The following is a 129,810-nucleotide window of genomic DNA, read 5'->3' on the forward strand; positions in this document are numbered from 1 at the left end:
AAACCCAGGACCACAGAGTTCCCACCCAGGTATAGGACTCTGCAGCCAAGCCATTAAAATGAGCCCAAATGAACCTGTTAGGCCCTGCTTGGCCTGTCCAGGGGTGGCCATGGCTGTCCCTGGGACATTCCTTGGGTTTTAAGAAAAAGGAAACCATGGGAACAAATACAAGTCAAATACACAAGTGTGCTTTAACAGCAGAGTTAACTGGGTATTGAAAACATGCATGGTAGCAACTCCATCTGCAAACAATAACCAGGTGCTATTGCATTACAAGAGTGCCATCCAGGCCTAGAAAACAGTATTAATTCGGAAATTACAGTAAGGTAACTGTAAATACTTCCTCATTTGTTAGCAGTAGCTATTAATGCACCAGATATTGGCTGTCATCCAACAGAACACCGTGTCAATATGTGCCATTTGCAGCACTCAAATGAGCTCAGCTAGTGGAGTTGATCCCATTGCTTCCTTGTGATGTGTTAACATCCCTGAGGGCTCGCCAAGCCTTGCTCTTTGGGTGTTGATCCTACTAATCCTTGTATAAAAGTGACAATCACGGTTTACACAGCAGCTCAGCTGGTTGTCTAGATTTGTTTCTTATGATGCTCCTGAATAAATCCTGGCTTAACAAAGAGAGACTGCTGTATTTATCTGGAAGGTATCTGTATCTTACCCCAACTGAATTAAAGAATCCACTCCTTTATTTAGCCAACCTGATGGCATGACCCCCTTACACGCCTGCTCTCCATTCCGGGTCATGCTTTGTGCAATTTGGAATGATTGCCCCTAATGGCAAAGCAATCAATCCGTGTGGAACCTACCCAGTTTTTATACCGAAAATTCATTCTGAGAAAAGTACATGATCACAGTCACCTTGTAGAAAGCTAGCAGGTGCATCTGGGACAGCTATTAAACATTTTGGTAAACTGTTCAGTGATCACTAGAGAACTAGAAAACCCTCTTCTCCAGCCAGAGATATAGATAAGGGCCAAACGTATTGAAATGAAACATTCAACAGACCTGAAATCGAACTGTCTCTGTTAAACCATTTTTGATGTTAAAGAAAAATCACGTACGATTTCTCTTCATCCCCTGACCCTCCTTGTTTGTAATTTACCTGGTTCTCTTCACTCCCCAGCTCTGGCTAAACGCCAACGGGCACAAACAGCCCCTGTTCAAACAAGTCTGAAGATCTCTCACGATGTTCACTCTTTGCTCACATTAATGTTGAATTTGAATGGAATTCGGACGGGTATAGAATAGATAAATCCGCTCTTAACAAGAGCTCTGGAGTCCCTATCTCAAATTGCTAAGGAAAAATGCATTAATCTAGGACAACAGAAAATCCAGGGTAACATTCATTGCCAAGGAAGCCAAAAAGTTTGATGGAAGTCTCTCCAACCTGAGAGCTGGGCCACTTGAGATGAATGTAGAGTAACATGAAAATACTGAAGTGACATTAGCATTACTTTTTGTTGAGCATGTACCACTGTATTTCAATTGGCTTAGGTCATAATTTAACTTCTGACTCATTCACTTTAATTGGCACATAACTTCTGTATAGCAGTACCGCAGGGCTTCCATAGAGCAGTGAGATTTATTGTGCTCTAGACTTTAGCTAAGGATACGCCAGGCTTTCCTGTGTAACCTGTATATATATATATATGGGCCATAAAAATTTGCTCTGAGCTGTGACTCCCTATGCAATTGATGTACTAGTCGTTACCTCTGTTCATAATTCTGCTATTACATCTCTCTATATTAACGTCAGGATGGTTCATATCCTTGATCAACAGGACAAATAAAAATATCCAGTAATTTCTAGGAATGTATTGTGGACAACTTTTGGTTTCCGAAGGCATTTGTTAACAGTCTTCAAGTATGTTAAGGGCGATTATAAAGAAGACGGTGATCAATAGTTCATCATGTCCACTGAAGATAAGACAAGGCATCAGCGTAATCTGCACCAAGGGAGACTGAAGTGAGAAATTAGGAAAAACTTCCTAACGCTCAGGGTAGTGAAGCTCTGGAACAGGTGTCCAAGGTAGGTCGTGGAATTCCCCACCACTGGAGGTTTTAAGAACCGGTTACAAAAACACCTTCCAGGTTTACAGGGTCCTGCCTCAGCACAGGGGGCAGGACTAGACCTCTCAAGGTCCCTTCCAGCCCTACATTTCCATGATTCTCTGACTGGCACACTCACCTGGCAAGGCTATGTGTTTTCACCTCTTTTACCTGGTTTATTGAGGAGATTAGAGTTGTAATTTCAATGCAGCTTCTAATGAGAGCTTCTTAACCCTTGGGGGGTGAGTGACCACAACACTAATGTCACGAATGAATTCCATGGGGATTATCCGAAGACACTCAGCATGAAGAGCACTGCACATTTGAGTCCAGCAGCTCCTGTTCCAGGGGCATTTCCCATTCAATCCAATGAACACATTAGCCCAAGTCTAACCCTGAAGAGAACTCCTGGGACACCTTGGAATGATTATTTAGACCACACACAATTTCTGAAAAGAAAAAAATGACACCCTATTTCCTTCAGCTGAAGACTGACCGACTTTATTCACATCACAGTGCACCCTAAATAACTTAGATGTGCACATAAATATTACATAGATTTGAATGGAATGAACTGAGAGTCCCATACAATACTGAGTAGCATTTATACTTGAGTAATATAAATAAGCTTTGGTGTACATATTTTAGGACATACTGTAGATCAACACTGCATTACAAAAAGTCATGGCCCTGTGTATTCTTTGCTATGCCCGTTGCTTTCTGTGCCACTCCACCTATGGCAGACTGGAGTTATTTTATTGAATGGTGTTAGAATGAATAATACACGGTGTACAGTAACCTGGTAGTATTTACTTGGACATAAATTCAATTTTATGCTGCTCCTACATATTCAATGTGCCTTTTAGAAACATAAAACACAGCTGTATTGCAGAACTTGGCCTTTGGGAAGCTAGTGGTTTTGGGGAGTAGGCATGGGCCTTTGGCATCCAGAAAGGCACAGCAGTTTGCCTGGAATTATGGAACAAACATTAGACTGGATGTTTTTTGTTAAACTACTGAGCAGTTTTAGCAGAAAGTATGGGCTGGATGAATGGACGATAAGGTGGATAGAAAGTTGGCTAGATTGTCGGGCTCAACGGGTAGAGATCAATGGCTCCATGTCTAGTTGGCAGCCGATATCAAGTGGAGTGCCCCAAGGGTCGGTCCTCGGGACGGTTTTGTTCAATATCTTCATTAATGATCTGGAGGATGGTGTGGATTGCACCCTCAGCAAGTTTGCAGATGACACGAAACTGAGAGGAGAGTTAGATACGCTGGAGGGTAGGGATAGGATGCAGAGGGCCCTAGACAAATTAGAGGCTTGGGCCAAAAGAAATCTGAGGAGGTTCAGCAAGGACAAGTGCAGAGTCCTGCACTTAGGACGGAAGAATCCCATGCACCGCTACAGACTAGGGACCGAATGGCTAGGCAGCAGTTCTGCAGAAAAGGACCTAGGGGTTACAGTGGACGAGAAGCAGGATATGAGTCAACAGTGTGCCCTTGTTGCCAAGGCGGCTAACTGCATTTTGGGCTGTATAAGTAGGGGCATTGCCAGCAGATCGAGGGACATGATCATTCCTCTCTATTTGACATTGGTGAGGCCTCATCTGGAGTACTGCGTCCAGTTTTGGGTCCCACACTACAAGAAGGATGTGGAAAAATTGGCAAGCATCCAGCGGAGGGCAACAAAAATGATTAGGGGATGGAACACATGACATATCAGGAGAGGCGGAGGGAACTGGGATTGTTGAGTCTGCAGAAGAGAAGAATGGGGGGGGATTTGATAGCTGCTTTCAACTACCTGAAAGGGGGTTCCAAAGAGGATGGCTCTAGACTGTTCTCAGGGGTAGCCGATGACAGAACAAGGAGTAATGGTCTCAAGTTGCAGTGGGGGATGTTTAGGTTGGATATTAGGAAAAACTTTCACTAGGAGGGTGGTGAAACACTGGAATGCGTTACCTAGGGAGGTGGTGGAATCTCCTTCCTTTGAGGTTTTTAAGGTCAGGCTTGACAAAGCCCTGGCTGGGATGATTTAGTTGGGGATTGGTCCTGCCTGAGCAGGGCGTTGGACTTGAGGTCCCCTCCAACCCTGATATTTTATGATTCTAATTCAAAAACTGATTTAAACTGGCATCATTATGGTTCAGATTTAACATTCAATTGTGACGAATGGTGGCACAGCTCAGACTTCAAAACAATTGTTTCAGTTTATGTGTGAACGCAAAAAGACAAACACTCCATCTCAACGCTTGAGTCACGTCTGAAAGGCTCACTTTAAAAAAAACAAAAAGGAAAAACTTATCTTCTGGAGTACAATTCTGCCGCACAGAATGAATTCTGCCTCCATTTGCACAGGTACAGGATCAATGAATACACAGGGCCCTATGAACACTTCACACAACACGAGTGAAAGGTTAGTTTTATTTGTCCAAGTAAATATTTCTAAAGTGGATATGTTTATTTCTAGGCGGCTCTGCTGTAAATATTTAGGTCCAAGATGAAGGGTCATTGTTGAGTGAGCGGTTGCATCTGTGCCTGCCTTTTGGCTTTCGTTTGAAGATATCTCCCTTTTCCATCTTCAAAACGTCTCTTCTCATCTTCACTTTCTACCTGTTGATCAGAAAATCAAAAACCTGAATATTATTTCTGTTCTCTTTTGGATGCTTGTGAGTCTGACAACAAGCTTTTAGCCTACTTCATAACAATTCAGTCAACATTCTAGTCTGCCTTCCAGCCTGAAAGATCCCAAGGAGTTTGCAACTATGGGACAGATTCTGACCTAGCAGCACCAGGGCAAATCTAGGGTAACTCCACTGAAGTCAAATGGAGTTACTCCCATTTACTGCAGCATAACAGAGTAGAAACTATTGACAGGAATCCGATCATCCACCCCAGGGAGAACAAGCATAGGAAATGGCTTGGAGAATTTATGCAGGAATTCAAGATAAAAAAGCTCTTCCATGAATCTTAGGGGTGAGAAATGAGTGCACTGCAAGCCCCAGTGGCCACACGTAGCAGCAGGCAGTCTCTGCCTGGCAGACATGCTTATTTCTCTATAGTTCAGAGATGGAGGATATTCAGCAAACTGATCCACAGCCAACAAGTGCTAAAAGGAGATCACCTTCAAGAGACGCTTCCAACTGAATGGCACACAAACCGCGGGAGCCATGGAAGGTGCCCTAGTGTCATTAAGAACAGCCCTCAGCCTCCCGTGCAGGCCGCAGACACACCTTTTGTAGGAGGGGAATGTTCTGTTTTGAACGAAGATCTTTTCTTAGTTCAAAAGCTCTGGCCCTTCATTGCTTTTTAAAAGTCGATCACCAAATAAAAGCCCTGGGAGCCCTGCAGCTGCAAGGAGGCCAGCAGCCTGAGATTCCTTAAGTTAAAAGGCAGCAAGAGTGCAAGTTTGTCAAATGTTACAGGGAATTCACTTATTTATGTACAGAGATGTTTGTTAAGTGGGTTAGCCAGGAAGGTAAATCAATTTCTCAGACACGTATGGCAGCTTTTAATTTCTTAGCCAAGTACACGCTGCCAAGTCCCTGATGGAATAACATCTTCATGGCCATTCATTTTATAAATTACTGAATTTGTTACACTTTAGGTACAATTTACATGGTTTTATAACCACTCTGCAGAACACTTGGCTGTAGGTAACCCTGCTAATAGGATTTGGATGAACAAATTCATTTCACAATGAAGAAATGCATCAGCAAAGTTATCAGTGATTTTGGGTTACAATCAGAGGCTAGCAGCAAGAGAATATTAAAATCATATTCTCTCTCGTTTAGACAGCACCAGGGTGAATGCTGCACTTTCCAGACCGAGCCCGGCACAACCCCAGACTTCGGGAACTTGCAGTCCAAGGACTCAAGCCTGCAAACCCTTATGCACATGTGTAACTTAGTAGTATCATCAACCCATAATGCCTCCCCAGAGCACCCACCTTTGGCTCCATCAAGTCCTTTAGGACAGGATGGTGAGATCCAACGCATTGACATTTCTGCTACTGGCTCTAACAGAAACAAGTCAAACCTCTTGGAGCCCAAACAAACAGGTTTGTGTATAGTAAAAATATCCTGCAGGAGCTAGGAGACCAAACCAGAGCAGGGAGTCTTTACTCCCAGATGTTCCAGAGTAAGAGGCTATTGGCAAAAATGACTAGAACGAGCTTTTGAATGTATGGTTATAGCAAACCCTTCCTCTCACAGACATCTCAAACTGCTCTCTACATGCCCCCAGGTCCCAGCCTGGCAGCCTCCCAGCCAGCAAAACAGCAGCTCTGGCGCAGTTCAAACGCTGGGGCGAGTTCTCTTCTGAAATGTGCGAGAGAACCACACAGCTAGAGTTGGTTTTTCCAAGTCGCTTTATTACGTTTTTTGCCCCCCTTCTTCAGTGTTGTCTATGGGACGGGCATTTTCTTCAGGCTGCTATGCCTGGCCTGGCCCAGTAAATGGGAGTTGAGAGTGGGTCAGAAGGAGGTCACTTATTTATAAGCTACTGAGTAAAAAGCCCCTAAAACCTTTGGCTTAAGTTTTCAGCAGAAGGCTGATCTATAATGCGTGTCTGCAATCCCTTGTCACTTGGATAAACTCATGAGCTTCCCCTTGAGGCTACGTCTACACTGCACACCACTGTCAGTGGTGTAGCTCCATGCTGCAGTGAAAAGCAGGCTAGCTACACATCAGTGAAAGGCTCTGGCAGGGGGGAGGCTGAGCTTTTCCCCACCTTGGGAGTCTTTCCCCGCTGCCTCCCCCTGCCAGAGCCGTTCTCTGATGCCATATCCTTTTCCTGTGGTGGGCAAAGGCTCCAGCAGTGGGGAGACAGCAGGACACTACACAGGAGAAAACAGCAGTACAGATGGGATGCACAGCTTGGGCAACTGGGGAACCATGTAAGTTACATACCGTGTCCGTACTTTACTTGTCTAAGCTATGCCTCACTGTCTATACTGCTACTTAACCCCGTGCTTGGGGCTTCCCGAGTACACGCTCTGCATGCCACCAAAAGAAGTGTGCAGTGCGGGTGTAGCCCAGCAACCAGTGAAATCTTCGACTGGAGACTCACATGGCTTTCCCAAGCAACGTTCATACCAAGATTATCCAAACGCCACGTGCAGAGACAAATCTCACATGCCAAGCGTGCCATGGCTGAAAAATCTGTCAGTGCAAGAGACATGCAAGCCAACCCTTCATGGCTTAATTGCAACCAGCAAAGGGGACATTCATGGATCACATTTATTTATTATGCATCACCTTGGTCCTGTTTTTCAGCCACAAGAACAGCAGTGTGAATGGACTGTTGCTTTCAAGGATGCTCCTTGCTGAACCATTAGCCTACATTCTTTGTAAACAATGGGAAGCTTTTCCTAGCCATACAGGTAGTAACAGCGCACTAATTGACAAGACAACGGCCCTGGGGAAGAGGAGTAGAGAGAAGCTTGTTTTCTGCCTGGGCTCCACTCTCCATTATTGGTTTTCCTGGCTGTAAATGACAAACAAGTAAACAAACACGACTAATTTAGCTGAAGTGCTCTGGGAGGTGAAGACCGCTGCACATGCAGAGAGAACCACTCCGACAGTGGCTTGAGAACAATTAGAGTCACCCACAGCAATTCAGAGAAGGAAACCTGATACATCCCTGAGCACTCGTTGGGCTGGCAGTGCAGGAAAGGCTGCAGGGTGCTAGCTGCAGCTCTGTCCACCCAGAGCTCAGGCCTGGTGCCTTCACCTCTCCCAAGGGAAGGACGTGATTCTCTTAAAGCGCCCTGTGTATACACCCTGGATATCCAGAAGATCCAACTGGACTCGGTACCTACAGTTCTTCCCGTCTGGAGCGTGTGACCAGCAGTAAACGCAGGGGCTCAGAACAGCCTTCTTAAAACAAAAGTACTGTTAGTGAACCACAGGAGCAAAGCACTAGATGAGAAGAAAAGGATTTTAACAAAAGGGTTTTTTTTTATTATTATTATTTATATGCTACAGCTTTATTTCAGTGTCCACTTCACTTTTCTGGTTTGGGCATACAGGCACATGGATCTTACCTAGAGGCTTGCCATTCCTTAGCAGAAACTCTAGGCAGGTCTCACTTCCCAGACACCCCACACTCCGGAATCTGGGTTCACCTTGGCTCTCCTTTGTCCTTCAATCCAGACAGCAGCCCTCTGGCTCAGGGCTTGTCTACACAACAGTTGTGTCAGTCTAACTAATGTGGCTCAGGGCTGTGAATCAGCCTCTCTCGGGGAGGTGGTTTTGTGCTGCCGACAGCCCTATTCTGTGCTCTCCCAACAGCAGACAGCAGCTGCAAGACTGTGGCGCTTCTCGTGTAGACTAGCCCTTACTTTCCAGGGTGGGACCTGTTGCCCCAAACCCTTTTGCTCACAGGGGGTAGAGTCAAAGCAAAAGGCTCCTGCACTGACTCACACCACCCCTAATATTTGCTGAGAGAGGTCTTATCTCACGTCATTGTGTTGCCTTCCTGTTCGGTTCCCAACCCCCCTGGGGGTTTAGTCCAGGACAGCCATACAGTAAATATCCCATTAACTAAGTCAAGAAACTGTATTCTTAGCTTATTACACAGCAGCTCCACCTCTCCCACAGTGGGATCCAAATTAAGTCCTGATTTCAGTCCTTGGCCACCAGCCTCATCTGTCTAGCAATTGACTGTACATATCCCTGTGTCAACACTGCTAATACAGCCATTGTGCCTCTGATGGCCACTTACAATTACTTCCCAGGTTGGGACGAGGTGAGGGAGGTTGATAAGGCTTGACAGTGCAGTAGGGGCACTCAGAGGAGTGCCTTCTGTCCCTGCTGCCATCGCCACTCTATCAGGGGACGGGCAGGGGAAACAGAAAGGCCATCTCCCAGCCGGAAGAGGCTGAAGAATCCCACTGGAGAGACCTTGTGTTGCTCTTAATTCACTGTGCGATGATTGATGGGAGCTAGCAGAACACACAAAGGCAACAGCAGCTGCTAAAACACCTTCACAAACTCAAGTAGCTGTTACCCCAGAACAGTGGGGCTGCCCCAGGGCCAGGGAGCACACAGCCCGCATGGACAAACGAGCCTCCACACGCTGCTCACCAGGAGGCTTTTGCAGAGCCGGCACAGAGTTTGCGTTAATGCTGAACAAGCAGCGACCTCTCCCCCGAGCTGAGGTTGAGGGGACTAGCCTCCGAGCAATCCTGGAAACATTTCTTCCTACCACTTGAATTATGGAAGGAACTGCCAAGGGCAAAAATATAACCATGAATCATCTGTTCAAGGGGGAACTGGAGGGGGTGGAGACGACTGACCTGACTGAACAGGAACTCCGACGCATCCGATGGAGTGAGCTGTAGCTCACGAAAGCTTATGCTCAGATAAATTTGTTAGTCTCTAAGGTGCCACAAGTCCTCCTTTTCTTTTTGCGAATACAGACTAACCCGGCTGCTACTCTGAAAACTGAACAGGAAAAGAAACTCCATCTTTAAGGGGAAAATAGTACACCAGTTTCACAGAGATTAAGGGCAGAAGGGACCATGAGATCACCTAGTCTGACCTCCTGCCTTTCACAGGCCAGAACATGTCACCCCGATGGGGAGCCCAGTGACGAAACTAACGCAGTTTAGTCAGCAGGGGAGTAACTGTTGCGTGCCCCAGGCTGAGAACAGGAGAGACTGAGGCCTCTGGAACAGCAAGGGCTCAAATGCCTCGAGGATCCCAGCCTGTGACCCGGGCTTCCCACTGCAGAGGAAGGTGAAAACCCCCAAGGGTCCCTGCCAATCTGACCTGGGGGGAATTCCTTCCTGACCCCAAATCTGGCGGTCAGCTGGACACTGAACATGTAAGCAAGACACACCAGCCAGGCTGCTAGAAATAGGATTCTCTGGACTAGCCCAGACAACTGGCCCACCCCAGCTGGCATCCTGTCTCCAGCTGTGGACAATCTCTGATGTTTCAGAGAAAGGTGGAAAAAACAGCCACCCAGATTGCAAATGGGTGTTTGGGGGGTGGGGTGGGGAATTCCTTCCTGACCCCTGCAAGTGACATGCTGAAGCTCTGAAGCTTGAGACTCCAAGGCCAGATGGGACCACCACAGACATTCAGCCCGTACCCACGTCCACTGTCCCCAGCCAGCAAACCTCTCCCCGACACAACTTTCAGAAAGATATCTAATCTTGTCATAAAGACTCCAAGAGCTGGAGAGCCCACTGCCTCCCCAGTAAACTGTTCCACTGTTTAATCACCCGCACTGCTAGGAAGCTGCATCTTATATCAAAGTTGAATTGAATCTTGTTGCGCCTCTGTCAGCAAGGTTGAAAAGCTTCTCACGATCAGATCTCTTTTCCATGCGTCAGCAGCACCCATGCACCATGATCAAGTACCTCTAAACCTTCTCTTCAGTACACTGAATACATTTAACTCCTTAAGCCTTCCAGCCCCCGCACCACGTTTGTGGTCCTCCACTGAACTCTCTCCAATATCTCCACGTCCTTCTTGAAGCGTGGTCACCAGAACTGGACACAGTGTCCAAGCCGCAGTCTTACCAGTGCTGTGTGTGGAGGCAAGACCACTTCCCTATCTCTATTTGATGTTCCCCTTTTTATACACCCAAGGGCCCCATTAGCCCTTTTCGCCACAACACTGTACTGAAAGCTCACGCTGAGAGGATTATCTGCAATGACACCCAAGTGCTTTTCTGAGTCGCTGCTTTCTGAGACAGCCTTCCGTCCTGTGTCTATAATCGGCATTCTTTGTTCCCCGATGCACGTACCTTGCATCTGCCTGTATTAAAGTAAAAGGCTCATGTCGTGCCCCCATCTTTAGAAAAGGGAAGGAGGAGGATCCTGGGAACTACAGGCCAGTCAGCCTCACCTCAGTCCCCGGAAAAATCATGGAGCAGGTCCTCAAGGAATCAATTCTGAAGCACTTAGAGAAGAGGAAAGTGATCAGGAACAATCAGCATGGATTCGCCAAGGGCAAGTCATGCCTGACTAATCTAATTGCCTTCTATGACGAGATAACTGGCTCTGTGGACGAGGAGAAAGCGGTGGACGTGTTGTTCCTTGACTTTAGCAAAGCTTTTGACACCGTCTCCCACAGTGTTCTTGCCAGCAAGTTAAAGAAGTATGGGCTGGATGAATGGACACTAAGGTGGATAGAAAGCTGGCTAGATTGTTGGGCTCAATGGGTAGTGATCAATGGCTCCATGTCTAGTTGGCAGCCGGTATCAAGCGGAGTGCCCCAAGGGTCGGTCCTGGGGCCAGTTTTGTTCAATATCTTCATTAATGATCTGGAAGATGGTGTGGATTGCACCCTCAGCAAGTTTGCAGATGACACTAAACTGGGAGGAGAGGTAGATACCCTGGAGGGTAGGGATACGATACAGAGGGACCTAGACAAGTTAGAGGATTAGGCCAAAAGAAATCTGATGAGGATCAACAAGGACAAGTGCAGAGTCCTGCACTTAGGACGGAAGAATCCCATGCACCGCTACAGACTAGGGACCAAATGGCTAGGCAGCAGTTCTGCAGAAAAGGACCTAGGGGTTACAGTGGATGAGAAGCTGGATATAAGTCAACAGTGTGCCCTTGTTGCCGAAAAGGCCAATGGCATTTTGGGATGTATAAGTAGGGGCATTGCCAGCAGATTGAGGGACGTGGGGATTGGTCCTGCTTTGAGCAGGGGGTTGGACTAGATGACCTTCTGAGGTCCCTTCCAACCCTGATATTCGATGATTCTATGATCCTATGATCATTCCCCTCTATTCGACATTGGTGAGGCCTCATCTGGAGTACTGCGTCCAGTTTTGGGCCCCACACTACAAGAAGGATGTGGAAAAATCGGAAAACATCCAGCGGAGAGCAACAAAAATGATTAGGGGACTGGAACACATGACATATCAGGAGAGGCTGAGGGAACTGGGATTGTTTAGTCTGCGGAAGAGAAGAATGAGGGGGGATTTGATAGCTGCTTTCAACTACCTGAAAGGGGGTTCCAAAGAGGATGGATCTAGACTGTTCTCAGTGGTAGCAGATGACAGAACGAGGAGTAATGGTCTCAAGTTGCAGTGGGGGAGGTTTAGGTTGAATAGTAGGAAAAACTTTTTCACTAGGAGGGTGGTGAAACACTGGAATGCGTTACCTAGGGAGGTGGTGGAATCTCCTTCCTTAGAAGTTTTTAAGGTCAGGCTTGACAAAGCCCTGGCTGGGATGATTTAGTTGGGGATTGGTCCTGCTTTGAGCAGGGGGTTGGACTAGATGACCTCCTGAGGGCCCTTCCAACCCTGATATTCGATGATTCTATGAAAGTACATTTTATTGGATTGTTCCATTTAACCAGGTGATTCAAATCACTAACAGTAAGCTGTCCCCCTCCTAGAAACAGTCCTGCTTATTGATACTTCCCTATTGTCAGCTACATTCTGGGATTATCTGTGAGACAATTTTAAATCCAGCTAATGTGTTAATTCCATAGAATTCAAATTTTTTAATCAAAGTATCATGTGGTACTAGGTCAAATGCCTTGGAGAAACCCAAGTATGCCATATCAGCAGTTACTTCATCAGCCAGATCATGTTTTATTTAAGACTATAAGGTGGGAACAGAAAAGCACTCACTCAGATGCACAAAGGAACAACAAAGACTCAGGAGAATATTGTGTGTGGTCCCACCTGTATGACTCTGGGATTTTAACATCAAACACTAGGCGACTGAGAATCACAGGACCTTAAAAGCTTATAAATTAAAGTTCTAACTAGTAATACTAATGGTGGGCATCTGTTACCAACCCCCGAATTCCCTCAACTAGCACATGGTAAAAATTAAAGGCAACGCAGCACCTGGTGCAAATGCCTGGGGGAATCGATTAAAAATGTATAATCCTGAACTACATGGGAACAATACAGATTAATTATTAAATTATTGCCCGGAGATACACAGATGTATCTGCCAGTCAGCTCCAGGAGCTGCATCTGACATGGCTGCTGTGGGCCTGCCAGGGACGGGAGCTACTCTGCAGCTGAAACATATGGGGCTGAGATCAATGTGGAATGTCAGAGCCCCCAACCATGACCCTAGAGTGACTCAGGACACTGTCGTCTGCTACAGCACAAGGGGACTTGTCATCCTTTTGACGTTAAAAGTATCTTCACCCACATATTTTGCTGATGTTGCATCATCTGCCCACACAGCTCCTAATGACCTAGTATGGAAACTAAATCATGCTCGACGGAACACCTGGAGGTGCTAACTTTTTGTCTCATTTCACTCAAAAGTTAACACCAACTCCAACCACTGTTTTGTTTTTATCTCTTTGGGCACATTTCATCTTGCATAGCAGGGCAAGTCCCTTATCAGATCTAAGGTGAACTCCAGAGGTTTCAAAAGAGACTCGGTGGAGATTTGGTGCAAGGACCAGAATCACCTCATCAGCTGAAATAGAAATTCTGGCCTTGGGGTTGCCAGTATCTCTAGTTAAACTGTAAGCGCTTTAGGGCAAGGACAGGAGGATTGAGACAGAGCAAGAGACATGCTTCCCACACAGACTGCTGGCTAGCAGCGAACACCTGACCTGGAGTGGCAAATTCTGCTTCCCTTGCCCGGTAAAATGCCATGCTATTGCTATGCCAATAGAGTCAGCCCTGTCCACTCCAACACTAGATGGATCACATTCACATTCTCTGCAGTACACAAGGGTTTTGACATCCCTTTCCACTGGACAGAATAATACGGATGTAAAAACCAGCTGTTTTCTAAAAGCAATTACAAAGTAAGCAAGAACATTCCTTTCCAGAGCAGATGCTCACTACTGGGGAGCCAATAAAACCTGGCTCGCCTCCGGATTCAGCATCCTCCTGTGACTGGAGTTTCCGCAGCGTTTCTGAAGCGTCTGGCACACGGGGCCAGCTATGCTGCACTCCAGCAGGCTGCTGCTCAAGAGCGGCACAAAGAGCTGGCACACGCACCTAGACAGGCACCCTGAAGGCAGAGTTTGGGCTGGCTCTCAATTAGTAACATGCCATTAAAATACAAGCCCTGCTGGAGTGTCCCTGATGCCCCGGTGGTATCGAGGGGGTAGAAGGACACACGCAGCCAGGGTAAGGCTGAGTCCACACTTCCATTTTTCAGACTTGAGGGGGAAAGGCCTGAGCTGGTAGTAGCCTGGCCTACAGCTATATCCAATGGGAGCGAAGGGCCTGAAAATTCCAGTGCAGGCTAGACCAAGGTCTTCAAAAGGCAGCAGGCCGTTTCGTTCCCCTGGACCCAATAGAGGAAAGATAGCAGCCCTGCCCCCTGGCCAGGGCTTCTGTTTCGCCTTGCTGCCCTCCAGGGAAACGGGGGCCAGAATCTGCCCTGTGGGGAGCAGGAAGCTTGGCCTGTAGCATGGACTACATGCCTGTTAGCACCTGCAGATATTTTACATTATTCAAGTGACTCTCAGAAGCCACCACTATGCTGCTTTTCTCTTGCTACACTGACAAAGTAATGGGAGACGAAGTGCCATCTTGCAGCCCCCCACACTCCAGCTGGCTCTGGGAGGTCACTCCCCTCCTCCCAATAGAACACTTACTTTTCAGAAGACACATGCATTTTTAGAATGCCAAGTACAGCTGCAGAGAAAACAAGCGAAGGAGTCTCTGGACGAGTTTGAGTGTGTCTGGCTAACAGTGCCATGCAGCAGACAGCACAGCTCATCCCCAGGGCTCTTTACCACAGACCATCTGAGCTGGCTACCATTTGGCAGTAAATACACCAGCGAAAAGGAAGGGAGCGGGCTGGATCTCAAAGCAATACATGGAAATCTACAATTTCACAGACTTTAAGGCCAGAAGGGACTATTATAATAAGCTAGTCTACCTCCTGCATAACACAGGCCAGAGTTTCACCCAGTGATTACTGCATCAAGCCCAACTATTAATGGACAAGATACAGCATCCTTTAAAGAGGAGCCCATCTTGACTTAGACTCCAGGTGGTCGATTTACCACCTCCCTAGGTAATCTGTTCCAATGGCAGATTTACCCTTGCTTAAAAATCTGTGTCTTATTTCCAGTTTATCAAAGTAAGGATGGGTAAAGAACAGAGCTCCACAGAAAGGCCACAAAACTGTCCAGAGTCACAGGACCTAGTGCCAGGAGTGGGATCAGAACAGGGGTCCAGACCCAGACCCTGCCCTATCCACACAACTAAGCTGCCAGCCCAGACTTCCAGGCAAGCAGGGCTGGAGGTTCTAGTATCTGTTGGTGCTGCCTCCTACAAAGGTCCCTTGAGAGGGCCGTTAAATGCTCCCAGCTCTGCCCCAGGGCTGGAAGGCAGCCTGCTTAGTGAGAGCAGCTGAGTTTGGCCCAGAATTCTCATCTCCCATATGGTCTCCAGCCTGGCCCCACTGCGTGTGGGTGTAAGACTAATCTACAGTGGAAAACATTGTTCTCATTTTCCAATAGGAAACTTGCAAACAAAGCGCTTTGGCATTTGCCTTTCCTGTGTGTGATTTGAGAACACACTGATAACTTGGCATATGAAATAAGTAATGAAGTTCACAATTAGCAGAGTCAATAGCCTGTCTGTTTTAGAATGAATGGCTGTCTAGGCTGATCAGGGCTTCGAGGGGTGGGCAGAACAATTTCCTGTAAGCCTGACAGTTACAGACCTCTTTAATTAGTGAAGTCATGCAGAGAAACCTCACTTGAGTTTATAATGGGAAACATAAGGCGTCTCTGGATGATAATGAGTGCAATTAAAACTTGTGTCCAGATTATTTTAGATATTTAATTGAGCAGGGCACGCGAGGTACTGCCGAGCTCTGCAATGACTTGCACCCTGTGCAAACCCACTGTGCCAGGCAACAGCCAGGGCAGAATTCAGCCCTATGGCCACAAATATGTATGGTCACGAGGCATGTGAAATGCACTGATATTAGCGTCTGGGGGACATAAGCACGTTAGTGATGGTTAGCTGCTGGAAGCCACCATTCCCAGCCAGGACCTATGTGAAAAACTCTGGGCAGAAACTGCCCAAGGCCTTTTGTTTAGCATGCGGTAAAATACCCACTCATGTGCACCGCTGAGGTACAGCAGAGTGGCACTGGACAGTAGATGCCACATCCCTGCCTGTTAAGCCACCAGAATTGACATGGCTTTGCACCAGCTAACACGCTGCACTTCCTATAGGAACAAGGCTTAATGAAGCAACATCTCATGGAAGATGCTGGAACTCACTGCAAATGACATTACTGCACAAATATCCCAGTGCGCATCATCCCCATCCCATTCCCATCACTTTCTAAAGGTTGAATTAAATTGCTCATATTGGGGACTTTCAAAGCAGAGGAAGAGGCTGATCTCACCATCAGCCCAGTTCTTAAAATAAAGATGCTCTTATGAGTGGTAACTAATCTCATAGGCCTTATCAGCAACTCTTTTTAAACAAAGCAGACCCATGTGAGAGGCCGATGGAGAGAATATGCTGCTGAAATATGAACTCCCACAATAATGAAGTTGCTATTTATATTTCACAAAACAGGCTCCTAATCTGAACATTAAAACCCAACAGACTTCCTGCTCCTCTTCTGGGGCTTTGCTAAATGAGTTCTGCTCTGAGCTCTGCCGTTACTGGATAAATGTGCCGGTAGCTCCATGCAATGCTCATTTACAGCACACTGCTCTTAATCACACCCAACGAGCCTGCAGAAAGAGAGTACATCATCTCCAAAACCCTTTCATTTTTAAAGTAACGTGCTTTGCATGTTTCCTGAAAAGGTCTTTGTGCTCCAAGGTGGTCCCGCTATCAACAATCCCAGTGGCTAAGCACAGTCCAACTAAACATCTCCTCTGGGACTTGGAGGAGGGACGTTGCACATTAAACAACCCAAACACTAGCCAAATACTCCCAGGTGGTTAGTCTTGAGTCTGTGTGATTAATATTTCTTTCCATGGGTAGAAAGAGACCAAATATGGGCACATAGTGAAATCCCCCCAGAGCATTGCTTAAATCCCATGTGAGCCCTCCAAACAGGGTTTAAGGAGAGCATGGGTCATGTGCAGGCCCTCTGCTGAGGAGGTAATTCCAGCTACTCACCAAGGATAGGGAATGTCTGCTTAGGGGTCTGGGCCAGGATTGGGAGTCAGGGATCCCTAAAATTCTAACTCAGGAAGTGGGGCTCGTAATACAGACCAGCTGCACAGAGTTTGTCTTCTGATCAAATCAGATAATGGTTGTAAAGTACTATATAAATGCCAACTATCAGCTTGATAATGACTCCATTTGCTATAGACCTGAGAGGACTCGGGGGAGAGAAACAAGGATGGGAGGAGGATAGAAAGCTCAATGTTCCTAAGTCAGCTACATTTTAAAACACCTGTTTCAGAAGTTTGAGGGCAGCCCTCTGCTGCCTCATGACACACGTCAACAGGATGCAAAGAAAGTAACTTGACAGACAAAGGCAAATTCATCCAAATGAAGATAGTTGGTGCCTAAAATCCTCCACAGTTGGTATAAAAGTATTTTCCCTGTGGGAAAACACTGAAAATGTCTGTGAGAGAAGGACAGCCACATTGGACACACATGTGATGGGCACATTGTGAAAACACAAACAACCTGAAATGGCCCCTTTACAATGTAACAGGACAGGCTCACTAGAGTTGGCTGTGCCTCAACAATCTAACAGAAGCTTCAGGTACCCTAGTTGGTGGATTTTAGATGAATGCAACTCCTACACAAATCATATTCTTTATGTATTTTGAACAATGTCTGTTCACGTCATTAGCAGAAAAGGGCTGTAGTCAATGATTCTATAAGGATACTAGTAATTGTCTGGAAGAACAAGCAATTGTCTGGAAGAACAAGCAGCCAAAACTCCAGCTTAGGGCAGAAACTCCCTTTCACTCACCTCTGGTGTGCTTCTGTATCATAGGACACCATGAGATCATTCCGATTCTCCTCTCACCTTGGGGCAACTCCCTGACTTCACTGGAGTTACTCCCTCCTGACATACACCACTATGGACATCTTCCAATCAAGCCGCTTATAGCTCACCGTAATGCTGGATTTGGACAGTTTCACACAGCCCCTGAACAGGATTTTAATATACAAGCACAGTGATAGAAATCTCTTATTTTTAAATCTCAATTGGAGAAACACCTCTCAGTTCTGCCTAGAAAGAATTGGCTGATACAGTGCCTCACACACCCACTTCCTTTAATGTCCAGCAGGATTTCACCTTTGCACAACTGTTAATAAGCATAATTTTAGGAGACCCATTGTGGCTGACAGTGTCAATATATATTAAGGTCACCATCGCATATGGTTGCGTTAAAGGCTTTGATATGTAAAGCGGTAAAGACTATCCGTATGAGTTGATGGTTTTGAGGTGTGATCCTGCTTCATATGCCCCTGTCTACTCAACAGTCTGCAATCCAGAGCTCAGGCAGGCAGGATGAGTATGTCTCCCCCAATATCATTACAGCCAGCTATGCTTTTCCAGCTGGGGGAAAAACAGCACTTTTTTTAAAAGCATTAAATATGCAAAAAGAACTTGAAGTGGGAGATCAGTTTGACACCATAAAACCAGCATGGGAATCATGTTCTGTGGGTGTTGATACAGGCATCAGGATGATGCTCAAGGTAGCACGGATCAAATCATGAGCTTTGTGATGTCAAAATTCTACTAAGTTACTCTATAATATTAAAAGAAGCAAGTTCACAAAAAATAGTACATTTCGTTCTAGTAACATTCGCATTCCTTCAATTATTCAGCAATTTGAAAAAGATCTCATGGAATTTAATTTCAGCTAAAGACGGTAACCAAAACAATGTAAGGTCTGAAACAAAAACATGAGTGCAACTCTCTGCAAGCAAACCAGAGGATTTTTGCAGCCCGTTATGATAAAATTGACACAATTCTCCCCTCTCACACACTACTTTTCACCAGTGTAACACCGCTGCAGTCAGTGGTGAAAATCTTATGGTTCATTCATTAAGCCATACAGTCCTCTACCCTCTCTAAAATTGGGCAAGTTAAATATGCAGTATTGTATCTTCAGGAGGAAAATACATGACTGCAGGATGTCTCGCTACCAGATACTTGAATGTGAGTGTCTGGAGTTATATAAAGCCTCTAGATTTAGAGACTGGGAAATGACTTCTTCACTCATTGCCTTTTCTTTCTGATGGACAGGATCCCTGAACTGAAAGATGTACAGCTGGCCAGGCTACGAACACTTATTGCCCCATAGAAATGGAGTGTTATTAGTTTTTGTTGTTCAGACTTTCTAGCTCTGACTTTAAAAAGCCATAGCACCCAGGAATTGGTACAGGTGACTCACCTGTAATAGCAGTGACTCTGTCTGTACCGTAGAGGGTGCTCTGCAAGGCACAGACAATGCCTGATTCTGATCACATGCTGGTGTAATTCCATTTGTGAAAAGAGGGTCACTCCAGATTTAAGGGTAAAACACTCGAGGAGAGTGGCTGGCTCTGAATGAATCCAGGCAAGATGAAAGTGATGTTTGGTGTCCCAGGACACCAGGCGAGTGTCATTCAGTATCCAACCACCCCACAGTGGGTCCCCAGCTACAAGCTGCTGTATAGTAAGTTACCAAGTGAGACAGTCATTTCATTGTTTGTTTTTTTCGTCTTTCAGATAAACAAAGAAAATATATCCACCCTACAGAAACTAGCCGAGAAATACCATGCAGGGCCCCTTAAAAATGTATGGGATAAGAGTGATAAACAGAGACCCTCATACCTGTCAATATACAGCTTCCACTCAAAGAAAGCATTAGAGAGCAGCAGCTATCAGGAAGTAAAGCTTCTTCCAAACAGCACATTAAAAATGTATACAACAGGTAAATACAGGTGTGTAAAATATATAAATGCTACTCTGCTGGCTAAGTTATAATAAGCCGACAAAATGCTGGAGTGCAGAAGGGGATCTACACAGTATAAAATATTAAATCAAGAAATAACTCCAAGTCAGCAGTGCTGCATTATATGTCAAAGAACGGTGGATCAGGAGAGCTAAAAATAGACACGAAGGCTGAAGCAGAATTGACAGTAGCGAATGGGGAAAGGGGTTCATCAGCAACATACAGACATGGGATGAGCTACTGCTCGGGAAGTTCCAGGGGGCCAGATTCCTTGCTTCATTCATACATTCAAATCTCTACATAAGCTTTTACAATTAAAGGAAGAAACGTGAATGAAGCTGAATTCAACATGAAACAATGGGTGTTACCATTCTCTGTGTATATAAAATCTCCCCACTGTATTTTCCACTGAATGCATCCGATGAAGTGAGCTGTAGCTCACAAAAGCTTATGCTCAAATAAATTTGTTAGTCTCTAAGGTACCACAAGTCCTCCTTTTCTTTTTGCGGGTACAGACAAACACAGCTGCTACTCTGAAACCTGTCAATGTTTATACTTAAATCTATTCATTTTGAAGGCTGGCAAGACTGACACTTGCTTTGGAAACACTTATTTATGCTTATATTTTTCTGATGAATAATTGAAGGAAAGAGGTCTTGTTGGACAACAAAACCCGAAGGACAGCACATAAAAAGCTGAAGTCTGTAAGATACTTGGTCTTTAATGAACAAGAAATGAGAAGCTTGTAACCTTGAAGCAATGAGCCGAACATTTGTTTTTAGAAAGACATGTTTGCAAGTGCAAGTTTGAAGGCTTTGTGTTAGCTATTTAGTAAAGACAAACCTCCCCACAGCATTTCAAGTTAAAGGAACAGCTACAGACACTTCTAAAACCCTTTGTGCTGTGGCAGCAACCCTCCAAGGAGCTCTCGCACTCCTGGAGTCATCCAGATCATGACAGGAAAAATTAAACATTTTGCAAAGGTATTTTGGGCCTTGCTCCCCAGAATTAGGGTTAGGAGCCATGTCATCTTTGTCCCTGTGTGTTTGTACCACTGGTGAGCTGGTATCTATCAATGAGATGCAGGAGCACAGAGGCAGGAATTCAAGTACAGGTGAGGTTTCCCCAAACTACACAGGGGAAAAAGTTTGCCTTTCTTTTCCCATGACTCTGAGGTATTTATAAAGCCCACTCCAGTATTTATAAAGCAGTCAGCGACAACTAGGAGAGAACACGGAAATGGAAGAATGCAGGACAAGAAGTGATATGGCCAGTGATGTTCTGAACTCATTCAGTTACTGCTCCCCAAAGAAAAGCAGCCGTGACATTACTGGCTCGCTCCTGGTTCCCCCCGGCTCCAGACCAGCTGAATCACCCAGAGCGCTGGGGACTACTCCCTTGCCCTGTCAGGGTAGCATTCTCTGCCCTGGGAGCTATGGCCATTTTAAACAACAACAGTAGAATCCTGAGGTGTAACTGCATTAACAGATCGGACAGATGTAGACAGTTATCAAGGCTAAATGAAACTGGCACACCAGAGCAGAAATGCAACACTGGACAGTGAGTGGACGACAGCAGCCAGAATTTGGCAAGTTCACAAGCTAGCAAGTAACTCACGTTCACATACCTAAGGCAGTGGTAACATTTAGGGCAGGGGCGGGCAAACTTTTTGGCCCTTGGGCCACATCTGGGAATGGAAATTGTATGGTGGGCCATGAATGCTCATGAAATTGGAGTTAGTATGTGGGAGGGGATGAGGGCTCCGGCTGGGGATGAGGGCTTTGGGTAGGAGGGTACTCCAGGCTGGGTACTGAGTAGGAGGGTACTCCAGGCTGGGACCGAGGGTTTTGGAGGGCGGGAGGAGGTCAGAGGTGCAGGCTCTGGGTGGCGCTTACCTCAAGCAGCTCCTGGAAGCAGCGGCATGTCCCCCCTCCAGCTCCTATGTAGAGGCACAGCCATCCGCAGGCGCCACCCTTGCAGCTCCCGCAGCAGCATGTCCCCCCTCCGACTCCTATGGGGAGGCGTGGCCAGGTGGCTCTGCACGCTGCCCTGCAGCTCCCATTGTCTGTGGTTCCTGGCCAATGGGAGCTGTGGGGGTGGCGCTTGGGGCAGGGACAGCATATGGAGCCCCCTGGCTGCCCCTACACATAGGAGCCGGAGGGGGGACATGTCGCTGCTTACGGGAGACACGCGGAGCCACAGCATGTGCAGAGCAGGGCAAGACCCTGGCCCCACTCCCCGACTGGAGCACCAGAGCAGGGCAAGCTCCAGACCCTGCTCCCCGGCGGTAGCTCGAGGGCCAGATTAAAATGTCTGCTGGCTGGATGCAGATGCCCAGCTGGCATTGGGAGAGTCATCTATAAATAACCCCTTTCTTACCTTGCTGTCCAGGGGCTCCAGAAGCTGCCCATCTGTGTGTGTGTGTGGGGGGGGGAGGGCGCGACTATCTGGAGTTGGTTGTGAGTGTTAGATCCCCTTAAAGAGGGATCAAAACCAAGCAGAGAAACAGAAAACACCTAAACACCCTGCAGACTCAGCTTTGGAGAACTGCACAACCCTGGCGTGGCTCCTCTTGGCACGTCTCAAGGCAGGACAGTTGCCTTTTGCCTCCCCTGGGCATCCAAACTGTGACAGTGAATCAGCCTGCTGGGACATTTTTCTTGTGTACTCAGTGGTTTCCTAGCAATCACTGTGGCTCCGCAGGCCAGACAGCCAAAGCTGAGTCAAGGGTTCCAAATGTGGTCATAGTCTATCGCTGATCTCCTGTGTTATTCTGCAGCAAAATTACAGGCTTAAGATGGGGAGATGTCAGGAAAGGCGTGTGGGCTTTTGACCAGACCTGCTCAGCCCAACACAAATACGAGTCTGACCAGAGTAGCTAAGAACAGGAAACGTACAGGAAACATGAAGCCCATTGGCCAGGCAGGCTCCATCCTCCCTAACTCCATGACTCCCTTGAAAATTGGCTCATTCGAGTGATTCTAGCCTCAGCACAGGAATAGCCCAAATCACCCTTTTCAGAGCAACGGGGGCGACCAGAAAGCACTGGGTAGTACCTTCTGTTTGTGAAGGGAGTGAGGCCTTACAACAAGGAGTTATTCCTGTGCTGCTCCACAACCCGGGGCTTCGCATAATGCAGCACGAAGGTTGAGCTCTTTAAATGAAGAATTCTTACCACCAGCTGTGGAACAGGTAGAGGCTTCCCCTCCTTGCTCAGCGATACGTAGGTAAAGAATGCACTGACAGCGCGATATCTTTCTTTAGGCTCATCAACAAAAGGATCAGCATCAACAAAGACCTCAATCTCCATGGACTTATTGCTCGTGAAGGTCATGCGTCCGGAAATAGTAATGATACAACCTGCAAAACACAGATGGCTTGGTTAATCAGTGGCTCCTACAGTGGCAGCCGGAAACAAGAGCCATCCATGACTTCGACTGTTAAAACACTATACGGCTAAATGGGCTAACACTAGGGTTAGGAGCAACTGAAAGGCTAGACTGATTTTTTGTTAGGTAACAAAAGAGGAACGACAAGTCTTGGAATATTTCTTTCCAACTGTGGCTGTTATTTTTGTTTCCCTTTCTCTGGTTGTGGGAATTTCCACACTCCATGGTGGCACTAGCCAGCTGAGAGGAGTAACTGATATCTCGTCTAGCCAGGCAAACTCAGTCTCTATCTGGAATGTCTGCAACCAAATGCCAGTCAACCTACATTACCATATCCTTTATAAGGTGTCAGCAGTCAACCTCCACTATGGAACACCTTTCACAACAGGCTCTGACTGCACACCGAGCACCTGTGTGAGCTAAGAGACACAGCGATTTCTCCCACCACTGAAATGCATCCATCTCTCAGGCAGAACATGGCTGCTGTTAGCACAAGAGCAACACAATACCAGTTTAGGACAGGAAATGAGGAATTTAAAATTTACAACGGGAAGCTCAGGGGAATTTAGGGAGGTAAGATATTTGGAATTTGGTCATATCATGGCAACTCCACTATTCTACTAGCAGTGCCATAGGAGCTACAAAGGACCACAAAAGATCAGGATTTTGGTTTTGTATCTTCTCTGTAATACAGCATTGCTTCCCATCACCATGCTGGGGCAATGACTCCGAGGGAAGAGTAGCACCAACCGAATCACCAAAACACCTTCCTGGAGCATCCAGCCAGGCAGTTTCCCTTCAGTGCACAGCTCTGAACAGACCCAACTAAGCCTGAGAGATCAGATAGGAGCAAAGCACGGGGGTATGGAGTATGGCTAGAGGAGTTCACGTACACAGAAACCAGAGCAGAACAAACATTGGCTGCATAATGACATTTGTTGAAATCTGCCCGTAACCTGCTGACCTGAAATGTAACTATTAATTCTAGGGCCAATCGCTCTGGATTTTAACCAAAGGCATAGTAGGTAAACCACGTTCCATCGCATGCACGGATATCAAAGCGAGTTAGTTGGGATGTGGAGCCGGATACTTCAGCAGAGAAAACAGATCTGAGCTCTCCCAAGACTGGTACGAGGAGAGGTTTTTCTGGGATGGGAAAGAAGCTGTAGCAGTGTGAGGGACCTTGCTATGTAGTATATTTAAACATCAGTCCTGTGCTTAAAGGCAGGAAGGGGTTCTTTGTCATATCATACTTCGGCAATGGGTCGGGGCGGCAGGGGCTCCACGGCACTGAAAAAGGTCCATGTAGCTTTAAGATCTACCCTGGGCTGGTCCTCAATGTTCTGTAGCAATAGCAGGAGAGAGGGGGCATGAAGGCAGCCTTGGACAGGCTGTTGCACACACAGCTGTAATGACAGTGCGTCTAACATCAAAGCATTGTACAAACGTTAGCCAATCCTCAACCGCCCACTGAGGCAGGTAAGCATGAACCTTCTTTCAGAGACAGGAAACTGAGGCACAGACACCAGGTATGTCCAGCTCCCCAGAGTTCAGGCCTAAAACTTAGGTGTTCCTGTTTCCCAGTCCTGAGCTCAATCCGTTAGATCACAGTGCCATGAGGTCTGGCAGTGGGGGAGGTTTAGGTTGGATATTAGGAAAAACTTTTTCACTAGGGGGGTGGTGAAACACTGGAATGCGTTACCTAGGGAGGTGGTGGAATCCCCTTCCTTAGAAGTTTTTAAGGTCAGGCTTGACAAAGCCCTGGCTGAGATGATTTAGTTGGGATTGGTCCTGCTCTGGGCAGGGGGTTGGACTAGATGGCCTCCAGAGGTCCCTTCCAACTCTGTTATTCTATGATGCTAGAAGAGGAAAGAGGAGATACACTGTTTGTATACCAGGACTATGGATGGACTCCCCTACACACTTTAGGCCATGACTGACTGTCTCAAGCAATGAGCATGCATAATATGGCAGCTTTCGGGGGCACAGCCCCATGGAGAGGCCTAAAGTCCTTCTACCCCATCGCCCTGAGAAAGTGTTCTGTTTTGAACACACTTCCCACATTAGGGACATTCCTGAAAATACACGTCAATGTGGAGCAAAACCGAACAGGCGGAGTCTCTGGCAGACTCAGGAGATGGTCTCCACGTGCTACGCAGACAGAATGCATTAGTCGTAACTAACGGTTCGCAGCATACGGGTCTTTCGGAAAAGTTGCAGTTCACCACAGAATCTGAACTTGGAGTGCTGCAGCGAGTCCCTTTGTTCAGTCTCCCGCTGAACCTACTCCTCATTCGCGTTGGCAAATGCAGATGCACTTCAAAAAAAAAGTTTAATTGTTAAAAATGTGAAGTGGGATTGCACTTTTATTTCAGTACAAAAATACAGTCTCTGCCCCTTAAGTGGAAGGACCAATGCAGCACATGGACTAGTGACTAGTAATTTAGGAGACAAATAGTTAAGGGAGGAGATGTGCAGAAAATCAGCGACGGATAGATTCACCTAATGAGTTTTGTCATTTAAAAGAAAAACCAGCAGGCTCCCCATGCTAATCATTGCCATGACCTATCATTTGAAACCTACTTTATAAGATGAATAAGTAGAAATGAATTCCAATATATTTCACTTATAATGGAACACAAATACGGTCAAACTCCACAATGAAGATAATCACATTTTCTCAGAACTGTTACAGAACAGCAGAATACATACCAGACTGCAGTAATGTAACTTAAATAGCTCTCAGTGCTCGTTTGGCTGTATGATAAACGTACTGCAGGTCAATTGTATTAGAATCTCTTTCTGGACTATGGGGCTCCTGTCTTAGCTTCTTTGTTTTCTGGGACTCCATCACATCCTGTTACTGTAACATTTCTGTGCACATCTTGAGACCAAATGAAGGTAGGAGCTGCCATATTAGAGCAGGCCAACGGTCCATAATATCCAGGCTCTCACCACTGGCCACAGCCAGTAGCTGATGCCTCAGAGGACGCCAAAGTTCAAACCGAACGTGCACTGTGCTTCACATGGGGGATCAAGCCAACTCTCCAACACATCCCTTAGGGAAAGAATGGCTGCACTATGGTACATTGCAGCGCTCCTTCTTTCTCGGGTTCTGAGGTATGGAGAAGGACAGAGTGCCTTCAGGGTAAATCTAATCAGAAAGGGGAAACACCACAAGGATGGACACCCACAGCCTTCAGCCACAAGCCCCTTACCTAAATGGAGAGACGTCATCTTGCCTAAACCAAACGATTGCCAGGTATAAAGTCCAATGGAACAGCACTGCAGAGCTTACAGCACCAAAGTAACACTCAGAACCTTTCACCAGGGAACAGGGACAACGCTTTGGGCACGCACAGCCCTTTCCCTGTGCATCGTGCCATGGAAGGGTAGGCACAAATTGCCACCTCATTTCTACCACGCTAAGGTGCCTCGAGGCTTGCCAAATCATTTAGGTGATTATGAAGTGCTTATTGAACCTATAACTGTGAACTCTCTACAGCTGTCACTGAGTTAATGCAACCCACCAGCATGAAGAATCCTACACACTGACATGCCGAAAAGGATATTTCGCTTTCAATACATGTCACTAACAATGGTCTCATTTAGGGATTTATACTCACTGCATTCTTGGTAGGATGTTCCAGAAATCCCCCAACAGACATATCACAGATACTGAGGGGGGTGAACTTTGCTTTTTCCAAGTGCCAATCACACCAAAATGTCTGGCATCAAACAAGTCCTGACAATGGCTAACCAAACCTTCACAGGGGAGATACAATCCCAAGAGAAGATTTCTTGAAGCATTTGCTGCTTAAATGACCCTGGCCCTATAGGAAAGATTTTTCTCTGTGAATAAGGGGTATGGTAAAGTTACATGTGTCTGGAGCTGCTGGATTAACATCAACATTTAATATAAATAATCAACTGCCAAACATTTCAAGACTGCCTGTATTCCTTGACTAAGATTGCAAATAGTTGTAGGAGATCATGCGTGTTAACACAACACCTTGAAACCACGCACCAGACTACACAATAGAGCACCGTAAGTATGTTATCCAAAATAGTTACTATAAAAGGTAGTAAACTATTCCAAAGGCATTCAAGAATGCACGTGATCTCACTTAGGATTGAACAAAGGAAACCTACAAAGCCACAGAATTAAGTCCTTACTTCCTGTAGGAAACAGAGACCTCGCCATCTTCCACTCCAAGGGCAAGGCACACTTCAACTGTCTTTCAGCATGAGCACAGAACACCACGTACATGACGTATTTACCACGCGAAAGCCCTACCAGTACAAAGCACTCCACTGCACATACAATTCTCCCCCTGGGAAAACTAAGAGAAAGCAAACCACCCGTAACAGATGGCAGTCGTGTTGCTTGATGAGCTACTGGAAGCTCGTTGATGAGGTGGCTAAGACCCCAAATGGAACCGAATTAGGCTGCCAGCAGTAGCAGCTGCACCAAGTCACACCTGGAAAAAGAGCAGCAGCTAAAACTGTGAAGTCTGCTTCTCTTCCAAATGACACAATTGGCAAAATATTGATGGCATATCACCAGGTATAAATGCAAAGAAAAGAGTGTCGCTTCTCTCAAGCTGGTACAGTCGATCCCTATGTAACATGCATATTACGTGCACGAGGGGATCTTGTATACTTCAAACGAAAAAAAACTGCTTGAGCCACAGGAAAAAAAGTTAGGAATTCATTGAAAATTACGAATTAAAGGCCGACTGAAGTGGAAAAACATGTTGCATCCTGCACTGAAAGAGCTGGACCCAAGTTGGTCTCATGTGAAGCTCGTCAATGTAGTCATTACTTGAAAAATCATTACAGTATAAGCCCTGTCAGTGATGGAGCTGCCTCTCTAAATTCATGTAATTTTAAACTCAGCTGTCAAAGCTGTCACCTTGAGTGAATCCCCGCCCGGTAACAGTCATTCTAGCACAAACAGGTCTCGGGAAGAAGGGGCAGAAAATGGCCACCATTTTTTCCCCCCTTACCCTCACTCAGTGAGACAGAGTGTCTCATGCTCACACATACAGAACAGCAGCACTGTTAATCAACTAAGCAACGCAAGCTCTGTCTTAGACAGTTATTTGGATCAAGAGGTGAATTCACGTTCATTCCTTCTGGTTTGAAAATTATGCTGTAAAACACCCTGCTTCCAAAACCCACAAACATTCTGACTTAGGAGAGGGAGGAAGGAGGGAAAATGGGCAATAATTTTTTAGGAAGTTTCTCTGTGGGTAAAATTCATCCCTCCCTGTGCAGAGGCCAGCACAAAACCTATGAACTACTGATGTCCCATTTATGCCCTACTTTGGAGGACTTAATCACAGTCCAGGACCTCTGCATAGGGATGAATCACTAAAATTTGCAGGGCCTGCAAATATCTGGGAGGAGTGAAACTAACTGGAGCTAACTCTGAAATAGACAAAAGTACATAAAAAGCTGGTTTACTTTTCTCCCCCTCCTCCATGGTATTTTAGGGACCAGAGTGGAGAGAACAGAGGAGGGGGAAGAGTTTGGGGTTTGATTACTTTTAAAAAGGAGAGTATGAAGCTGGCAGCATCTCTCGCCCTTTTAGTTTGCTGGAATTCAATCTCTTTACTCACAGATAGCTTGGAGGGTCAGCAGGGCTATGACTGTAGGCTCAGTAGTATCCAATTCTAAGGTCTCTCCGCGAGACAGAGCCTCAAAAGGTAGCTGTGCAAACAGACCCTTCATTTTTGGTTCTCCAGCTAAGTCTAAACTGCATGTCCTGCTTTAACCTTCCCATCCAGCTGGTATCTTCACTGCTTTAGGGTTCCTTTGCAGCACTGCAAACAGCATTCCTACTGAGACCAGAACAAGGAGTCCAAACAATGAATAGTTCACAGTCCCAGCGAATGCAGACAAGCCTCCTTGGAAACCCAGCCTCTCCCAGATGCTCCACTGTGAACCTTTAGCCAAAATTCTCCGCTTGTGACACTGGAATCATGTTCCCAGCTGACAAGTCAAACACAGGATTGTGACCTCAGGTAGGGAATAAGCAGGAGATGAACCTCTCAAAGCACTGAAAAATCACATGCTCCTGCAAACGGGCCTACAGGGAAGAAACAAAGGAGGCACTGTAGGAGGTAGAGACCACTCTGAACAGAATTTTTTACGACTCCTCTGTGATATTAATAATCTGGGATTTTATTGCTCTTCCTGGAAAGTTTCTCTGCCTTCATTTTCTTTATTTCATTATTTTGTATTACTCTGCACACTTTGCTCCTCCTTCAGCAAATCCCGACTGTGCCAGGCTGCCCTAAATATTGCATGAGGGAGTGACTCAGATGTGCTAGCCGTTTGGTCAAAGCACTGTAAGCTTTCAAACTTGTGAAGAACATAGGATAATAAATAAAGCTGTGTCTCCCCCTGAGCACCCAGGAGATGAATGAGCATTCCAGATAAGGCCCAGCCATAACTGCCTGGATCCTGCACGAACCCAGACCATACTCTTCCAGATATCTGCTATGGAGGACAGGAGAGGGGGCACACCATTGGAGGTGGCTATGGGTGACGGAAAGGGAATGCTCCGCCAGAAAATACAAGGCTACTCCAGATTAAAATAGTTTATTTACAGTTGTTAAAAATCAAGCCCAGGCTCACATCAGCAGCCAGCACTTCACGACTTCCTTCCTCCAGTCCAAACTCCAGTGGCCCTGAGCATTTGTCACCTGCAGCCAGGTTGAAGGAGCATCAGTGTGAAATCTAGGATTTATTTAAATAAAGTTACAAGCAGTTTCTGGTACCTCACCAGCCTGAATCCGCCTGCCTAGGAAATCTGTTGTAAAAGCACAAGCTAGTTTTTAAAAGATGTTTCTCTCTCCTCTATTGATGGATGATGAGACTCATACAGGAAAAGGGAAACTACTGACCAACTACCCCGAGGAGAGAGTGAAACTGGCTACACAAAGTGCTGCCAAATGCAGAGTAAACTGAAAAGAGAATTTTTTTTCTTTAATCCTGTAGGAATCTCAGGGCAGGGCTACACTTGCAGATGTAGAGCGCTTTGAGGTAAACCCACCTTCGGAGAGCACCGTAGGGAAAGCACTGCAGTCTGTCCACACTGACAGGAAGAAGCGCACTAGTGTGGCCACATTTGCGGCAATTGCAGCGGCATTGGGAGCGGTGCATTGTGGGCAGCTATCCCACAGAGCACCTCTTCCCATGCTGGCACTGTGGCTTGTGGGAAGGGGGGACAGGACCCAGAATGACCTGCACCAACGCCCCGTGATGCATCAGTTCACATCCCAGCAATCCCTGTGCTTCCATCCACATATGGCGCCATCTTTCAACATTTTTTGTACTGCGCGCTCTGTCTTCCCTTTCGGTGTGCGGGAATGGAGCCCGAACTGCTGGGGAGTCTGCTGACGAGTCTCGCCAGCACGTCACGTTTGGCAGTCGAGTTACTCCTTAAGATCCAAAGTGACAGTGAGGACTCCGACGATATCGACGCAAGTAACACATACGACACAAGATTGCCTGTGGCATTCACAGACACGCTCACCACCACAGAACACCGCTTTTGGGATCGGGAAACAAGCACCGAGTGGTGGGATCACATCGTCAGGCAAGTCTGGGATGACGAGCGGTGGCTGCAGAACTTTCGGATGAGAAAAGCCACTTTCGTGGGACCGTGTGAGGAGCTCGCCCCCACCCTGCGGCGCAAGGACACGAGATTGAGAGCTGCCCTGATGGTGGAGAAGCAGGTGGCTATTGCAATCTGGAAGCTGGCAACTCCAGACAGCTACCAGTCGGTCGCTAACCAGTTTGGAGAGTGGGGAAGTCGACCATTGGAATAATGCTGATGCAAGTTTGCAGGGCCATTAATCGCATCCTGCTCAGGAGAACCGTGACTCCTAGTAACGTGCATGACATTGTGGATGGCTTTGCACAAATGGGTTTCCTTAACTGCAGAGAGGCGATAAAAAGCACACATATTCCAATTCTGGCACCAGCCCACCTAGCCTCCGAGTACATTAATCAGAAGGGGTATTTCTCTATGGTTCTCCAGGCGCTTGTGGATTATTGTGGGCATTTCATTGACATTAACGCAGGCTGGCCCGGTAAGGTGCATGATGCATGCATCTTTCAGAACACTGGCCTGTTCAGGAAGTTGCAAGCCGGGACATTTTTCCCCAGACCAGAAGATCACCGTAGGGGAAGACGAAATGCCCACTGTGATCCTTGGAGACCCCACTTACCCTTTAATGCCATGGCTCACGAAACCCTACACAGGGAGCCTGACAGCAGCAAGGAGCGGTTCAACAACAGGCTGAGCCGGTGCAGAATGACTGTGGAGTATGCTTTTGGCTGTTTAGAAGGCCACTGGCGCTCTCTGTATGGGAAGCTGGACCTGGCCAATGACAGCATCCCTGCGATTATATCCGCATGTTGTACCCTCCATAACATTTGTGAAGGAAGGGTGAACGATTCACTCAGGCATGGAACTCGGAGGTTCAACACCTGGAGGCTGAATTTGAATAGCCAGAGAGCAGGGCTATTAGAGGGGCCCAGCGTGGGGCTGCAAGGATTAGGATTACCTTGAGGAAGCAATTTGAGGCTGAAAGCCACCAGTAATGTCTGGTGCCCTGCACGGGAGTGGTTCCATGGTAGTGCTCTGCCTGCATGGCTACGAGCGCCTGGATAGAGTCCGCTTGGTGCTTCATTATGCTTATCAGCTGATCCGTGCTTTGCTGCTGGAGCACCGTGCTTTTGTGCTGGCGCGACTCATTCTGCTGGCAGATCCTCCTTTCACTGTCCCACCACTCCTGCACTTTTTGATTTTCATTACTTGAATGCTGCATTACTTCATGCAACATGTCTTCCTTGCTTCTACGTGGCCTCTTTCTGATTCTTTGGAGTCTTTCGGCAGGTGATAACACGGTCAGCTGAGATCTCAAGGTTGCATCTGTAAAGGCAAAATGCAACACTTGACAGAGGCAGCATTGTTCACAACAGACAGAGCAATGATTCCCCCGTACTTAAGGGCAAGCACAGTCTACACAATAGCATAATTTGCCCATCTCAAAGCGAGCGCATATAACCCACGGGAGCCCCAAAATGGTGAGTAAGCACAGGGTCAAGCGTGACTGACTGTTTCATGGCTGTACTGTCCTCTGGGTATCTGTGCCTTGGGGAGAGCCAACAGCGGCAGGGGGCCCCTATACTGAACACTGTCCCCACGTTTTCCACAGGAGTTCATCCTGGAAGCTCTCACTGCTGAGGGTAACCTGGGAAGCAAGGGACGGTCTTCTACTGCAATGCGGCTTCTGCCCTGGCCCATCTGCAACTTGCCTGCGTGCAGCAATGGTCCTCCCGCCCCTCACGGCACAGTGGCATGGACAAGTTAGCCTTATTGGGTCAAGGAAAAGTGGCTCTCCCAAGAAACCTGCACAAGCACATTGCCCAAGTTCTGGATGAGACCTCTGAAGAGATCACTGAGGCCAATTACCACGATGCGAGAGAGCACATCAATGCCCTATTCCGCATCTAGGCATGCATGCAGCCCTAACCCTCCTAGCCCCAAGAGCCCACACTTTCTCCCCAAAATAAAAGCCGCTTACCGGGAACCTCCTCTGGTGTTTGTCCTTCCCCAAGCACCGGCCACTACGACTGGCTACCTTCCTCCTGGCTTGAGAACAGCTCCTGGCTGCATGCATCTAGGGATTCTGGGGTGTCTTCCTCCACCTCAGCACCCTCACTCCCCCTTTGCTCCTGCCCCTCCTCCTGCCTTGTTGAACTGGGCTCTGAAGTGTCCATGGTGGTACTCAGAGTGGAAGTGGGGTCGGCCCCAAGTATCGCGTCCGGCTCTTCCTAGAAACAGCAGGTCATGGGGGCAGCACCGAAGCGGCGGTTTGCCTTGTGGGCTTTGTGGTAGGCATTCCGCAGCTCCTTCATTTTAACCGTGCACTGCAGTGCATCCCGGTCATAGCCCCTTTCCATCATGGCCCTTGATAGCTGCCCGAAGGTATTGTAATCCCTACGGCTGGAGGGCAGCTGGGACTGGACAGCTTCCTCCCTCCCAAACACCGATGAGGTCCAGCACCTCGCCATTGCTCCATACTGGTGCTCGCGTGGCACGTGGAGGCATGGTCACCTGGAAAGATTCGCTGAGAGCACTCCATGCCTGGCTGAGCAAACAGGAAGGGGATTTTCAAAATTCCCAGAGAATTTAAACAGTGGGTCTGACGGTTGGTCACCCGAGGGCAGGGCAGTAGAGTTCACAGTGATGACCAGAGTGGCTAGAACTGGCATTGTGGGACACTTCTGGAGGCCGATCAGAGCGCACTAACAGACCAGGGCGTCCACACTGGCGCTGCGGTGCTCCAGCGGGGGTGCACCAAACGTTATTCCACTCACAGAGGTGGATCACCAGCAGCGCTGTAGCCGCGGAGTCGGAGCGCTCTACGTGCCTTGCCAGTGTGGACAGGTAGTGAGCTAGGGCTCCCGGGGCTCCTTTAATGTGCTATAACTCACAAGTGTAGCCAAGCCCTGAGGTGTTAATTGTAACAATAGTAGGTAAATAATTTGCAGGAAGAGGTGCGATTTCCTTGGGGCTATCCCTTTTACATAGGGCAACAGCTAGAATCTCTTGTAATGTTTTAAGTGCAACTTCTCTTGCTCCTGGACTGAAACAGCGACATTTGCCACAGTGCTGGCACACATGATACAGAATAGGTAAGGAACAGGTGGGTTTCTTGAAGGGAAAGATGCTCACTGTCAGCATGTGGAAATCATTAATTTGATCCAACCTGCTTCTGAAATGTCAATAGTTATTTCTGCCTCATGTCTCCTACTGCACCCCCAAAAACAAACTCTGACAGAGTCAGAGCACTGATTGGGCACGTTTTCCAGGTTCTCTGTAGCTCTTGGAGACTTCCACAGTGCCCAAAGACATACTGAGACACTTTCAATCCTGGTGTAAGTGGGAGCAAATCTATTCGCGTTAGGGACACTGCAGCACCATTCAGCAGGTCTGAATTCGGCCAACTGCTTTTATTGAACTGGCCATTGCACCGCCACTGAGGTTGTCCATTTTAAAGCACTGGGCAGCAAGACATGAAGAGAAGGCAATTGCTATAGTCCTGCAGGTCTCTCTAACCAGATGGGGATGTCCCCTTTGGGAACTCCAGCTAGATTCTCCATGGAGCGACAATATGCCAAAGGGATGAAGCAGCAAAAAGAGTAAAAAATATTAACTTGCCCTGACCCTGGCCTGATGATGTACATTACAGACATCTAACAGCCCATTATTTAAGCTAAATACGCTTCAAGGAATTCTGTCCCAGGAGATGGCTACGAAACACAAAGGAATAAGACTATTCTGTGTTCACGCGGGGACTCTTTCAGTCTGAATTTACAGAAATTTTCCACTACGTCCAAACTGTTAATTGAACTGGGAAAGCCTGGGTTTTGGGAGACAGCTTCTCTCCACTCAGGGATGAGGAAATCTGACCCACATTTTCTCCTGTAAATGGCTTAAAAGCTATTTAATGAAATTTAACCTTTTGGTTTTTTTAAACATTCCTATGCAATTTCAGCTCCTTAAGGAAAAGAGGTGTTTTTCTTTACATTTCAGATTTTAAACCAACTGAAGCCAGAAGCAGAGCAAGTGACCTGTATACTAAGTTTACGTTTTGTAGCTTCATGCATTTCCCTTAGGGAAACACATTATAAAAACAGAGCGTGGAGTAAAAGTGATCTCTGAAAAGAGCCATGATACAGTAGTAGGTAAAACAAAGGAAATGCCCAAGATGGGGTTGAGATTAAAGGTAACATTTTCTAAAAAGGGACATTTTTCTTTAATCATAAGAGTGCGTCCACAAGCACTGGGCCTGACTCTGGAACCAAAACTCCCCTTGACTTAAACAAAAGCCCACTCAGTCCTGTAAGCTTAGGCCTGGGTTTTGTGGGAGGTTAAATAAGAGCTTCTTTTCATTTTCATGAGAATCCTGAGGGTGCTGCTGATTGGATGGGTCATGCACTCCACATGAAACCCTTGAGTTAGGGAGAGGGAAAGACAGCCAGTTGGCAACTTGGGAGGTGTTTTATACTTTGTTATTTAAGGACATTACTCAATGAAAGGAGCTACAGTAGAAGTCCTCGTTTCCATTCTGATTTGACACATCAATTACTAAAACCAAGAAACCGCATGTTTAGTTAGCAGATCACAATGTACCAACCTAAAAAGGTTAATTTGCCCACATTTGGGGAGAGAGGTAGACTATTCGGCCACTTCCATTCAGATGTAGAAGTGTACGTTAACATAAGAATGGCGATACTGGGTTAGTCCAATGGTCCATCTAGCTCAGTAGCCACTGTTGGGAGACAGGATGATACCAGATGCTTCAGAGCCAATGAACAGAACAGAGCAATTATCATCGAGTGATCCATCCAGACGTCCAGTCCCAGCTTCCGGCAGTCAGAGGTTTAGGGACACCCAGAGCATAGGGCTGCATCCCTGATAATCTTGGTGCCATTGATGGACCTATCCTCCAGGAACTTATTTAATTTTTTTGAACCCACATACATTTTTGGCCTTCACAATGTTCACTAGCAACAAGTTCTACATGTTGACTGTGCATTATGTGAAATACTTCCTTTTGTCTGTTTTAAAAACTTGCCGCCTATTAATTTCACTGGATGACCCCGGTTCTTGTGTTACGTGAAGGGATAAATAGTTCCCTATTCGCTTCTGTCTGCCCTTCATTTGGTAGGGGGAGAACTTGTAGGTGACACACATTGGTGATAGGACCTTTCCGGTCATACCCAAAAAATGCTATCTAAATTAGGGTCTCATACAAACTCTAGGCAGACTTTGATGGACACGCTCATTTGTTACACCAAATCCCCAAGTCTTTACTCAGGTGATGGAGTTTTGGTTTCAGAAATGAGTAAAGACTTCATAATTTGGACTCTACTGGTGGTAGTTAGGACTTCAATTTTATTAGCTTTTAAAACAAAGATTTGCTTGAGTTTGTCTCCAAAATTACTTTTCTGCACCAAAAACAGTCTGTGTCCAAAGCAGCTCCTGTTGGAGGAAGAATCCTATTACAATCCTGATTTTTAAAATTAATTGCTGGAGAAAGTTCCTTACTCTCGAAGTTTGTATTCATAAAGATTTCCTTTCAAAACCCCAGCACGCTGTGTAAGTTCAGTCTGAAGGCATCTGCAAACTTTCCCTGGGATGTAACTTTAGCCAAATCATACTCTAATGACATGAGTTTACTGGCTATCGCATGTTCCTTTCCACTCATTTTTAAAGCACAACACTGGGTTTCTCTGCACTGTTTTTATTGCAGGATATTTTAAAAACTCATTTTGGCTAGAACCCTAAAAACATCCTGTCTCTCCTGAGCAGCTGGATAAAATTTTGCTATGGATGGAATATTTTCTAACAAGAACAAATCACATTAAGTTTACCATCTGCACTCTATACATTCTAAAATGGTTGTAAAAATCAAGGCTACTAGAAAAAAAGATTTTGATTTCATTACTTGTTTTTGAATGTGCAGTTTCTCTGCTCACTGAAGGAGCTGCATAATTATAGATTAATGCTGACATTAATCATGCCCCTCTGAGCTGGGATTTTGAGAAGCTGGTATTTCAGCGGTTATGTAATTTTCTGAAATGCCCCACCAGCTCAGACCTGAAGAGCTTTGTGTGTCTCAAAAGCTTGTCCCTCTCGCCAACAGAAGTTGGTCCAGTAAAAGATATTACCTCCCCCACCTTGTCTCTCTACCAGTTCAGAGTAAGATATGAAGGGCTCACGACCAACACTTGTACACGGTAAAGAAACTGGATCCCTCCAACTTTGGGATTCCATTTCACTTACAGACCAACAACAACATAGGCCAACTACTTTTACAAATGAGCTAACAATAAGCTTGGGAAGCTTAAACTCAACTTGGCTAGACACTAAAAATCATGGTATTAATAAAGACACTGGATTTATTGCATATTACACAACAATCTGTAACCCACTAGCCTCCCTTTTTGTCCTGTGGCTGCAGGGTTAACCCTGAATGACCCCTCAGAATGTGTTAACTGCCCATGCTAAACAATCTGTTCCACCTTGCATGTAGCACTGATGCTGGGAGTACCTTTCCCAGACCTGAAGAAGAGCTCTGTGTGGCTCAAAAGCCTGTCTCGTTCACGAACAGAAGCTGGTCCAACACAAGATATTACCTCACCCACTGCTGCAAATTAATGGTGCAAATATCCAGCACTCATTTCCAAAGTAACAGAAGGCAGAATTCAGAGTAACAGCCGTGTTAGTCTGTATTCTCAAAAAGAAAAGGAGTACTTGTGGCACCTTAGAGACTAACCAATTTATTTGAGCATAAGCTTTCGTGAGCTACAGCTCACTTCATCGGATGCATCCATATGGATGAATATCACCTACTCCCTTCACCCCTATACCAGGTTGGACAGTCAATGAGCTTATACATCGTTTTATGTCAGCAAATCAGATTTTGGTAAAAATGTGTGTCCTGAAGTGACAACTCAAAATCTCAGCTATCCCAAACAACAACAAAGTCTGCAACTTGGGGGGGACTGGTCACACTGAGGCCTTGACAGCCTGTGCACCAATATAGAATATCCAGGGTTGTCAATTTTAGACAGCAAAGGTGAGTGTTAGGCAGACACAGAATTTCACTGATTGACTGAATACGCACTTCATGGTGCGTTTAGCAGTGTCATTTATTTAGGTAATTTGTAACAAAACTGCACGATGTCAGGCGTTCGTTTCCTTTAGTTTAGCACTGGCAGGGAGTACCTGCTGTGTGCAAGATGGGAACCGAACCGCATGAACTAAATGTTAAGTCGACTAGGGAGCCCATACCAAGCTCATACCGCAGTCATTCTGCTTGCTTTTAAACCCACATGTGCTGCTCCATTCAAGCAGATTGGGTTGCATGCATGTAAATGAGAGGGAAACCGGCCCATTTAGTCTTTCTGTGGCATGCTTTCACCTCAGGTCAAGAAATGCTGCAAGCCTGACTCCCCACACGGCAAGAGGGAAACAACTTCATAAATGCTTATGTAAGCCCAAGTGCCCAAAAGGTGGGGGGGGCCTGTCTGAACAGAACGCCCACAGAGCTCTGCCTCCAGCATCCATATCCCTAGAACCGGAACTCGCCCACAGGAGTATTGCAGTGTGGTCGGGAGACTGGTTTCCTCATTGACTATTTTTATAAACAGGAAACGCACCAGGAACACGAGACGCAAGTTAATTTGGTAACTATGGTTAATGAAGTTCTCTTTTCTCAAGGAGATAAAACATATTGTCTGCTTGAAACATGTCTATGAACTGTTTTTATCTGACAACAAGTAGTCAGAATGACCATTACCGCTCCTTGTGACAGGGACGCCATCCCTACGCATGTATAGATTACCTATTATGGCCTTGGAATCCAATGGAGTGGGATAATATTTCAAGATGAACATTTTGGCTCAGTTTTACCAAATCAAATCCACTGGGACCAGTCTAGCAGCTAGGGCGCAGCACCAGACTGATTTCTCCAACCTGGTCTGCCTGTCTCAGTCTCGTTTCTCTGGCCACAGACTGGGCTTTCCCTTCACTTGGCTCCCTAGCAACCAGACACAGGTGTCATGACGGGGCTTCAATGCAACACCAAGAACGTCCAAAACATTTAAGGAGCAGCTTATCCCCTTATGCTTAGGGCTGGTCCTTTACCTTTTTTGATCTTCTCATGGAAGTTAATGGCATCCACAGAAGCTGTGACAATGTTGGTCTTACAATGGCGAGCAGCTACAATGCCAGCTACCTCGTCCATTAACTTCATAGTGACACCTGCAAGGGGAGAATTACAGATTAGTGATCAAACTGAAGACAAGGCGATGTTCCTCGACTCAAGGTTCTTCTGAAAAAGAACAGCAAGGTACATTTCAAAGAGGACAAATTGTAAATGAAGCGTTAGCTACTGCCATGTTTCCTGCACTCTGAACGGGCATTCACTCTACCCCCATTCTGCAGGAAGCTAAACTCACTCGAGTAGGGGGGGAATCTCTCTGGGGCACAAAGGGCAGCAGACTGTGCTCTCCTCTCCACTGAGATGCTGGGAAAAGCTGACCAGGGTTGGGTTTGAGTTTGGTTTGAAATAAGGAAGATGTGAGCAATAGAAATTCCACTAACTAAACTTTTACAGTCTGTCCTCCAAAGAGACCAACATACACTTGGCTTTGGGAATATACTCACTAGCATCTCTGCATCGTTTATTAAGAGACTACTGTACCAACTAGACACTTCACAGAAGTAACCGACTGGCATGGCCCCTGCCCACAGGCACTTAAATTGTCAGTGTAGCCACGAAGCAATGTGTATGGTTGTCAAACCCTAGAAAGGATGGATTGACAAGGAATCAGGATAACAGGAATATGCCCCCACAGCCAGCCAGCCTGAAGGCACAGGTACATTATAATAAACATCTATAAACTGCGTCACTGACCCCTTTATTGCAGGCATCCCACAAGGCATGACTGTCCAAGAGGGATTCAAATGAAAGCATGGTACTGGGTTGTGAAGCAGGTCAGCAAGGGCATTCCACAGCCGGTTATACTCTGCACGTAGCGCACGTCTGCACTAAAAACTTAAGTTAACCTAACTTACAGCCACCACAGCAATTACTGCGTGGTTCACGTCCACACTGCCCTCCTGCCGCTGGTGCACTTCCATTGACTTAGAGGGGCGGTGTAGGGGCTGCCCTGAGGCTCCTGGCTTCCTGCCAGGCTGCTGCCTGGGCCCCCTGGCCCCCGCCAGGAGAACTGCAGCCGCTGGGGTTCTCTGCTCCCATCCCCGCGAGCCCGGCAGCAGCCCAGCAAGGAGCAGAGAGGGGCAGCCATGCTCCTGGCACGGAGCAGAGAACCCTGGCAGCTGCGGTGCTCCCGGTGAGGAGCTAAGAACCTCGGGGGACAGGCCCCAGGCTCCCAGCCGGGAGCCTCAGTGCGTCTGGGTTCCCAAGGGGAACGGGGAGCTAGGCCCCTGGGAGGCAGCCCAGTTGGGAGGGAGGAGCTTGGGGGCAGACTGGCTCTAGCTGGAGCCCCTGCCCCACCAGGCTTTCTTGTCAATTTCACAGCTCTAGTATGGAGCCATGAAATTGACAAGAATGACAGCCCACAGCCAAAGTAAGTATCCCTCAGTGTCTACCCAGCCACTGCATCGCCCTCCTACATCAACATAAGCCTTACACCTCTTGTGGAGATGGAGTTATGTCGGTTTAATAGGGCGCTTACATCGGAGGGAGCAAGGCTGCAGTGTAGACACTGACATAATTAGGTTGAAGTAAGTCGCCTTTTGTCGACCTAACACTGTAGTGCAGATCAAGCTTAGACTTCATTACTAGCAGTTCAAGCTTTAAGGTCTCATGTGGCATGGTTGTATACTGCTCCCCAGTTATCAGAAATCTAATATGTTAAGAACACATTCTCTGTTGCCTCTCACGGGCTGAAGGATTGTTCATTACACTCACAAAAAACAAGTGAAGGAAGCACTGATCATTTGCTTGTCTACTCAATGTTTAGCCATTACAGACACCTTATTATATAGCCTTTTGGCCTGACAACAAGGCTTATAACAGCAACAGAGTCTGTGATTGAAAAGAACAGAGATGCAAAGGAGACCCCACCCTGCTAATGGATTACAGTTTATTTTATTAATTCAACTCGTATCAAATGTGACCTGTAGGGCTCCGTTCTGTGGTGATAAAGGCAGACCACCACCCAGCTTCTCTAAGCACTGCTCCTATGTCTGCACACACCAGGGATATTCAGAAGCAAATGGTCTGTCCTAGAATATGCTACAAGGACATATAGTCTTTAAATCATAAATTGCAGGTTTCACAGCCATCAATTGCTAAAGATACTGTCGTTTTGTTAAAAGGCACTGAGGCAAAAAAAAAAAAAGCACTGAGCACCCTGAAATATATTTAGCACAGTCTTCAATCAAAGGTAACCTGCACTTCACCTCAAAAGCTCTTATTCCCACTATACCCAATGGATGCGAAAATGAAACTATCAGTCTGCTGTTTATCTGCAAGTCGGGTAATTTATGCCTTTTACTTCATGTTTTCACACAATCAGATGACAGATTCATGACCCAGTTGTACAGTACTGCAAAGAACAGGCAGAGAAAATTTTTCAGGTAATCCAAGCTGAACCTTCGAGTCACTGCCGGCAGAATAACCATGTGAACCAAATGACAGACAGAAAGATGGACCAATAAACATGGAGGATCTTTGTGTAAGGTATTTTGTGAGAGTCAGCGCTGTGCTGCATGCTCATTTTGAGATAAAATACAAAATAACCGGAAACTTAAGGGGGCGATCCTTTTGCCAGAGACCAATTACCAACAGTCACGGCTGTGCTCTGCTTTGGACACGGACACACTGGCATCCTCCGACTCTGGGGACAGAGGATAAGGAATTATTTGTATTACCCTGATCCCACTGAGCTAGGCCCTGTAGAAACACCTGCAGAGATCTCCTGACCTGAAAAGCTTGCTGTCTCACAACTGAATGGTTTATGATGATAGAATGGAACAACAGCTAGCAATGTACAACTGTTTGAAGTGCAAACTCCCCTAACCTTACAGGGAATTCAGCAGAACTCCTCAGTTTTCTGCTGTCCAGTGTATACTAATAGAGAGGGAAATCAAGTAATGAAGTAAAATGAACTGTACCTTTTCAGACATCACCCCCCCACCCCCAATCCCAGTGCTCCTCATGCTCAGTTCCAGGACATTTCTTCCTTCCTGCAGATGCTGACTGCTCTGCAACCACTTACAGTCTTTCCAGATGCTGGTGCTTAAAATAAATTGTTCCCAATGGATTTCTACCAAAATTCCATTCCTGCTCATTTAATTTCATCTAGCACATCCCTTCCACTAGGAAGCTTTTCAAACACACCGCGCCCAGGAAAGGCCTAACAGCATTTCCACTAAAAGAAGGTTGCCACTGGTGGCTGAGACTCCTGCACGTTGAAGGAGTTACAGAACCAAACTCTGGGGCACCAAGCTCAGATCCTTAGGTCTCTCTTTTAACCTCATTCCCTTGAGCCTCAATTCCCCATCTGTAACATGAGGATAATACACCCCCTCGCCTCCTGGTGGTGCTGTGAAGGAAAGTGTTTGCCAAGAACTCAGATACTATAATGATGAGTGCCATACAAAAAACCCTTGATGAAACTGATAGTTCTGACTTCAGAGCAGGGCTTGAATACTACACAATAAATAAGGTGCGCACACTGAATCATGAGGATAAAACAAGATACTGAATATCTGCTCACTGGAGTAAGCACCATCCACCCTGTGCACTTAGTGAGGCAACCTTAATTCTTGCATCTCCTAAATTTTGAGTGCTTGATTGTGCAAGCTTAATACTGTTCTTTTAACAGTTTTTGCATCGGATTTCGTGGATTTTTTAAAAAGCAAACTGAAAAAAAAAAAAACTAATTCCTTCATGTGGAATCATACTGACCCACCCACATGGTTCATCAGCAGGGTTGGAGCCTATAGATCCACTGCACAGACCTCTGCCACCTGAACTGAGTAACTGATAGCAGTAGTAGGCTGTCGCCCCCTTTGTGTACCAGCACTACTGGGAGAGGAGACACTGCCACTGGGTTTCACAGATATTTTTAATAGCAGAGGAATGGAGACACTCAGGAATTTTGGGTTCCATTTCAGGCTCTAGAGGGGAATGTGCTCTAGGACACAGACTTCTGCCCTTTCCTGCCAAGCTTGATCCCTCCTGCACCCTCCCCTCAAACCTCTCCAGTCTCTTCCCCACCCCCAGCTCCTTGCGCCAGTCCCATTCTCCTTGCCTACCCAGTCCCAAACCTCCACTCCCAGCTCCTGGCCCAATCTGTCTCTCCTTTCCCCTCCCCTCTAATCCAACACTTCCTCCCCAGGCTTCTCATTCACTCAGTATCCCCTAAGCACATCCCTAGCTCCTCCCTTCTGGCTCCTTGCTTCAGACTCTTTGCCCAGCCAGTCCCAATTCTCCCCCAACTCACAGGGGGACATTCAGCCTGGGGCACACACAGGGTATGCCAAATTTCAGCCCAAACAGCTACAGTTTGCCCAAAAGTTATAAGCACCTGAAAAGAGAGTCTTGTAATGGAAGGTGTCAGGCAACATTCAGAGGCAGTGGTACCGGTCCCTTCTATAGTAGAAACCTGCTGCCACCCTAACTGTACTAACAGTGCAGCAGTTACGACATTTCCTACAACCCACTTCCCACAGATTAAGGCATTTAAAGCATGTTCCCCCTTCTCTTGAGAAACGAGTGCTAAAGTAACAGTGAAGTCGGACTATTCATTCTTCACGGCGGTCTGGATGTCTGGTGAAGGGAACTCACCTTCTGTGGATAAGCAAGCGGTTTTATACAGGCTGCATTTATCATATTCTATTGTATGTAAGATGCTATAAATAGCTTAAAGATTCACTAACACAAGGCAAGTCTGCCAAGTACAGTTTATTAAATATGTCATTTTATTCCACTGAGATTTAGCCCTGCTTGGCCTAAAGCAGAGCACATTGTAAGATTCCACTGACAGAATATCTAACGGTTACTAAAAATAGCATAGCGATGCAAGCATGTGAAAACGGTGACATCCTCTCCAGCTCCTTTTACTGCTTCAAAGCACAGGATATGAGCTATAAAGTAATAAAATTGCATTTTTCTTCAAACAATAGTTTTTCTACCAAATATGGACAGTTCAGGGAGTAACATGGAGGTTTAACACCTTTATTTCCCCACCTCAGTGTCTGCAAGCTTCTCAGCAGCGCTGCTGGAACAATTTGTATAGTGGGGATGCCGAAAGCCATTGAACCTGTAAATCCTGTATATAATGGAAACCACTTCAAGCCAGGGGATGCGGCAGTGCCCCCAGCACCCTAGTTCCAGCACCTATGCTTCTCAGAACAAACAATATTCATCCACGTTCCTGACAGCATTGTGGGGATCTTTGACTAAGTGGGGAGCAGAAGTATTTGTGCCATTCCTCTTATAGTCAATGAGAAATTCATAGGAGAACTCTCAGTATCTCTGATTAAGCACTAGACCAAGATTCTGAGAGAAGCCCAGAATTTACTGTACGCTCTGTACCATAAGTGCTGTTATGTGAACTGTAAATGTGCATGCAGCTGTAGATGTTTTAATCTGTTTTCCTATTTTGTTATGCACATTTGTAGAATGCTTTGGGATCCTGCAGGATGGAAGGTGATGTGTACAGTTACACAAAGCCACACATTGATCTATGAGCAGTCCCAGGATAGACAAAGATTTTCCCCCAAGGCCAATATTCTTCTGCCCCAAAAATCTCTCTGCACTTTGGATTATGGAACTAGAAACCCAATATTATATTCCGCCCCCCTTCATACAAGCAAAATCCAGAAAGGTACTAAACTACTTGCATCTCTGAATTTGACCCAAAGTGGAAGAGCTCTCCTTTTACATTCAAATTCAATTACCTTCTCTATACCCACTGCTCATTACAACTGTCAAACCTAGTTAGAGCAGAAAATGCCATATCAAGAAACCGAGACTTAAAGAAAATATTTATTCTTATAAAATAAACAATCCCTCGCTATTTTTCACATCTTCATTCTGGATCTTTGGCTTATGCTGCACCCTCTGTTAGTGCCAGAGGGTTGAGGGGTGTAGGCTGGATGTTACCTACGCTTTTGTCCACTGCAGTTGGTATTGATCTGACCTTTTTACAGTGTATTTGGGAACTCTTATCTACTTTCCCTTTCTGTACACACCTCTTTCCAGGTTCACACTGTAAATCCTTGCCATTTTCTTATTTCTCAGACAATGGATGCTGCCAACCAGGGGAACATTACTTCAGCAAATTACAGTAATTTCATGTTCTGTATTTATAATCTGAGATTTGCAACTTAAAAGATAACATAATTGTAGGATTTACATTACTCAAATGTTCACTTTGTACTTTCCCACATTAAAAAAAGCAGCCGTGCTTGGCCTAAATGTGAATCCAAACATCTGGTACTGCAGATATTTTTGAATGTAACATTTAACTGTCTGTGGATCTTAAATTTTGACAGCATGTTGACTATCTTTGAAAACATTGTTAAAAATAGATCCTTAAAACAACCTTTCAAAGGCATCTGATGTATGACTAGGTCAGGTTTTTCTACAAACAGGAGCTACTGGAGTTGCTGGAGTGTTCTGAACTCATGAGGAATGCCTGACCTTAATTTGCCAACACAGTGAAGAAAATCTTCCCCTTTTAGCTTTTACTTATCAAAAGTTGGTTAAGTGATGAATTGGGAAGAGTGTGTCTGTATTATCTGTATTCTAGCAGTGCTTAGTCATTCCAGTCCTGGCCCTACAGTCCAGGCTGCCAGGTGTTGTACAGACAGCACACAGTCTTGGTGTCAGATAGGAAGACAGATGAATGGAGTGGGGGAAAAAGAGGTAACAGTGAAGAGAGCTTAGTGGGGAGGAAGAGGGAGAAGTCTCAGCTCAGCACTTGCCAAAACAAATGCCAGATGGGAGTGATTTGGAGGCATTATGCCAGGGGTAGGTTTCAAGGAGAGAGAACGATCTAACGGTAAGCATTATAAGACTAAAGAGTTGGACTGGGAGAGGAGAGTATTTCATTTATTTTATTCCATTTTTGATTGAAGGGTTTAGTTTTTTTTAATTAATAGCCTGATCCAAAGCCCACTGAAGTCAAGAGGAACACTCCTGTTCATGTTAAAGGGGTTTGGATCAGGCCATAGAGTAGGGAACAGCATTCAAAAAACCAAAATACCTGCCCCTGATTCTAACACTACACACCAAAAGGATTTCAGATTACTTCAAGGCACCCAAAGTGCCTTCTAGGCTTTTAATGGGTGAGTTAAATAAGCCCCTCTGAATTGGGGCTAAAAGTTTATAAAAAATGTAATTATATTTTATATATAGATATTTTAAAAGTTATCAAAATATTTGTATCAAAAGACTTCTTGTGAATTATATATAATTCACAAGAAGTCTTTTCTAGCATATTCTCACTGCTTGCATCTAGGGGGAATATTGCAGCAGGTTTGTACCTGTATTTTACAATTAGGAGCCTCGCTGCATTTCTCTATAAAAGGCTAAGTAGTGCCTGTTCGTGCCATTAGCAAGCTGAAGATTTCTACTGCTACAGAGAGGCCACCCCACCAAACAACGGTTGGCAAGAGTGGGACTTGGGATTTCACTCAAATGCTGAATATCTAGATTAATTTATTCCAGGTTATCTTCCCCCCCCCCCCCAACACACCCCTCCTCACAACAGGAGCTGCCACCACAAGATGGATTGCTAGATTGGTTTGTTTCATTTTGGTAAGTGCCTCCTTAAACTCAAACTGCCAGTCTGTAACTGGTTACAGCGATACCCCCATTCTACACTTGTTACAGCAATGGTACAGCTGGGAGATTATTTTACCTTTCTTCAATAGCAGACCACCACAGTGGTTAGAGCTGGACTAAACCCAAGCTCTGACTTACTCTATAAATACCATCTGATTCTGCTTTAAGTGTATTATACTACTTGTCACTATGCAGTGTCACTGCCATTTGCTGTGCATGATATTCACTGTGTATCCTGTTAACTTACTTTTAAGGGAGATGGGGGCGGGGGAGACTTTGCTGAGTTTTCCTTAAACCCAAAATAATCAGGAGAAACATATTGATTTAGGAACCAAAGAGCTGCCAAGTGCTGACAAAGCTTTGGGCAGGAAAGCATTCTGTTGGGGAGAATAGAGACGCGGTAATGCAGTTTTTACTTCCAGGAGATACGGAAGTCTTGTCTTCAGGCTTCCCACTCATCCATAAAATGCACCAGAACTCAGCACCTCTGGCATGAAATATCAAGCCAGACACACTAAGGCCTCATTCAAGCGGCAAGGACATTCACTATGTGAGTTTAATTAAAATGGCTAACAAGGAGTCAAAGCCCAACAAGTACTTATACATGAAAGCTTCCAGGGAAACAGGTGGCCCAGAGACAATACATATGCATGAAGTGTTAGCTGGTTAAACAGAGGATATTGTGTCTCAAGAACTGATCACACACACCACACTATTCAAGAAGAGTCTCCTGCACCAGATGAGACAGAAATGCCAAACTCTGCATATGCAGCCACTGAAGAAACCTATTAAGGAAATATGGTTGAAATAAGGAATTGGGTGGATTGCTGAGACTCACTGCCACTGGTCAAGTGGTCCACGGCAAGTGTGTAATGGATGTCTGCCTACTGCGCTAGACAGGTGTCCATGTGCCACAAAAGCCACCATCACAACTGTCACCAGAGGTGGCTCTTGTATTCAGGCTCTCCCAGCGCAGCTTGCAAGGATGAAGAGGGGTGTCATAATGATGAATGGCTTAGCACTACAGCTGTTTGCTTGCATCCCATCCTGTACATTGGAGTTCCAGTTATGAATTCGCTCCACTTCTCATGCCAAGTGATTTAAGTTCTCTCCCACAGAAACACCAGTGTTACGGGTATAGTTACCGATAGCAGCAGCAATGCACATGCCCTAGTTGTGGGAGAAGCAGATCCCCTATCCCACATTCTGGTTCTCATCTAGCTAATCTCCTTGATCAGTCAGAACAGGCTTCATTTCCATAGCACAAGGATTGCTCTGGAGAGGGAGATAACAGTTTAGTACAGACTAGCTCTGAAAGAGACATATGTGCATGTCTCTGCTTTTCCACGTTAGCCATTATTGCTAGCCTGTCAGAGACAAATGAAATCACATTAACCCTGATTTAGAAGAGGGCTTTAAATGCAGCATCCCATTACTCTTTAGCTAAAGCCAATTAATCACACCCCCGAAGGGCCCATCAAGTCCCTTGTTCAAATCACAACAGCTACTTACTACTACCAGCTACACACAGAAATCTCAGCCAGTGCCTGTGTGCAAGCAGCTCTGTGTAAAACGGAGACACTGACACTTGCAGGCCAACAATGGCTGCATACAGACAAGTGTTCCAGAGCTGAGCTTTGTGACGTAAAGCATTTACACAGTTTATGGGAAGTCACTGACATCCAATCCTTACTGTTCAGCCTCTTCAACCCCGTCAAGGTTGGGGAAGGTCAGCATTATAAGACTGGACCCTTATTACATAGACGTCTACATTGACGTCTGTGTAGTGCAAAGCACCCAGCATACTGACCAACAAGGAACGGGTCAGCAGACCCCGCTTTTTCGTACCTGACAGGCCTTACTCTTTCCCTGATCACCATCAGCCCGCTCTCTTTTGACACTGTTAAGGAAGCTGTACCTGCTGGAGCCAGCATTTCCTCCCTTTGATTTCTAACAAAGTGGACTCTGATGTGGTCTGGCCAGAGTCTCAGACACTCCCTATAGACATGGAATTTCCTTCTTCTAGGTGCTGGTGGAGTAAAAAGGAGTCGTGTCCTGTCTGAAGGGGGCCAAATGGGCTTTATGCAGCAGTTTCTCCTCATGAGCAGGCTCCAAACACCAACAACAGCAGGAATCTGCCTCTTCTCTCACAGTCCGAGGGACTAGCAATGAGAGAGACTTAACTCAGCTAGTCCATCTGCATATAACTCCTTCCCTTTGCCCAAAGGAAGGCTATTTCCTACAGTGCATTGGCTCGAGTTAGACCATCAAAGCAGCTAAAAAGTCAAAGTGGCCCCGATCCCTGTTAATGACGTAAACCTTCCACTAGGCTGCCAAGATATCGGGACTGCCTAAGCAGCAGGCTAGAACCCGTGTTTGCTGAGAAAGCATTTGCAAAGTAAGGTTCAATTTGCCGTTGCTGTTACGGTTGAAATGTTCTTCAGGGATCTGGCCCCTGAATAACCCCCCGAAGGCAGGGGCTTAATGCACAGCAGAGTATTAGTCACTGTAACGAGGATAGCAGAATTCGGCCTCAAGTTTTGCTCTTTTCAGGGTTCCCTTTCCCCCTTGCTGGCTACACACAACCCAGTCATATTAAAGTTATCCACTGGCAACAGATCATGTGAGGCCTCAACGGGAGATCAATATCTGTAATAAGTCTGGGAGACAAAAGCAACCAAAAGCAACTAGACTAACTCTGCCCAAGTTTAACTCGACTCCAAAGCCACCGTGCAGGGCTATCAACTCAAAGAAGCCTGGCAGCCTTCAAGCTATGCCTGCCCTATTAGAATTAATGTGATAAAAAGCTGTCCCTCTAGGAGCATCCCCTTTACTTTCCCCACTTCCCCCGCACCCTCCAAGGGTTCAGTGTGCAGCAAGCTCCCTGTGGAGGAAGCCATTCCACTGTGCTCAGCATGTCCGCCAGGGAGGTAAGGTCATTTCACCAGCATGCATTCTTCCCTTCAAACCTCTGAACTGAACCAACTGTTGGCATGGAGTTCTCCGTCACCATTGGCTGAAGAATAACCTGAGACCCGGTGCTGCACAGCCATAAGGCTGTCCCCAAACCAGTCCACCACGCACAGCTGAAGTAGCTGTTCTAGACTGTTTTGGGGGGTGGACAGAGGTAGGATGTTGCCAAGCTGTGTTACATCCTGAAGCAAGCAGCCACACAATAAACAGGGCTTTTAAAGGGGACCCTGACCTGCCTTCCCTTAAATGCCAACATAGTCACTTTATAGGCAGTGCTTGTGTTCCCCAGACTGTTTTAATTACATAATCCCAGGCGGCAGAGGAATGCTTGGTAATGACGAGTTACTATAGTAATCACTCATTTTACTAGCATCACAAATGGTACTGACTCACCTGCCGGAAGATACAATATTTCTTCCTTTTTGATTAAGGAAATCTCTCAATAATGGAAACACCACCATCACTGCTCCAATTGTTTCAACTTTTACATACACAACTGCAGTTGCGCTGACGAAATCACGGTTTGATGTTAGCGACTCCATGAGAGCACTAACCACTGTGACTAACACAGCATTAACTCGGTCAACTGCAGACCTTACAGTGGCTAACTCACTCTGTCATACACAGTCCAGCAATATTGCAATCCCAGTTTTCAAAGGAGTCATGATGCAGGCTCCCCCAAATTGATATTAGCTTAAAAAGAATTTTAAGTTTTCATTTGCCTTCTGTTTACACCTTTCAGCGTCCCTCAGATCACATCGTGAAGCTGGTCTCTACAACCAAGAGTGCTTGAAATGGACATTTTTAAAAGGAAAGCGGAGCTCCATCAGCAACATCGTTCTGCATGGAATGGTTATTTACTCCATTCGCTGATTGCTCCTCCTTGACATCAGGGGGGAAAGAAAAAACACAAACCTTGCAAGGGTTGGCAACACCAGGTAAGGCGCCCAGTAAAATCAACGTTCCTGCACACAGCTCCAGAGCAGCAGCTCATTTCTCCACTAGCTACAACTGATCGTGCAGTGAAGAGTTACTCCTATAGAAGTGATTACATTAATGTTCTGTTACAGGCTCCCAGCTGCTCAATGAATGCTTTATATGCGTTCTCAAACAAGACTTCGTGTTCACAGCCCAACAGGGCAATAGAGTGCCCCTCACTTGTCCCTATATATAGCTTGTTGCTACTTATTTTGACTTCAGAAAGTACAGAAAAGAGCTATCCGTTCCCTGCTCTGGTCCCCTGTGCAGGCTTTCCTGAGGATTCCCATTACTCAATCCACTAATTCCTCAGCCCTTAAGTACATGGCAAAGGGGCATGGAAAAGGAGCCAATTGCTATGGTGAGCAGAATCAGAAGCAGGCATGCGAAGGAACCCTTCTATTGAAGAAGCCAGCATGAAAGGAGGGAAAGAGCACTGCCTGCTTTAAGTCAGTCTGGCTCCCACTCACTCCCTTTCATCTGAATTTAGTTTACTCCTTTGAGCCCTCAGAGCCCTCCAGCAGCTGGGCAGCATAGCTCAGTATTTCAGAAAATGGACGAGGACACCAGGACTGGTCAGACAGCGCAGAGCAAACCCTTGATTTCAAAACCTCCATGCTCACCAAGGCAGAGACTGGAGCAGAAATTCAACCTCCTATGGAAGTATCCAATTAACATTACGTGGGACCCAAATTCTTGTTGACCAAATGAATTGAGATCCAAAAACTCAATTGCATGTCTGGTTGCCTAGCCGTAATGTGATAACTTCTGAATCCGGTACATGATCAACTCCTGAGTACCAAGGAATGTTCTAGGCATCAATGGAAAGGAGCCTGTTGAGTTTGGTGACAGATTTTCATAGCTCCCATTTGGTGCGGCAGTCATAGGAGCACTGGGAGAAAAGAATATGGCCAGTCACCACTCACTCCCTCAAGTCTGTTCGCATACTTCACTCCCATTAGTTGAAATGAGTCAGCAAATGAAACTGCAGGTCAGGACTGTGGGCTTCGGCAGCCGTGGGGGGCCGGGGTACAGGACTGGAATAGCGAGGCCTGCTTCAGATTAGGATCTACGTTGGCTGAGTAGAATAAGGCTGGAAATTTGCATGACTTCTCCCTTCATACTATGACTGACTTAAGCAAGATCATTTACCTTTCCCAGCGCTAACATTAACACGGTTGCATATGAAAGAGAAATGAGAACCAAGTGCGGTGTTGGCTTTCACTCCTTTCGAAGTGTATGGAGATGTCTGACAGACAAAGGTAGAGTTAGGAAGGGGAAGAGCTTATATGACAACTTCTTACAAACAGGGAAAAGCCATTTCAAAAACTCCTCATTTTAATGAGGTTGGGGAAAATGCCTTCACTTCCCATCTATTTATTAAGAGCAGCTGAAGACGTTTGAAAATGCAAAAGCAAATTAGAATGAGTAAGTAAAGTTTCAAATGAATTTTAAGGCAAAAACTTGTAAGCACAGATTAAAGCTAGAGGTTGAATTTAAACAAAGGTTCAGACAGTACACTGAACATCACATTTTCACAGCAGACATCACTCCACAGCTTTAGTGGGATTTTTCCAGGACCCTGTGACTTACACGGGGTTTTAAATAGAACATGGTGCTGTGTTTGCTGCAGCATCTGTTGCTTTATGCCACTTAACCCTCACAGCTGCTAATTATACCTTGATTTCTGGGGATGATATCCCAGTTATATTTTTGTTTAGAAGAGGAGCAGGAAACTGGATACATTTGCCTGTACAACGCTTTTGAAATTGCAGGTGCTCAAAACTGAAGGCTTTCATTTCACACGTTCTGGAATCAGACTGTGTGCATCTTCCACAATGTGCTATCAGCAACACCATTCTGCATGGAATGGTTATTTAGTCCTGTAACACTTCCATTCTCTGATTACTCTTGTGACAAGATCCAGAATGAGCAATGAATTGGGCCTGATTACATCTGCATACAGGAGAAAGTAGAGCCATCAAGTTTGTTTTGCTTACTAGCAGGTTGGACTTAAATTTGTAAACTCAAAAGTAAGGGTGTTGCTTTCTCCCGCAATTCATCCAAACAGTTTTATTCTCTCTTCCTTTACGTTAAGACAGATTTGAATTGCTCTTATGTGATCAGTATTTAAGGGCACACCTCTCAATTTAAAAACTAAACTCTGCTCTCATTTATTTCCCTGTCAGCTATCAAATTCTCTTCTACATGGGAGAAACCAAAAGTTTAACTATTCACTATTCACATCAATTGAATGTGGAGGTATGTCTGGCTGCATGTTTCTGCCATATTCTAGAGCTAGATGTTAGTCACCTCACCTTTGAGTTCCATCTATACAGATGGCGTACACATTTCAGATTACAGCATTGGCCGTACTATGTCTGGTTAAGACATGACTGTGCAGAGCTTTTGTTAGCCAAAGGCACCAGACTGTTTCCCCCCCTCAGTGTATACCTCCTTTGCCAGAACCCTTATAAATTAATATGCTATAGTTTATATGCAGAGATTTCCAATGGACAGGCATTGCTGATGACACTGCAAGCAGATCTACCCCTTATAAAAAGTTTACACACTCTGTTTAAGAGCTGTACAACAGACACTGCCGAGGGATTTGGAAGATGATGCATGGCAGGGAGATTGCCCTGTGAGAATTGCTGTGAAAGTAATTTTGACTTGGCTAAGTTATGACACACAGAACCCTATTACATAGCCAGCCCTGGTGACCCATTAAAATGGGGGCATGACCCACTTTGGGGTCCTGACCCACAGTTTGAGAACCACTGCTCTAACCTCAATATACACAGCTAAAGCTACTCTCTGGATGCCTGATTAACTAAAGAGCATATTAAAATGTAGTAGGAAGGTCAACAATAAGTGAGGCTAAGGGCTTCTCCATTTCTTCAATGTGGCTATGCCCCAAATCTCTAGGACTGGTTCCAGTGGCTGCAACAGGAGGAAGACACCTGGTTCCCCACACTGGAGTGAGGTAATGAAGACATTTGCATAACATGACACCTTAGCAAACAAAGAAGCTAGCTGAATATCCCCATGCACTTTAAGACTTTACAAGGAGCAACGCTGCACTCCTTCCATGTAGATAAAGGGGCATGACCATTTAATGGCTCTGCAAAGAAAGCATTTATTGAATTACTGCTTCACTAGAGTGTCCGATTTATTTAGTTTCAGATTCCTTTGTAGGTAAATGAGAAAATTGCACCACTCCATTATCTTGAGACCATTACTCTGTTTATCCAGTCTCAATACTCCCGCACGGCATGCGCTGTTCTCTACTGTAGTAGATGACTGTGCTTGGTGTTATTAGGCACAGCTTATGAATCAATCATATGTATCACACTAAAACAAGTAAATGGTGCATTGTGAAGCTGCTGCTAAACAGATCCCAATTACCAGTTGAAAAGGGAGCATATGTCTGTAGAGGCTTTTTGCATAAATTGACAAAGATTTTGCAATTATAGAAAGTTGAAGTAATTTAGCATCTAAATATTCCTTTCTAGTCTGAATGTGAGTTAACAGCCACTTGAATGTTATTGATCCTTCCAGAATACCAACAGTAGTGGCTCATGCAGATATCAAACTCCGAACTAGTGAATAAGTTTCACACATTGGTACATTAAAGTTGCACTCATTTTTGCATGCAAATGACGTTATAAAACTGTTTGAAGTGAGCCGAAATCCAGAGATCAAGACGCACGAGGGTAAGGAGAAAGTGTCATGCAACAGCATCCAAAGCAACAGGGTCACCATTTAGGTGATTTTATTGCAGTTAAGTCACTAAAACTGAAGTACTAGGAAAATCAGAGCTGGAAAACCAGTTCCTTCAATACAAGGGAAGTACTTTACAGTACAGGCGTTAAATCCAGTTCCTATAGAAGTACATACCACACACATATATTTAGTGATGTAGCAAATCTGAGCATATGCGTTTAGAATTGATGCAGCACTGTGGGTAGGCAATATACTCTCCTTGGGCAGCACTTGCAGAGCTGGTATCACACATGGTTACAAGCCTCACTACCAAAGTAGATGGGAATTTAGACACTTCTCTCTGAAAAGTTCTCCTAGTATCTCAAACAATTCTCAGCACTACCTAATCTAGTCTGGTCTCACTGACTCACTTTGTATCTTCACACAGTGCCTAGCACAAGTGCCTGGGCCACAACAGGGGCTCCTAGGTGCTACCACCCTACAAATAAAAAAAATATTATATTTTCCCACTTCTGTTCTTCTGTAATAGCCCCCAAGGGTCCGTTTACACAGCCCACGGCAATGAGCCTCCCAGCCTGGGTCGACTGATTCGGGTTGGCAAGGCTCGCACTAGCGGTCTAAAAATAGCTGTGCAGACCGCACTTCGAAGCGGTGGCTGGGGCCGCAGCTCAGGCTCAGAAGCCTAGGGACAGGGCTGGCTTCAGAGCTCAAGCTGCAGCCCACAGCTTCAAAGCCCCATTTACAACGGTTTCTTAGAGCGCTAGCGCAAGCCCTGCCAACCCAAGGTTGCTGACCCAGGCTGGGAGCTCACTGCCACGGGCTGTGTAAACGGAACCCAAGTCAGAGTGTGATTACATTATGCTGGGTATTAAGAGCCTTTAAATTTATTTCGGAGTGGTAGCCGTCCTGGTCTGCATCAGCAGAAAGAACGAGGAGTACTTGTGGCACCTTAGAGATGAACAGAGATGCATCTGATGAAGTGGGCTTTAGCCTACGAAAGCTTACGCTGAAATAAATTTGTTAGTCTCTAAGGTGCCACAACTACTCCTTGTTCTTTCTTTAAATTTATTGTATTTTAGTTCTTGCTAAACAATGGCTGGGTGGTTGAGTTCTAAAGTTACACATCACACTTTGATGCAACAGTGGTAAAACCAGAGCTACTCACCTCCATGTACAAATCCATGTAGAGTGCAGTCTGAGGGGCCCACCAGATGGATCAGGCTGGACTGGCTATAGCCCACAGTGTACGGTTCTATGGAAAGAAAAAACATAGGTCAGACCTACTATATATAAAGGATTCAGACTCTAATCATCAGAATTCCCACTGACCTACAAGAATGCCATTAAGAGCCTGAAGCAGACTTTTAGCTCACCTTATACGGGACAAAAATCTTTGTGCTACCTTATTAAAAACTGCGATGTACATTTAAAGTCAGCAAGTCTTTGAAAAGAGGAAGTGGCACTGACACACAGGTTCACTGTGGTCAAACGAAACCTCTTTCTTAAGCTACAAATTTGGCTTTATTTTTAGTCTAGATCTTCAGAATAAGCTAACATTTGAAAATCGGTAGTTTTAAAGTTACTCCTATTTCCGTTTGGCAATTGCATCCTGAGCGGAGCCACCTTAACCAAAGCAGCCCTGAATCGAGCCCATTCTTGCCTGCCTGCGGCCTCACAGGATACTCCTGCTCTCAGCCCAACCTCTACTGCCCTTGCTGTTCCACCAAACTGCTTCTTGAAAGGTCTTCCAGTTCAAAATGGACCAAAGACCTGCAAAATGGCTTCAGCAGCCAAGCCCAATGTAGAAGGGATTAACTTCAACATTTCTAAACCTCAGTTTGGTGGGAGAGAACAAGAGATTGTGTGTGGGGGTGGGGTTGGGTGGGGTGTCGCTGATTTCAGTGTGTGCGTACGTTTGTTTCAGCGCCACAGATCATAGAAAGGATTCTGAAAATGTGCTGGGAAACCAACACGTTAAAGGACTCCGCTTGCAGCCCAGCATTAACACTTTCTAGTTTTGTACCCACTTGTCACTGCAGGTGCAACTGGTATCTGAACTGATCACTGGTGCACCATACGCAGCTGCACTGAAATGTCTAAGTGAAAGATTTTGCCCATATATGCTGGTTAAAAAAATGGCTTTTAAAAGCCTATGTTCAGTGAGAAGTTTCTACAAACTTTGGCTTATACTTAGAAAAAAGCAAATCTGGTAGACAATTGCTTGCCATTATGGCCTTCAAAGGGAAGCTCAATAATTCGAGTAACAGTAGAACAAATAGCATTTAAAAATCTCCCCTTAATGTGTATTTGCCAGCTACAGCCACACGACACAGCGTCAATTAACTGAAATAGCCTTACCTTTAGTCTGTCTATCTGTGAGGCAAGGAGAGCAAAGAAAAAGGGTATATAAGCAGCTTTCATTATCTAGGTACCCTCTTTTAGCAAACAGATAACGGACGTCAGCCCCCCCCATCGTGTGCTAGGACTGTAGGTCTGCAGAGTCAGCGAGCACTGTGACGTTGCAGAATTCTATCTTCATGGGCTCGAACAGTAAAGGAATTCAGTGTTGGTAACAGACACTTTATTGGGAGCCCCAAACAATGAAGTCTATCCACAGAACAGTTACTGCACAGCAGATGGGCAGGCTTCTCCATGCCAGCCCAATGTGGAGGAAATGCCCATGAGTAGGAAGACAAGTCAGCCGTCAGCCTTCATGCCCATTCAGTTCTACATCTGTTTCAACTCAGGATTGTCAGTGTCTATTGTGACGGTGACGTCTAACGTAGACACTTATCCAATTTCATACAGGCAGCCAAATGATAGTTAATGGCTTTCCATCGCTGCCAATGTGGGCCAGATTTGAACCGGGGGCTAAAAAGCCTATTTCACTGTGAATCCCCTAATCTACCCAGCTCTTCACTTCAGACACTTTTTGGAACAGGTGTTGATACCAGTGACTGAGCATGTCGCTGCCCAACTTGCATTTCCCGCTGCTGCCATTTGGGACAGGAGCTGCGGGGATGGGGAGTACAAAGCCTGGGCAGGCCAGCTCCCCCATCACCTCCGAGCACCGGCAGATATCATTAGGAGTATTCAGGCTTTCATGCAGCCAGCTGTGGTGCCAACGTTCACACTTATTAAAAAGTTACGTTTTCCTGATCTTTATTGAGGAAAGCTTGTCACTGCTGTAAAAATTAAGCCATTTCCTCTTCACCTGGATAGAGACATGTGGCGTAGCAAGCGAAACGGTTTATAAAACCTTTCGGGCTCCGGAATGAGACCAAAGGAACGCAGTTGCCCCTTGTGACTTGTTGCTAGGTAACTACTGTCCAAACGCCTGAAACCTTGTACTGTTCTCAAATTTTAAAGGTAGTTAAAATTAACAAGCTGAAGAGAAAGAGCCTCTATTCAAAATGGCAAAAATAGTCTGCATGCCATCTCTTTCATAACTCCACCTCAGAAAGGGACTTACAAGTTTACTTGGTCACATGCTCTAGCAGCTTCTCAAATTAGATTTCAAATCTCACAGCGTTATGTTCGAGTACAGACTCTCAGCCAGAGCCCTTGAACAAAACCAGAATTGTCTTTTCCAATCCACAGATGCACACTCTTGGATTGCACATGCTAGGCCACGTGAGGGCTATAAATAGCTGAGCGCAGCAGCTCAGCTCCTCAGTGCTCTGAACTTCCAGCGTCAAACCCAACAGCTCCCTGAAGACAAGCAAGGCAGACGGAGGGGCGGTCTCTGAAGGGGCAAACTCAGGAGGCCTCAGGCTACAGGTAAGTAACCTAGTTTAGTCTATTCGTTTTCCCACCTGGAGACTAGTGGTCTGGGAGACTGGAAACCACTGCCCTTTTACAGTGATGGGCAGACACACTCCTACCCAAGTGCATGGAGAGTTCTGGGTTTCTGATTACAAAAGGCATGAGTCCACGGAAAGTTTCCTGTTGGCAATAACGGAGGCAAGAATGCCAGGAGGATAATGGCTTCCTTAAAGTGAGCTCTCTCACCTGGGAAGCAGCACTTTGCAGGAGCGAGGAGGAAACAAGCAGCTCTTATAAATCACTCACTAAGGACACAGCGGGGGGGGGGAGCCTTTAAGAATGGCATGACAAGTCACCTGGGCAGCAAGAAATCAGACATGGAACCCAAAGCCGGCTGGCAAGTCAGAATTTCTAAGCCAAAGGGACAGCCAGTATGATCATGTCCCTCATGGAATGCCAGGAGAATTCCAGATGCTCTTTGATGATCTCCAGACACCTTGACAACTCCAGCCAAGAGCATTTGATCTCATAGCTACACACTGGATCTCCAACACTGGTTAGCCAAGTCCAGGAGTTATGTTAAGTGGCATACGATGGGTTTCTTCAGCAAGTACACGCAGAAGGAAACCTGATTCTCCAGCAACAGATGAGTAAGATGCGTAAGTGAGGGAGGCCATTCAATCATGCTATGGGAACGCCCAACACACAGATTCAGACAGAAATGAAAGTTTTTCTACTGAAACCAAACTCTAGGTATTGCAATTCTCACGATTTTATGACTAGCAATTGTGGGGCATTTACTACCTGTCTTATGAAAACATGACGACAGACCCAACTCACAAATTTTCCAACTCACCAATACTAAAGGCGGCCACCATCTCCCATTAACAGGACTGGGGTTGAAGCCAGCAGGATGGCTGGCTGCCACCGCCCACTGATTTCAGTGACATTGAAGCCCTGGCCACAGGCAAAATGGCTGCCACTGCACAGTTCAGGCAGCGAACAGGACAGTCCGAGGAGCAGCAGACACACTGAAAGATGAATGAGGGCGCAGGGGACATGATGGGCAGTGGGGGAAGCTGAAGGGGGTGCAGAGAACAGTGATGGGATGGCAGCTCCCCCATCTTGGGGGTAGTGGTGGGGAAGGGGACTCCTCTCCGAACAGGCAGGAGAAGAGGCAGTGTTTCCAACTCTCAGGAACCGATTGCAAATCACGGGATTTTGGCACCTGCAGGAGACACTGTTACGGTCATGCAAGAAGCGCCTCAGATCCCACAATTTTCAGGGATGGGCATAGGAGCAGAACTCTGAATGACAGCCTTGTGGTGGAGCGGATAGATCTGCCCTGCCGGCATGCATGGCACTAGATCAGAGAGGCCCCTGGGGCAGCAGGAGGCAGGGGACTCGAGGCAGGGGACTCAGGGCAGTGGTGCCCCTGGGACACAGGCAGAGAAGACACTGGGCAGCAGGAGGTAGAGAAATGTTGTTGCGAGGTGAAGACAGGAATGTGAGAGGTCAGCGTCTCCTATCTTGGGGCCAGGAGGGGGTAAGGGAAGTCTTCATCTGAGCAGCCAGAGAGAGGTATGTATTTTTGTGCATATTAAAAGGTTGACTTTTCAACCTGAAATTCTCTCTCACACATCGGCAGAGGAATAGAGGGGAGTTAAAAGTCAAGATGATTTAAAAAAATACTCATGTTTTTTAGTCTGATTTTTTGGGGCCAATCATGATTGATAGCCTGAGTCATGAGTTTTGATCTCTTGAGGTTGGCAATACCTTATCTTGACAATATCCAGGGAAAGATCAGCACATCCTGGTCTGAACAGCCTTTAAAAAGCAGGAGGAATGAGCAGGGAATCATCCTTAAAAGGTCAGGGTATGCAAGGAATAGAACTAGTAATCTCGACGGTCAGGTACTGATGGGAATGTCTGGGGCCCGGGCTGTAAGAGGCCAGTCTGGCAGGCATAGCTACAAGTACATCTGAGTGGAACGGGCAGCCACAAGGCATGAGATTAACACGTCAGGGTGGGAGCTCAACATGGTCTCTTATAACGCCAGTCTTGCAGAAACAGGAAGAGAATGAATTGCAGGGCTGCCCTTCTTGTAGCCTAGAACAGCAGCCTGTCTATTTGCAGGCATCCCCAGAGCACACATCACCTGCGGGGAATCACAAGGTAACGAGAAGGAATATGGAGCAGTGGTAAGTCCAGGGAAAGTGTTCTACGACTCCTGGGTTTATGGACTGGGAAGACAGGTCCCACCTGCAGTTTGAGCAGGATCTTACATGGAAAAAAAAAAATCTATGAAGAACCAACATGCCAATATTAACCCTAAGAACCATTTTCCTCTACCAGTAAGTCATGGAAGAAGTTCTTCCTGAGCCCTTCTACCAGGGACAGGAGGATGAGGTGAGGGGAAATGGAAAGGTGGGTTGAGGCATTCCATTAATCAGTGAGAGAGAGAGGGGGGCGGGGGGGTGCTTGGCTAGCCTTTAAAACTGTACTTCGTTCCACGCCCTCCGAGCTGGATACCTCACAGTCTGAGGAGGGCAGACAGTGTTGCCTAGTGGATAGAGCAACAGAATTTGACTATCCCTGGCTCTACCACTGGCCAGCTGGGTGACCTTGGGCAAGTCACTTAACTTCTGTGCCTGAGTTTCTCCACCTGTAAGATGGCAGATCTGATCCTTACCTCCTTTGTAAAGAGCTGAGATCAGTGGATGAAAAGCACTCTTTAAAGACTGTTACTGGCAATACACCCAGGTAATGTGTCAATTCACGTTCTAAGCAGTATGAAAATTCAGAGGAAATGTGGGTCCCTATCAGTAAAGTGCAGATCTCCACCACAGCCCAAAGTCAGCATGTTATAAGAACTTACAGAACAGGTTTTTCAGTTTCTTCCCCAGAGTCCTAAGTTAACCGCCCCACAGAGATGGAGGCCTCAGTCCGACTCTCGGGCTCTCATCCTGGAGTCTGCAAACAAGTTTTGGGGGTTTCAGCCAGTCCCACCCTCTTCTTTTAGGCAAACGGGAGTGGGACCCAAAACCTTTTTTGGTTACAACATGGAGTCTCGGGACGGACAAGGTGGAGAACTCGTGTTTTGGTGCAGTGAAGACCTTGTTCTACCAAGTTAATACTCTGTCTTATCCTACTAGTTTGGAAGCCTGAGATAAGGAGCGTGTGAAGAATTTTGCAAGCTAAATAAGGATTTCTTAAGAAATCACCACTCTGGCTGACTGCATTACCTGGGTTGATTACAGGGAAGATGATGTCCCCATTTCTCTGTTTAGTTACCAGTCGTTCCAGTTTTTGCTCTTCATACCGTTTTTTTCCTTCCTCTTCCAGCTCTTTCCATGCATACTGAAGGGAAAGAACACACAGGTCACACAGTTACACCACAGAGGAAAGACCCAGGATGTGTGACTGGGGATCCACAGATGAACAGGTACTGCCCTCAGTACTGTCAGATGCTGAGAGATTCCATGGCTGCCCTAGTTATCACATAAAACCAGATCTGTCCAATTACTATTAGTGCAGGACCAAAGACGCAGAGCGCCATGCTGGCTTGTGAGGGGGGAAAATGGGTGTGTGCACAGCCACTCGCTTCCTCCTCTATGCCAGAATCTCTAGTGTTCATCAGTGACTCGCTGCCAGGCGTTCCTGCCCTTGGAGGTGTCACAGGTTGAAAGATTCAGCCACCTTCAGTGCAGCCAGTCACTTTAGTTAGCCCCTAACCGAGGCCATGCACATCTTGTTCACAGAATTCATTCGCTCCTGGGTGTACATATACCTTGCTGGTTTTCAGACTGATCGACTTCCTTGCTTCATTTAGGGGACATAAAACTTTGCTACTTTCTCTAAAGAGGACCAAGGCAAGTAAAAAGGAAGCTACACCTGGTGTGCCTGCAGAGAGACCACAACAGTTCATTTCTATAAGTTATGTTTTCCCAGGGTCTACAAAGCAATGCAGCTGTTTCATTATGGTAACACACCGTCTTTGACTGAATCACTGACCTCTCCAAAGTACTGGAATAACCTGAGCACACCTTGTACATGTTCTAATTAGAGCTGTCGATCAATCAGTTAAATCAAGCGATTAACTCAAAAATTAATCGCAATGTTAAACAATGGAATAGCAATTGAAATGTATTAAATATTTTGCAAGTTTTTGTATATTTTAAAATATATTTCAATTACAACATAGAATACAAAGTGTACAGTGCTCAACTTTATATTACATATTTGCACTGTAAAAAGAAATAGTATTTTTCAATTCACCTCATACAAGTACCATAGTGCAATCTCTATCATGAAAGTGCACCTTACAAATGTAGATTTTTTGTTACATAACTGCATTCAAAAACAAAACAATGTCAAACTTTAGAGCCTACAAATCCACTCAGTCCTACTGCTTGTTCAGCCAATCGCTAAGATAAACAAGTTTGTTTACATTTACAGGAGATAATGGTCACCTGAGAGTGAGAACAGGCACATGGCACTTTTGTAGCCGGCATTGCAAGGTATTTACATGACAGATATGCTAAACATTCGTATGCCCCTTCATGCTTTGGCCACAATTCCGGAGGGCATACTTCCATACTGATGATGCTTGTTAAAAAAAAGAATGCGTTAATTAAATTTGTGACAACTCCTTGGGGGAGAACTGTATGTCTCCTGCTCAGTGTTTTACCTGCATTCTGCCATATATTTCATGTTATAGCAGTCTTGGGTGATGACCCAGAATGTTGTTCCTTTTAAGAAAACTTTCACTGCAGATTTGACAAAATGCAAAGAAGGTACCAATCTGAGATTTCTAAAAAGGTAGCTATAGCACTCAACCCAAGGTTTAAGAATCTGAAGTGCCTTCCAAAAATCTGAGAGATGAGGTGTGGAGCATGCTTTCAGAAGTCTTAAAAGACCAACACTCTGATGCAGAAACTACAGAATCCAAACCACCAGAAAAGAAAATCAACCTTCTGCTGGTGGAATCTGACTCAGATGATGAAAATGAACATGCATCGGACTGCACTGCTTCGGTTCATTATCGAGCAGAACCCGTCATCAGCATGGACGCATGTCTTCTGGAATGGTGGTTGAAGCATGAAGGGACATACAAATCTTTAGCACATCTGGCACGTAAATATCTCGCAACACCGGCTACAACACTGCCATGTGAATGCCTGTTCTCACTTTCAGGTGACATTGTAAAGAAGAAGCAGGCAGCATTGTCTCCTGCACACATAAACAACTTGTTTGTCTGAGCGATAGGACTGAGTAGACTTGTAAGCTCTAAACTTTGACCTTGCATTCAAAAATAAAACTTTTTTTTGTGCATAATTCTACATTTGTAAATTCAACTTTCATGATCAAGAGATTGCACCATAGTACTTGTATTAGGTGAATTGAAAAATACTCTTATTTTTACAGTGCAAATATAATATAAAGCGAGCCCTGTACACTTCATATTGAAACTGAAATCAACATATTTGAAAATGTGGAAAACATCCAAGAGTGTTTAAATAAATGGTATTCTATTACTGATTAACCGTAATTAATTTTCTTAATCGCGCGACAGCCCTAGTTTAACAAATTTTCAGCAGCACATAGCTACAAACAGTGAGACAAGTGTACCTTTCAGGAATCATTCATTGTTATAATGATGAAATTCTTAAGTATTTTGCTGCTGACACTTCATTCCAAAGTTGAAAGAGAATAAGTCTTAATTATAGACCTGTCAAGTACAGTTACTTCCAACTCTTTCCAAAGCGTTTACAGCACAGAACAAATAGTTATCCATTTCAAACAGCAAAATGTCTCTGTAAAATCCCTCAAGCTACATTCAAGCATTTTCCTCATTGCATCATTCCCCCCCCCCCCCAACTAGAGCTAGAAAACCAGCTTCCGACTGGACAGAATTAGAAGCACTATCAAAAGGCATTACATGGAAGAGGCACCAGTACACAGACCCTGTTTGTGCCTCTCACACAATGCAATCTTAAAAGCACTGATAATGGGCTCCGACCTCTACAAGAGGTAAACAAACACTCCTTGCCTCAAAGAGCGTACAGCCTAAGGAGACAGGTGTACAGCATCCGGGACACAGGATGCGCAACTCCCATTACAAGTAATTCCTAAATCCCAATTGCAACGAGAAACAACTTGTTCTGAAGGCTTTACCCAACACGCACGGGCAAGTCAGAACAATCTGCAGCGGCCACTAGTTTAAAAGAGCGGAATGCTCTGGTGGAGTTTTGACGGAAAGCACCTGCAGTGTAGGACAGAGCTTTCAGCCAGAACTTTAGGGGTGATTTCCTCGAATGACACTATTTCCAAACGCCTTCTCGTTACTGTAGCAAAGCAGCGGCAGCCTGCTAAGCATTCTTTCATTGTCAACGCGAAACCCTGAAGTACAATCTCTCAGTCTGTCGTTTGGTCAGATCTCATTCACGGTTTGCACCAAGACACTGGGGTGCTTCTGAAATCAATACTCCGCAGGAGAGCATCCTGGAGATGGGCTTAAACTCTGGCTACTTCCTGGAACAACTGCACATAAAACACAACAGTTGTCCTTTCTGGGTGAAGCAAGGATGCTTCACTTTCAGCTTGCTAAAGCCCCAATCCCCCCACAGGGGACACAGCGCTCCATAAAGTGGCGAATTAATATTGAAAGGGACAGTTGCTCCAAGCTAATTATACATTGTTGATCAGAGACTTAAATGGGAACAAGAAAGCTGCCCTCTTTCAGGTGCTGTTCCTCTGCTTGGAAAGCTTTGGCTCCAGATGGCAGGGCTGGAGTCATACAAAATTTCTTTTATGTAGCTCCAGACGTCAAGGAAAGAAACAGGCAAATTGTTTTAGTACAAGGAAGCTGGCATGTGGGTTACTCATTCTCCTGGGGTCCTCTCCCCTCAGAGGAGAGCCAGCACATGTCACTTCTGAGAGTGCTACAGATGAAGCCTCATTCACACTGCTGGCTATTCCTTCCAAGTCCACTCCCCCAGCTGCCTCCTAGCACACTCTCAGAGGACCGTCCTGGCGAAAACAAGGTTGTTGGAAGGACTTGTCCCTGAATATTTTTTCATCCCCTAAAAGCAGACATCGGAGATTCTCTCAGGCTTTGCCTGCACTCTACAATCCCCAAGCAGTGTAGCTGTATCTGTGCCAACCACTAAGCCTAGACAAGGGCAAGCCAGGTTTTGCAGAGAGAGTCAGAGGAAGTAGCTGCTGCCATTGTTGTCTAAAGACATTAAGAACATAACGGCCATATTGGGTCAGACCAAAGGTCCATCTAGCCCAGTATCCTGACCTTCCGATAGTGGCCAACGCCAGGTGCCTCAGAGGGAATGAACAGAACAGGGAATCATCAAGTGATCCATCACCTATCGCCCATTCCCAGCTTCTGGCAAACAGAGGCTAGGGACACCATCCCTGCCCAGCTTGGCTAATAGCCACTGATGGACTGATCATCCATTAACTTATCTAGTTCTTTTTTTCTCTGCAGTATGCTCATTCTGCTTTGTGTGCCAGTGTGTCTTGTTTTCAGAAATATAAGAGGTAAATGCTGGGTCAAATCCTGCTTGGCCACACCAACTGGAAATATAGAAAAACTCCATTGGAGTTAGTGAACAACTGGAATTAATTGGATTTACGTCACTGTAACTGACCAGAATTTGGCCTATTCTAGAGTTATCGGGGGGGGGGGGGGAGGAAAAAAACAAAAACAAAAAACCACTCACTCAGAGCCTACCACTGATCTGACTAAATTGTCCTTAGCAGCTCCCAGCTGGGGAAAAAAAAAAAAAAAAATCTACTCCTTTGCTATCCCCTGCCCCACCTGCTCTGGTCTATGTGGAGACAAATGGGCAAACCTGAGCTACTGTTTACTGTTTTGAACACAGTGTATCTAGCTGTGTACAGATAAAGGAATGCACAGTCCCTGTGCTGGGGGTGAATGTCAGCTGTTTAAGCTTGACTATTTAAATTAATATTCTTCACTCAGGACATTGTGGGGTGGTTCAGAATTTAAAAGCTGTAAGTGGCTTTTGCAAGGGAATTCTATGCCTATGTAAGAAGAGAGAAAGAGCATTTCAACTTTATATAATGAATAGCTGTGTTAGCTTGGTAATACTATCCCAAAATGTAGTTTCTATTTCACTTGAAAGCCTGGAGGATACTAAGCAGTGACATCAGTTAGCTATGTAGCCCTGACACTGGAGTGATGGCTTGCTTGACCATACACTCAGTATATTGGAATGACAAAACTCCCCCCATTAAGACTTTCTGCACATGACCCCATTTGCCCAGCTACTGAACTTCACTAGCAGTCTAGTCAATCATTCTTTGTGACAAAGAAATAGGATCAGTAGCTATCGCTCACAGGGTGCGGGTTGGGAGCTCATTACGGCCATTTCCAACGGAGCTGCCTGTCCCGGTGCTCGATAGGGGCAAAGTCCTATTAAACTAAAACAGTTTCTTTTCACAGCCAAACGCACAAGGGGACCAGTGCTTCCCTGCTTTCGGTATTGCTCTCAATGCCTGGTGTGGCATACACTGTGCCCCTCAGCACATCGTACAGAACAACTAGGTAGTCTACTCAGCGCAGTGGGGCAAGCGGAAATGTCTCTGCATTATACATCTTGACCTTCTGACACTTACCTCAAAACGTAAGATTCTGACCATTTCCAAGCTTAACAAGTCTAGCTCTGCTCACTCAGCTTCAGCAGCTAGGATTCTTTGTCCATTTCAGTTACTAAGAACAGGTCCCCAGAAGAAGCGTAAGCGGGTGTGTTTTTAAAGAACAATCCCCTCTTACTGCATATTATGCTTCCCAACAATGCAGAAGTATCAGTTAAATCTTATGATTTCTGGTCATTACCTCCAGCAAAACAGATTAGTCCGGGGAGAAGCCCCTTCCCCATAAGAAGCTATTACAGTAACTATACTACACTAACTCCATTGTAATTAGCGTCATTCCAATACCTCTCATTGTAACTCTGGGTTTGGGTTCCAAGGCTAACCCTATGTCAAAGAGTTTTCTTCCCCTTTACCATTTTAATAAATGTTGCTCAGGAGTTATTGAATTCTCCCCCCAGGGAACAGTTGAGCGAAGCTTTTAAAAGCCACACAGGCAAAATTATTGTTTGCCCGAAGGCTGGAGGTGGGTTGTAGGAAGATTAGAGGATACATGTGAATATATTAGGTCTGTTGTCCTAGTGCTGTCTAACTAGTTTTCTTCCCATGGTTCTGCTTCCCCAATGAAGTGCAAAGCCACTTTTAATCAGTGCATGAACTTCCTTTCAGCTAAATCGTATTTCCTCATAGAATATCATGACAGTGCCCTATCAAACAAAGTCAGTGCTTGTTTACAGGAGGGCAGCAGAATGGTCTTATTAGGTGTTCTCGGCTTGGGGGTGCTGGAGAAACCTGGTGAGTACTCCAAAGAAAGGTACAACCATTTAGCAATAACTGAACTGGCTTTGCAAACTTCTCTCAGCTCCCTAATGGTGGTGGTCATCTTGAAGAAGAGTGACATTTGCCATTCCCAGCATGGAAGAAAGTCCCTGCAAGTCTTATGATGTATCAATAGTGAGTTAACAGTAAGAAGTGTTTAATATTAAACAGTGTTCAGACAGGGAAGTGCTTCCCATTGTGAAGCCAGCGGGGAAACTGGTGCCCAGCCTCAGCCATTTGCCTCCAAGGCTGCTGCTATCAGGACATTCCCTTTAGTGCCGGAGGCAAGTGTTGGATGGGGGGGAACTAGAGTATCACAACAACAGGATTAGGAACTTTCTAATGGAAGTTTACGTGCTACCTAACCGAGTAGGTTAGTGAACAAGTGTTGGTGGCCACTGCATTCCAGATCGGTTTGCTGGCTATAGTGGATACCAGCACAAGGTTCAGGAGCCAATTTCGAACAATATGTGTTGTGCAGTGGTGTAGCTACAGCAACTACAGGTCCTATTATGCAGCACTTGATCCTGAGCAGAAAAACACACCTCTATAGTTGAGATGCAGGCAGCTGAACTTGCTCAATGCTAATATAACGAGGGGCAGTTCTCTGGCTCCTACTAAGTTGCCTGTGTAATCTTCCAGAATTTGCCCTAGTGATGCCCTGCACAGAGGAATTCCTGCACTTATCCTGAGGACTAAGCTAGGTTGCCTACGGGATCAACTTTTATCTCCATCATTTTCAGCAAACAGACCTACAGATGCCACTCTAGAGCCCAACAGAAGCAAGATGTCTAAAGTCTTTGGCCCGAAGAGGGCCGCCTCTCCAGGTGGATGTTTGACTGCCCACCGCTCTCACATGGAAGACGTGCAGCACAGCAGGACCCTATTAGCTCAGAGTCAATGCCCTGTACTCACAGTTCAGGTGTGCCGATAACTTTGGTCGGCACAAACAAATCAGAAAGTTACTAGAGAGGACTTTGCCCTATGGCTAGTTAGTTTAGCATGGCATTTTTAGAGACATGCTGAGAATAGAGTTAAGTGTAACTTTCTCCATAAATTACACAATAGCAATGGCTATGGAGAAGCCTGGTATCTTTGGTGAGTCAATGAGCATTAACCACATCATAAGACTAGAACTCAGAGGTGAGAACCTGGTGGAGTTACACATGGTGCTGACCACTCCTGAAGGAGTCAAGTCTCCAGCCCAAGACATATTAGAGTGGGTATCTAACAACATCTGCCACACTTCAGGGTACTTTCTTACAAGCCACTTTCCACACACGACTTCCTGAAGCAGTCACCTTTTAGGCTGAAATTTTCCACACTTGGTCTCCTTGCCTCTCTCACCCACCCGAAAGAACTAAATAAATAAATTGAGCAAAATTGCATCAGTACCAGTCCTGAAGAGAATACAGCTTAGACAACAGCAGCTTCTCACCAGTAAAGAGAGTTTAAGTACTGGGTAGGCAGATTGTCCCTTGCCATTTTGATTTGGAGAGCACATTCATACATGTGAGGGGGAACACGTGAAAGGTAACCTAATGCCCTAATTAACATTTTGCTGGCAATAGCACGTCCATTATCAGGCCAATATCAGACATAACAATGGCTTTTACTGGAGACTTTAATACATTATATTAACTCAATAAAACCAAGACACATCAGCCAGCTCATTCAGACCTCAGAGGTGTATCTGTAAAGAACTCAATTAAGTTTGGATGGTGTAATGATGAAACCTCATTTATCATCTAAATGGAGGCATCAGTCTCTTGTTTCAAATTGTTATTTGGGCTCTGACCATGATGACAAGTTAAGATGGGTTTTGAAACCCTCTAAAATGACCAAAGTCTGAGCTTGACAAATTGCATAAAAGATCACAGGAAGAGTAGGGTTTTAAGTCCTTTCAGACAGGGTAAGAGGAGAGGATGTTTGGGAAACTGACTCAAGTCCTTAGTACTCTGGAAGAAGAGTAAAATACCAGATAAATAAACTTGTTCTGATCTGGAGGCAGAAAGGAGAGATGTGTTTGGTGAGAGACGTAGCTTGGCAGGGAAAATGCTGGGATCACAGCTCTGTGCTCAACAAATCTTTTCCAGGTAAGAGGTATATGAATCCTCCATCCTGCTAGATGAAATATTGATCACTAACATACTGGCAGGGGACTTCAAGGACTCAAGAGTTCCTGGAAGGAGACATCCGAGTACAGGGAGAGAGAGAATGTGCTACCCGAAGTCTGAAGCAAACAATTGCTGAGTAAAGAACAAAAATATCCCGCTTTAGACTCTCGATTCATTCGGTCACAGGAATTTTCCTCTAACACATACTGAGAAAAATCTTGGAGGTGGAGCAGACCAGAGGGAGCAGCTCATTAACAGGATTAACCTCTCTTGGCAATGCAAATCCAATGCACTCAAAAGTAGAGTAGCTCCAGTGACTATGTTGGCAGAGCCAACTGAAGAGCTGTGTTGATGTTTACAGTTCCCTTAAGAGTCTGTTAGGCAACGAATGAGTTTATGTCAAGGCGCCTGACATGCCAAAACATGGAAGATCATTTGAAAGTAAAATCATGCACCCAATCATTAGTTATGACACATCACAGGTGTGCATGATTCGTTAGAGACTGGAAGGAGAAAGGCCTCACGCTGTCAGAAAGCAAAATGTAAGCCCACCACCACAAAGGAAAGGCCACTTCACATGTCGAAGTAAGTGGTTTACTACATGTAGCATTCACCAGTGAATATAAAGACTTTGGCCATGACAGGAAAGCCCATAAATCTCACTTTTGAGGCGTCCTGCAATTTCACTAGACAGTTACACCCGTTTCCCACATCTCTTTTCTGTAGTCTCACCTTCCAGGTTTTTTCTTACTACTCTTAACCTTTAAGAACCTACCTAAATTCTTCACCAAGAGCCTGATCCAACTCCTGCTGAAGTCAATGGAAAGAATCCCACTGACTCAAGCAGGCCAAATTGGATCAGGCCTCAAGTCCCAGTACTGAGCAAACCAAGTCAACACTTTGGCACAGAAGAGCTGGGAGTAGTGGAAAACCTTCCTCAAAACCTGTAGCCCCAGAGAACTCAGGTATATCGAACCTGACATTTTGGTCACTCAGTTATATCTGACTTGGGGGCGGGGGGGGGATTATATATATTTTTTTAACAGTAGAAGGGGTCAACCAAAAGGTATTTTAGAGGACTGCATACATGTTAGAACTCTGATTGTAGGAGAAGGAGAATTACAGGACATATGGATGGGGTGAAAAGCTAATTCTAACTTGACAAAGTATTTTCTGTTGTGATGGGGTGCCTTCCCCACCCTGGACTCTAAGGGGTTAATAGAGCCCTAGGGAGGCTGCGCAGGAGGCAGTCAGTCAATCAGGACCAAGCAGGCCCATATAAAAAGGGAGCTGCAGGGCAGAGGAGTTCAGTTCTCTGCTGGGAGTCTAGGGAGGGAGGACTGTGTCTCTGGAGGGCTGAGAGAACTGCCAGCACCCTGGACAGAACAGTGCTGCGAGCAGGGACAGGGGGAGTGAGAGAGCGCTCCTGGCTAGCTGCTGCATTTGCAGGCTGAGGCCCTGAGACAAGGGCAAAGAGGACGCTGGGGCCACGAGGAAGTGGCCAGACAAGTTGCTGCAGTAGCTACTAAGGGAAGTGGCTGAACAGAAGACTGCAGGTCCACCTAAGTGTGTGGCACGGGCAGAGGGCTGTGTCACTGAAGAGGATGCTGCGGTCCTTGGAGAGACGTGGGCCCTAGACCAGGAGTGACAACAACAAGACACCACCTGAAGAGGGCACAGAGCTAATTCCCAAGACGGCCAGCAGGCAGCACCACCGTGGTGAGTGAACCCTGTTACATACGTACACTTAGCAGGTGATTAGTCTAGACTAGCTAGAGAGATTTTCTGGCGCACACATGGCTGTACAAAGCATTTTCCTGAACATATGTTTATTTAGAAGGAGAGTTTAGGATGAGTCATTTATTTTTACATCCTTATCCTTAAGGATTTGTCACTCTGACACCAAAATACAGACTCCTCTGTTTCATCCCTGCACTTTAATTACTTGAAAGCCAAAGAAAGTTCTTCTAGTGTCATTTTGTTGCTCTTCAAAGCACACCTATTTTATCCGGTAAATTCAGTACCAGCCTTTTTGTGGGTTGCACACAGGTACTGAACCCCTTCCAGGTCTACGCATCTTGGTCGCTGTATCTAGTGAAAATAGAGCTCAAAAGTACAGTCTGGCCTCAAAGCATCTACAGATCCTTCTGGAAACAGCCAGTTTGAGTCCTGAAGAGCGGCATCCTCTCCTTCCGCAAAGCCAAGTCTGTCAGCTCTCCCACTTAAAGGAGAAAGGAGAGACTTCAATAGCTTAATTTATGCCTTGCTCTCTTGCATTAACTGGTTAAGTCTCACTTGGCTATGGCGTAAAGAAGTTCATTTTCTGTGGTGCAGTATTTCCTGAGATCACTGCCACCTGCTTCAGTACCGTCAAAGTGGTGAAGATACAGTAGTTACCTTAGTCAGAGCATCTTTTCCTCAAAGAGGAGTGAGGGGGGAGGGAGAAGAAACACAAAACTGCCCACATCCCTGAAATGGGACATCGTAATAGCAAAGCTAGTGTTACTCTGATGCTGCACCTGCTCCGACTGGCCTGGAGGGAGACATGTCAACTTTTAATTAGAAAAATGAACGTTAAGACTCTGGAATAGAATACGCCCTACTCCAAATCTCTGCAAACGCATACACAAAGTTCTGAGTGTGAGGATTCTGAGCGAACGTATAGGTAGTTACCTGAATAGGAGGAACTTCCAGGACTTTGTCCACGTTCTTTAGAGAAAGAGGCACATACCACAGAGTTGCCCTATTAGTCACCCTCTTCGCACCTTAAAAAGAAAAGAAAAAAAAGTGTTAGAAATACAGATACATTGGAAACACCTGACAGTGAAGCCTGTGTAGCACTTTAGGAGCATAAATTCTGTACAAGGAAAGCTACGCTGAGGATGATCGGTAACAAAAGCAAGAAGCCCTGATATAGCAGCTCATTTCCTGGAGATGCACCAAAGAGACTGGAGAATGGCAAAGAGCTGTATAAACCATTAATTAAGCCTCCCAAGGCCTAGGGCTTTGCTCCAGTTGATTATCTGGTGTTCCCCACATAGCTTCATGTCCTCCCTTCCCCATGCTCATTCTACAGGAATATGTAGGGAGAGCATCACTGAGGACAGAGCCCGCCCCCCACATCCCCCCCGACCAGGGAATGGGCTTGAGGAGACTTCTCTGGATGCCATGTGCCAGCATCAGAGAAAGAGCTGAACAATGGCAGAGAACCATCATCATGTTTTTGCTTGTGAGCATGGAACACTTGCTACAGCAGACCTCTTTGGTGCCTGTCGTGTCTGAGCTGCACACGAGCAAGCAGCTGATCACCAAGTGACACTGTCATGGCTTAAGAGACTGAGGCTCCAGTATAACATTAGCACATGCTGTGTTCTGACTGCCCACTCAGTCTATTATGCCACATTGGGTCAGACTGAGGAATTCCAGGACTGGCAGAAATGCATGCGCCAACCGCTGCGTTCGGCAAGAGATGGACAGGAAGCTATCCTGCCAGCAATGCTGCTTGAACCTTCCATAGCAGCCGTACAGACAGTTAGCGCTTTGTCCCTTAAATGTGTAAGTGTAGCAAGTTGTTTGAGTGACACAGGCCCTCTGACTGCAATGTTACTGCTAAGTGGCACCTTGACCTGCTAAGCAGGGTGACCTTTTAAAAAGCAGATTTAAATGCTAATGATTGCTAGAAATTAGCTAAAACAAGCATCCAGTATAATGCAAAGGAGCTGGATTTTATCAAGTGCTGCAGGGGCTCATTAGCTTCTGCTGAAGGTTTAGAATGTGCACTGTACATGAAACAACCACTGAGGAGGAAGATCACGGTTCGTGTTTAGAGCAGGGGTTGGGAATTCATGTGTTTAATGTTTATTTGCACAATTTCTAAAAACTCGTGGTTTAATGAATCCTACCTTTGGGGAAGCATCTAAACACAATACATACAGGTACAAGATTAGCTGGTGGAAGGATACAGAGCAGATATGAAAGGAGACCAGATGAGCTCTCGCGTTCTTCAAAAAAAAAAAAAGTCAAAGTCATGTTTTCAGTGCCAAATTAGCTCTGACACTGAATTTAAAAACTCCAAATATCTTGCCAAAAAACCTTATATAACAAAATGTGGAATTCCTTCTGACAGGATTATTTTATGTCTAAATATTTCCAGAAGTCAAATGGTCAATGACTCCAATAACATCAAGCTCAGAAACTAGCATCTATGGCGCGTGCAAACTATTCAGCCAAGACAGAGCTGTTAGATAAATGGACGGTAATTCACCTCTGGTCTGGGCACTCCATCATATGCACTGGCCTGCTGTCAATACAGCCATTAACAAGCCAGCCAGGGGTGGTGACGGATCCTGGGCTGACAGATCTTTAAGTCGGAGATAGGTGAGGCCCATCTACTCTAGCCCTGCTGAAGTTGGCTGTGCCATCTCCTTCCAATATTCCCAGCAGCAAGTTTGCATGTTATAAAACAGGAGAGTTTGCGGCATGCCAGGCAAACTGCAGAGGAAAGCATACATCTAGAATCGGTAGCATTGTGGCCTCCCTGTGCAGCATGGGACCCTACATCATCTCTTCTTCACAGTGGAGCAAGCACCAAACTGTAGATGCAGATTCCCAAGTGGGGATCTCAGCCTACACAAGTGACAGTCATTTCTATACCCGACAGCGAGGTTCTCATCTGTCTGAAATTTGAAGGGTCAAACTCCAATCGTCCAGCTAGCCCCCCCTGCCACACCAAACTGCCCCACACGGCTCATTGTGATAAATGAATGCCTTAAATTCATTGGAAGGCCATGGGGGACATTAGGAGAGCGCGCGCTCTGGAGTCAGACACAAAAGAACCGGCAATAGGACCTGGCAGTGAGGCAGTGTCTGGGTGGGTGCTCGAAGCACAGAGGATCAGACTTCCAGGCACACCCTCCCCTTACTTTAACTACAAAACATCCGACTTTCATCACAACAGTTGCTGCTGACTATTCTTTTAATGCCTGCAACAAATAAGCCTGTCCCTGTAGCCTGGAGACTAGTCCAAGCCAGCACTAGGTACCTGTATCTCTAGCCCCCTGCAAGAGACCTCCCTAAAAAAAACTGGGAGCTTCAACAAGATGTCCCCAGTAAAGAAGAGGGTACCCAGACTTCCCAGGCTTACCTTACAAGCCTCTCAAACATCAGCTTGGCTTCCTCCAAACCTTTCCCGACAACAGGAGCCTTTCCCTGCAGAACCCAGGGCCCAGTTTCACACCCTGAGCAGATCTGCCACGAAAGCAGGCTACCCACACAAGAGCAAAATATGGGTACAAGAACGCACTGAGCTTGAATAGATGCTGCTAAATCACATTCATTAGGCCAGGTCCTGCCAGGGCTGCACATGAACTTCCTGTCACTAATAGAAATGCTGCATTTAGCTACGATTCTGCATCATTTTTCAGGCAAATAATATGGAAAACGTTTCTGCTGCACTTTGACTGAGAGTGGACTTGACAACACGCTTTTGGGATTAAGAATCACTGTTACACCCAACTAAAACCATCCTGACAAGATGGTTACCATGGCAACCACATGAGCAGACCCTTTTCAGGCCTCTGAACAATGTGCACTAAATTATGCAAAACAAGTTCATTAAAAAATCCCCCCCCCCATTCTTTAATAAAAATAATCAGAACTGTAATTCCCAAGGAGTATTTTAAGAGCTGCACTCAAGAGCTGCACTTCTCTTCCAGTGCAATTCTCCTGCAATCACATCCATATATGTTTACTATTTTGATATTTAATATTACTGTTGCAAAGCTGACTGTGTGAAGTATAAAGGCATTGCCCGAACTGACTAGTAAAATGGAAAATCCTGGCATTGTTAGTGCTGCAGGTGAGAAGGAGGGGAGAATTGGGAGAGGAGGATCTCTTGCTTTGCATGGTATTTTTTATTAGCTGACAATTTGTAGAAGAGGAGATTGAACCTGTAGACATGCCTGTCGCTAACAAACAAATATTTTCTGCAAAGGAATGGGCATGAATGGCCATCGCCAAGAGCAGCCATGCTGACCCCCAAGCCCCACGTAAATTAAATGCCTACAGGGATAGTAGAGATACTCAAATTCTTTCTGAAGCTGGATGCAGGAACGCATGAAGGTCAGCTGTTCCTATGGCCGAGCAGCAACATTTACAGTGCCAAGTCTCCAAAACATCTCCCAACCCTCTCTTCCACTGCGTGGTTCATCACCATTATAATGAGGTCACTGACAATACAGCATGCTGCAGCAGCTCCCCGTCTTAGCCAGAATTTTCTTTGCACCAACAGCCAGCATTCAGACCTCTGCTGCCCCTTGCACACTCTGCCATGTCGACCTGCTGTTCTTAATGTTAGTGACGCTCTTGCCATTAAGCTGCTGCTGTTCTTGGGCAGAGCCTGGCTTACTGTTGCTTTTCCCTGCAGGTGCTGCTGAGGTGGTTACCACGATACTCACAAAGTGACTCAGAGTCTTGTAATTGCCAGACCTGCTTTACACCTGCCTTCTATTGGTGGTCTCAGGGCTCCGAGAACAGCAGCAGCTTCACAGGAGGGTCAATGCCCGAGACGCTGCGGCCTTGTAAAGGAATCCTCTACCCAGCTGTGCTTTTAGGTGATCAGTCTCTCGCCCCTCTTCTGAATAGCAGTACTTCGAGTTTGCATAGCTGGTCTACTTCTAAAACAAGGGGTTTAGGTAAATCAGGGAGATAGATGTGGCTTTTAAGGCTACTGCTATGGATACTCTAGGCAAATGTCAAAGCAAAATTGTTCCTCATCATGATGCTCTTGTATGAATGAAGCCACTGGAAACAAGGGTAGACTGTGTAACAAATTTGGTTAGATCTACAAACTCTGCTTTTGGATGCAAATCTCTGGGACAGCAAGCAGGAAGAGACCTATACTGCATAAAGGTAAGTCTCCTATCTTAGGTGTGTGGCCTCCGTTATTTCAGAATGCCTCAATCTTTAAAGCATTTATCCACCATCTCTGTGAGGCCTGGAAGTGCCATTATCCCCACTGTACAGATGGGGAACTGAGGCACAGAGAGACTAAGTGACTTGACCAAGATCACACAGGAAGTCCGTGGTGAAGGGCAGAACTTAAATTGAGTCTGAGTTCCAAGCTAGCACCAAAACCACCCTGGGTCTTCTTGCTGCTCAGTCTATTCTTCAGAAACTGTAGTTGCTGACTTCAAGGATACTGAGGCACAAGTCACTCCAACTGTCAAGGAAATAATTACTATAAGGTTTATTTTACCAATACTTACAGTAGCATCTCTTCTAAAACCATCAGTTGAATTAGCCAAAGTGTATTAAGACAAGTGAGAAAAGTTGCTCCAGTAACTCTAGCCTGAAATCTTACATCACATTCACAGCAATGCAAAATCACTTAAGTGTCAACAAACTCAAGAAAGGTAGGGTTTCATGACTGTTCCAAATACTGCAAGTCAACAAACATCCAGGCCTCTGGCTCATTTACAGAGCTGCAGGTTATTACTATGGACTATTAGCCTCAGTATCGATGCCCCCGACCCGGCTTTTCCTGTGTACCATTGCATTAACACGGAGGCAGCCACACCAATGGTAGTGCTGATGTAGACGAGGCATTGGCAGCTGGCGGCTTTCTTCCCTGAACCACGTCATCTAGCCTTGCTATGAGCAAGGTTAAATACACCGACAGGAACAGCAGTGCCTTGTCTATGCTAGAGATCCTATAGTAGGGCTGTCCAGTGGCAGGGAACTCGCCGGACATTTTCAGAGAAAGTGAGGTGTAGACACAGCCTTATACTCAATGGAAGGGGAAAACCATTCAAGACTATTGAACTAACCTGCACAAACCGTTCCTTAACAGTAATACCCTGTAATCCTAGAACAGTGGTTCTCAAACTTTTGTACTGGTGACCCCTTTCCCATAGCATGCCTCTGAGTGCGACCCCTCTTATAAATTAAAAACACTATCTACTTTAACATTACAAATGCTGGAGGCAAAGCGGGGTTTGGGGTGGAGGCTGACAGCTCGCGACCCCCCACATAATAACCTTGTGACCCCCTGAGGGGTCCCGACGCCCAGTATGAGAACCCCTGTCCTAGCACATCTCTCACATGAGGCTCTTCAGCTACTTTTAAGACATATACTAGTTAGGGTCCAGGTGAGCAGTATATGAAAATACATTCAGGACCTGGTAGCTTAGGCCCTAAGTGTAGGCTACGTTAATAAAAAGTTTAGTATTTATAAGAGGTTTCAAAAATTTTCCCTAGAAACAGTTTGGATGTAAACATTTTCTTTCAGTGTCTGCACCTCCCAGATGGCAGCATTGTGACAGAACAAGAAAAACAGAAGGTGAAAGCGAGTAATTTTTTTACACTTCTCTCAGACTGGTAGCGCAGACAAACTGCAGCAGTGGTGAGATAAAGCGTAGGGTTTTCATATGCTTTTCACCCTGCGACAGTGAACACATTACTTTGCAATCCATTGATCAACCGAGCAAGAAACCCCTCTCAACATACAGGATGCTGAGAGGCTTCTGAATGACTTGCATTATGAAGGCAGCACAAGGCTAGGGAAACTGACTACACAGGTGGTCCACAGTCCCACTTCAGGCACAAGGGAAGGGGACAAGCCATGAACTGGATGATAACGAGATGCTCTAATATGCTGCATCACAAACAAAAAAAATCCATAGGTTAACACTGAATGAGAGAGGAAAACCAACCATTAGTTTCTCTTGATCTCTTTCACTGGAGGGACTGGTAGGTTCGCACAGGTCTGGAAGGGTTTGACATTAACAAAAGGTGTCAGTTAACGACGTCTGCTCAGATTAGCCGCCCAACCCCCACACTGGCTCAGCCCTCAGTGCTACAAGAGGCAACAGGAGACACAGGGTACTACACAAACAAGATTTATTTTCATCTAGTTGCTACCTTTAAGCGCCGCAATTAAAATAAAGGAAATTTCTGCTTTGCTCAAGAGTTAGACAATCTCCTCCAGGCCTGTTACTCAAACAGAACATTGCATCAACTCCCAAGCTCAGATCCAACACAAGCGTTTGTTCTCCGCAACTGTTCACATTACTAGATTGAGTAGCAATTTGTTTGCAAAAAAAAACTTGCTTAAAATGGAAATGATTTGACAACCTTTTGATGCAGTTTTTAGTTTAGTCCTTTGCTTCTCTTAAAATCAAACGATGTCAAATCTAATCTATTCATTTGTTATGAATAGCTTAGGCTGAACTGTAATTTCCACTGGTTTCCTCATGTGAAACTGGGGATTTTAATATTTTTACTGTTTAAAGTCACAAGATGATGAAACTTGAGGGCGAAACTTTTTTTAAAGTCACATTTTCCTGACAAACTAGACTGACAATTTAAAGCAGCAAAATCATTGTACCTAATTTCAAGTTTTACTTTACAGGATATATTTAGATTTTTTTTTTTTTTTTTTTACCCTGACAGGAGTACAATGCACATGTCTGAAAAAATTCACTAGAATAAGTATCCACCTGCTAGAGAAGCGTGGGGGCTGCAACAACAGAGCAACTGACGCTAAATCATGGTTCTGGGAAGAGGGGGTGGCTCCGAGAGACAGGGCTGGGGGCGGATTAGTCAGACACCAAACTATGGCAATGAACAAGACCTTGTGCAAGCAAAAGGAAAGTGAGGAGAACAGGAAGACACTCCCTTCCAGATGGAGTTACTATGTCTAGCCACAGGGGGAGCCCAATAGGGATTGTAACTCTTCCCTTTCCTTAGCCCTAATCTGGGATGAAGGGGTGGTCACCCCCATTGGACCTTCTTGCTAGCACATGCCCAAATCCACACAGCCCTGCTGCTATTTCTCCTCAGTTATCTACTGTAGTTTGCAGACTGGGGTGTTGTCCATTGTGAACTGTACCAAGATCACCAGCATTCCAGTGAGAAGGCCAAGAGGCAGCAGGTTTTCAAGAAAGCTGCAGACAAGTGCTGGTTGTACCTGTGTCCAGCAGGCCAGCCAGAGCCTTCACGGAGCCCTCTGGAGACAGTGTGCTCTCTTCGCTCCCCTTATTGCCCGCCCCCATGCATTCATTCCGCTAACAGCCAGGGTCAGACCAACACTGAGGGTTAGAGAAAGCTAAGAAGTCTAGCCTGAGCCAGCAACACTTCACGTCAGGCCATTCAGAGTCCCCAGTGTACATGCAAGAGTCAGCAGTTTCCCAGGAACGTGTGTTCCATGTACACAGACTGTGGTACTAGACAGAATGCAGGAGGTTCTGCACAGCGGAGCTCCTCCCCGCTCAGCCACCCCCCTTTAGGGCACGTCTTAAGGGTTTCAGCTTTCGGCGGGGATTCCGGGGCGCTGCACTGTTTGGCACAATCTGAAGGTGGAGAGTTTCCTACGTAATGTTAGAAAAGATAAGAGCACCTATCTACGCCCAGCCAGGTGCTGCGAGTAACAAGGCAGGAAGGACATGACGGACATGACTATCAGCACACAAGCTCTCTGCTAATTTTAATAGTTTTCCCTAGAAGCTTTGAGTGTGAAGGAGCCTTCAGCAGTTGGCTGGTACCAGCAGATTCTGACATTTGGGTTTGAAAATTTTGGGGTTTTTTTTCCCCTTCTGTATTGGAAAGAGACCTGTAGGACTTTACCAGAGCACACATGTACCAACAGATTAGGCTTAACAGAAACCTTGGAATCAATTAGAAAAGTCACTTCTCAGAGTGCAGACATGCCAGGTCTGCAGCACCGCTCTGCCGAGAGAGTCTGACAAAGGGAGTGTTGTGCCTGTGTCAACGCAAACACCAGTTTAAGAGAAACATAAAAAGCTTGTGCATGTAGCCTCCTGCAGTTGCCATGTGGGAAGATGAAAATGGGTTACCATGGTTACTACTGCCTGGGAAGAGAATATTCAGCTCAAACCAGAGCCAAAGGTTCATCCTATTAAGCTACAGACACCATCCTGATTAACTAAAGCCTGATGCTGCAGCTGAGTCTGCAAAATTAGTACTACGTCTAATGGATCAGAACAACCCTGCCTGAAAATTTAAAACAACACACAGCAATTGTTTGAGTTCCAAAACCTAAAACACGTACAGGTATTAGAATCCCAGAGCATGGAGTGCAACAAAGAGGGAACGTGGTACCTGCTCCAAATCTAGTGTAGACAAAACATTCTGATGCAGATAGCAGATCAGATGCCAGGGCAACTTAGAGGTGGGGAGAAATCACACACAGTCATTAACACACAGCATAGATAGCAGTAATTTTTTCTTTTTTCCTGCCCATCCTCTCATCACTATTAAAATGTAAAACTAAATATTTACTGCGTATGCTGTCAACACTATGTTCTAATTAGACACACAAGTTGAACACTAAGAGCACACCACAATGCGGGGCTGCTTTCTTCAAAGGAAGAGAGTATATTTTAAAGAAAATCATAGCACCACATTTAACTGCAGTCTTCTTTTGTGGCCATGCATTTAAACCTTCACTGCACTGAGAAAACTGCAACAAGAGCCAAATGGAGTTCTGACAATTTCAACAGCCCTGAAAGCGTGTATGGTGTTCACACACTTGGCTTGCCCTGAATGCGTACTAATGGTTACATAAACACTGGTGCTACATAAAGAGCATCTAGCAATCCAACTACATTTAAATACTTCAAGCAAACTTGTCAGGGCTAAAGACAGACTCGTAAGGCACAGGTATCACCCCCCACTATGCCCCTACTGCAAGTCAGGCAGGCTTAGAAAGAGAAACAAGGAAAGATTCCTTCTCCACCAATGAGAAGAAAATTCTGACCACCAGGAAAAAAGCAAGCATGAAATAGGAATTCAAAACCTGAGAGATCACTACACCTGAACCAGGCCAGAGGGAGAAGACAACAAAGAGGCAATCCAATCACTTTTACAGCAAAGGAAGGCTTTCTTCAGAGCTAAGTGTTTTGTAAAGCACTGCTCTCCTGCCACCCTGCTCTAGCTTGAAGTCCCAAGCTGCCTTCATCAGCCATGTTATCCTTGCCACATGGCCAGCAGTAACTCTCACTGCAAAGCCCATCTGTACAACTAGAGACATGGTAACGTCTCTAAGGTGCCACAAGTACTCCTTTTCTTATTACACATACTGAATCTATTTCCCTGTGTTAGGTATCCTCACACCTTCTTATCAACTGTCTAAATGGGCCATCTTGATCATCACTACAAAAGTTTTTCTCCTGCTGATAACAGCTCAATTAATTAGCCTCTCACAGTTTGTATGGCAACTTCCACCTTCTCTGTATGTGTATTATATATATAATCTTCTTACTATATTTTCCATTCTATGCATCCGATGAAGTGAGCTGTAGCCCACGAAAGCTCATGCTCTAATAAATTGGTTAGTCTCTAAGGTGTCACAAGTCCTCCTGTTCTTTTTGCATCTCATTCTCCTTACCGTTGTATAACCACGTGTTTGGTTACTTCACAGCCTGCACATGGAAGAGAACGCAGCCAAAGGGGCTTGACTTGCGCAGCACAGCTTTCTTCACAGACGCAGCACTAAGTCTTAATCATCATGCAGACATTACAGCAAAACTGCCACCCTGCCTTCTACAGAGACAAGGGGGGTGAAGTAATAGCTTTTATTGGACAACTTTTGTTGGCAAAAGAGAGAAGCTTTGAGCTACACAGAGCTTTTCTTCAGGTCTGGGCCAGGTCTAGCCCTTGTCTCTCTAATATTCTGGGACCTACATGGTTACAACAAGACTGCAAACAACCCTGTCTTCTAGGCTTTTATCAATTCACCTGCTAGCTATAGTCTTAGATTGCATCAGTATCACTGGCAATCTAGCTAACAAGAATAGACTCAGGGTGACCTTACAGCACACTGCTAGTGTCATGCTACATCCTAGTTCTTCCGTACCACTGAAGATCTGTTGGAGCCTTTCCCAGGAAAACGTGCGCCAGAGAAACTTAATACTCGTTACAGAGCTTTCCCCATGGACTCCACTGGCACACAGAACTCATTCAGTCTTGGGGCTATTCTACCACTAGGATTGCTCATACAAAATATGCCTTTGTTAGCTCAAGTATCTTCATTCTGAAACTTGAGGAGATTACAGAGGCAATGGCAGACGTGATCACTGGACAGTGACATCTCTGGAACCTTGGATAGTTCCAAGACATTAGCTTGACTACAAGACATGGTTAAGGTTCCAGCTAGGCTACTGCTTGGCATCATGTTGTAACCAAGTCAGAGGACAACTACATATTAACCAAACCTCCTGAGGTGCATAGCGTAGGCAGGCCCTTAAGAGACCCTTTTACACACATTTACCCACCCGGTGCGGAGATCACAGAGCGAGGCAGGGAGAGGAGGAAGGGAAGCCACCAATGGGAATACGGAGCTTGCCACAGACCCCTATTTAAATTGCTTCACAGTCCACACAGATTCCACTGGCCAGAAGGAAAGGAAAGGAAAAGCCTTTCGCCTAGGGAACAGGACGGCACCAGTGTTGGCGTGCTGGGAGCACTCAAAGGAGGAAGAACTGGGCTTAGGGGATCGCTCCCCTCCCACAAATACGGACTGAAGCGCCCAGGAAACCCTGATTGGTGAGTTCTGGGATCTGCTCAGGAGGCCTCAGCGCAGAACGTGGAGCGACGACATGAAGGTTACATGGATCCCAGCAAGAGTCTGCACAGGTGTTGTCCAGAAACTCTGAACAAGACAAAACTGCCCTTTCACTCTTCGCTGAACTGGCCCAGCCGCCTGGAAACCATCTTTGTAGCTATCATTGCGCAGTCTCCAGGTAGAGGCCAATCAGGAGGCAGCTACTGCACAATGGCCCTCATCTCAGAAAGGGGAGTTCACCTTTCCCAGCACACCCAAGCACAGACTGCCACAAGCCATCCTGCTGGACTTCTCCAGAGAGGCGATCCCTGTTAGAGGACTTTAACTTAGCTGTTCATTACTGTCCAAGACCTGCCTTACCAGGCGATTCAGCCTTTGCCTATTAGTCTCCAGATTCATTCCCTAGGTTCCTCTTGCTCCAGGATCCCCTCCTCAAGGTGAGCTGCTTGGGACTGGCGTTTCGTATCTCACCACAGTGTTCAGAGTGCAGCAAGGGAGAGTCCATACTGGAGGGGACTGGTAAATTATTACCAGCTAGGACAGATTATCAGAGAAGGATGCTGTCAGACAGATGGAAAACCCGCGCAGCCAGCCAGTATTCAGTGGACAGTGATTGGTGGACAGACAGAAGCAACTGGGGAGCAGCCATCATTTTTATTGGCTTTCCAAATATGAAACTGAGGAGAGATTTTTCAACTGCCCCTCAATACAGGGCTGGCAATCAGGCTCCTAGGGCCCCATAAGGCAAGAGCAACTCTCCTGCCAATTAACCTGCTTCATGCTCTCCCGGGAACCAACTTCCCCAGAGCAAAGCAAATGGAACATGGCAGCATCAGGAGTTACCTGTGAGGATGTTTTCCGACAGCACGTTGACTTGAACTTCCACGGAATGTTTGGAGGTGTAAGTGATTTCCGCACTCACGTGAGCCACTTCACCAATGCACATGGGCGAAAGGAAGTCTGTACGCTCCACACGGGCCAGCGCAGACACACAGTGCTCCTACAAATTGCAGACAAACCATGGTTAGACAGTGTCCAGTGCACCGAACCCAGAGTCACAACAGAAGTGCGTACAACCACCGCCAACTAGACCCAATGGCAGAGTAAGAGCTTGGAACACCCCATAAAGGCAGAAGCTTGTCCCTCAATCTTCCTAGCACACCGTATAAAGGTAGGACCACTAACTAACTAGGAGCTCTTTATAAAGTCCTGCACCATCCACAGTGCTGCTAAGGGCTCTCTGAGCTTCACCAATGCAGACTGGTAACCAGTACAGTATTGGAATTTGGAGTGGGGGCAAGAGACCCTCTGTTTAATTGAGCCAGACTTCCCACCATAAGAGGGACTCCACCTAAATTCCAGACTCATTTAATCTGATCTCCCATCATTATCTTGGTCCTGGCATAGTCCAACTCTTTAGATCACAGCCAAAGTATAAAATCAGTCCTGGTTCAATTTTGGTGAGGAGATCTCAGTCCAGTAGAAGTGGTGTCGGATACAGGTGAAGCCTTTCACTCATTAAACACAAACATACTGTTCACTGTCCTGGGACTTTGCCAACCATTTTGTTGATTTAGGGGGGTTGGTTTGAGGGTTGTTTTTTTTAATTTTTTTTTTTTAATTCTGGCTCAGAGCTAGCTTTGAACAAAGATTTACAGTTGGATTACATTTGGTGGCTGCTGAATTGAGATTAAATTAAATTTGTGGACTGTGCACACAACTCCGATTTTGTTTTGCCACTGCGTGATCAATACGTCTATAAAAGAAGGAACTAATGGCGGGAACAAGAGCCCACTGTTCCTCAAGTCTTGTGCATACGTTTAAGAGGCTGCCGCATGCTACACGCTTACCAGAGAGCTGGCTGATAGGAAATGCACTTAAACCCTTATTATTTGCATTGGTGTTAGGAGGGGTTTTTCTGATCACAGAACATGGAAACTAAACAAGCCATGGAAATCAAGGTGCTTAGAGAGAGACAGAGGAACACAGAGGCCTACCCCCAATGAACCAGCCAGGGGAACAGAGAAGAGTAATTTTGCTTTACTATTCAGGGTGTTTAAGCTGCCACAGTTTATACAATAAGCCATTCGTCCAACCTCAAGAGCCTTCCTGGATTATGCACACATAGAGAGGAATTCAATTCATTGTTCTGGTTTTGCTCAAAAAGCCCTATTCCATGAGCAAAGTGAGGGGCTGCAGCACCACCTGCTGGCAACTCAGTAAAGGAAAACGATTTTGTAGGATTGACAAGATTTTTATTTGGCCAAACTGTAAAAAACACGCATGACTGTGGGTGCTAAAATGGAGACTCATTTTTCAGAGGTGCTGCAAGCCGGCAGCTAACATTGGCCCCATCTGGAATTGTGGGTGCTCAGCACCTCTGGAAGTCAGATCCTAGGTCTCAAAGGGATACCCTAAGATTAAAGGAACCCAAAATCAGTAGATGCTTTTGAAAAATCTGGCTCTCTCCACCTACGAGAGCAAGCTCAGTCACCAAAGAGTTATTAGCTAATTCCTATTGCCAACCTCAGAGTCCATCCTGCCCTGCGGCAAGGAGACCTTCGTTTCTACACAGCAGTTTTGCCTGCACTTGAATTATCAGTGTCGTTTGCCTACAGCAACCTGGCTCCAAATGCAGGCCTCCAGTCCCCATGACAGAGACACTCATTGCTCCACTAGATCCCGCCAGCACCTGCATTAAATGGGTTCAGCTACAGCCCGAGAGGCCCCTGTTAGTGCTGCAGAACCAGGCTTGGCAGAACCCCCCTTTTTGGGGGGTGGGGGGGTGCAATTTATTTGAATATATATATATATATATATGTTTTCCAATATAACAGTTTTTACAGTTGCAAGAAATTAAGGGGGGGGAAGAGGAGTCAGAGCTGGGGTTAGGCGGAGCTCGCAGCAGGGCTACAGAGGGTACTGACAGCAGGGGGCTGCCCCTGTGAGGGAGGCCGCACTTGTGCTGATTGTTACCAAGTTTTTCATCCATTTCAGTGTGTGGGCTGAAATCGACGTTTATATCAAACCCTGCCAGGCCTCTAACCCCTCTCAGCCAGCATTCAGGGCCACTCTGATTTCTGAGATTCTCCAAGCACACTGCAAAGGCAGCCTGCTCTCTGCATGCCTCAGCGGTCGGTGAGGACCGAGCAAGAGACCAGTTAAGGGGAGCTGGTCAGGCTTTTAGGGCAAAGGTAACAGACCAATGTTGCTTAATGAAAAAAAAATGGTGAGTGTCACTTTTAACAAAACATTTAATGACATGAATAAAGCATCTCTAATATTAAACAAAGAATAAAGCAATACAACTATCAAATCACCAAGTTAGTTCTGATACTGGAGTGGAATTGAGCCAAAGTAATGCCAAAAATTATCAATCCTTTGTCATAAATATAAAGGGAAGGGTAAACCCCTTTAAAATCCCTCCTGGCCAGAGGAAATCTCCTCTCACCTGTAAAGGGTTAAGAAGCTAAAGGTAACCTCGCTGGCACCTGACCAAAATGACCAATGAGGAGACAAGATACTTTCAAAAGCTGGGAGGAGGGAGAGAAACAAAGGGTATGTGTGTCTGTCTATATTCTGTCTTTGCCGGGGATAGACCAGGAATGAAGCCTTAGAACTTTTAGTAAGTAATCTAGCTAGGTACGTGTTAGATTATGATTTCTTTAAATGGCTGAGAAAAGAATTGTGCTGAATAGAATAACTATTTCTGTCTGTGTATCTTTTTTGTAACTTAAGGTTTTTGCCTAGAGGGGTTCTCTATGTTTTGAATCTAATTACCCTGTAAGGTATCTACCATCCTGACTTTACAGGGGGGATTTTTTTTATTTCTATTTACTTCTATTTCTATTAAAAGTCTTTTTGTAAGAAAACTGAATGCTTTTTCACTGTTCTCAGATCCAAGGGTTTGGGTCTGTGGTCACCTATGCAAATTGGTGAGGCTTTTTATCCAACATTTCCCTGGAAAGGGGGGGTGCAAGTGTTGGGAGGATTGTTCATTGTTCTTAAGATCCAAGGGTCTGGGTCTGTAGTCACCTAGGCAAATTGGTGAGGCTTTTTACCAAACCTTGTCCAGGAAGTGGGGTGCAAGGTTTTGGGAAGTATTTTGGGGGGAAAGACGTGTCCAAACAGCTCTTCCCCAGTAACCAGTATTTGTTTGGTGGTGGTAGCGGCCAATCCAAGGACAAAAGGGTGGAATATTTTGTACCTTGGGGAAGTTTTGACCTAAGCTGGTAAAGATAAGCTTAGGAGGTTTTTCATGCAGGTCCCCACATCTGTACCCTAGAGTTCAGAGTGGGGGAGGAACCTTGACATCCTTATATAAATTTTAGGAAGGACTCTTCTGTGGTGGCTGACTATCTGGTTATAGAGCCCAACTAAAGAATGTTACCAAATATATAATTTGAATGGAAATATCTGACACTGAAACCAAATCCCCTAATGTCTCCCCCACAAAACCAAAGAATTATAAAGCTTTCTTCTTAGACTTCATTTTGCATAACTAACACTGCCCTCCTATCCAACCCCCCACCACCCACCCATAATATAGTATAGACCAACAGAACATGCTTGATAAGAAGTTTGACAACTCATTTAGCAGACAGATTAACTGTCTGAGACTTGAGGTTGACACAGAACACACTTTCTTTATGAGACAATATTTAGGGCTGTTTAAAACCTGGAAACACTTTCAGGTGCTTGCCTGGTGTGGACTTTAGGGATGGGGTCACACAGACATGCACACAACCTTTTACTTCTAGGGTGTGGAAGTGACAAAAAGGGAAAAGATACATAAGATAACAGGGAGTTCAGCCTCTTTAGCTCTCGCAGTTTCCTGGACACTCAGTGGGAGATGGAACTGCAGCCAAGGAGTGAGATGGTGATGTTCTGCTGGCACAGTGCTTCTTGCTAGAGGGCGTCCTTCCAGTGCACGGAGAGATGGGTCACAGGCTGGCATAGCTTGTTTCATGTGGTGACTTCCTCTCCGCAAGGAGATCAGTCTTGGAGACAGATTCCAGAATCTCTCTCAGGTGTTGACTAAAAAGGCTTCTTGGCCTTACCCTTGATTCTTACAGTTTGCAAACTTCCCGTACAGCACCTCCCTCCAAGGCCTTCAGACAAAATCAGGTGCAAGGCAGACCTCACGGCAAACAAGTTGGTCTAATCAGGTTTGAATCAGAATCCTCAGAAAGCACCAGTTTGGAAAAGGCTTACTTAAATCAGCAACTTAAAAAATATTAAGGGTTTTACCAGACACTATGTCTGACTACACTCCCTCCCCTTCAAAAAAAAAAAACAAAAAATCCAAATACATGAGGCCACTTTTGAGGAAAGTGGCAGAGTCTTAAAATGACACTGTGTCACCAGTTTATGGAAGTTCAATATACCAATAGCTAATTGGAAAAATCCTAGCAACAAAGCCAGTCACTCAACATTCATTCAATCAGCAAAGTTCAAACTGATCAGTTTCATCATCTCTAGTTTCTTCTTCCACCTTCCTCTTGTAGAACTGGGCTGTACGTCAAACAGCTTATCTGAAATCTTAATCTCGCTAGAGGAAAGCTACTTTGAAGTCTACCAAGATGAAACAACTTTCAAGTGCTATACAGGATCTGTATTCCTATAGAAGCTAGCTGTCCCCAGGGGAGAGGTATATTGAAAGTGCAGGGGGTCAGACCAAGTTGCTGTACATCTTTCAGAAAAAAAGGGCCCCATTCAGATGCAGCCTAGGAGCTACAGCGCTCCCATGTTTAAACAGAAGGGGGGCCTGCAGTCAGACTCTGAGCCTATAATTGGAGTCATCCAGATAGACTCGTGCCCACCTGGAGCCCCTGTGAAGTCAACAGCCATGCAAAGATCGGCCCCCACGGATTAGATTGCAGGATCAAGCTCCATGGAGCAGGCTGCTCCATTGGCATCTAGCCTAACAGCTCTAGGTTAAGGGGTCTGCAGTTCCCAAACCTGCCTTCTGCCCGGAGTCGCCAGATCTAAGATTTGGTGACTAGGACATGCTGCAAGGAGCACCTTCTCCCTCTGCCCCGCTTAACACGCTCTGGGGCCGGTGCACTAAGTGAAGGCTGGGGAGACTTTAGGTAGATGTTTCCAAACAAGGCTTTGCTGGGGCTGAGAAGGGTTTCTGGATGCTTGTTTGTAAGAATGTATTTTGTTACCATTTGTAGATTTACTTGTTTACACTTTGTTAGTATCCACAGGCCTCAATCAGGACCAGAGCCTCATCCTGCAAGGACTGCATTCACAGGCAGAGAAGGGCCCTGACCTGAAGTAGCTAGCCATCTGCCTTGTCTTAGCTGAGAACAAACAGAAGGGAAGAGGGGCAGGGTTGACACAGGTAATTAAGAAGTCATTCAATTCCATAAGCTGGCTAAGATGCAACTGCTTCAGTTAAAGTCAGAGACAAATAATCAGCAACACCCACAGGAAGTCTCTAGCCGGTTATTCCAGACAGTGTTTCCCTTTGTTACTGATAGGCCTCTCAAACTTGTAATTATTACTTTTCACAGAAGTGACTCATCGCCTCTGGTATACACAGTAGTGATCAATGCAACAAGACACTATAAGTGTGGCAAAGACTGTTGAAGGATGTAGTATATTGTCAGGTTTCAGAGTAACAGCCGTGTTAGTCTGTATTCGCAAAAAGAAAAGGAGTACTTGTGGCACCTTAGAGACTAACCAATTTATTTGAGCATGAGCTTTCGTGAGCTACAGCTCACTTCATCGGATGCATACTGTGGAAACTGCAGAAGACATTATATACACAGAGACCATGAAACAATACCTCCTCCCACCCCACTCTCCTGCTGGTAATAGCTTATCTAAAGTGATCATCAAGTTGGGCCATTTCCTGCACAAATCCAGGTTCTCTCACCCTCCGCCCCCCCCACACACACAAACTCACTCTCCTGCTGGTAATAGCCTATCCAAAGTGACCACTCTCCCCACAATGTGCATGACAATCAAGGTGGGCCATTTCCAGCATAAATCCAAGTTTAACCAGAATGTCGGGGGGCGGGGGGTAGGAAAAAACAAGGGGAAATAGGCTACCTTGCATAATGACTTAGCCACTCCCAGTCTCTATTTAAGCCTAAATTAATAGTATCCAATTTGCAAATGAATTCCAATTCAGCAGTTTCTCGCTGGAGTCTGGATTTGAAGTTTTTTTGCTGTAAGATAGCGACCTTCATGTCTGTGATTGCGTGACCAGAGAGATTGAAGTGTTCTTCAACTGGTTTATGAATGTTATAATTCTTGACATCTGATTTGTGTCCATTTATTCTTTTACGTAGAGACTGTCCAGTTTGACCAATGTACATGGCAGAGGGGCATTGCTGGCACATGATGGCATATCACATTGGTGGATGTCCAGGTGAACGAGCCTCTGATAGTGTGGCTGATGTTATTAGGCCCTGTGATGGTGTCCCCTGAATAGATATGTGGGCACAGTTGGCAACGGGCTTTGTTGCAAGGACAGGTTCCTGGGTTAGTGGTTCTGTTGTGTGGCATGTGGTTGTTGGTGAGTATTTGCTTCAGGTTGGGGGGCTGTCTGTAGGCAAGGACTGGCCTGTCTCCCAAGATTTGTGAGAGTGTTGGGTCATCCTTCAGGATAGGTTGTAGATCCTTAATAATGCGTTGGAGGGGTTTTAGTTGGGGGCTGAAGGTGACGGCTAGTGGCGTTCTGTTATTTTCTTTGTTAGGCCTGTCCTGTAGTAGGTGACTTCTGGGAACTCTTCTGGCTCTATCAATCTGTTTCTTCACTTCCGCAGGTGGGTATTGTAGTTGTAAGAATGCTTGATAGAGATCTTGTAGGTGTTTATCTCTGTCTGAGGGGTTGGAGCAAATGCGGTTGTATCGCAGAGCTTGGCTGTAGACGATGGATCGTGTGGTGTGGTCAGGGTGAAAGCTGGAGGCATGTAGGTAGGATTAGCGGTCAGTAGGTTTCCGGTATAGGGTGGTGTTTAATGGCCCACCTTGATTGTCATGCACATTGTGGGGAGAGTGGTCAGTTTGGATGAGCTATTGCCAGCAGGAGAGAGAGTTTGTGTGTGTGGTTTTTGGAGGGGGGTGAGGGGGTGAGAGAACCTGGATTTGTGCAGGAAATGGCCCACCTTGATTATCATACACATTGTGAAGAGAGTGGTCACTTTGGATGGGCTATTACCAGCAGGAGAGTGAGTTTGTGTGGGGGGGGGGGGGGGCGCGGAGGGTGAGAGAACCTGGATTTGTGCAGGAAATGGCCCACCTTGATTATCATGCACATTGTAGGGAGAGTAGTTACTTTGGATAAGCTATTACCAGCAGGAGAGTGGGGTGGGAGGAGGTATTGTTTCATGGTCTGTGTATATAATGTCTTCTGCAGTTTCCACAGTATGCATCCGATGAAGTGAGCTGTAGCTCATGAAAGCTCATGCTCAGATAAATTGGTTAGTCTCTAAGGTGCCACAAGTACTCCTTTTCTTTTTATAGTATATTATATTTGAGACTGACTAGGAACCTGGAGAGATGATATTGTAACACAAAAATAGGCAGAGTTATGGCATCTCAGACATGTCTACACAGAGACAACCAGGAAAGTTATTCAGGATTAACTAAAAGTATGAATTTGAAGTAGATAAATTAAACCACAATAAACCCATGTGAACACCTTAATTCCGTTTAGCTTTTAATTGACTCAGTGAATTAAGCTACACTGAAGAAAGTTAACCTAATGTAAAGAAGGGTAATGTAATTAATTTAAATTAACATAAGCTTATGGAAAATAGACCCTGTCACACTAGCTTGATATATTTTTTTGATGCAATTATAAGTTTGGTAGATAAAGTTAATAGTGTTGATGTAACAGGCTTCTGTAAGGTATTTGACTTAGTACCAGGACATTTTGATTAAAAAGCTACAGTGACAAAGTTAACAGGGTGCACATTAAATGAACTAACAATTGGCTCACGGATAGGTGTTAATGTAACTGTAAATGGGGAATCACTACTGAATGGGCATGTTTCCAGTGGGGTCCCACAGGGATCGGTTCTCGGCCCTACACTATTTAACATTTTTATTGATGACCTGGAAGAAAACACAAGATCACTGATAAAGTTTGCAAACACAAAAATTGGGGGACTGGTAAATAATGGGGAACAGGTCACTGACTCAGAATGATCTGCATTGCATGGTAAACCAGGCATAAGCAAACTATGCACTTTAATACAGCTAAATGTAAACGTATACATCTAGAAAGAGAATGCAGGCCATACTGACAGGATGGGGGACTCGATCCCAGGAAGCAGCGATGGACAAAGATTTGGGGATTGTGGTGGATAATCAGCCGATCATGAGCTCCCAGTGTGATGCTGTGGCCAAGAGAGCTAATGTGATCCTGAGATGCAGAAACAGCGGAATCTCAAGTAGGAGCAGAGAGGTTATTGTACCTCTGTATTCAGCACTCATCTGACCGCTGCTGGAAACCTGTGTCCAGTTCTGGTGCCCACAATTCAGGAAGGATGTTGATAAATTGGAGACTGTTTCAGAGAAGAGCCACGAGAATGATTAAAGGATTAGAAAACCTGCCCTTATATTGACAGACTCATGGAGCTCACTCTATTTAACTGACCCCTTAACCTACTCTAGTAACATGATGTACCTATGTAGGGAACAAATATTTAATGATGGGCTCTTCAATCTAGCAGAGAAAAGTCTAACAAACCACTGGTTGGAAGCTGAAACTAGACAAATTCAGACTAGAAATAAGTTGTAAATTTTTAATGATGAGTGGTTAACCACTGGAACGATTTCCCAAGGTGTCATGGCAGATTCTCCATCAGTGACAGATATTATGCAGAGGACAGCAGACCACATGCACTCTGTAACAAGTTATGGAAACATCTCTGCTAACAGCAATTTAAAAGAATAGGAATGTACTAAATCCAACAACACTGCTCCAAGAATGAAGATACACTACATTCCAATGGCCAGGGCAGCGACCAACGGCTTATTTCCCCAATACCCACCTTTGAATAGTCCAAGTTTGAAAGGTGACAAAAGTAGCTTGAAGTCTAAGACAGCCCTTTAAAGACCTCAGAAGACAGGCCCTTTTGGAAAATCAACAGAAAGATCACAGATGTGCTGTAAGCCTTGGAAGGTATCAGTCCAGTCTGGCTTTGGGCATATCAATTAGCTGTTAAATAGAGACAAAAACTTCTGTTTCCGAAGTGGGGAAAAAAGGGGAAGAGAATAGACTGAGTGAAGTACAGTGCTTCTCTCTCCAGGAAATCTCAAAGCTTGGGAGGTAACTCACTAACAGAGTATACTCCCAGCCACTTGCAAGGTTTAGGTCTTCTGAACTTTAAGGAAGACAGGGCCATTCATTTTTAAATGAAATGGAAAGAGGAAGGAAATTGCTAGTTTCACCCCTAGCATGCCAATAGAAAGTGCTGACATCTGAAACTTCCCCGTGTTTTCCACTAGATGGCATTTCTAAAGAAAATGACACCAATGAGATACCCGATCAGACACCTATCTATGTACAGAGTTAAGAGCCAGATGCCTCACTCACATTTACTGCCTTGGGACTGATCATGCAAGAAATGGGAGCTAAGGCTGCATGATGACTAAGTGAAGAGAAGCCGGAAAGGCAAAGGTGAAGGTTACAACAGCAACATAACCACAGTAAACATCCTGTACAACATCAAACACAGACAAACACCATCATCTACAGAGAACTACCACGGGAATGGGAAAGGCACACACGCTACGTGATGTGGGGACATGAACATTGGTTGCTGCCATGATTTTCTCCCATCCTTGCAGTTCTCTTCTTGTCATTTTCAATGAAACATGGACAGACTCCCTTGGGTCCTTCCAAGTTGTTGCCAAACAACATGGGGCTGGGCAGTTTTACATTTGACCCTGTGTCAACAGCTGCAGCTGGAATGGACACGCTCCGGCCGCAACAGTACGTACCCCTGCCTGGGAATTGCAATGTCGGGTGCTGATGATGGCACCTGCCTCTTCGATCATTTTCAGGATGGTCCCCCCATGGACATTCCCTGCGATGTTTGCATCATCCGGACGCATTATCCTGCAATGGATGAGGAAAGATATATCATCTCACACTTCAATTCTTATCCCATGCCCCTTCGCCTAGAGAGTTGCTGGAGAGCCAGCCAGCCTGAAGAACGTCACAGCACAGCTAATCCCTTCACTTCCAGTCCAACTCCAGCCACGGTGCCTTTCCCAGCAAGAGGGAGAAGTGCAGCAAACCAGCCCCTGAAGCGAGCACAATTTAACCTGAGACAATAGGACTGAAGGCAGTAATTCAGAATGCAGTGGATGGGGCAGGCCAACAGAGTTTCCTGTTAATTTCACTTTCTGCTTCTTTTACAACTAATTTAGTGCTGGTGAAAGGGGCCAGAGTCCCAGACAACATCCCAGCCCTCCTCACCCGAACCCCATTTGTCAGAGGATCTTGAAGTGCTTTACCAACTGTAATTAACCCGGCATGACCATTCAGTACAATCCCCATTTCACAGAGGGTTAATGAGGCCCGGGGCCCAACCCCATACCAGTTAGTGACAGAAGTAAGAGCACCCAGATGGCTTAACTCCCATTCCCCAATTGACCAAGCTCCCTTCCCAAAAGTTGGGAGGAGTTTGTTTCTGCTATGACATGATTCCCGACAGACTGTTTAGAGAAAGCAAGATCCCTCCAAAATAGCATAGCTACCAGGACAAGTAGCCTCCGTCAAAGCCTACAGGTCAGGTACACAGCTGTCAACAGACCTCCCCGAAAGACAATCTGTCCACACTAGGAGCGTGGCCCAAAGCAGACAATAGTCAACAGGACCAGCCACTTCGCCCCCACCAAGTGGTATCAAGAATGGCTTAATTGTGAGCAGAGGGGACCAAAAGCATAGTCAGCACCACATCCTACCAGGACTTGGCCTCACCCTCCATAACAAGGCAAGGTGGTTGTGACACACTGATAGCACAGCTCAACAAGCTGAGAGGGTCACTGCCAGCAGTGGGGAATTCTGAGAATGTGCGTCCTGTAGAAAGTGACCTATAGGTTTCACAGTGATATTTAGAGAGTCTTTGAAGCACACAAGCAACCCCAAGTGAGCAACAAACTTAGCTAGGTGCTTTTTCCATCACAGCTTTCAGATAGACCATATGTGCGGTGGACTAGTCATTTAATGAAAGCCACCCAGAATTCCATTACGTCACAAGAAAGCCCCTTCTCCACATCCTCCCGGGGAGGAGAATTCCAGAGAGTGGTCAATGTAATTGCCCCTGTGCTCCTGCCATCCAGATGGCGGTAGCGCTGTGAGGGATCACGACTGCTGTACCCATCCCTGTTCAATTGAAAACACTGCAAAGTAAAATCCATGGTAACCATATCTTTTCCCCTCCCTTACCATAACTATGGTTACCAAACCACAAAACCATGTTAGAGATAGCGTGTCATACACAGTGATGGTTAGGAAGTTTGACACACACCTCCAGCAGATGTGATGAATCAACAATTCAGGCTCATTCCAGGCAGGAAGAGGTATGATGGTCTCTTACCATAAGCCAGAGTGAAGTCAAACGTGGCATCCCTTGCAGAGTTATGTGTAACGGACCAGCCTCCCCAGCTTCCTGTGCCATCACTCTCTTCAAATCCCAGCTGAACGCTCACCTTTGTGAGGTTTCTTACACTGATCCTCTCACCAATGCTGGATCTGAACCAGGGGCCGCAGACCCAGGGGTGGAGGACGCTAGACCCCCACTCTGGAAATACTGCAGGGACTCCGCTCCTGCATGAACTCGTGCATGCCAGAGAGGGGCAAAGGTGAAAGCAGGATCCAGAGGGGCTGGAGGAGCTGCCATAGCAAAAAGGAGCGAGCCAGGGAGCAGGACCTGGACAGACTGGAGAGGGCCTGGGAGCATGTAGGAGCCCCTGGAATGATACTACGCCGCCAGGAGCCAGCAGCCTATCAACCACATACACCCACCAAGTCTCAGTACCTCCCTCTCACCCCCCTTCCTATCCCTGTGGCCCCCATTCACAGGGAGTCTCCTCCCTGACTGCTCTGGACTGTCTCATGCCTGACCTGTCACCTCTCAGTCTGTTTGAAAGCTCTTCAGGGCAGGGATCCCCCCATGGTCTGTTTTAAGGCACTATGTCAGGCCATCACCTGCACAGCAGATCAGCTTTTAAAGACCCTGAAAAACTAAAGCTGTACCAAGCACCCCTAGCAACTCCAGCATCTCATTCACTGATCAGACTTCTGCAAGACAAAGCAGATGAAAGCTGCGGTAGCCATTTCCAGATAGCATTATCTGGACATACTATATAAAACAGAACAGTTATTTCTCTTTTTAACAACTGCATAGCTGGTAGCTTTATTTATTAATATTACTACTATTATACAAAATGGTTTCCAAAAAAAGTTCTGTTAAAAGAAAACTAATCCACTTGACTAATTGTGGATTACTGGGTTGATGTGTTTAGGAGGTAGGGGATCATCACCGGGCATGGCTGGTTTAGGCCTCAGGTACAGAAATCAATTCAAGACGCAGTTACTTCTCCGCAATTTGGGTCACAAATACTGGAGAGAGAGCACCTTAGAGGGATGGACCATTGGACCAATCCGATCTGTTGCAAACACTTTCTGTATTCACAGGAATTAGCGTAACGTAACAGAACAAACCCACGAGCACAGTATTTGCTACTAGAGCAGCAGCTGGTGTGGGCACTGCTAAATCAAAGAATTGAAATAAAGCGCAGAAGACTTCCAAACCCCCAGCAATCGCATTCTACAGCTCCAGCTGGATTTCAGTGCAGGCAGTCGCTTATAAAGAGCTGTCCCCTTTGAGGGGGAGAGCAGGATGAATAACTAATTTTTTTTATTTGCTGTCAGTTCCAAAAAATTCAGGTCAAACCAAGTTCAAATGGTTTGGGAATTTTCAGCACATCAAAAACGATCTATTCTGGGTCGAGTGAAACACGCTGGCTGATCCGAAACATTTTGTTTCTAGGTATTTTTAAAAGACTAGATTCACAAAACAGGAGGTGGTGGTGCTTGGCATATAACCTTTAGCCCAGTGGTTAGGGCACTCACCTGGGGTGGGGAAGACCCAGGTCCAAAGCACCAGGCTATAGTGCCTCTCACTAGCCCAATGACTATTGATGTATTTTATATGAAGCACCCTCCCCACCCAGAATGCCCAATATCCTGGTGATCAGAGTGCTCACCATGGTGCCTACATTCAAATCCCTGTTGCAGAGGGAGATTCAAACCTGGGGGAGTGCCCTATGTCCTCTGGCTGTGGTAGGGATGGCAACCAAGTCCCCTTGTTGCCATCTAGTTCCCCTTCCCACATCTATTCAGGAAATGTGTCAAATTCACAGATACCTCCAGGTCAACCAAAACTGTTTTACTGGGGAGCAAATCTTTGTCTGAAAAAAACCTGCCCAGCTCTTGTGAGCACCTGGAACACCCCCCCCCCCCCCCATGCACGTATAGATTTATATGCAGCCTGACAGTCTAATCTGCTACAGCCACACGGCCTAGAGACAAGAGTGTCACAGAGAACTTCATAGAATCATAGAATATCAGGGTTGGAAGGGACCCCAGAAGGTCATCTAGTCCAACCCCCTGCTTGAAGCAGGACCAATTCCCAGTTAAATCATCCCAGCCAGGGCTTTGTCAAGCCTGACCTTAAAAACCTCTAAGGAAGGAGATTCTACCACCTCCCTAGGTAACGCATTCCAGTGTTTCACCACCCTCTTAGTGAAAAAGTTTTTCCTAATATCCAATCTAAACCTCCCCCATTGCAACTTGAGACCATTACTCCTCGTTCTGTCATCTGCTACCATTGAGAACAGTCTAGAGCCATCCTCTTTGGAACCCCCTTTCAGGTAGTTGAAAGCAGCTATCAAATCCCCCCTCATTCTTCTCTTCTGCAGACTAAACAATCCCAGCTCCCTCAGCCTCTCTTCATAAGTCATGTGCTCTAGACCCCTAATCATTTTTGTTGCCCTTCGCTGGACTCTCTCCAATTTATCCACATCCTTCTTGTAGTGCGGGGCCCAAAACTGGACACAGTACTCCAGATGAGGCCTCACCAGTGTTGAATAGAGGGGAACGATCACGTCCCTCGATCTGCTCGCTATGCCCCTACTTATACATCCCAAAATGCCATTGGCCTTCTTGGCAACAAGGGCACACTGTTGACTCATATCCAGCTTCTCGTCCACTGTCACCCCTAGGTCCTTTTCCGCAGAACTGCTGCCTAGCCATTCGGTCCCTAGTCTGTAGCGGTGCATTGGATTCTTCCATCCTAAGTGCAGGACCCTGCACTTATCCTTATTGAACCTCATCAGATTTCTTTTGGCCCAATCCTCCAATTTGTCTAGGTCCTTCTGTATCCTATCCCTCCCCTCCAGCGTATCTACCACTCCTCCCAGTTTAGTATCATCTGCAAATTTGCTGAGAGTGCAATCCACACCATCCTCCAGATCATTTATGAAGATATTGAACAAAACCGGCCCCAGGACCGACCCCTGGGGCACTCCACTTGACACCGGCTGCCAACTAGACATGGAGCCATTGACCACTATCCGTTGAGCCCGACAATCTAGCCAGCTTTCTACCCACCTTATAGTGCATTCATCCAGCCCATACTTCCTTAACTTGCTGACAAGAATACTGTGGGAGACCGTGTCAAAAGCTTTGCTAAAGTCAAGAAACAATACATCCACTGCTTTCCCTTCATCCACAGAACCAGTAATCTCATCATAAAAGGCGATTAGATTAGTCAGGCATGACCTTCCCTTGGTGAATCCATGCTGACTGTTCCTGATCACTTTCCTCTCATGTAAGTGCTTCAGGATTGATTCTTTGAGGACCTGCTCCATGATTTTTCCAGGGACTGAGGTGAGGCTGACCGGCCTGTAGTTCCCAGGATCCTCCTTCTTCCCTTTTTTAAAGATTGGCACTACATTAGCCTTTTTCCAGTCATCCGGGACTTCCCCCGTTCGCCACGAGTTTTCAAAGATAATGGCCAAGGGCTCTGCAATCACAGCCGCCAATTCCTTCAGCACTCTCGGATGTAACTCGTCCGGCCCCATGGACTTGTGCACGTCCAGCTTTTCTAAATAGTCCCTAACCACCTCTATCTCCACAGAGGGCTGGCCATCTCTTCCCCATTCTGTGATGCCCAGCGCAGCAGTCTGGGAGCTGACCTTGTTAGTGAAAACAGAGGCAAAAAAAGCATTGAGTACATTAGCTTTTTCCACATCCTCTGTCACTAGGTTGCCTCCCTCATTCAGTAAGGGGCCCTTACTTCCTCCCTGAGAGATCAGCTATAGCTAGACTAGCCCCAACTGCTTTCACTATTTTCTTTCGTCCTTGCCTAGGAGACTCGCACACTGTAGTTTTCATTCGTATTCCCAGTTACTATGCAGAATTCAGACACACACAGAGTATACAAGAGAAGCATAAACATCCCATACCCGATGAGCTGACAGGCCATCCTTGTGAGGAACAGACCGAGTCTTTGAATCTGTGTAACTCGCCAGAGTCAGACCTGCGACCGGGCTTGGAGTTAGACTCATTCATTATTTGCATCACACACCACAGCTGGTGATGTCATTTCTGCTGCTCCAGCTCAGTCACAAATACCAAATTAAGAGCCTAGTGGCTTCCTGTGTTGCTCAATCAAATATAGGAAGATGGGTCCTTAGCCAATCAGAATGACGAGCTTAAAACTAGTTTGTGATGGAAAACCTTCTGTTATAAATAATTACAAAAGAGTCAGTCCCCAAAGCTGCTCCATCCCACAGGAGATCCAGTCCCTACTGGGCTGCAAGCAGCTGGCTGCAGTGCTGAACACACTTCATGCCCATGAAATGCAAACAAGGGCCTGACAGGCAGTTTGCCAGGAGTCCTCCCACCCATTTCCCAGGGCCACCCCCACTTTGCATCTGAGGTTTAGTCAAAACGCCTGCTACATTTGCTTCTGGGACTGCACTGATGGATGAACAGAAATCCCTGCCTGTGTCCCCGGTCAGCCAGCTCTGTCCTCAGCCCGCAGATCCAGGGAGAGGGGCGTGAAGGCTGCAGGACTACACCGTCCACTCTGGGGCCTCAGCACCAGAGATCCGTGTGGAACAGGCTCCCCCACATCCATGTGCACAGAGCACTGGATTCCTCCATTCCAGGAATTATTCCCCCACCCCGGGCTATTCCTGCTACAGCAGTGGATAGTGCACCAAGACAGCAACCCATCCCAGTTCTTAACATTCAAGGGGTGCAGGAGAGGATCGGGGGACGATCAACAACAGTAACATTCTTTAAAGGCTACACAGAGAGCAGAGACTCATAGAAGGGACCTGGATTCCTCACATCCTCCGTTTGGTTTGAAGTCCAAGCACTGCCCTGCCAGAGCAGACCACTGGCCCAACTAATCTGGTTCCTTGCCCCTGGCAGTGGCCAATACTAGACAGTCACACATACATCACCACGTCAGTTTTACTATTCTGCAAGTTTCTCCCCTGGCCTTGTGGTGAGGCACTTCTGCCCAGAAGCACTAAATGACAAGTCTCCTCAAAAGAACTCACCCCTCTTAGACTGGGCCTGATCCTGCGTGGAGAGAAGCTCCTGCCACTCCCACGGCTGATGCAGATGTGCAGCCCCTCACAGGATCAGACCCTTGTGGGACAGAGGAGGAGCCATGAGGAAAGAACAGGTTTCCCTTTTCTTAGCTTACAGTCACTTAGTTAAGAATTGCAATCATTCAGCAAGAGGACCAATCTTTTGTGTTCAGCCACTAGTGAGCTTCCTTAAACCAGGGGTAGGGAACCTACAGCCCGCAGGCCGGATCCAGCCCTTTGCTCATTTTCATCCAGCCCGCAGGCCACACACATTCAACTCACCCGCCGGGGAGTGCTGGTGTGCCCCGCCATGGGTGGGAAGCCCCAAGTCTCGGCGCCCCCCTGGGCAGGTGAGTTGAACGTGTGGGGCCCACCATTGATTTTTTCAGTTGGTCAGTGGCCCAATACAAAAACGGTTCCCCACCCCTGCCTTAAACTCACTGACTAGTTCCAAGTAATAGGTGACAAGTTTGGAAGCGAAGTTTATATGGGCATGGAAGAAAGAGACCGGCTTTTCACAGAGGCTACATAAAATGATTAATTTCCCTCTGCATCAGACTAACTGACCCCCCCCCCCCAAAAAAACGATTTGTTCGTGCAAAGGTCTTGCCTAACTAGAAAAGCCGGCCTTGCCAGGGCAGGTGGAGTCATGACAGGTTTAAGGGCTTCATATCAAACATTTCCTCCTTCCTGTCATTTTCTAGCTGGAGCAATAGCACTCCACGCCACACCTTTACAGTGGAACCAAAGCCTGGGCTACGCCTAACGCTTAGGTCACCCTAGCTACTTTGCTCATGGGTGAGAGACAGTCACCCCCCGAGGCTAGGTCTACACTACGAGAGCTACAGGGGCACAGCTGCAGCACTGCAGCTACCCGGTGTAGACGCTTACTACAGCAATGGACGGGATTTGCCACCCCTTGGGAGGCAGTAGCTAGGTTGACAGAAGAAATTTTCCACTGACCTAGCTGCGTCTGCAGCAGGGGTTAAGTCACCCTAACTATGTCGCACAAGCGTGAAATTTTTCTTAGCCCTGAGCGATGTAGATAAAGCCAACCCAAGTTTTACGTGTAAACCAGGCTTGAGACATACAGTTAAGCTGACCTAAGCCCCAGTATAGACATTCCTGGGGTTGATGGAAGAATTCTCCATCATCCCAGCTCCTGCCACTTGAGGGGTGGATTTACCAGTGACAGGAAAAACCCCTTTCGTCGCTGCAGCAAGGGTCTACGTTACAGCACCACAGCTCCAGAGCCAGCGCTGCACCGCTGTACTACTTCTAGTGCGGACAGGCACCAGTCTTCAGGTCCTCCTGCCTAAGGAACGAGCTAGATTCCAGCGGAACACAGTACCACGCGCAGCTCCATCTCTTTAGAGAGTCTGGTCTCCGGAGTCTTCTCCGCTCTTCCCCCATGTCATGGGTTTAACCAAAAACCCAAAGAACTCCAGACTCTGTGACAGCCTGAGGTATGCCTGAGATGGCAAGAGAGACGCCTGGATGCAGCTATGATGAGAAAGTCACTGGATTACACAGCGCTGCTCATTTGTTAATCTGTACCTCTCGCGTGAGCCAACAATTTCAGGTTTTTGATGCTAGTGCAGATTGGCTACCCTGGACAAGTCAGCAGGGTGGAGCAGAGGAGTAAAACTACTTGTAAATACCTCAAGAGTCTCCATTTCACGAGACATGCGACAGCAACTCTAGCATGAGCCCACAGGAAATTACCACCTAATCTCACTGGTTAGAGTCCCTACCTGGCACAACATCCTTGTCACAGGCAGTGACCCCTTCTGCTAAATGCAATGGGAAAAACAAAGCATGGCACATAATCCCATCTCCCTCACCCACCTTGGGGAGAGACCTGCTGATCTGATAGACAGCGTGTTGAATTAGCTAGCTGGAAATCTGAGGGCAGCTGCACACAGCTCACTTTCTCCATCCCAGTTGTTCCAATCCTGCTCAACCATTTCAAATCCATGAATAAAGCTGTACAAAAACAATTGTACAACTACGCTAACCAGTTACAATCTGCCATGGTCCAACTACAATTGCCATTTGAGCGCCTTCAAAAACAGAAATTTACAGTCACATTTTACATTTAAAAAGAAAAGGAGGACTTGTGGCACTTTAGAGACTAAAATTTATTTGAGCAGAAGCTTTCTTGAGCTACAGCTCACTTCATTGGATGCATTCAGTGGAAAATACAGTGGGGAGATTTATATACATAGAGAACATGAAACAATGGGTGTTACCATACACACTGTAAGGAGAGTGATCACTTAGATGAGCTATTACCAGCAGGAGAGGAGGGGGAACCTTTTGTAGTGATAATCAAGGTGGGCCATTTCCAACAGTTGACAAGAACATGTGAGGAACAGTAGGGGAAAAAATAAACATGGGGAAATAGTTTTACTTTGTGTAATGACCCATCCACTCCCAGTCTTTATTCAAGCCTAAATTAATTGTATCCAGTCCGCAAATTAATTCCAATTCAGCAGTCTCTCGGAGTCTGTTTTTGAAGTTTTTTTGTTGAAGAATTGCAACTTTTAGGTCTGTAACCGATGGACCAAAGAGATTGAAGTGTTCAACTGGTTTTTGAATGTTATAATTCTTGACATCTGATTTGTGTCTATTTATTCTTTTACATAGAGACTGTCCAGTACGATCAATGTACATGGCAGAGGGGCATTGCTGGCACGATGGCATAGATCACATTGGTAGATGTGCAGGTGAACGAGTCTCTGATAGTGTGGCTGATGTGATTAGGCCCTAGGATGGTGTCCCCTGAATAGATATGTGGGCACAGCTGGCAACGGGCTTTGTTGCAAGGATAAGTTCCTGGGTTAGCGTTTTTGTTGTGTGGTGTGTGGTTGCTAGTGAGTATCCGCTTCAGGTTGGGGGGGGGGGGGGGCTGTCTGAAAGCAAGGACTGGCCTGTCTCCCAAGATCTGTGAGAGGGATGGGTCGTCCTTCAGGATAGGTTGTAGATCCTTGATGATGCGTTGGAGAGGTTTTAGTTGGGGGCTGAAGGTGATGGCTAGTGGCGTTCTGTTATTTTCTTTGTTGGGCCTGTTCTGTAGTAGGTGACTTCTGGGTACTCTTCTGGCTCTGTCAGTCTGTTTCTTCACTTCAGCAGCTGGGTACTGTAGTTGTAAGAACGCTTGATAGAGATCTTGTAGGTGTTTGTCTCTGTCTGAGGGGTTGGAGCAAATGCGGTTATATCGTAGAGCTTGGCTGTAGACAATGGATTGCATGGTGTGGTCTGGATGAAAGCTGGAGGCATGTAGGTAAGCATAGTGGTCAGTAGGTTTCTGGTATAGGGTGGTGTTTATGTGACCATCGCTTATTAGCACCGTAGCGTCCAGGAAGTGGATCTCTTGTGTGGACTGGTCCAGGCTGAGGTTGATGTTGGGATGGAAATTGTTGAAATCATGGTGGAATTCCTCAAGGGCTTCTTTTCCATGGGTCCAGATGATGAAGATGTCATCAATGTAGTGCAAGTAGAGTAGGGGCATTAGGGGACGAGAGCTGAGGAAGCGTTGTTCTCAGTCAGCCATAAAAATGTTGGCATTACCGACGGATTGTAGTTTCCTCAGGAAGTCAGTGGTGTCTCAAAGATAGCTGGGAGTGCTGGTAGCATAGGGCCTGAGGAGGGAATCTACATAGCCAGACAATCCTGCTGTCAGGGTGCCAATGCCTGAGATGATGGGGCGTCCAGGATTTCCAGGTTTATGGATCTTGGGTTGCAGATAGAATACCCCTGGTCAGGGTTCTAGGGGTGTGTCTGTGTGGATTAGTTCTTGTGCTTTTTCAGGGAGTTTCTTGAGCAAATGCTGCAGTTTCTTTTCATAATCCTCAGTGGGATCAGAGGGTAATAGCTTGTAGAAAGTGGTGTTGGAGAGCTGCCTAGCAGCCTCTTGTTCATATTCTGACCTATTCATGATGATTACAGCACCTCCTTTGTCAGCCTTTTTGATTATGATGTCAGAGTTGTTTCTGAGGCTGTGGAAGGCATTGTGTTCTGCATGGCTGAGGTTATGGGGCAAGTGATGCTGCTTTTCCACAATTTCAGCCTGTGCACATCGGCGGAAGCACTCTAAGTAGAAGTCCAGTCTGTTGTTTCGACCTTCAGGAGGAGTCCACCCAGAATCCTTCTTTTTGTAGTATTGGTAGGAAGGTCTCTGTGGGTTAGTATGTTGTTCAGAGGTGTGTTGGAAATATTCCTTGAGTCGGAGACGTCGAAAATAGGATTCTAGGTCACCACAGAACTGTATCATGTTCATGGGGGTGGAAGGGCAAAAGGAGAGGCCCCGAGATAGGACAGATTCTTCTGCTGGGCTAAGAGTATAGTTGGACAGATTAACAATATTGCTGGGTGGGGTAAGGGAACTACTGTTCTGGCCCTTTGTGGCATGTAGTAGTTTAGACAGTTGAGTGTCCTTTTTCTTTTGTAGAGAAGCAAAGTGTGTGTTGTAAATGGCTTGTCTAGTTTTTGTAAAGTCCAGCCTTGAGGAAGTTTGTGTGGAAGGCTGGTTTTTTATGAGAGTATCCAGTTTTGAGAGCTCATTCTTAATCTTTCCCTGTTTGCTGTAGAGGATGCTGATCAGGTGGTTCCGCAGTTTTTTTGAGAGCATGTGGCACAAGCTGTCAGCACAGTCTGTGAGGTATGTAGATTGTAATGGATTTTTTACCTTCAGTCCTTTTGGTATGATGTCCATCTGTTTGCATTTGGAAAGGAAGATGTCATCTGTCTGTATCTGTACGAGTTTTTTCATGAAGTTGATAGATTTCCACTCCATACGGCTAAATTCAGGGCCTTGCATAATGACAGGTTTCAGAGTAGCAGCCGTGTTAGTCTATATCCGCAAAAAGAAAAGGAGTACTTGTGGCACCTTAGAGACTAACAAATTTATTTGAGCATAAGCTTTCGTGAGCTACAGCTAACTTCATCGGATGCATGTAGTGGAAAATACAGTGGGGAATGAAGGACGACCCATCACTCTCACAGATCTTGGGAGACAGACCCCTAACCTGAAGCAAATACTCACCAACAACCACACACCACACAACAAAAACACTAACCCAGGAACCTATCCTTGCAACAAAGCCTGTTGCAAACTGTGCCCACATATCTATTCAGGGGACACTATCATATGACCTAATCACATCGGCCACACTATCAGAGGCTCATTCACCTATCGAGTGGATGTCATTACACAAAGTAAAACTATTTCCCCATGTTTATTTCCCGCCCCCCATACACACTGTTCCTCACATGTTCTCGTCAACTGCTGGAAATGGCCCACCTTGATTATCACTACAAAAGGTTTCTCTCTCCCCCCGCCCATCCTGCTGGTAATAGCTCACCTTACCTGATCACTCTTGTTACAGTGTGTATGGTAACACTCACTGTTTCATATTCTCTGTGTATATAAAAATCTCCCCACTGTATTTTCCACTGAATGCATCCGATGAAGTGAGCTGTAGCTCACAAAAGCTTATGCTCAAATAAATTTGTTAGTCTCTAAGGTGCCACAAGTCCTCCTTTTCTTTTTGCCGATACAGACTAACACAGCTGTTACTAAATGTAAAATGACAGGTTTCAGAGCAAGTCAAAAGACCAGACCACCCTATATTTTAGATCAAGTATCATTGGCTATATTAAAGCAGTCTGTACATTTCAGAAACAATCCATTTGTAATCTTTTCTCTGTAGCTCTACCAGGCAACCCCTGAAGGGAGCTCTCACCTCAGCAAAACTAGGAGGAACCACAGAAAGCTGCTGTAGGCATCTCAAACAAGACCTCCAGTACCTGGATCTAAAAATGAAAACTAGGTGCCACACCTCCCACTCACCTTTTGGGCTTCATGTTAATATGCAAAAGTTTCACTCCTTTCTGAAAGGTACGTATGGATAGCCGTACCTTCAGCATTCTTGCATTAGATCAGCGACTGATTTCAGCATAGGAAACGCATGCAAATGAAGTCCTAGAGAATTCTGTGGTTGAGCAGAGCCCCTATCTGCTTAGGAATTATCACATGAAGTTGTGTAGAGCATTCCAAGTCCTCCATGCAGACTATGTATTTAGAGAGGAATATGTTCTGCTCTCGTCAGAGATCTTGACAATACAAAGTGTCCTGGGAAGAGGGATTCCTCTGAAGCTACACAACAGAACTTAAAGCAACAACTAAATATTTTACATATTTATAGCAGGGGCGGGGGCAACGTTCACCATCTATTTCCTCGGGGGAGGAGGGGAGAGCAGAGGGGGTATTTAGACAAAAGTTTTTAAACTTAGAATTATTTGTAACAATTTCTTTAGACTATATAGGGAGATTGTCCCCCTCCATATCACAGCACTCTGGAAGATAAGCTTCCATCATTCCCGGAGAGAGGGGAGTAAAGATCCTTGGGAGCCAGAAGACCCTTCCAGAGTTTAACAATGCGTAGATCCGTAAGTTTCAGGCATTTTGGTGTGTATTTTTTATGAAAAAGCTATTTGCAAATTTTTGCTCAAATGTAGTTTTAGGTTGTTTTTACACACTGGAATGAGAACTCTTAGTTATAGCCCAATAAGCCATACACCCTTGTTTTCACAAGCATCAGATGAAAGAATGGATCATTATGTAGTGTTTTAGAAAAAATGCAAGTTAAACCAATAATGCAGATTCCATTAGTCACTGGACTTTAAGATACTGCTTTTAAACTTCCACTTTGCTTTATACTGGCTGATCTCAAGTAGGACTGAAAACATTTTGTACTTCTGTAAATAACTATCAGTTTATCTTCAAAACAGTCAGTGCCAAGAGGTGCAGGTACCTTCTCAGCTATCTGCTCCCTACAGTCACCGCTGCTCTCCAGGACTTGGCACACCCTGTTAGAGCTGCTAGAGGGCTCTGTATCCGAGTCCTGAGGAGCTGGAAACATTGACAAATGCAATGAAGGGTTTGTGCCATCGCACCAATGGCCCCTGCTGGTCACAAAAGGGAGTGGCCATGTATAAAGTATCACAAAGGCTGCAGCACAGGGCATGTGTTTATCTCCCTCCAGTTGGGATCAATCAGCAACCTTTCAAAAGAGCAGTGCCACTCAGTCGGCCTATAAATGCTAGGCAGTGTCTGTCAGGGGCGTAGCCACAGGTGGGCTGCGGCCACCCACTTAGCATCCAGGCCCAGCCAGGTTGAGCAGGGGTGGAATGCTGCCGCAGCAGCCCAGCACATCACTCGGGCACCTAAAACACAGGACGGAGCTCTGCGCCTGCCCTTCAGAGGGCTACACCCCGACAGCTCTGCCCTTCCATTGTCCAAGCCGCCCCATGCACCTGGCCCAGCTCAGCAGGTGGAGCCCTGTGCCCGGGAGCACCAGGGCTAGGAACAGGGAGCAGCATCAGGGGAGAAGATGAGCTAGCACAGTGTGTCATTGCCCATCCACCCAAAAGTTCGGGTCCCCCCAAATTTCCACTCCTAGCTACACCACTGTATCTTTCACCCTTGGGGCATCTTATTAAAAATAGGGGGAAGTTTGCTGAAATAAAAGATCATCTAGAATCAAAACTACTTACCAAGCGAGACCAGCAGCAGCATGTGATCTGTTCTGGTCTAGGGCACAAAGATCACTTGTTGTACCACCCTGGACAGACAGGGCACTAGTATCCAGTACTGCAGCTAAAGAATTAGCTCAGCCTGCTTCCCCAGTGATACCTGCCAGGGAGGGAGCAGCCTCCCTCCACATGCAGAGTAAAATCAGAGTCGTATTTGTTGTCACTGCATTTAAGCCAACTGCCCGAGCAGCATCTATACCATTCCGAGGAACGGACAGACTACACGCTGAACCAGCACAGCTTAATGCATCTCCCCCCACCGCCCTGTACAACAGGAGATGAAGGTCTGGCCCTGGCCTTTTAACATACATGCTGCTCATAGCATGGCCATGCAAATAAGCTAACCTGCAGGACACTGGAAGCAGAGATGGAAAGCTAGCCTCCTACTATAAATCCTCACAAACCCCATCTGCACTCCTAGCAGGCCCTCTACTTTACCATCCTCATTTCCACCTAGCCTCCATCAGCTACTGCCATCGCACATACACGTCCAGTACGTGTTTTATTCCAACATAAGATGCCCACCAAACCTGCAGCAAAGGGCAATAAGGGACTCAGGACATTTCATTCCAGAGCCTACCGGAAGTCCTCTCCAAAACTAGCCAACTTAACTAATGTCAAACAGAGTCATTCCTTTTGTTAAGAAGGAGCATTGCCAGGTTAAAAATCTCTTAAAAACAAGTTTGCTCACCTTAGACTGCTGAAATCAAGTTTTTAGGACAAGTCCCTTTCCATTGTTTAGGACGCCACTGGTTTATGTTCTACATGTAACTCAGATTACCCAAGAATGCTGATTAGTTGGTTTCACTTTTTAGAGAATCACCAACGTTGGTGGTGCGAGTATTGCAGGGGAACATTAGCAAACAGTTTTATTAAAAATTATAGTGTATTTTACACAATCAAACCTCATCTGACTCGAAATGGACCCTTTAACAGTACATTGCCTGTGTGTAAAGCAGCAACTCCCCTGAGATTTGTAATGCACTGTAGAGACGAGCATGGTTTGGCACGGAGGGCATTAACCCAAGAAAGGCTTCTCCACCCTCCCTGCTTCCAAGAGCTATTGACATGCCCACCAGCAGAGGGTTGATACAAAGTTCAACACATGCAGCTGAAGCCTGGAGTCCAACACGCAGAGAATGTGCCAGCAGCTTAGTGGCTGCAAAAGTTACACTAGAAGTTTATTCACCTCCAATGCTCCCTGTGCCACACTGTCAATACCTGCAAGGAAGGCGAAAGTGCAGCAGGTACATTGCCACTGAGATACTGCTGAATTCCACCCATCCTGATCAGTTTCATTCTCACTTCCCCAGCTATGTTTGATCTGAAAACAAACTTATGAAAATACTGGATTCTTTATACCAGCAGGTGCCACTGTAAAGATCTCAGCCAACTTCACTATCAGCAGCCAAACCTATACCTCATAAGTTAATTTATACTCCCCAGGGTTCCCTTTCATTTGTATGACAAACCTCACAGTCATTCATGTCTACTTTAATCAGAGAATTATTGGCCCAACCAGTTAACAGCAAAGTTCACTTATAACCAGTACTGTTCTCCTATTTACTTGCCCAGCAGATGCCCTGGCTTCCTTCAATTGCATCAGCACTATATTGCTTAGGTTTTGTTAGCAATTGGGGCAGGGAGCGTCAGTCATTTTCCCAGCTCCTGGGAGCAGTTCAGTACGTGACAGCCATCCCAATCCTAACCACTGGCATCTTGCTTCAGTTGCGCAATAGTCCACTGGTAAATAGGAATTAATGAAAGGATGCCAGGTCAGACAGGGCTCCCTGTAACAGGGAGAACGTGTTTGGTTTTGATTTGGTTTAAAAAAAAATCTTCCCTTAAAAACAGGAATACACAAATGTTGTAGTTTAACAGTTATCGTGATTATTCTACCAGGGAAGTGAAATGGCTCCACTTCCAGATCATGGAAGAAGAGAGCCCTGAATAGAGCCCTTCACCACTGTTGCACTAAGAAGAAACCTTGCAAGAGCAAGAAAGGGACAACGTAATGGAGCATGCTGAACTGGGTCAGTCTTTAGTGAGAAGCAAGTTCTATTGATCATGGTGGGCATGTCTTTTGCTTTAAATCTACCGCAGCACTCCCCACCATAAAGGGCTCTCAAGAAAGCCTCTTGGCAGGAACACCTGTAACCACTGCCACAAAATACACAGAACCACACAATCCTGTTCACAGGGAAGGGAGAGAAGCAGCCAGGTCTAGGAAACCGAGATCAGCTACAGGAGCATCCCCACGGGAGAGGTAGCATTGTTTTTGCTATAAACTGATGCCATTTAGTTGCCTGGCATTTAGATACCAAGACAAGAGGCATTTAAATCAAAGGTCAGCAAGAATGTTTATTTGGTTTTACCTTAGTCACCCTCAGACTCCTGCAGAGACCACTTCAGGAACACAGCTGCAAACCAATGCCTAAGGTTAGGCCACACTATGGCAATGTTACAGCAACAGAAACAAAACCATGCTCCAAACTGGGTCAGCAACAACATGTACCAAATGGGATTTAACTGCAAACACACAAAGTGAGACCATCTTACACAAAATGCATTTTCTTTAAGTACTACAGTCACGCAACTTCATCAAGACTTTACAATAGCAAAGGAAGTAGCCAAGCCTTTGCCACACTACCCCCTCCTCCTTCCATCCTAGACAGCGAGCTAGAGAAGGTATGGTCTCAACCTGCAGTCTCTCGATACATTAGAGAAAACAGGGCCTACTGAGGAACTCTGTTCAATAAGGGACCGAACCCCGCAGGAGAAATGTTATGCATCTAAGAAGATCAGGTATTTATTATTATCTAAAACTCAAAACCTTGCTAGGTGCTTTACAAACATTTAGAATAGGTTTACAAACATGGATTTAGCTAGACCTCTTAATAGCACAAGAAGATGAAATCCAGTGAGTCAGCATAATTTAGGAGAGTGTGGATTACAACAAGCTATACCAGTGAGTTTCTCAACTGAATTCTGATCATAAGTGCATTTATATAAAGGCCCCTGAGGAATAAATAGATTACTATACCCCCAAAGGATGCTGAAACCTCTTGCAGCCTGTTTTTAAAGCCTAATTATTCCCATGTGCACATTACTAAAGATGCCAGGAGACAGACGCCAGAGCAATTCAGATTCGTCTAGCATTCGAGTTCCAGTTAGCAGATTGGGTCTATTGATCTGGCCACCGGGAGGGTTTTAATTGACAACGTTCTCAGCACACGCATTAGAGACAGTGACCGCCTGGTCCCAGCACCCAGTAACTACAGACAAGCACGGGCAACAGAAGCGGTTTGTACCATTCACATTGTGCGCTCACCAACACCTCCCATGCCCCTCCTCACCAGCACGGACTGGGTAAGCGGGGGGCAGAAAGGTGAACCGACTTGTCTGCAGCCACCCAGCTCATCGCCTGCAGGGTGGAAGGAACCACAGTCTGGTTCACAGCCATGGCTCCCCTTCCACTGGAGGAAGGGCACTGGCTACAGGCCCCTGGTCCGCCATGGCCCGCGGTCTCCGCGGGCACCAGCGCGGCTCCCAGGGTTTCTGGGGCTGCGGGAGGCTCCGCGCCCCCGGGTCCCAACGCTTCGCCCCCAGGGAGCCCAAGCTGAGCTCACCCCACTGCTGAGCCCGGGAACCATGGCCAAGGGCTGCCCCTCGCCCGTGCCCAGCGCCCTGGGCCAGGCTCTGAGCCACTGGGACCAGAGCGGCGGCTGCCCCCCCCCCCCGGACACACACACAGGGGCTGGGGGGGGGGGGAGAAAGGGCTGCTGCCCCCCCCCCGGGACACACACAGGAACATGGACACAGGAGCTGGGGGGAGGGCAGAAAGGGGCTGCCCCCCCCCGCCGGAAACACACAGGCGGTGCGGGGGGAGGGGCGGCCGGCCCCCCACCAGACACACACAGAAGCTGCGGGGGGGAGGGGTGGCCGGCCGCCCCCCCGGACACACACATAGAAGCTGCGGTGGGAGGGGAGGGGGGGCTGCCACCCCCCCCCGGACACACACACAGGGGCTGCGGTGGGGGGGGGGAGAAGGGGCTGCCGCCCCCCCCCCGGACACACACACAGGGGCTGCGGTGGGGGGGGGGGAGAAGGGGCTGCCGCCCCCCCCGGACACACACAGGGACTGTGGTGGGGGTGGGGGGGGGAGAAGGGGCTGCCGCCCCCCCCGGACACACACAGGCGGTGCGGGGAGGGGGGGGCTGCTGCCGGACACACACGGGGACACGGACGCAAGGGCTGCGGGGGGAAGGGGCTGCCGCCCCCCCCCCGGACACACACACACACACACACACACACACACAGGGGCGGGGGGAGCGGGGACGGGTCCATCTCACGCCCGGGATGCGGTGCCCCCCCCATGGCTCCCGGGCCCAGGCTCCCCCCGCCCCGGGCCGGGCCGGCGGCGCAGGGACACCCGGGCCCCCCCGTCACCTGCTGAGCTGGATGGCGGCCGGGCCGGCGCCCGCGGAGCCCCGCGCGGCCATGGCGGCGGATCTGGGCGCGGCCGCGGACGCTCGGGCAGCCGGCGGCAATGAATGGGGGGCGGGGCCGGCGCGGGCCCTGCCCCCCCCGCGCGGCGCGGGCCCCGCCCCCGGCCGGCTCCCGGCGCCCAGGAGCCCCGCCCCGCGCAGCGTGAGGTCACGGTGCTGCGTCACCCCCGCCCCGGTGTGACGTCACCGCCCCGCGGGCGCGCGCCCGGCCCCTCAGGGGGGAGCGCGTGGCCGGGGGCCCGGCGAGGGGCCAGCTCCTGGGCCGCGCCGGAACCTCACCCTGGCCCCGGTCGTCTCCCCGCAGGGTGGAAACCCCCCCCCACCGACGTAGTTAAGGCGACCGAATCCCTGGTGTAGACGGCGCTAGGCGGCGAGAAGGGCGGTGGGTTAACTACAGGAGCGGCAGAAGGCCTCTCCCGCCCTAGCGAGAGGCCGTATCGGGGCCGGGCAGCCGCAGGGTGTTAAGTGTGAACGCGGCCTCCGGGGAAGAGAGGAAGGGGGGGCCTCGTCGCGCGGACGCGCCCCCGCAGGGCTGCGATTCAGGGTCACCGTGATCATTCCGTTACAGCTCATCTTTTAACGGTAAATTGCCTCCTATAGCAGCACCTCAGTCCCCACACAGCGTGTCTGTCCGGCTGATCGCTGTATCCGTCTAGCGAGCCACCCCGTCCGTCTAAGGTAGCTACTGAGGGTGCTTGTCCCTGTGACTTCCAGGCAGCCGTGTCCGTGGGCAGCCCTGGCTCTCACCCCCCGCGGCCCAAACGTGGAACAAAGACACGAACGGAGGAGGACGCAGCCGATTCTTCATGCAGGACAGCGAAGATGGTGCGGGATTCTTCCCTGGGGTGTAAGTAGCTCCGACCCTGTCATAAATATAAAGGGAAGGCTAACCAGCTTTAAATCCCTCCTGGCCAGAGGAAAAAACCCTTCACCTGTAAAGGGTTAAGAAGCTAGGATAACCTCGCTGGCACCTGACCAAAATGACCCATGAGGAGACAAGATACTTTCAAAAGCTGGGAAGAGGGAGAACATCAAAGGGTCTGTGTCTGTCTGGGGGAGGCTTTTGCTGGGGACAGAACAGGAATGGAGTCTTAGAACTTAGTAAGTCATCTAGCTAGAGATGCGTTAGATTATGATTTCTTTAAATGGCTGAGAAAATAAGTTGTGCTGAATAGAATGAATATTCCTGTCTGTGTGTCTTTTTCGTAACCTCAGGTTTTGCCTAGAGGGATTCTCTATGTTTTGAATCTGATTACCCTGTAAGGTATTTACCATCCTGATCTTACAGAGGTGATCCTTTTCTTTTTATTGTTTCGTTTATTAAAATGTTTCTTTTCAAGAACTGAATGCTTTTTTTTATTGTTCTAAGATCCAAGGGCTTGGGTCTGTGGTCACCTATGCAAATTAGTGAGGATTTTTACCAAACCTTCCCCAAGAAGTAGGGTGCAAGGGTTGGGAGGATTTTTTGGGGGGGAAAGACGTTTCCAAACAACGCTTTCTCAGGAACCCAGAGAAACGTTTGGTGGTGACAGTGGAAAACCAAGGGCAAAGGGTAAAATAGTTTGTACCTTGGGAAAGTTTTAACCTAAGCTGGTAAAAGTAGGCTTAGGAGGTTTTCCTGCAGGTCCCCACATTTGTACCCTAGAGTTCAAAGTGGGGAAGGAACCTTGATAGACCCATTAGTCTTTATATCTGAAGTCAAAGGTGTCAGCCACAAAAGTGAAGGGAGAGTAGATCTGTGTCACACTTGGGTGACTGGGACTGTACCAAGTGACATGCGAGGGGCATGACAACAGCTAACCAATTTACAACTAGAGCAGATTGGAAAATTTTCACTGAACCAGGTTTTCATCAGACAAAAGTATTTAAACAAAACTAGTTTTGTTTGCATAATATCTCCATGTCGATGACATTTCCCACCAAACAGAAATTCCAAGTTTTGACCAACTCCCTTAGTAACACAAAATTGTCATTCTTAGAAGGGCATCAAGTTCTGGCCCTGCTCTCCTCCCCCCAGTGAAAGGGTGGCAGTCACCAGTCGTTTTTCAGACAGCGTGGAGTGCAGGGAGTGTGTGCATGCTGCTTCAGGTGATACGGTCCAACAGAGACACCTAGAGTCTGATCTCACACCTGTGTGAAATGTCACTGCTGCCATCTGACCCGTGTGACCTGTGCTCCCATTGTACAGAATGATCTCATCAGGGTGAAGCACAATGCTCTGGTTCCAAGAACAAGAAATAAAAATGAATGACTCACTCTGGGTATTAAATTCCTGCCACACCAAGTTCCTCAGTCTTTTCAGGAAAGTCACTATGCAGCTCAGGGCTGCTCTTCTTAGGATTAACTTTTCAGATCACAAGTCAAACACTAACAAGCTGCTTCTGTCTTTTCTTGGAACATAGCAACACAACCCACATAACTAGAACCAAGAGTGGGAATTTAATGTTCTTAATTGTCTGACAGACAAAGAACGCTACTCTGTAGGAATTCCAAATTGAAAGTCATTAATTGCTGCTTGGTGTCTAGCTGACCTATTGTCATTTCATAACTGACACCAGTTTTCAACAACTAGGAGGAACAGCTTAGAGACTCCATTGACTTGAATGGGGTAATTCCAGTTTCACACCAGTGCGAGAGCAGAGTCTGTCCCTAAGTGCACTTGCTGCTAAATAGTCATTGTTGAAAGTGATTGAAATTTGATTTCAAACAAAGAGAAGTCTACACAGCACCTCATATTTCTGCTAAGCATTCCTGCCCAAGGCTTAAATGTTTGCTAGAGACTCATACTCCAAACCATAACACAGACAGCTCTAGAGGGATTCCGCATCAGGGAGCAGGTGGTACAGGTGAAGAACAGAAGAAAGATTTTGTGTTTATATTTCCAGAATGATAACTGGCCCCAGCTGGAAAGCAATGTGAAGGACAGTAGTATTATGCTCTCTGGATCCTCAGACTGGCTGAATCCACTATGACTCCTTATACATAGGCACAAAGGAGACCCTAAAATCATTTTTCCAGAGTTGTAGTTTACATTACAATACCACTGGCATCAGCATTAGTTAACGGCCAGTTTCTGCAAGCCTGGCTGAGTCTGGGTAATGATCACTCTTACAAGTGAACTGTTCCACTGACACCAGTGCAACTAAGTGCTACTCACGGTGACTAACTGTTGCAGAAATGGGCCATAAGGTGGCTGAATGGAACTTATTTTTAGAGAAATAATTAAATGGATATTTCCATCTAAAGCTAATGTCTCCTTCCAAACGTTGCTGGGAACTCTCCCTTTCTGCTCATCTCACTCACATGAGACTCTTGTAACTGGACTATGAAATGACCCACCTTGATTATCACTACAAAATTTTTCCCCCCCGCTCTCCTGCTGGTAATAGCTCACCTTACCTGATCACTCTCTTTACAGTGTGTATGGTAACACCCATTGTTTTATGTTCTCTGTGTATATAAATCTCCCCACTGTATTTTCCACTGAATGCATCCGATGAAGTGAGCTGTAGCTCACGAAAGCTTATGCTCAAATAAATTGGTTAGTCTCTAAGGTGCCACAAGTACTCCTTTTCTTTTTGCGGATACAGACTAACACGGCTGCTACTCTGAAATCTATGAAATGACTAATACCATTCCCTCCCTCTTCTCTACATTTCTGGGGGCTTGGCTCACCACTACGTTACTCCAGTTTTACACCATGTAACTCCAGTGGGGTACCACAGCAGTGAACCAGGCCCTTCAGTTAGAACATTTTACTTCTGTTTAACAAGTTTGATTCCTGGGCAGAAAAGAGACCAGGCTTTATGATTTTTGTAAGCGGCCAGTTTATAAGTACTTGCCCTCTGCAACTCACTTGCACCTCCCCGGCACAAGGTTAGCTTTCTTGTGCTATGCTGTATCCTCTGCAGCAGCAGCCATGGCTTGGCAATCGGTCTCCATCTTGTGTTAAAACTGCACTTCTTTTCCATGTCTATTTGTGGATTTTTCTCTGCCTCATCTATTATTTAAGGCCTCAGTGGTTCTTTCATTTTCTAAAATGCCAGTTATTTGTACTGATTCACAGTTGGTCTGTTTTCATTTGCATGGTTTGCATTTTATTTAAGACTCTAAGAACTTCAGTGGAAAGATCCATGGGAAAGAAGCAGAACCTACACCGCTCACAGTATATCTGTCTACCTGCCTGCCTATCTTACTGCTTTGCACTGCTGCCTATCACCAGAGTATTTGAGTGCCTTCCACAGAAAGTGATAGTTAAGTCCATGGAGTCTCCGACACTTCTCATCTTTGGGGTAAAAGCTCTGCTTGTGGGAGGTTGCATGATTTTGAGTTTGTACATTTTATTCATGTACTCTGGGGGGATTGGCTGGGGTTTCGGGGGGCACAAGGGGTCTTCCTCTCACCATTTCAGCTGATTGGCAGGAATCACCGTGGCGTCTCAGCGTGTAAGTCTCTTCCAATCCTGGAAAGGGGAGAAGCAAAGAATGAATGTGCTTAGTAACACACACCGCTCCACAAGCCATTGGCCTAGCTTCATTCAGAAATTCAAGTTGCCTGAAGTTGAGGGAGTGAAAAGCTTCTGGGATTTGTAGTGACACAGGGAACTGGCTGGAATCCAACTGGCAGCCTTTGTGAAATGAGTCAGTGGTCTCAGCACACTTCCTATTGGGCAGCTGCCCATAACAGTAAAAACCCATTTCCACAGGCCTCTTTACACACTAGCAAGAGACACGGACTAAACGGCAGTGGGAAGAAAAAGAAGCAGCTGCCACCTGCAGGAATTCTGGCTCTAAAATCTAGTATTCCTCAGAGGGCCTCTAGCCCCAGTCCCTCAGTGCTCTTGTCTAGGGCGCCTGTGGGGGCTCCAGGCAGGGTCTTGCCCTTGGTTTGGCAGATCCTGAGCTAAACCAGAAGGATACGCATAACACATGAGAAGCAGGAAAGGCCAGTGTAAACAGAGGAGATGTCGCTAGAGTGAAGGGATACAGAATTTCTGGCTTGGGAATGGCAGGAATGAAATAAATCTGCACTGGAGAGGCAATCTGGAAATCTCCTGAGTCAGCAGCTGTAGGGAATCTAGGAGCATCTTAAAAGGCTAACTAGTCCTAGCAGCAACTGGAGACTGGTACTGTATATTCTGGTTGATTGCCAGGCAGTCACAGTCTGGCATCAGGAGGGAAATCAAGAATGAACCGTAAGCTGGCCTGTGAAATAAAGTATTTATATGGAATCAGCCATTCCTCCTGAAAATAGGAAAACTGACTGACACAGTGCAGCTGATACAGTGCAGAGGGTTTAGTTAGAAGTGTTGGATGGAAGTGGGGGTCCTGTATCTGCTTGGCAGCTACTGGGATTCATTGTGTGGTGGTGTGGTAGTGGGGAGGTCTTCAACACCTAAGTGCCAGGAGAAGAGGATATGGATACTTTCAGAAACCCCTCCTTTGGGAGTTGACTCTCAACAATGCATATCTCAGGGATCAATCTGAAAAGCTGCTGGATTTCTTGACTTGATAGAACATGCATTATCTCACTAATCTACCTCACCCAAGTGTTCAGGGCACCCTACCATTGTATCTTCATCAGACTGAATCATAATGCAGTAGGATAAAATACACCTATCTATGCTGAAGTCATCTGGAGAAAAAAGTGTGGTATTTCTAGGCAGCGTGCCAAGGAATCAATCAGATATGTGGGCAACACACAAAAAAATTTTTTGTACTAAGATGCACCCCAACATAGGTATTGAATGCAATCCCTTTTGTGATTAAAGCAAACAGCTTAATTATAAATAAATGCCAAAAAACCCCTTGAGTTGGGAAGGGGGAGGGGAAGTTCCAGAAATGGACAGGTGAAGTTTCCAGCAAAGTATTTGGAGATATGTCCCATATGGCATGTGTTTCACTGGGGGGGGGGGCTGTAGAACAAACAGTAAAACATTAAAGTACATTCTTTTTTCTAAAACCAAAAATCCTGAGAAGACATGTTATATGCACAACCTAGGTGAGTCAACTTTCCTCTGGGTTTCACAAGAAGATCTACATATGTAAGGAAAATAGGGAAAAGTAAGTGAGTTTCAGTGCAATACGGCACATCGAACCACATGAGAATAAAGGGACTCTCTGCTAAGTCTGCAGCCTTACATGCTAAGTTGTATTCCATCATGCCTTAGGAGTTCCCTGTCGGATTTTGACAATGAGCAGTGTTAATTTGCTGTAAAACGTTCTACATAAAATGGAACCTGAAAAGTACGTGTACAGTCCCACTGCAAACAAATGTAATTGAGAAACCCTGAAGTACAATGTCTCCTAATACAATGTCTCCTAATACTTAAAGAAAGTCTCCACTGTGTGTGCTTGCAAAGGAGCATGGTGAATTCTGCAACCTGCTGAACCTTGGAAGTTCCACCTCCACCGTACTGTGAGTCACGTATCAAATCTAAATAGCCAGGAGCTCTGGCAGATGGTTCTGTACAAATTGCCAGATCTCTCTTCTGGCTGAATCACTTAAGGAGAAATTATCCCACTGGTTCCCCCCTCTTACTGGACATGGCCAGCTCGTGTCCTGATTGACAACACCTAGAGGCTTACTGGTTAGCATGCACCCAAATCCACTGTGACTGTCTGGACATGCAGACTTGCTCTTACACAAATTTTCCTTCTACAGGGAATGAAATGGCACCATCCAGTCCTTTTAAGCAATTACCAGTCTTATTACATTTCATTGGTTATCAGACCATTCTTGGAAGGGCACACACTTACACTCAAACCCAGATTGTCAAGACTTAGTGGCCAAAGGTATTTGGCCAAGAACTCCACCCAGGAGTCCTGATTCCCAGCTCTGGCCCCTGCTCTAATCACATTCTATCCCTAGGTTATAATGCATTAGCACTTAGCAGAAAGCCTAGCTTTTCCTCCAAACAAATTCTCAGCGTTGCTGTCACTGTTTCAGCTCTACGACTAGTGTCAATGCTGGCCGTGCTAGTGCAGACAGGGTTCCTACAGGCTTTTTTACCACCATGCTCAGGGAGGTAAAAATGCCAGCATCTGATCTATACTAGGGCTCCCTCCAGTGCTACTCTAGTGGAGCAGCATTGGTGGCAGCAGAAGTAAGAGGTGAGAGGGAGGAAAGCTAGTCTAGCTAAGGCCAAAGAGTCACTTAAGCGCCAGCGAACAAAACAGGCTCAAGAATGATGCAAGCACAAAAGGAAAAGCAATCCATGTAATCGAGATTCTGGAGGGACCAGACCCTGGTGGATCATTGCACTACCAATGCACACACTGCTTATCAAAGACACATCCCAGACCTTGATCTTTTCCAAAGCACCATTATCAGACCTGGCTTTATCTGCATTACAGGGTCCACTCTAGACAGGCAAACTAGGCAGCTGCCTGGGCAGGCATATTGTCTTGGGCAGGCTCTGACTGCATGACCGGAAGAAGAGACCATTACTGAGACTTTAAAGGAGATAAGTGAAATTTCTGGCCTACCCACCTTGACAGCGTCTCCCTGTCACTCATTCACACCTGGAAAACATTGTTAAAAGGAAACACAAGTGTAAGGTTCACTCTAATTTTCCCACATCTCACCTAGTGTTAGACGAGCAGAGGCAAGGTGTAATTATATAGTTTGAGTACCCTTAGGGCAAGCTGACATAGGCTTCATGCACCAACTCATGACAGTTTGAACTCCTGGAAGGATCTCATTTGTTAAAGCTGTTTGCATCGAGTTTCAGATGCATTAATGGATTATGAAAGACACACCAGACCGAAACTGTGATCCCAGCTCCACTCGCAGGCTCAGGGAGATGCTGTCAGGCTGCAGGGGTTATGCATGAAGATGGTGTGATGCTCATTATGGGAGTTTCCCTGGCAGAAGATTTCCAGGTCAGCTTCCGACTGTTCCTTTGAACTCCAGTTTTTTTTATTCCTTTGCCCCGTGGCAGGAGCACCACTGATTTTCCTCCCCACATGTCAGGGAATAATATGGAAAAGGCTCTGGCTTAGCAATGGGAAAAGTTCAGTCTACTCTGGATAAGCACCCAAAAATTCCAACGCTTCTCTGAAATTTAGCTAAACTTCTCCAGAGTTGGCTTGGGGCTGGAGGACTCCTGAGATTAGGTTTCCTCTGGAGATTTCTGCCACTTCCACTTCTGGTCCAGCTGGAAACTAGCAGAGAAAACATCCCAGCATTTCAGACCCATGACCAAGGCTTGGCTCAGGTTTGGTTCTAAATGCCAGCACAGGAGTAGGAAGCAAATTTCACCTGACACACTTGTTCTCCTGCCCCTAGATCACTGGGATCACATGGGGATTGGGGCTTGCTCTCTCTGCATACCAGCCCAACCGTCTTCCAATGAAAGGCCTGCAGGAGGGGAAAGAAATCCTTGTGATGCTCCCTAGATCCTTCCCTCACAGGGGCCAGGTTCATATCTCCTGCAGAACAAGCAGGGGCTTCCATTCCCCAGAACCAGGAGAGTGCAGGAATCCCTGGGGACCCAGGCCATCAGCATGGGGACCCCAAAGCCCCTCCAGCTGCCTGGAAGTACAGCTCCATAGTGCTAAGGAACTCCCCTGCTCATTGCTCTGTAGGAAGCCACCCTTAAAGGGTGCTTTCCACAGCGGCTGCAGGCCACGTCAGTATTTCAGCAGTCACTGCTGCTCACTGGGCAGGAGGCTGGGTAGAGGGGCACATACGTCCCTAGACCCATCTCTACACACAGATCCCTGGACACACAAAGGGCCCCCAGGAATCTGGTCACAAAGACAGGCCATGCTGTGGTAGCAGCTGGCTCCCCTGGCCCCAGGAGTGGATCCCGGTGCTGTGGGGACAGTCACCTCCCAGGTGTTCACAGACTTGCTGGGAGGCTCTTGCTCTGTAGCCCTTCCAGGGAGCAGTAGTTGCAGTATCTGGAGCCAGGCTCAGACAGAGGCACCACCTGCGGCAGCCGTCTCTGCAGCACGTTGACCCCATGCCATGCAGAGCTGGCAGGTCCCTGTGGGGCAGGGTGCTGGGCTGGAGATGCCCAGCCGGCAGAGACACTGCGCTTTCCAGCAGTGCTACTGTTGTGTGTGTTACAACAGGACCGAGAAGCCCCCAACCTCAACTTGCACACACATAGCAAGAGGCAATCCCCACTCTGAGTTTGCAGTCTGCATAGCTCTTCGGAGGCCTGCGTCACGTGGCCTCTGCAGTCGATGCTAGATCGGCCAGGAGCAGGGGACCAGCCATCAGATCCACGTCTGACCAGAAGTGCCGGTGCATTGCCATGGTCTCACTGCCGTTTGCTTGTGCAAGGGGAGCTGGTCCGTGTGATACTGCTCTGCCCTAGTGCTGCCAAGTGCAACACTCACCTGCGGCTTCCTGCAGGAGCTTGGCGGAAGTGAGACACGCTCACCCAGACATGTGCATGTGTCGGGGCCAAGTCACCGCGCTCCTTTCCCACGCTTGTGAAGCTATTATTGAAAGACTTGTTACCAATCCCTGCGGTGCCTGAGGCGTGGCCTGGCACCCTGGAAACGTTGAGCGAAACTGCTTACTCACTGGGAGCCACCGTGGGTGGCTGAGCTGCTGGTCTCTGTGCTGCAAGTCTGGGCAGCTCTCTGGAGCCCTGCAGCACTGAACTGAGTACCGCTCCCATCCAGGAGCGCCCGCAGCCAGAGACACCAACAGACACCTGGCAACAGAGAGCGAGACACCGACAGATTATCAGGCTCACAGAGGTGGTCAGACCCATGTGTGCCCATCTTTTATAGAGACAGAGAGACAGCCCCAGTGCAGACAGGAAAGTTCTGGTTTGTCTTTACATTCGTCAGAGCTGTAGGAAATGAGAGAGAGGGTTGGAGTCTTCAGCATACGGAGGATTCCCACAGTCAGAGTGCAGACGCCATGCACATTCAGTCCCGGTGCAAGTGGGTGCAGCATCATGGATGTTGATTAGATGTCTGCAGTCCCATTGCCCCAGGAGGTCAGAGCTGAATGGCTACAGCTTGCTCGCTTTCCACATACACAGGGCCTTTCCTTTTCAGTGGAAGTCCTGCACGTGGACTGAGCGCACTCCATGGGATTGCCAAGGTGGTTATACCCAGTGATGGACAAAGAGAATATAGGGTCAAATTCTGCTCTGGGTTACATTAGGGTGAATTCAGAGTATCCCCACTGAAGGCAGCAAGAAACTCAGATAGAATGGAGCAGAATTTGCCTAGTTACCCCTCATAATGAGCTATTTACCCATCTTACCCACACCTAAAGAAACTCATATTTTGACCTCTTCCTCCCTGTGCCAGAGTCAGGCTACAAGTGCCAACATGCAGTGCGTCTGAGTGCTTGGCAGCCAGGGCTGCAGAGAAGCTGTTTCACTTGTACATTCCTTCACAATCTGTTTGACCTTTTGAGATATTTGTCTCCCTACACAAATGATCCAGGAGTCTTCAGATTAGGTGTTCGTGGAGCCCTGGGCCAGAGCAAGTGGGGGCCCCTCCCCACCCAGTGCTCCTGCCAGGGAGCAGGGGCTTGTCATGCTCAGCCCACCCAGAGCTCCTCCATTTTTCTGAGGGGGCCCCACGGATGGGCCCCGTGACTAACCCACCACTGGCAGGAGAGAACTGAACAGGAGAAACCCAGTGACTGTCCAACATGCTGTTGACATGTGGTGTGGGCTCTGTACTGAAGGACTATATTGCTGGAATATAAAACAGAGCACATCACAATATCCCCTCAAGTGATGCAAAGAAATCCTGAGCTAGGAGCTGGGACTTGGTGGCCTCCTTTCCAGTGTGAGAGACAAAAACTCACCACAGAAACAACCCTGTGTAAAAGGTGGGTTTGCCTTGGATGCTGGGTAAAAAGCAGGAGCCAGAAAAAACAATAAGGCTGAAATAGTCCCTCAGAAACAGCTGCTCCCTGGCTTGGGAAGATTCCCAGCTGTCAAATTCCAGGGGAGTATTTCAGATTCCCTGGGAGAGGCTGAACATTCAGCTGGGAATACTAGCCATGTCCCACAGGTCACAGCTTCAGGCAGAGTTGCCATGGCGGCCAGTCTAAGCAGTGGGTTGGGCACTGGCCTGCTGCACACGGCTCTTGGGCTGGTAGAATAAATGGGCTTTGTGGCCTTGCTCCAAATAATCAGAAGCATTCCAGACACAGGTGACTCTGGGCTTGGCTGTCTGATGTCACAACTGCGGCAGACACCTTTGACCCCTAGCACATAGCTGGAGCAGACCTCTCTCCTCAGGGGCTTTGTATCAGCAGAGGAGGTGGCTCTCCCCACTTCTGGGGAATAATTGGCCTTTTGTGCTCTGATGAAAGTTACTTGCCCTCGGCTCCAGGCCTTGTAATGCCACCTGAGGCCTGCAGTGGTGGCCTCTCCCTGCCATGTCTCATTGTTAATTAAGGGTTTCTATTGTCTGCAGAGACACCTGCACTGAACAAAACCTTTTGGCTCATGAGTCTGAACCCCCACTCGCATTTCATTGTCAGAGAGATGCAGCTCCCAGAGGAGCTCTGTCAGGCCTAGGGAAGATGGGCTAAAATTCCCCACCATTGCTCCATGGGGCAACATGGGGAGTAGATGGCCAGCCCTCTGTGGAGAAAGAGGTGGTTAGGGACTATTTAGAAAAGCTGGACGTGCACAAGTCCATGGGGCCGGACGAGTTGCACCCGAGAGTGCTAAAGGAATTGGCGGATGTGATTGCAGAGCCATTGGCCATTATCTTTGAAAACTCGTGGCAAACGAGGGAAGTCCCGGATGACTGGAAAAAGGCTAATGTAGTGCCAATCTTTAAAAAAGGGAAGAAGGAGGATCCTGGGAACTACAGGCCAGTCAGCCTCACCTCAGTCCCTGGAAAAATCATGGAACAGGTCCTCAAGGAATCAATCCTGAAGCATTTACACGAGAGTAAAGTGATCAGGAACAGTCAGCATGGATTCACCAAGGGAAGGTCATGCCTGACTAATCTAATCGCCTTCTATGATGAGATTACTGATTCTGTGGATGAAGGGAAAGCAGTGGATGTATTGTTTGACTTTAGCAAAGCTTTTGACACGGTCTCCCACAGTATTCTTTTCAGCAAGTTAAAGAAGTATGGGCTGGATGAATGTACTATAAGGTGGGTAGAAAGTTGGCTAGATTGTCAGGCTCAACTGGTAGTGATCAATGGCTCCATGTCTAGTTGGCAGCCGGTGTCAAGTGGAGTGCCCCAGGGGTCGGTCCTGGGGCCGGTTTTGTTCAATATCTTCATAAATGATCTGGAGGATGGTGTGGATTGCACCCTCAGCAAATTTGCGGATGATACTAAACTGGGAGGAGTGGTAGATACGTTGGAGGGCAGAGATAGGATACAGAGGGACCTAGACAAATTGGAGGATTGGGCCAAAAGAAACCTGATGAGGTTCAATAAGGATAAGTGCAGGGTCCTGCACTTAGGACGGAAGAACCCAATGCACAGCTACAGACTAGGGACCAAATGGCTAGGCAGCAGTTCTGCAGAAAAGGACCTAGGGGTTACAGTGGATGAGAAGCTGGATATGAGTCAGCAGTGTGCCCTTGTTGCCAAGAAGGCCAATGGCATTTTGGGATGTATAAGTAGGGGCATAGCAAGCAGATCAAGGGACGTGATTGTTCCCCTCTATTCGAGATTGGTGAGGCCTCATCTGGAGTACTGTGTCCAGTTTTGGCCCCCACACCACAAGAAGGATGTGGATAAATTGGAGAGAGTCCAGCGAAGGGCAACAAAAATGATTAGGGGTCTGGAACACATGACTTATGAGGAGAGGCTGAGGGAACTGGGATTGTTTAGTCTGCAGAAGAGAAGAATGAGGGGGGATTTGATAGCTGCTTTCAACTACCTGAGAGGTGGTTCCAAAGAGGATGGTTCTAGACTATTCTCAGTGGTAGAAGATGACAGGACAAGGAGTAATGGTCTCAAGTTGCAGTGGGGGAGGTTTAGGTGGGATATTAGGAAAAACTCTCATTAGGAGGGTGGTGAAACACTGGAATGCGTTACCTAGGGAGGTGGTGGAATCTCCTTCCTTAGAAGTTTAAGGTCAGGCTTGACAAAGCCCTGGCTGGGATGATTTAATTGGGGATTGGTCCTGCTTTGAGCAGGGGGTTGGACTAGATGACCTCCTGAGGTCCCTTCCAACCCTGATATTCTATGATTCTATGATTCCCCTGGCTCAGCTCTGCAGGGGTCAGCAAGGTTAAGCACTAAAGACCTGGCTTTCAGAGGTGCCCAGCACCTATCTGCAGTTCCTTGCAGAGTCAGCTGGAGTTTTGCATACCCAGCCCCCCTGAAAATCAGGCTCAGCTTGGCAAGATCCTGAGCGTGGTATTTACATCGCCAACCACAGCTAGTGTCCCATCTGCACTAAGGCCTCCAGGACTGTCAGAGCTGGTGGTAACCACAGTGGGAATTTTGTAGAATTTCTCCAGCAACTTAAGAAGTGTTTCTGTCTTTAACACTCAGATGCCCAACTCCCAGTGGGGTGCAAACCCCAAATAGATCCATTTTACCCTGTATAAAGTTTACACAGGGTAAACTCAAATTGTTCGCCCTCTATAACACTGATAGAGAGAGATGCACAGCAATTTGCACCCACTAGATATTAATACATACTCTGGGTTAATTAATAAGTGATTTTATTAAATACAGAAAGTAGGATTCAAGTAGTGACAGACAGAACAAAGTGAATTACCAAGCAAAATAAAATAAAAACACTCAAGTCTAAGCCTAGAATAATAATAAGACTGAATACAGATAAAAATCTAACCCTCAGATATCCACTCTGTGAAAGAATCTTACTGAAACACCTTCCTAGTCTGGGCACAATCCTTTCCCTGATACAGCCCTTGTTCCAGCTCAGGTGGTAGCTAGGGGATTTCTCATGATGGCCACCCCCTTTGTTCTGTTCTACCCCCTTATATGGCTTTGGCACAGGGTGGGAATCTTATGTCTAGGTTCCCCCCCCCCCACCCCCTTCTAAATGGAAAAGCACCAGGTTTAAGATGGATTCCAGTACCAGGTGACATGGTCCTGTGAGACCCCCCTCCCCAAGCCTTCATTCCTCCCGCCCTGACACACAGGAAGGCCTGCTTGCAAACAGAGCCATCCACCATCAATTGTCCTGGCGGATGGGGGCCCATCAAGATTCCCAGCCACCATTAATGACTCACACTTTGCATAACTACAACAGGACCTCAGTTATATTTCATATTTCTAGTTTCAGATACAAGAACGATACATTTATACAAATAGGATGACCACACTCAGTAGATTATAAGCTTTGTAATACCTTACAAGAGACCTTTTGCATGAAGCATATTTGTTATATTATATTCACTCATTAACATTTTTATAAAATCATAGTGCGCAACATCACAGTAGGATTCTCTAAAAGCGGTCTCTTTGGTGTGAGATCTAAAATGCAATCAACCTGGGGTAAGTGACTAGTGCTTTGAGGCTGGAGTAACCTGAATTACTGCTGTGAGCCTTGATGTAAGGGACCTTCTATCACAAAGGTAAGATTACCCCAAGTAGCAAGACAGACCAGAGTACCTCAGGGCACTGTCTGTGACGCATGGTTAAGCGGTTATGGAGCCTGAAGAGTTACACTTGATAATTGGTTGGTGAAATCTAAGTATAGAACTCACCACTAATTTGGTGTTTGTGCCCTGATTCTTAACAGTCTGCCCTGGAGGTTGGTGTTCATGCTCTTGAATCACTGCAGGACAGCTTGACAGTAGTACAAGCTTTCTACTGGTAGATGGCAAAGATCAGCAATACATATGGGTAAAGAAATAAAATGATCAGAGAACATTCAAAGCTTCTGAGAATTATAAACTCTTAAGTGCTAATTCACATTAGAACCATTTACCTGTGTCTGGCAAGCAGGCTGTGTCCTCTAACACTAGGTAGAGTTTTTTGCTTCAAAGCATTTTACAAACATTAATTAACCCTCACAACACCGCTGGGAGGTAGGCAAGTCTCCTCATTCTCCTTTAACGGAGGCAGAACCATTAAGTGATTAGTACAACACCAGAGAGGGCATTGGTGTCAGAGCTGGGGTTAGAACTCCAGTGTTGCCGGCTCCCAGACCTGTGACTGAATGAGGAGTTTGCAGCATATCAGTAAGGAAGCTCAGCAGCAACCTTCTGTGTGGGCTGGATTTTTCTCCCCATCATGGATACATACACTCATATGTTCTTTACTGGCCAGGAGCAAATCAGTCAGAACTCAGTCTAAGGCGGCTCTGCATCTCTGGTGTGCCCAGAATGGGGGTTATCTTCAAGCAGGCAGATTGTTTGGAGCAATTAATTGTTGGGAGTGGCTGACCTCCTCCTGTAGGCTGCTCTCTCTGCGTTTGGAATCATCTGTTCAAATACCCAACAGTCTAGTGAGCAAACAAATTCAGAGATGCCCATAGGGGAATTCTCCTGTGTCAGGGTCACTTTCTCCAGCCCTGCAAAGATGCCATTTCTAGGACATGAATGCTCAGTGATACTTGGCCAGCCAGGGTCAGTCTGCATGGAGAGTAGTCATTCTAGCCTTCACCATGGTGCCCTGCTAGCCCAGCATTCAAACGGAATAAAAACCTTTCCTCTCAAAGGGATCAACTCCTCTCTCATTGCAGAGCCAAGCCAATGCAAAAGCCCTCTTATCTGATGGCACCTGCACTGAGCCCAGGCCAAATGGGCCCAGCTACAGGAGATGGTTAGGGCCCGATTGTCAGAAGCCCTAAGCACATGTAACGCCACTTAGAGCCAAAGGGAGTCACATGTTTGCACCTTGCGGGGGGGGATGGGGACAAAAAAATCAGACCCTTGGTGCATATTCAGAGACTAACTAAATCAAAGCAGGGGGCCATGATGGGGAGAGCTTTGGGAAGAAGTGCCTTTTTCTCCTGGCACCTCCCTGCAATGCTGTGGCCTTATTCTCCCTCCAGCTAGTGCTGTGTTAGCACCAGGCCTTTCCCTCAGAGCTGCACCACAGTGGTGGGGTCACTTCCCAGCAGGAAGGGCAAGAGCTCCCTCAGAAGCTAGTGCCAGTTCCAGCCAGCTTCCTGGTGCAAGGCACAGCCTCGCCTAGTGCCCTGCAGCCCACTGACGGTGACTGGCGTTTCCCCACAGCAAGGCGCTCAGCCCATCGACAGCAGGAGAGTGACCCACAGCTGGTCCTTAGGAAGGCAGATTCCTGGAGTTCCGTCACATCTGGGGCTCACATGTTTGTTACATATCCCAATAGCACCTAGAGGTCCCAGGTGAGATCAGGCCCCCATAGTGCAGGGTGCTGTACAGCCTGCCCCAGACAGCTTGCACTCTGGATACACCAGGCACACCCAGAGTGGGAGGATCCTTATTGCTGTGTGAAAGTGCCCTGCCTGTGGTGCTCTCCTGCAGCAAGCCTTGACATCACTGGAGCACCTGCCTCAGTTTCCCCTTGTTTGCCCATTAAGGAACAGCATCTCAGTGTCAGATATAGTCTCTCATCTCTGGGCATAGTTTACATAGACCAGCTCCCCAAGCTTTTTAGTAACACCACTCTTGACAAGCCCACAAAGGGGTACAGCAGTTCCTCTATTCACCTCTTCAGGGGCAATGCATCCAGGTCACCTATCCAGGAGTTAATAGCAGCACTGTGTTCCCAGTCCCTTTCCCCCCAATCCAGGGCCTCACTCTCCAGGCTGCCAACCAGAGAGCAACCACTCTGGACTCTTACCACAACCCCCCCAAGTCAGGTCCCAC

At 46.5% G+C, this 129,810-nt stretch overlaps 1 protein-coding gene across 3 annotated transcripts; it reads right to left on the reverse strand.

Moving 5' to 3' along the window:
- Positions 1-2,549: 2,549 nt before the first annotated feature.
- ACOT7 (acyl-CoA thioesterase 7) lies at positions 2,550-113,088 on the reverse strand. 3 transcript variants are annotated; one of them, XM_074975187.1, is made up of 10 exons: positions 113,014-113,088; positions 94,288-94,405; positions 84,163-84,319; positions 72,411-72,502; positions 61,416-61,530; positions 56,764-56,778; positions 55,571-55,657; positions 39,045-39,161; positions 23,089-23,273; positions 2,550-4,674 (listed from the first exon to the last, which is right to left on the reverse strand). In XM_074975187.1, exons 1-10 carry the CDS (start codon positions 113,064-113,066, stop codon positions 4,570-4,572), a joined length of 1,044 nt encoding a protein of 347 aa, XP_074831288.1. In that variant the 5' UTR covers positions 113,067-113,088; the 3' UTR covers positions 2,550-4,569. The 3 variants fall into 3 exon arrangements, with proteins under 3 accessions (XP_074831288.1, XP_074831290.1, XP_074831289.1); XM_074975189.1 differs by lacking the exon at positions 113,014-113,088 and adding an exon at positions 99,826-99,860; XM_074975188.1 differs by lacking the exon at positions 56,764-56,778.
- Positions 113,089-129,810: the final 16,722 nt, after the last annotated feature.

The sequence above is a fragment of the Natator depressus genome, chromosome 18, assembly GCF_965152275.1.
Source record: "Natator depressus isolate rNatDep1 chromosome 18, rNatDep2.hap1, whole genome shotgun sequence".
Classification (NCBI taxonomy): Eukaryota; Metazoa; Chordata; order Testudines; family Cheloniidae; genus Natator; species Natator depressus.

Coding starts and splice junctions, on each gene's coding strand:
- ACOT7 (XM_074975187.1), bottom strand. CDS start 113,066: ATGGCCGCGCGGGGCTCCGCGGGCGCCGGCCCGGCCGCCATCCAGCTC. Junction 39,162..55,570: donor ACATGGATTTGTACATGGAG/GTGAGTAGCTCT, acceptor CTCCCCTTGCAG/GTGTCACTATGAAGTTAATG. Junction 23,274..39,044: donor CCATGAGAAGATCAAAAAAG/GTAAAGGACCAG, acceptor TGTGTTTTGCAG/GTTGTATCATTACTATTTCC.